The following is a 144179-nucleotide window of genomic DNA, read 5'->3' as shown; positions in this document are numbered from 1 at the left end:
TCATTTCTTCGTCAAGAATTAATTTTTTCCTGGAGAGATTACGATTTATATGCTTCAATACAGATCTACAAACATATCCAGAAATGTAAATTAGACACATTGTATCTTTTTCTGTAACATTAACATCGTTGGATTGATGCAAAACATCACCAAATTCCTTATCAATAAGTTGATCATCATTAAAATCTTCAATATCATTAAAGAAAAATGTTGTAAAATAAATGAACCTTTCTCAGAAATTGCATTTTAAGCAAACTAATTAATTTTAGTTTTCTTTCCGACTTTATAATCTGCTGTAAGGATACATGATAATTACAGCCACTCATTTGTTGAAATTGACCAAAACGTACCTCAAGGTTATCTGTCTGAAATTTTCCTGAAGGAATAAAAGGAAATTTAAATTCTTTTAACAAATACTTTGAAAGTTCATTCAATGTTGCTGTTGTATGGAGAAGAGCAACTTGGGCTTCTTTTGATAGTTTCCCCAATTTGTGACTTACAATTTTTTGTTGTTGGGCAAAAATCGTTCCATGATATAAGCCACGAACAAAACTGTGATAAACATTCTAAGCTTTTATCTTCTGTTGTCCTTATAAGCTGCATAAATACATCTCGAAACGGTAAGGCCTTTTTAGAGTGTTTAACATTCACAATTTTCCACCACTTTAAAATTACATCAATAAAATGTTTAGTTCTTAAGACATCTTTTCCATACCGAATTCTATTATTCTGCGATTCAATTTGCAGAGCAGCTAAAGTCTTTTCATCAAAAAGTTTAATTGCAGTACTTACATTCTGTTCCTCTATAGAAGACGGAAATAAAACTTTCCTTGATAAAGTTGGAGCCATTTTAATATTATCGTTTTTTTCTATTTTATACAATTTTTTTAAATGTAGAACACTGGAATTGTAAACAATATTTGAGCTTTCAAATGACGGTATAAAAAATGTTTGGTTTGAATCGTTCTGATTGAACCAGTTGTTTCGTATAGATTTCGATAAATGAACTGGCTTTAGTGTAGAATTGGGTGCCCCTTTGATTGGCGACATTTTTTAAAAAATTTTGGAGATGAAACCTCACTTCTGGTTACCACAATAGTTTTAAATTTGTTTTAGCTTCCCGATTTTATTTAAATGAAAATAGATTGATGTGTACATGGACATATTTAAGGCGCAATGCCTAGTTTGTGCAATTCTAGGATGTTTTTTTAAGTAAAAACAGATTGATGTGTACATGGACACAGATCTTATGCAATTCTTCGACTTCTTATTTTGGTTTTGTGTAGCGGCCATCTTGAAATTGTGACTTCCTGGCGCCGATCTTGGCGTCAAGAAAGAATCGCCAATAAGCGAGGGGCACCCAATTGTAAACTTTTACCAATGAACTGTATCAAATAATGTAAATATAGGAAGATTATGCATGGTAAGGTTTATAAATGAGGATTTTAATGCACCACCACAAAGCATTTTGAACATATTTCTGTTAATTCTATTATTGTCTTATATTAGAGTTATGATTCGATAACCACAAGACTGTACATGGTCAATTACTTGTTTTGTAAATATTAATAATTGATGTGATGATAAGTTTTTTACGGGAAACATTGCTACAATATTTCTGTTTTTTGCTAATATAGCTTATCATAAATGTTTGCAGAGTTGTGGCCTCCATCTGCGAATTATCCGAAAAACCTAAACACGACCACTTTTATACGAAACTTGTGGTTTTATATATATCACATCTAATAACAAATTGACAATTTTTTCAGAATCATTTAAAATTTCACATTTTTTTTTTTTTTTTTTCAAATACATCCAGTGACTTGTTTGTAATCCAGAATCTGCTCGGCCAATTTTCAGAGATAACTTTCTTAAGTATGACGGATGAGGCAATATAAAATACTTACTGTTACGTATAATATTGTAGCTGTTTGGATTACAATAAAATATATAACAAGACCAGGCAAAGAATTCTGCACTATACGAATGCTGTTTCATTTGCATTAATTGAATCTGTTCATACAAAAATTTCTCAGAATTAAATTTCTCAGAATGTGGATTATTTTCTGTTTCTGCACATTTCAACAGTAGTTCTGATATTTTATCTAAATTTAAATTGCAGTCATCATGAATATCAGAAGCAGAAAAACCATCCAAATGCTAATCACTGTCTCAAGTTTAAACCATTTATCACATAGTTTTTCTTCTCCAAATATCCATTTGAACTTTTCAATGGGAATTTCATTTTCATTGAAAAAAACTCTTACATTTAAATCGTCCAATATTTTTAAAGATACAAGCACTTTTGAACAGTTTAAAAATTCTAATTTCGATAGCCAAAAGATCTTACCTTTGGTTATGAATATCCATGAAGAGGGAAGATCCATTTTTCTTGCAAAACCATTACTAATGCCGTTCCATCATCACGAACAGCTTTATCTTCTCGAACGACAAATTTTTTCTTCAAAATGCTTAATGCATACACTACTGTGTTTGCCAGCTACAAAATCTTTGCAATTAATATTTTTTATCCATTTCTGAGAGAGTACAGGATACGAAGGAAATTTGAAAGTCGACACATGTTCATTACTGCTATCGTAATTTGATCGGCATTTTAGGTACACTACACGTTCTTGGCATTCTAAAACACATTTTTTCTTATAAATTCGAACTCACAATATAATATTTTACTTTCCGGTAAAATACAAAATTTTTCAGAAGAAAAAACACACGTAAACAATTATCTCACTAGCACTAGTCCTACGGCGAAGCAATGTCAACTTACAAAATTTTTCAGAAGAAAAAACACACGTAAACAATTATCTCACTAGCACTAGTCCTACGGCGAAGCAATGTCAACTTACAAAATTGAAGGACTAAGATTATGACGTCAGGTCATGTGATCATCAGATTGGAGCAGGCCTGTAGATATCTAGTTGGCCTTGGTGGTGGCTAGGGCCAGGCGCTTGTATGACAACCTTCTGGGGAGCGACTAAATTTCAACTCGGCAGGAAAATTTGATTGGTCAACGGTACACACGTCACATGTGACGTCAAAAGCGGGGTGTTTTAGATTTACCCCACAGGATTACCTGCCATTTTCGGTTGCTTGTTTTCTGAGCTCTGCAGTGATATTTTTTGGCGAGCTAAAAGAATTTTTTGATAAAATATTTTAATTGGTAATTTAGATATTGTTTGCTTGTAATTAAACACGTGATTACAAATTATTGTAAAGTATTTATTTTTGAGACAAACTTTTTGTAATCTATTTATTTTTCATATATTGCCTTCTAAGAACAGATAAATTTAGCTGAAATTTCCTTTGTTGAACAAAGGAAAATGAAAAATGTTTCAGAATAGCAAACCGTGTTAGTTTCAGTCAAACATTAAATATTTTATACCATTTTTTGTGTCAAACATTAAATATTTTAATATCATATGCTACCATTTTTTTGTGTCAAACATTAAATATTTTAATATCATATGCTACCATTTTTTTTGTGTCAAACATTAAATATTTTAATATATGCTACAGTTTTTATTCATTTTTTTAATATTTCTGATGACAAAATAAGTTTTTTATTTTCTATTGTAGTACATAACTTTTTGTTATAACAATGGAATATGAAAAGATAGCAGTATTTGAATGTATGTACTGCTGCAAAAAGTACAAAAAGAAAAAGGTTTTATATGAACACATTCGGGAAGTACATAAAGTACCTGTTGTGGCTGAAGGAAATTTGAAATGTCCTATTAATGCCTGCAATTTTTCATGTAGAACGTTTGAAGAGTTAAGAAATCACGCAAGAGATCAACATGGATACACTCTTAACTCCGTTGAAATGACATTTAATACATATGAAGGTAAGATATTAGAAATTTGCATTTTCTGCGATAAACGTTTTTAATTTGAATTACCCCAAACTGAGTACAAATTACTATTTTTGCAAATTCATTCATCAAGTTGGGGAATAAAATACATCTATTTTTGTGAGTATAATTGATAACAGAATAATTTCCTTAGCATCTTGCTTTTTTCTGTTAGCCTGATAAACCCCCATTATTCTTCAGTAAAAATATTTCAAATAATAATTATTATTAATAATATTAAGATTAAGTAATATTTCTCTTCCTCAACTATTTGAAATATGAAGTAAACATTTTCTAAATAATAAAAACATATATAGAGATGTACTGCTACATAATTATTTATACATGTAATTCAGTGCTTCATTAAAAAAAAAAGACTATCCTGTTATTACACAAACGGATCTCTTAATGCATATGTATGATGAAGATATCAAAAATAATGTGGACCTAATAAAAAAATTGTTAAAATCTTTATTAAAGTGGCAACCTTCAATCGTAAGTTTAGTATCATAATGATAAACACTTATTTTATTATATGTAAATGAGGCTTAAAATTTATTATATGTTATTTTAAAACTACTTAAAGAAATTTATTCAATGTCTTAAAATTTTAATAACCTATACACATTGTATCAGTTATCAAGAAACAGGCTACAATGTTTTTTTACTTTAGACATAGGCCAGATGACACTCATGCTATGGAAAATGTCTGATGACAATTTGTCTCTTAAGAATAAATTTCTTGCATTATTATACAACTTTGGGGAATATGTTTTAAGTCTAGTTTAGCTGGAACATGAGTACTAGTAACTGTCAAATAGGAAGAAAAATATGCCAATGTACAACTTAAAATAGAGTCGTAGCTAGGGTTTTCAGCGCCCAGGGACAACTGAAGGTTCCGCACCCTCTACTGCTTGCCATGGATGGAAAACATTTAATTCTAAAATGTCGTAACATCAGTTTGGTGCCCCTTCGAATCTGCGCCCGGGGACAGATGCCCTCCTCTAGCTACGCCCCTGACTTAAAATTAGGCAACTTTATTTCAGTGTAGATTTTAAATAAAACTATCAGTTTTGAGAGCAATTAGACACAGGTCCCTCTTCTTGAAGAGAAAAAAAATTCTGCTAAAGTGACCAGTATCTATTTACAATCAGTGCCAAAATAAGATTTTGGTTAGTTTTAAATTAGTAATTTTGTTTTAAAGATTAACTAGTTCACAATTATAATGGGCTTTTATATTGTATGTAGGCTAATGTTTACCCTTCAAATTTAGATTTCTTACAATGGAAAATTGAGGAAGAACGAAGGGAAAAAATTTCTTACTTTTTGAGAAGTACAATAACTCTTAAAGAAGGTGGGAAAAAGAGTTACTTCCTTTGTAATTGATCTGGATTTTATAATTCTAAAAGTAAAGGTGTAAGAGCTATAAAATCACAAGGTACCTGCAAAATAGAGGGGCACTGTCCATCTACTATTGAAGTTACCAGTAATGGCATTATTAAGATTTTATATTTCCAAACACACGTGGGACACACAGTAGATCTAGAACATTTGCCGTTAACAAAAGATTTGCGAGAAGTGATTGCAGGTAAGTTTCTTTATGAACTTGATTGTGAAATTCAATATAAAACAGACATTATTATACAACATTATCATATAAATGCAATATTTTCAGGTAAGTTAAAAGAAGGCATTCCACCACAGAAAATATTAGATTCCACAAGGAATAGTATTAAAGAAGACATTTACAGGGAGCATTTATTGACAAAAAAAGACATACATAACATTTCTAATTCTTACTGTATTGGTAATGATGAACAATATCATCCAACTGATGCTGTCAGTTTAAGGATCTGGATAGAAAAAAATGAAATGTTTAGATGATAATTCAGTTCTTTTTGTAAAATTCCAAGGAGAAGCAGCAGATCAGCACTTGGAAATTAGTGACTTCTGCATCATCATAATGACAAATGTTCAAAAGCATATGCTTTTAAAGTTTGGATCCGATAGCATATGCATCGATAGCACACATGGGACTAATGCTTACGATTTTCAATTATCGACAGTTTTAGTCATAGACGAGTTTAATTCAGGATTTCCTGCTGTTTTTTGCCTAAGCAATAGAGTAAATTTAGGTTCAATGCAAAAATGTTTTCAGTGTATTAGGGACAAAGTTGGACTGCTGTCTGTAAACTGCTTTATGAGTGATGATGCACCAGTATATTATACTGCATGGACATCAGTAATGTGTGATGCCAAATTTAGGATTCTATGCACCTGGCACGTTAAAAAGGCATGGCTGCAAGCAGCAAATTCAATTATCCCCTCAAAGCGAAAGGAAGTTTTGAAATTTTTAAATGTAGTATCTGAATGTCATGATATAAAAGAATTTGAAGCACTGATATCTGATTTCCTCAACAAACTCTTTGCTGATAGAGATACAGACAAGTTTGCTAATTATTTTGCTTCAAATTATGCAAACAGATGCGAGTTGTGGGCTAAATGTTATAGAAAAAGATGTAACATCACAACTAGCAATCATCTTGAAGCACTGCATCGAGTTTTAAATTATTCTTATCTTGATGGATTGAAAAACAAGAGGGTTGATAGGTGCATTGCGAAGCTTATTAATATGGTGCAAGATAAACGGTTCCAGAGATTTATCAAAACAACAAAAGGGCCAAACACATCAAAGATCAACCAAACAAATTTACGACACAACAGAGCAATAAATTTTCCAGCTAATAATATCACAGAAATCAATGAGTTTTCTTGGCATGTGATTTCAGAAAGTGACCCTACTCTTGAATATACTGTTACTCAAATACATACACAATGCATTAATTGTAACATTGTTTGTAAATGGTGCAAAATTTGTAACGATGCATTTGTATGCACATGCACAGATGCCACGATTAAAGGAAGTGTCTGTAAACATATACATGCAATAATTTTAAAGACAAGATTACTTAATAGAGAACAGTCAGCTAAAACTAAAGAATCAAATGATGTAAAACTCTTTCTTGATCTATCAGCACAAAAATTAAAAAAATCAGGAACCAAGCACCATATTATAAATCAACTGAGTATCATATCAAAACTTGTAACATCAACAACAGTAAATAATATAACTTTGGGAGATATTGAAAACACACTGAATAAAGTGATTACAAAATTAAAGAACGAAAAGCCGAAATTGAAAATGGTGAACTATGAACCTACAAATAAAAAAGCAGGGAAACAAAAGAATTTCTTTTTTACGAGAAAGAAAAGAAAAAGTCCATGCAGTACTGAAAATATTGCAACAACTTCATACAAGAAAGCTGCTATAGATGCCATTGGAAATAATGAAACTTATAATTCATGATTCTTTTGATCATATATATTGATATCTCATCATGTAAATATATTGTATATAAAATAATCTCTAAATAGTTTATAAATTAAAATATGATGAATTAAAAACAGTATATAAATTTAAAATGCTCTTAATCTTGTCACTACTTCATCCTTGCTAGTTACACAAGTAATTTATTAATCAGTTTTTGATCTCATATTCTGTCGCAGTATTTCACTACTAAATTATTAGTGTAAAGTTCTCCAGTTGATGGTACACATACAGTACAGTTAGCAACATCATTTTACAAAACATCGACATATAATGTGTTTATTAGGATGTATCACAACAATATGTGCAAAAGAACTAAAAGTTTCAGCATGAAATATGCAGTTACAGATTCAGTCAAATATAGATAGTAACATCATATACAGATAGAGAACATAATAGGAATAACAATCGCACTTGATTATTACAAAGGAAAATCATAATTCAGTATCTGCTGACAAATCAGAGCATGCTGGTATTTCTTTAAATAAATGATTAAAAATGCCACAAAAATATAATAAGTGCTTTAAAATTCTTAAATTCATATAAGTGTAAATCTTAGTGTTTTTGAAAATGCTACTGTATTTTGTTATCGAGCATTTTTGAATCGCTAGTGATTACAATAACAATTTATGAATAGTGAAAACTTAAATTATTCCAAGAGAATTGATTAATAAATTTCATACAGTAAATAAATCATTGGGCTGCAAAAGTATGCAGATATATGACAACCAATAACAGAAATAAAAATAAAATCTTTAAAAATTTTATAAAGTGGCGAAGCATGCAAGAGCTATTTATTTATCTTGTAAACAATACATTTTCAGTAGAATCAGTACTTTAAAAAATTGATATACTTTGGAAACATGATCTGCAATGTAGTTGTTTTGTGATGAAACTGTTGATAGTGATGCTTTGATAATGCTTTTGTTGATTTGCTCCACACAGTAAAACTGTAGAATTTATGTATACATAGCTCTTGCTTTTGTGTATGGATGCAAATTATACAGCTTTTAATTTTTCATGAAACTTGCATACATATTAAAGTCAAGCGACTTTACAGAATATTACAACATTATAAATCTCATACCTTGAGATTACTAAGGCTTATACACAGATTTCAAAGGAAAGAGTTTGTAAAGTTGTATAAGGGCCTTATTATTATTGATATAGACACAAGTATATAGTTTTCATTAATTAACACATTGTTATTGATGAAGATCTCTTTAATGATTCTTACATAAAGCTATTTGGATTTTTTTCCAGAGGAAAAACAAAGTTTCATTTAACCTGCGAGCACACACACCGATCCGACGAACACTAGAACACGCGCCGGGTATGTCATACCCGAATAAAACATTTGTAATTAAAAATTTGCCGAATAAAATTAATCGATTTTTAAAAGAAATTAAAATGTAAAACCAAGTTAATACTTCATTTTAGACAAAATATGAAAGAATAAGGAGAGGTAAAATTATTTACTTACAATATTTTGAACATTGTTTACAAAATGAGGTCATATGTTCCATACATATACTCGTACTTTTGCTACAATTTTCACAAATGTATCTAGTCTTTCTATCTTTTTTCTTGGGGCACTCTGTACACCTCTTGTAATTTTAGGTTTTTTGGGGGGTGGTTCATTGTTAACATGTTCATCGGTGGTCAGTGTTTGTCTAGAATCAGGAACTACAGATGCTCGTCGTCATTCATTTTGAACATTTTCTATTAACTGCATCCCTAAGGCTTTGAGAAAAGTACGCCTGGTATGGTATTCCGTTGGTAGTTCCTTCTTTGATAGTAGAATTATTCTTGCATTAATGGCAGCCACGTTTAACACTGAAAAGAAAATCACCATAGGCCATCGACGTGCTACTCTTGCTGTAGAATACGCAGCTGCCATCTCATCTACAACATCGACTGCTCCTTTTGTCATGTTATATAATGTAATGATTTCAGGCTTTTTAGATTCCCCAGTAGATTCATCGATTTGATCGCCGGAATGCATTGTGGATAACAGGATCACACTCTTATTTTTTTTTCGGCACATAAGATACAAGTGTTGCTTCTTTCTGAAAACCGAAAATTGAAGAATATACTTCTCTTTTCTCTGCCAGAAACTCAGGTGGGATTTCTCTCTCATTTTTACGCATTGTACCTACTATCGTAATTTTCTTCTTTAGGAGATCTTGAGATAATTCAAATCCCATATACCAATTATCAACTGTTAAATTTCGACCAGAGTTGTATAAGAGCCTTATTAAACGTTTGACAACTTCGCTTGCACCAAATTCAACTTGAAATGGCCCATCTGGTTGTTTACCAGCATAAATTTCCATACTCCAGGTATAAAATACCCTTGCGTCTACAAGAGCAAATATTTTTATGCCATACTTTGCTGGCTTGTTGGGCATATTTTGTTTGAAGGAACAACGACCTCTGAATGATTCCAACTTCTCATCAATGATCACATACTCTCCTAAAGTATAAGCCTTTTGGCAATTTGTGACAAAATTTCCAAAAAATTCTCTGATCGAAGCTAATTTATCAACGTCTCTTCTACTGGGACGATCTCTAATGTCATCAAAACGGAGGCATCGTAAAAGAAAGAGGAATCGGTTCATTGACATTTATTCCCGAACTATGTCCATTCCCGTTCTGCCTGTTGCCCACAAATCTCTTACATTCACATGGGATGATTTATAAACTCCACATAAATACAGCAATCCAATTAAAGCTTTGATTTCCAACTCATTTGTTGCTTTCGCATCCCGTTCATGAGTGAAATTTCCACGTACAATCTATATAAATATTTGTATTGTCGACTACATGTTTTAACATATCTTCATCGATAAGCAGTGACCAGGAATCTAAAGGTGTTGAGACGTCTTTAGAATACTTCGTATTTCTAGGGAGTTTAGTTATAATATTTTTGGCTCCAATTCTAACATTAGTCCGGAATTTATTTTTGTTCCATTTTACTCCATTTTTTCCAACATAAAACTCATTGCTACATTGCAAAATTTCCTTTTCTGTTTCTGTATCTGAATCACTACTCTCTATGGATGAATCATGATGACTATTATATTCTTCGTCATCAACATCTTCATCGTCTTCACTAAATGAATCCTCATCAGAAGAAACTGTTTTAAGAATATTTCTCAATCTTTTCATCTCTTCATCGTAAGGAATATACGGCGTCATGCTTACAACTCAAGAAAAACCTATACTTGAAAAAAAAAAGCTTGAAAACGAGAAGTGCGAAGTGACTCACTGAGAAACATGAGTACACGTGCGGGTATGAGATGCCCAAACAATGCTGTTCCTAAAAAACCGTTGCACCTGTCACCTTAGGAATTTCCCGCATTTAAGTATGTGGCCTTGAACTCAGCTACACCAAGTTTCGTCCTTTTATGAAAGAATAAGTGATAAATATACAAAAAGAAAAATGCCCATGGGTATGACATACCCATTGCGTGTGCTCGCGGGTTAAGAAAATAAACCATAGAATATTCTTAATTTTATTATAAACTTTCATTACATCACATGAATCTGTAAACACTGAACTAATCGTTTTCAATTTAAATCACAAATGTATTCTTCATATTGATTTATTGACAGTATGAATAATGACCAAAACTTAATATTATCTGTATATAATAAGAAATCATTGATACATAGGGTAAAAATAAGCATGAAGTTAGACTATATTAGCATGCTAATGGATCAACTAATGGCAAAAGACTTAAAAAACTTTACCTAATCATTTGTACAAGATTATTTAATGAACACAAAATGTATAGGAGTTACTCCAACCCTTTTTTGACCGCAGACACATTCTAACATATATTTTGAGATCTTGTACCCTTATGACTCAACATTCAAGCAGATTTCAGGCATGATAGACTTTTAAGTGCTTCTTTGTCATGAAATTATCTTATGATCATTTCATTCAACTACTACAAATCAAGGAAAGGAGAATTAATTACCAGTGTTTTATACTTTTAGCCACTTGATAACGTTACATAATATGGATTAACTCAAAGCAAATTCTACTGATTATAATCAGATAATTGCATATCTCTTCTGAGAATTTAGATTCTTCCGCATTCATTTCTTTGCAGATCTTGCTCTAAATGGATTTCAATACATATTTACCACTAATAATCGCAAATGATAATAAATAACAAATTAATTTTTATTCTAAACATGATTTGGGGTAGTTGCATAGGCGTTTTCGTGTTTTTCCTCATGTGTAATGTGTATATGAGCCAGTTTCCCTTAGAAAGTTCTCCAGGAAGCCATCCTTCCTTGTAGGCAGTTAGCTCTCGAGTGTTTTAATCAAATAAAAACATATTTTTAAACTACAATATCAAATTTTGTATTTTGTCCTTATTTATTTCACTAAATAATTAAAGTCCTCTTTAGTACATACACATATCAGGCGCTATTTTATCTTCATTTACAAAATAAAACAGTTGAAGCAGTTTTAGGACTTTTCTCTCATGGGGAAAAAATATCTGCATTTAATCCATTTGCTTTATGAAAACTGAAGTTTTCATACCAAACGAACTTCTTACAATATAACCTTCCTTACGAACTCTCTTATTTACCATATAAACCATTTCGGATCTTTGCTTTGGTAAATGGTCTAAGGCCTTTTACCAGTATATGGCTGTCATAATCCCTAAGGAAGCATATTAGAAAAACAAAACGGTCAGCTATACGCAGGGTTTAATTTCAAAAATTAGAAGTACCAGAGCCGTATAGAAGACCTTCAGGAAAGAGGAACAAGAATAAATAAGAGAATAAGATGACTAATCAAATCATTAACAATTAAAAAATTAAATAATTCATTATTAAAAAAATTAATGGTTAAAGTAATTAAATAATTAAAATTTAATAGTATGCAAAGTGATAAATTAGAATTTAATAAGCAATTTTTAATATAATTTTATTATTAAAAATAAAGTTTCCAAGACCAGATTTCTACTGAAATTATTGTTCAGTTACATAAAAGAAGTGCTAAAGCCTTCTTATTTAGGGCTCCGGCTAAAATTATGAATTTTTCCTAAAACTAAGAAGTATCGGAGCCAGCCTCCGGTGGGCTCCGACGCAATTTAAGCCCTGGCTATACGGATATCTTGGTAAAGCAAGAGAAGAACCCATCTTTGGTCATGACCAAACATGGCGCATGATGTGTTTTGATTGTAAACCACATGAGATGCGGAGTTTAAATACGTCAAAATGACGTCACCAAAGCCAACCAATCAAAATTTCCTGCCAAGTTGAAATTTAGTCTCACCCAACCTTCTGAAACTAAACTGAAACTAAAGGTGAAGTGAAAGTAGTAGTCATTATCTAGTAGAAGTAGTTGTAGTTATTATGACCAATAATAATTGTTGCCTACATCACTCCCCTACCAGTAACAAAGTTACGTTACTCTGAAAACATGGTGGGAGAGAAGATACAAATATCTATACAAATAACACTGATACAAATATATAAATTGAAATTATGTACACACACAAAAAAAAACATAATTAAGTTTTAAATTAATATGAAAGAGTTATAAGTTCAAGAAGAGTCAATAACGTCATTGATACAAACTGGAAGTTTTACTTGTCTTCCACATCGTGTTAATTTTTTAGGTTGTCCTAGTTGCTGACTTGGCACTGATGTTTGCTTACTTGGCACAGATGTATGATCACTTTTTGAAGTTGGAGACAAAAGTTCATTAGGTTGTAACACATAAGCTGGTTTTAACCTATCCACAGAGATACTAACTTGTTTATTTTTAATTGATAGAAGAAAATATTTCGGGGTTCTTTGCAGTACCAAAAAGGGTCCTTCATATAGGGGCTCCAAAGGTTTTTTTTACTCTGTCAACCCGCAGAAACACGTGCGAGCATGTGTACAAATCTTTTGGGATGAAAATCTTTTGTTTACATTTGGATTTGGATTGATAGGGCTTTAAAAGGGCCATCTGATTTCGAAGATTACTTACAAAATTATCATTAGATATCGGCATGTTTGATTCTTCAAAGAATTCGCCAGGTAATTTAATAGTTTTGCCATAAACCATTTCAGCTATTGTATACTTACAGTCCTCATGTAGAGCAGCTTGCAAACCCATAAGAACTGTTGGTAATGTTTCTGTCCAATGAAGTGAATTATGACATCTAATAGCTGCTTTTAAAGTACGGTGTAGACGTTCAATTTTCCCATTACTCTGAGGATGGTAAGAAGTTGTATGGTTTAATTTTACTCCACATAGCGAAGCCAAATTTCGAAACAGTTCCGAAATGAATGGAGTTCCTCTGTCAGTAATAACACAAGAAGGTACACCAAATCGTGTTATCCAATGTACATAAAAGGCTCTTGCTATATTTTCTGCTGTGATGTTTGATAACGGTACCACTTCCATCCAAGAGGTAAACCGATCAATACACGTCAAACAATAAGTGTATCCATTAGAAGGTGAATAAGGCCCAATTAAATCAATGTGCACAACACTAAATCTTTCGTCTGGTGCTTGATATTGAGAATATTCTGATTTTGTATGTTTAGTTACTTTATTTTTCTGAAAATCGATACAAGTTTGAGCCCACTGTTTAACATCTTTTTTTATATCCGGCCAAATGAATCTTTTAGTAATCTCTTTTACAGTACTTTGTATTCCAGGGTGAGCTAAACCATGAATTGCATTAAATATTTTCATCCGAAAAGTTTGAGGTATGAATGGTCTGATATTAGAAGTAGAGGTATCGCAATATAAGAGTTTTCCTGATGGTAATTAGTGCTGTTCAATATGCAATGATTTGGAATGTAATTTCAACTGTTGCAGTTCATCATCATTAATTTGTGCATCTGCTATCAGGTCAAAATCAACAACAGGTGAATCGATGTCCTCAATTATAGATAGGCTGTCTGCAACCACATTGTTTTGACCACTTATATGGTGTAGATTAGTAGAGAATTGTGAGATATATTGTAACTGTCTGAGTTGTCTGGGAGAGGCTTTGTTATGATTCTGCTTAAAAGCAAACATTAAGGGCTTATGATCCGTATAAATAGTAAAATCGCGGCCTTCAAGTAAATGTTTAAAGTGTTTAACGGATAAATATATACCCAAAAGCTCGCGATCGTAAGCGCTATAATTTTTCTGGGCATCATTAAGCTTTTTTGAAAAAAATGCAATAGGTTTCCATCCATTTGGTTCTTTTTGTTGAATAACTGACCCAATAGCCAAATCGGATGCATCTGTGAGAAGTGCCAGAGGGTAATCCGAATTGGGGTAGGCCATCAACGCTACTTGAGCAATATCTTGTTTACATTTTTCAAAACATTTTCTGGTTTCATTGGGTCCATAGTATTTTACGTCGATCTTTTTTTGTAGATCCTTTCAAAAGTTCATGAAGAGGAGCTTGAGTTTCTGTGGCATTTTTAATGTAATTACGATAGAAATTGATCAGTCCTAAGAAGGAACGAAGTTGGTGTATAGTTTCTGGAAACGGATATTCTGTGATAGCTTTAATTTTTTCAGGTAGAGGTTCTGAACCTTCAGCAGATATTTGATAGCCCAAAAAGTCTATTACAGGTACTCCCAAAACTGATTTGCTAATATTAATTCGGAGACCATATTTATCTAAACGCTGGGAAATTGTTTTAAGATGTAAACGATGTTCTTCCTCGCAAGAAGAGGCAATCAACACATCATCCAAATATGGAAACACAAAGTCTAGGCCATAAAAAACTTCATTGATGAACCTCTGAAAGGTCGCGGGGGCATTTTTGAGACCAAAACTCATGACATTGAATTGGTAAAAACCAAAAGGTGTGATAATAGCAGTTTTTTCTTTATCTTCATCTGCTACTGGAATGTGAAAATACGCTTTAAAGAGATCAATTTTAGAAAATATAGTTTTATGAGTTAAAATATGTTGAAAATCTTGAATTCGAGGAATAGGATAACGATAAGGTACAGTTAAATCATTCAGTCTTCTGTAATCCCCACATGGGCGGAAAGAACCGTCTTTCTTTGTCACTATATGTAGGGGACTTGCCCATTCTGAACTGGACGGACTAACGATGTTATTGTCCAGCATATATTTGAATTCTCTTTTAGCTATTTCCAACCGTTTAGAGTCTAATGGTCTTGCTTTACAACTTACAGGTTGTCCTTTAGTTATAATATGATGTTTCACATTATGCTTTACAATAGAAATAAGAAAATTTGGTTTTGTTATACTAGGATACATAGCAAATAAATCAGAATATTTACATAAGCTGCCCATTGTATTTACAGTTTCATGAATAGAGATGGGTGCGATGTCATCATAAACTGCAAGGTTCGTCACACCATCAATTAGCCTTTTATGCTTTATATCAATTATAAATTGAACTTATTTAAAAAATCTGCACCTAATATGGGTTTACTAATTTTTGCTACAATAAATGGGAATTGAAATTCTCGGCGTAAACCAAGATCAAGAATTAAAACTTCTGTACCCAAAGTATCAATTTCTGTATTATTTGCAGCATATAATTTATAGTCACTAATAAGTTTGTGTTTAGAAGTACGAGGAATAAGGCTTACCTCTGCTCCACTGTCAACCAGAAAATGTAAACCTGTTTTTTTGTCCGTGATAAATAAGCGGAATTTACGGCAATTTTCTTTATTTACAGCAGCAGAGTCTGCCGCTAATTCTACTGCTGATTTTCGTTTTCCGGGGAGCTGTTTTTCCATGCACAGGGGGGTTTGCATCTATCAGAAAAACACTTTTCTCGAAAACGAAAGTGGAAATAACAGTACTTGCCATTAGGGTTATAACGGCTACGAGATTTACTTCGATTATTAGATAATCAACTGCTATTTCTTGAGCGAAAACGAGAATTTCTTGTGACAGTTAGTTTTTCGAATTTATTATCCAAAGCTGCAATTTGTTGTTGTAATTCAGCAATAGCATCTGTTCCTGGAGAAACAATACTGCTGGCACAGTATAGTTCTTGTTTTGGTTGCATTTTGATGATACGATCCGCCATCAGAGCTAGTTTTTCGATATCTTCATCACTAACGATTAAAATATTGCGCACAGTATCTGGCATTTTCTGCAGAAATAGTGTTTTAAGAACTTTATCCGAAATGCCATCGGTAGCAAGATTTCGCATTTTTTGTAAAAGTTGACTAGGTTTACTGTCTCCCAAGTCTATTCCTGTTAGCAGTCTCTGTAAACGTTTATTTTCACTTTCTTTAAAAGTGCTCAAGAGACGTTCTTTAGCAGCAGTATATTTGGTTTTGCTATTGTCACTTATAATATCCCATAAACTTTCAACAAATTTTGCTTCCAATTGCGATACTAAGTAGTTGAATTTAGTTTCCTAGGCAGTTATTCCACAAATAGAAAACTGTGCTTCTACTTGATAAAACCATATCTCTGGCTTTTCAGCCCAAAAGGGATGTATTTTAACACTTACCTGTGCTATTTCTTCTTTAATCGCCGATTCTTCACATTCTGACATCTTTATCAATAATTCCGAGGTCACCAAGTATGTGGTTGCTTGCTAAGTTCTTTTTATAATAATTTAAATAGCAAAAATCAAAAAGCAAGAATCAATATTTTCCATATATAACATCTTTATTATTCTTTGTAGCCCTCACTAACTCCTTACTGATTTTATTGCATGACAACCTTCTGAAACTAAAGGTGAAGTGAAAGTAGTAGTCATTATCTAGTAGAAGTAGTTGTAGTTATTATGACCAATAATAATTGTTGCCTACAGGACTATATATTTTGCTCTTTGTTTATTAATTAGCTCACTTTTAAAAAAATTAATATCATATAGTAAGTAGTATTCATAATTTTCTCATTTTCTTAATATTTCATTGAAGTATTTAAATGTTAATTTAATTAGCAATACCTAATAATGTCAAATGCATATATTATTATACAGAATGGGATTCTGACCATAACACTTGGGCAAAGTGATATACATGTTAATTTTTCAACAAGTTTCTGCATTATGCTCTTTACTCTCTACACAGTGTTTAATTTTTAATTATTATTTTTTAATACTTGTAGGACCTAGGTCCTACAAGTAATAAAAAATAATAGTAATACCAGAAAGTGTGACTTTCTTATATTATCCAACAGGAGACCCATGTTCACATCTTATATTTTGAATTTACAGTTTTCTTTTGTAGATGACAGACACCATATATTCAAAAGAAATTGACATACTGCTGGATATATGCATGTGTTTTTCATATTTACAGCTGTTGCATGTGATGCTATGTAATCGGGTAAAAAATGAAAGAATTAAGTTTATTGACACCAAAACAAATGCATACTTCGATATAAAGGCTGCATAAAAATGAAAATGGCTAAATTAAAATAGTGAATTGAGGTTGTAGAGTTCTCATTTATTTTTATTAACTAGCTATTTTATGATAATTAGCTTTTCTTTCTTCCTTTCCATTTTCCTGCCAGAATGCTAATTTTGAGTGTATTTGAATGAGGTAGAAAGCAGTAGTATTGAAAGGAAGAGGTTTTAGATGGTAGAATCTATTTGAATATCATACTACAATATTAGGTCTGAGATAATTTGTGCAGTTTCTTTCTGTGTAGCCTTCGGACTAACTAAAATTTACTTAGTTGAATTCATTTCGTTACTTTTGATTTACGCCATAAATGCTGGCTGATTCTGTATGAACAAGCAAACTCTGTTAATTTGTCCGAGTCTATAAAAGGGTTTTTTTACACCTATTCCAAACCTCTGTTGTAATTTCCAAAACATAACGAGAAGTCGCTTAAGTTTTCCAGAGTTCTCACACAGTATATACAGCCAAAAGTCGTTAATCCGGACTCGTCGGGACTTCAGCGATTCCGGATTATCGATTTTTCTGGATTATAGATCATCAGTTTAAATATGGTAAGATGGCATGCAGAAATTACAAAATTAAAAATATGAAACCGTAATTTATGAAATAACGAACAATTATGATCTAAAGGGTATCAAAATTTACAAAAAGAAAAAGCTTAATATTTATTTGTTTACTTTATTAAACATTTCTTTCAATGTAAGTTGTTTAAGTTGCTTCGTTTCATGTGATAATACTTTCTCTTTAATTAAACAGACATAATTTCTTGTTTAGATACAAAGTTCCACTGTTCAAGTCCTATAATTGCCGTGTCGAGAATACCGACTAATTTTTCAATCGAAATTTTTTCGTTTTCAATAACCTCTGTGTCACTTTCTTCACTATCGGAAGCGAATTATAATGACGAGGAACTTGATTTAAATCATATCAAAGACTGAGTACATCGAGATGAAATACTACATTTAGTAAGGAATTATAAGCCAAATAAAATAAAAACATCTGCCCTGAAGATAAGGATAGTGCTGACAGATCAACTTCCAATTCATTGTGCGCCACGTTATCCGTTAAGGTTATAACCAGTTAAATTGTTACTGTGTCTCTGAAAAAACAAGAGCATTCTTAAACACCATTTTAAAAATATTTCTGTGTGTAGTATTTTATCAGTAGATTTTTTTCTAAATAAATACAGAAGTTGTTATGAAAACATTTGAGAGTACATGTTTTGAAAGAGAAACAGTATTCATAATGTTTAGTCAATTATAATATATTAACAGTTATTGAAGTGTCTGGTGTACAAATATAGAAAAATAACACTTCTCTGACTCCTATGGAACCAATATTTTATTCCATACGATGTTATAGATTCTTATTCATAAGATTTATTTACATTTTACATGCACGTAGCATCGCGTGACAAAAACTCGGAGCTTGTTTACTTCGTTCTTCGCGGAGACTAGAAGGTGTTGCCATTCCGCTTTAACTAAATTTAATTAGAAATGTAACGGAACTGAAGCGACACTACACACCCCCTTCCTAGTGACAGCGATTATGGAAAATAGTCTTTAAAGTGACTGGGGAACTTCACATGTCTGCCGGTTCTAGTAGTCTTGGTTTCATGATGAGGTTCTGAATTTTCTTCAGTGTTCTTGAGTGAAGGTGTTTCCCAAAGTTCCGCTTTCTTGGAATGGGAGTTTTGAAAAGGAATATCAGAATCTTGCGCTAGGAAACATGGCTTTAGTCTGTCTATTGAAACTCTTTTAACTTTTCCTTGGATTTCAATATCGAAGTACTTATCCTTTCTTGCTCTTACAGGATACGGTCCAAGATAGACAGGCTGTAGGGACGAATTATTAATGTTGTTGTATAGGAATACGTGAGAACAGTTGGAAAGATGTTTAGAAACAAAGACTGTTCTATTTCCATGGGTGGAGGTAGAACTTGGCTTCATAGCTCTTATTATTTTCTGAAGGTTTTGAGAAAATTCAGACTGTTTCATATGAGGTACTGTTGAAAAGAATTCACCAGGTAATGCTAAAGGAGTTCCGTATACAAGTTCTGCGGATGAGCAACCTAAGTCTTCCTTAATGGCAGATCTTATGCCTAACAGAACGAAAGGCAATGCTTCCAGCCATGATTTTGATTCGAGTAGATGACATTTGAGACTTGCTTTTAAAGTTCGGTGTTGTCTTTCGATCAGGCCATTTGCCTGTGGATGGTACGCAGTTGTAGTGTTTGTATGAAAACCAAGATATTTTCCTAAAGCTTGAAAAAGTTGGCTATCAAATTGCCGACCTTGGTCAGATGTTATGCGATTCGGAATTCCAAAGCGTGAAAACCAAGTATAAATCAAAGCTTTAGCAATAGATTCTGCTGATTGATCTTCTAACGGTACCGCTTCGATCCATCGTGTATAACGATCGATGATGGTTAGAAGGTATTTGAATCCTTTGCAAGGAGGTAGCGGACCCACCAGATCTACGTTTAAATGCTGGAATCTGTGTGGAGGTACTTTGAATTCTCCCAAAGATGACTGTGTATGTCTGTGAACTTTAGATCTTTGGCAAGATAAACATGCTCTAGTCCATAGTTGGCAGTCTTTATTCATATTGGGCCATATGAAACGTCGTGTTATCAATTTTATCGTAGATCTTATTCCAGGATGAGATAAATTATGGATTGAAGAAAATATTTTCTGCCGAAACTTTGCAGGGATGTATGGTCGATTATAATTTGTAGAAGTATCACAGTAAATTTTCTTGTCGCTGTCCGGTATAGGGATCTGTAGGATTTGTAAGTTTGGGTTGTTTTTAAGTATCTCCAAGTCGTCATTTTCTTGACAGTCTACTATAGTTTGTAAGTCTGTTGCAGATGGTACAGAAATGGTGTCTATGCGAGAGAGAGCGTCAGCGACGGTATTTTCATGCCCTTGTATGAATCGGATATCGGTTGAGAACTGGCCAATATATGACTGTTGTCGAGCTTGTCGTGGGGAAGCTTTTTCCAAATTTTGTTGGAAGGCAAATGTTAGTGGTTTGTGATCCGTGTATATTGCAAAAGTTCGCCCTTCTAAGATGTATTTGAAATGTTTTACTGCTGTATAGATGGCTAAGAGTTCTCTGTCGTAGGCACTATATTTTTGTTGTGCTGATGTCAAATTTCGGGAAAAGAAACTTAAAGGTTGTTTTTCATTATTCACAATCTGATGTAAAACGGCTCCAATGGCAGTATCGGAAGCATCAGTTGTTAGCGATATTTCAGCCTTTTCGGATGGGTGAGTTAAGTTTGTGGCATGAATAAGTGCATCTTTTAAGATCTGGAAGGCGTTTCTTGTTTCTGCCGTCCAGGTTATTTCTTTTCTGCAGTTCTTTTTAATACCACTGAGCAATGTTGTTAAAGGTTGTTGCAATTTCGCACAATTTGGTATGAATCTGTGATAAAAATTCACCATACCTAAAAATCGTCTTAAACTAGTAAATGACTTTGGTTCTGGGAAATTTTTGATGGCATCAACTTTCGTTGAGAGAGGTTTAAGTCCTTCAGCTGACACTTCGTATCCCAGGAATGCAAGTTTTGCTTGACCAAATTTACACTTTGCCGCATTAATACACAGGCCATATTCGTTTAGTCTCTCAAGGACTGCTCGTAGATGTTTTTGGTGAGTTTCTTCATCTGGGGAGGCTATTAGAATGTCATCCAAATAGCAAAACACGAATTCTAGTCCATTCAACACACTGTTTATGAAACGTTGGAACGTTTGGGCCGCATTTCGTAGGCCGAACATCATGAATGGGAACTCGAATAAGCCAAAGGGAATGAGAATGGCCATTTTCGGTATATCTTCTTCGCGAACAGGAATTTGTTGGTACGCTCTAATGAGGTCTATGGATGAGAAAACTCTTTTTCCAGCTAAAATGGGACTGCAATCTGTTAAAAATGGTAGAGGGTATCTATCAGGAATCGTGACGTTGTTTAACGCTCGATAGTCTCCACAAGGTCTCCAATCACCTGATTTCTTCATAGCGAGATGTAGTGGGCTCGACCAGTTACTTTTGGATGGTCTGCATAAACCCATCTGGAGCATAAATTCAAACTCCTTTTTAGCCGCTTTAAGTTTCTCAGCCTGGCTTTAGCGAAAACTGGTGGACCTCTGGTTTCGATATAATGTTCGATGTTATGATTTTTAACTTTATTATTAACTACATTGAGTTTTAACAAATCCGGAAAATCGTTAATGATACGTTTATATGGATCATTTACGGCATTTAAAATCGGAATATTATTATTGTTATTTTGAAAACAAGGAGTTCCATTGGTTGTTAAGAATGTAGTACCATCAATCAACTTGCGATTTTTAGAATCTACCAAAAGGTTAAAATTTGCAAGAAAATCCATGCCTATTATCGGTTTGTTTATGTCCGCAATTACAAAAGGCCATGTGAATGATCGTCCGAGTCCAAGATCAAGCTTGTGTAATTTTTGGCCATATGTTTTAATTTTCGTACCATTTGCAGCAAAGAGTTCTAATTTTGAGATTTTTTTTTATCTGCAGGCAAGGGAGGAATGACAGAAATTTCTGCCCCAGTATCTATTAAAAATTGGGTAGCCGATTCTTTGTCGCTGATGAAAAGACGACTCAGCTGCACCCCTTGTCCCTCCGTCGTCAATGAGAGACGGGGAGCTGGTTTTCCGGACTATTTGTCTGTGATGTTGATGAGTAGTTGCAGGGTTGTTTACACTTAAATGACTTATCACCGAATTTTTTATGATAGTAACAAATATCACTAGATCTGTTACCACTGTAACTCCTATCTCTTGATTTGGATCGGTTACGACAATAGGGACGACTATGACCTTGCTTGCTTAAAGCAGAAACTTGTAAGCTAAGTTCACTAACCTGTTTTTGTAAACTTTCAATCACTTCCGTTTTTACCGTTATGGATGATGCAGCAGCTATTTGGGGAGTAACAGGGTTTAATTCCCAAATCTTATCGGCCATTGTAGCCACTTTTGACAAATCTTCACTACTAACAGATATAATGCTACGCATATTAACGGGTAAACGTTGTAGCCACAATGTTTTTAGGAAAGTATCTGTTACTTTATCGCCAGCCAAATTACGCATCTCACACAGTAATTGGCTTTTTGTCACCCAGTTCTAACTCACTCAGTAATTTTTGGGTTTTTTGAGTCTCTGAATCAGCATATAATGAAATTAATCTATTTTTAATTGCCTCATATTTATTATCTTGTGGTGGACTTAGCAAAATATCAGATACCTGTGACAAAATATCAGGTTCAATGGAACTTATAATCATATTTTGTTTGATCTGCACTAATTTTTGCATTTCTAAATTGTGCTTCTAGTTGAATAAACCATATTTTAGGATCTGGCTTCCAAAAAGGAGGAACTTTAACGCTTACCTTGGCGACAGATGCAGTTGTTGCTTTAATTTCGGTTTCGTCTTCGTCAGCCATTGTAGAATTCGATCACGCCGGGATACACCTGTGAAGTGTCTGGTGTACAAATATAGAAAAATAACACTTCTCTGACTCCTATGGAACCAATATTTTATTCCATACGATGTTAAAAATTCTTATTCATAAGATTTATTTACATTTTACATGCACGTAGCATCGCGTGACTAAAACTCGGAGCTTGTTTACTTCGTTCTTCGCGGAGACTAGAAGGTGTTGCCATTCCGCTTTAACTAAATTTAATTAGAAATGTAACGGAACTGAAGCGACACTACAGTTATCATAACTTTGCACGTATGTTGTATGCACTATATATATATATATATATGTATAAAGACCCAATTTTGGCAATAAGTAGAGCTGTTACAAAATAATCACGAAGTCTAATGGAGCGTACTCGTCACATATACTGAGGGGAATCAAATTTATGTACGTATTTGCCAGTCTTAAAGAATTTTCTTTTTGGGGGGGGGGAATTATAAATGTACCGATTTCTTATTAATATAAAATCATTTGTTAATATTAAAGAAAAATTTATTTCTTAACTTACTAAGTCAGCTAAATCATAGACCGAAATATGTGTTTCTGCAGATATTCAGAACTTCCGGAACTACGAACACATTCACAGTTACAAAATATGTAAAATATATTTCTTTTAATATGCTTGGAATATTCGGAAAAATATCTAAATTCAAAGAAATGGTAAAATATGTTTCACTTGCAGATTCTTTGTTATTTATTTGATTATATCACCATTAATAACAATGTTCACCCCCCAGAATAAAAAATATATTGTTTATGTACTGAAGTCTTGGTTTGTTTCCCTTGACAAATCAATTAATCTATCATCAATGACAATAGCTACCTTTTAAATACTTTTAATTTTGGTACTTAAAATCTTTGCATTTCCATGTCCTAAGGGCGGAGCACGTAATAAATAAATAAAAAAAAAATGTTTGCATTTCAAAATAATATTTCTGGGCAGCTTTTAAATAATTTTTAATGCAACAGAAATCTAAATAACATATTTTCCACTGCAGTGGAATTCTAAATAACTTCAAATGCTGACTAAAATTCATTCCAATAATTCATCGCTTTAAATTTCTGTTCCTTGCAGATGATACAGGAAAAACCTTTTCTAATAATATATTTTGATTCTACTAGGAATTACTGATAAATAACCCAATGAAAAAATTGATACAGGCATAGATGGAGGAGATGTAAATAATTATTACGAAATAATGTGAAGCAGTGTTTGCATTCAAAATGTAAGATGTTATACTTATGAAATTCTGCACTTCACTTTGGAACTGTACGAATTTTCGCTCAGAAAAAGAATGAAATTTAGGATATATTAGTTGAAAATTTATTCAATACACTTTTAAGGAATAAAAACAGTTCAGAATTTACCATACGTTACATTCAGACATACGTAAAAAATATAGCAAGTGTTTGCAAATAACATTGAAGAAATTTTACAATTCCTTAATGCTGTTTATTTAATTCTTTTAAATAAGAAATAAAATCGCGAATATACATTAACAAACTAAGCGGGAAAATCCAGTTTACATTACTGAGAATTATAGCATGTAAACAAATTACATCTAAATAACGAATTATTAAGCACAATATATGATAACAATTATTAAATGCACTGTTAGACAAATTAAAATGAAACATATATTAGAAAAATAAGCAAGTGCAATCAGTATGAACGTTAAAATAACTAATAAACAAAGTTCCACAACATTGCAGTTGTACACATCACTCGACAGCCATGGAGATCACGAATAAGCTAGTGTAGGGTTGCTTTCAGTCGCCAAAATTTCTACCCGCGCCAAAGGTACCCCATCAAGCATGCGCAGTAAGCGAAATTCGCTTAACACTGTTCAACTCAATGTGCGGTCTGCCATTACGCGTCCAGGACTGGTTTTCTGAGCACGAGGATGAGTTGTCCCATCTCCCCTGGCCACCACAGTCACCAGACCTGAATATTATCGAACCTTTGTGGTCTACATTGGAACGGAAAGTGTGTTCTCGTTATCCACCGCCAACATCGTTATCTGAACTTGCCACCGTTTTGCAGGAAGAATGGTATAATATTCCCTTGGCAAACATACAGGAACTGTATTTATCCATTCCGAGAAGACTGCAAGCTGTTTTGGATGCCAACGGGTTTCCTACACCATATTAAGCAAAGAAACATGTTTTTTAAAGGTGTTTCCATATTTTTGTCCAACTCCTGTAATATGATTGCATAAAAAATATATTTGGTATTTTTCTCAATAACCTACATAAAATGCTAATCATGTAATCTGTTAATACAAGAAATCTTTTTCTAAATCGTATTTCAAAATCATATTGTTTCGTAACATTTCCTCTTCAATTTATTTACAGCCCTGAATACGATTCCAATTTTTAATATCAAACATCTGAGTTAAATTTTGTCATACGGGAATGAAACGTTTTGTGTTTTATTTTTAATAAGGAGTACAAAACTTTTCTAAATGTAAGTATAGGAGCACGAGATTTTGTATTTTGCCGACATATTTAATTTAATTTAAAATTACAAAAGCATGAATCTTTGCGCTACGTAAAACATATTTGTAACTAGAAGTGTTTATCTAAGACCAACGGTTGCGAAACTAAAGGCGGGATAAGGATATTTATTATCATAAAAGGGGATTCTCCCCTTTATGTTTTGTGTTTATGTTTAAGTTTTGTACTCCTTATTAAAAATAAAACACAAAACGTTTCATTCCCGTATGACAAAATTTAACTCAGATGTTTGATATTAAAAATTGGAATCGTATTCAGTTTTATGATAATAAATGGCTCTTTTTTTTTTTTTTTTTTTTTTTGTTACAACCATTTAAATACACCCATGCTTCATCTATTGTGACAATTGTTTTCCTTTTGTCTTTGGATAAGTGTTTCTCATATCGAAAAAATTCTGCAGCGTGTCCTGCGTTGAGCGATATGCTTTGGAAGAAGACGATGCACATTGCGTTTTTTCGCTTTCTTAAGATTTAAATCAACGTTTATCATTTTGTTTACAGTGGACACCGAGCATTTTAATGATTTTGCAACTGTCCTTTGACTAGGGGGATTTTCTTTTAACATTAAACAACGTACCTTTGCAATAGTCGAAAATGTCCGTTTTTTCCTTGGATATTTGTTTGGAATTTTTGTCCCACTTGAGGCTCCAATTTGACGTTTTTTTCCTTTCTTGTTGATGATATTACCTATCGATGCTTTAGATATCACAAAACCATGACTCTCAGTGTTTGCCCAGATATCGTGAATGTAAAATACATACTTTTCTTTACATAATTATGCTTGCGTAACATGAAAAACATCAAATGATATATTTATATATATACATAGTAAATGTTTATATTTAATTAACAGCACAAAATGCAATAATAAACTTACCAGGCGTAAACGTATGTCCATATTCAGGCCATTTTTCTGCGAGATGCTGGGCGATTGTGATATATGCATTCCGCTTCAGAAGTTTTTTGGTGTAACTGGGATCTGTAATATCCCATAAACACCCCCTTTGCCTCACTTCTTCAATAAGTTCAGCTTCAATTTCTGTACACCACTTGCTACCATTGCAGTCCGCCATCTTGAATGTTGTTTTGATGATGATGATGAGGGATTCGAAGCTGATTGGTTGAAAACGAACAACCTGCAACTTTTTCCGAATGGAAGCAAAAAATCGCGCATCTTTTGCTCAGTAGTAAACCAAGCAGAAAAGTTGTCCGAAACAGTTGTCCTTCCGAAACAAAACGCCGTGTGATATGGGCCTTAGAAACCCCCAAAACGTGTGGAAGTCAATTGGTTGCTCCAGGCACAAGCAAAAAAAGAAAAAAAACCTGAAGATGAATTTTTTACTACAATGACAAAATGTCTAAAAAACATAACAGAAGAGAAAGATATGAACGACTTGTTTGGAGCGTGTATTGCTAGTCAACTGAAGACAGTAAAGTGTCCTGCTGATCAGAAACTGTTACGGATGAAAATTCAAAATTTGATTTATGAATTCAAATATCCACAATAAAATAAAGCTCTGTTAAACGTGAATATAATTGTTTATTTATTTCTAATATTTTCTCTTTTTAATTATAAATTTGCAGTAATTTCATGGCAATCGTTAATAGACGAACTATAATAAAGTGATTCACTGTTTTTATGTGTGTTTGTATATATGATTAAGAATATACTAGAGGCTTTAATAAATTATTAATAATTAGGAACTACTTGAGATATATATGAGTTTTTATTGGAACATGCAGAATAATTTCAAACATGCCTTAGTGTAAGTCACACATGGCTTCTTGCCAGGGAATGGATCCAATACCATTAAAATAATTGCAAAATCTATCTCTGACATCTTTTGCCTCCTGCGAACCATTGCATGCACTTCGCTGCAATGAAATAAATTTAGAAGTACTTTCGTTCCATGTTCCTTTTCTTATACAATTATTTTTGAAATCCTCAGCATCTAAACTATGTTCAGGAGTGTATAAATTTGTTGTTTCTTTTTTGCTGCACAACAGGTTGTGCAGACAGCAAGCTGCCAAGACAAAGTATTGAGCCTTTTGTGGTGATGTCAATATTGTTGTTCCGAAAAGTCGAAATCTGGCAGCTAGAATGCCAAATGCATTTTCTACAGTTCTTCTTGCTCGTGACAGTCTGTAATTAAAAATTCTTTTTTCTTTTGTGAGATGCCTTCCAGGATATGGCTTCATAATGTATTGGGTTAGTGGAAAAGCATCATCTGCCACTATGACATGTGGAACATTAACATCTGTTCCTGGCAAAGTGTTTGGTGCTGGCAGAAATAATTCATCCCTTTCAACCAGTGATTTTAATTTACTTTTGTCCCAAACACCTCCATCACTAATTCTTCCATTCGTTCCTACATCAACATATATGAATTTTAAGTTAGCATCAACAAGTGCAAGTAAGACAATACTGAAATCACCCTTATAGTTATAGTACGTTGAACCAGAACCAGGTGTTGGTTTAATTTTAATGTGTTTGCCAGCTAGGGCACCAAAACACATTGGAAAATTCCACTTTATATAAAAGTCTGTAGCAATTTCTTCCCAATGCTTGTTTGACGTAGACGTGTCCATGTATTCAGCTTTCAAGACATCATACAGCGCTTTACACACAGCTGGCAAGATACCCGAGATAGTATTTTGGGCAATTCTAAACTGATGTGCCAATAAGCTCTGAGTTTCTCCTGAAAAATAACAACAGAATTAACTGCATGTTATCTCTTCTTTCATTTTAAATAAGAATCAGGTCATATTTTTAATAATTTAATATGTCGGACACTTACCCGTGGCTAGAAATCGAAGAGTTAGTGATAACCTTTCTCCAGCTGGTATAGATAATCTCATTTGTGTATCTTGTTTAGATATTATTGGCGAAACCAGGCTTAAAATTTCCTCAAATGTTGCAGTATCCATCCGCAGCCATCTTCGATAGCCTTCAGTGTCCTAAAAATTTAATAATTAACATTATTAAACTTCTAAGCAATGGTTAAGTTAATTACAGTTCATACCTTTAAAAGTCTGTATTTATGACCAAAACATCAAAAGCACAAACAATGAATATGTATTTAATGCTTATATGTATACAATCATTTAAGTATATGTAAATTTCCTTGACATAAAACATGCCAAAATATACTAAAATATAAGAAAGTTTGAATTTGAAGCAAATATCTTTAAAATGCAAAGCTGATAAATATATTATATACATCATAAAAATCTAAAGAAATTCCTGAAATTTATCATATGCAGTTGTATTATAACTGCAACAGATTAAAAATTGGAATAATTGTTAGGTAACTTAGTTGAATTTATAACTTCGTTATAAATTCAACTGTTATAGCTGAAATAGGATGAATGTAAAATTTCAAAGAATATGGCACTTATTGCTAGGCTAACATTATATAAAATTAATTACGAGTGCAGCCTAGATATGGTGGAATTAATAAAGTGCCAGAGATTACTAAAGGTACTCTATATAAAAGGCTTTTGTATAAACATAATATTTATATTACTTGAAGCATGGGAAAAAATATATAAGTTGAAATGTATTTTTAAAAGTAAATTCTGTGTTGGAAGTAAAACAGGTATTCTTCTGTTATCGAAACTGGATTCAAGAAATGTATGTATATATGCTTGTGTGTATGAATATATGCATTCATTGCCTGCATGTATATAAGTATGTATGTGTGTGTATACATATACATAAATATGCACATACAAAATCCATACACATGTGCATGCATACATACATTCTGAATCCAGTCCCATTAACAGAAGAGTACTGAATATTTGAACAATTAGTTATTTACACGAGAATCAAATATATAATAACAAATATACAAAAATAATTAACATGATTTAAAGAGGAATGCCAAATTGCTTTAACACTTTCTTTAGTGTGTCGGAACATTTTCAAGAAGAGGCAGGCAAATCATCACAATTAATTTTAAAAAGGCAATAAATAAAATAATGAAATATTCAGTATAGCTAACTGGAACAGAAAAGCGACACCATATATTACTTACTAATAGTTAAAATCAGCAAACTAAATAAGAATGCAAGTACTCAAGGGAACTACTCTGATATGCGCCCTCAAGTCGCCAAATTTCTCGCCACACGCTGCCATACTGCTATCTAAATTTTTTGTCTACATTTCGAACTTTAAGCCTAAAATGTCTCCAAAAACACGGTTTTCACGAATGCAAAACCGTTTTGAACACACAATTTAAGCTGAAAATCCGAAACAAAAACAAAAACTTTAGATAGCAAAACCGTAAAGTCTCTAAGCAAAATTATTTGACAAGAGTTCATGTACACAGCGATATGTTTTATCTTCAAAAAACGTCTACGAATGGCACAATCTAGGCAATGAACGAATCTACGAATGATGCACACCTCGCTTTAATAAATTAACATAACAACAATAAATTTCAAAGAATACCATGTATACAGCGTCCTGTTTCAATTTAAAAAAACATCTACGAATTGCACATTTTAGGCAACAAACGAATTTACAAACTACGCACACCTCACGTTAATAAATTAACATAACAACAATAAATTTCAAAGAATACCATGTACACAGCTTCCTGTTTCAACTTAAAAACATCTACGAATTGCACAATTTAGGCAACAAACGAATTTACAAACTACGCAAACCTCACTTTAATAAATTAACGTAACAACAATAAATTTCAAAGAATACCATGTACACAGCGTTCTGTTTCAACTTATAAAAAAATCTACAAATTGCAAATTTTTTTGTGGGTGTGTTTCATACTTAAATTTAGTAACAATTATTACATAACATACATTTTCTCAAAATATTAAAATATTAATTTAATAAAAAATACAATTGTTTAGAACAGAGCAAAAAAATGGCTCACATAAGTGATGGGACACTTACTTTTCTATCAAATATTTATCCAAAAATTTTACTTTTTAAAAGGTTTTAATATTTTGTTGGATTTCCTTTTACTTTTAAAACATGATTTAATCTTCTTGGGATGGATTCGATTAATTTTTTTGTGATTTCTGGAGTGATTTTACCCCATTCTTCTTGAAGCACCGATTTTAATTGTTGTTTTGAAGAAATGGTGTATTTGCGAATTCTTGATTCCAATTCTTGCCAAATATTCTGTATGGGATTTAAGTCTGGAGATTGTAGTGGTGTTTTTATTATTTCAGCACAGTTATACAGCAGCCAAAGTCTAACGTTCAAAGCAGTGTGCATGGGGTCATTGTCCTGGTAGAATTTAAAATCGTTATGAAGGTTCAATTTTCGCGCTGAAGATTTCAAATTTTGATTTAAAATGTAAATATACTTGTACAGGATCCATTATACTGTCAATAAAAACAAGAGTACCAACTCCAGCGGACGACATACACCCCCATACAATAACTCCTCCTCCACTATGTTTTACTGTTGGCACCAAGTTCTGTTTTCGAAATTCTTCCCTGTGTTTTCTCCACACCAAGATTCTACCGTCAGAACCAAATATATTAAATTTACTCTCATCAGCAAATATAACTTCATTCCAGTACTCAGAATTCTTATTTATGTTGGATTTTGCAAAAGCCAGTCTGAGTTTTCTATTCTTTTCACTTATGAAGAATTTTTTCCTGGCTGCTCTACCGTGATATCCAGCAGATCGAATTACTCTTCTAATAGTCTCAGGTTTAACAATTACTCCATATAATGCTTGTAAATCAGCAGCAACTTTAGGAGCACTCATTCGTGGACTTTTTTTTTAATGTTTCGAACGATAATTCGCTTTATTCCATTGGATAGCTTTGATGGTTGGCCATGTCTTCTTTTATCTTGAATCATATGATTCTTTTTATATCGTTTAATGATATTGAAAACTGTTGAATGACTCAAGTTAACTGTTTCAGCAGTTTCTCTAATAGATTTTCCACTTTCAATATGTAAATTAATAACTAATTTTCGAATTTCAGGCAAAGTTTCTTTTCGTTTAGCATTCATGGCTGCACAGAGCTAAAAAACACAAAATTTCGAAAACAAACTGGAGAGAAATACTGCAGACGATTTTATAAATTATTGCCAATTGCTTTTGAGTAAAAATAAAAACCCCAAAAAATATTTTTATTGTAGTACGTAGTAGTATCTAATGGTGTCCCATCACTTATGTGAGCCATTTATTGCTCCGTTTTAAACAATTGCATTTTTATTAAATTAATATTTTAATATTTTGAGAAAATGTATGTTATGTAATAATTGTCACTAAATTTAAGTATGAAACACACCAACAAAAAATTTTTACATGCTTTTTTAATTTATTTTATTACAGTTTCCTTTTGTAAAGCACAAGTGTCCCATCACTTTTGTGAGACACTGTACATATGTATGTGTATACATTTCTGAATCAGATCCCGATAACAGAAGACTACCATAAAACATTCCTTAAATTTATGCTTTTAATATATACACATATACTTTGTTATGTAGTTAAATACATATTACAGTGCTCACGCATACAAATGCTAATACTACTACATAAAAACGGAAGTGAATGAAAATAAAATATTAAAAATTAAAGCATTTAGAAAAAAATCTTGAAATATCTATCTAGGTCATTTGCAATGAAATTCTGTCCTAAAAATTATATGTGTGTACATATGTATGTGTATACATTTCTGAATCAGATTCCAATAACAGAAGACTACCATAAAACATTCCCTAAATTTATGCTTTTAATATATACACATATACTTTGTTATGTAGTTAAATACATATTACAGTGCACATACATACAAATGCTAATACAACTACATAAAAATGAAAGTGAATGAAAATAAAATATTAAAAAATTGAAGCATTTAGAAAAAAATCTTGAAATATCTATCTACAACCATTTGCAATGAAATTCTGTCCTAAAAATTGTATGGAAAGTCTTAAGTACGTTTCATGAATTATAAACTATCCACATTCTATTTGTAAAACATTAGATGCATATGTGCACATACTATTTAAACTTAAAAAAGAAATAACTTTACCTCTAATGCCAGTTCACGCATTAAATTTTCATAGCAGCCCAGCGTTTTACGTCTCAACAGCCATTGTCTTGCCCATATTTTTCTTTTAGCCTTTCTTTTTTTCTTGATGAGGAAAGCAGCTGCAAATATAGATACTCCTAAAATGAAAAGTTCTTTTGAATTCGACATAGCGTTTGATAGCCGTGTTTACTTCGCTCCCAGAATTGCTTCTATCTGTGTATTGTAGAGCTGGAGCAAACAGCATGTATTCGTTACTGAGTAACGGGTACATCGGTTGACTCGAAGTACCGATTCGGTACTCACAAATTCATTTCGTTACTCGCATCTGTCGTACGATGCGGTTTGTTTGAGTACGAATGATGCGGTTTCTATGCGAATACGAATGATGCGGTTGCTGTTCGAATACGAATGATACGGTTGCATCACAATGCGCTCATATTTTTCATAGATAATTTTGAATTTTTTTGGGCATCGGGCAAACTCTTGTTTACATTATGTGTTTTAGTTGAAATACTATTTAGTTGTTGATATTTAAGAAAATGAGCAATTTTGATAGCGTGAAGCGTTATTTTGTATTTGCTTTTTACTATTGCTATTTATGTTTGTAATTTGAAAATTTAGATAATTCATCTTTTTTTTTTTTTTTTTTTCCCTTGAGCGTGCCATAGTCAGATTTTATTGATTTGAAATATTTATATACTGCACTTAGGTATTGTTTATATAAGAATATGTAGGTTAATATAGGTTCTTTACTTCCTTGTATCAAATAAAATGGTAGTAATTATTGTAATCGAGAAAACGTTTGGGTATCATATTTTAACGGAAATATCCGTTTTTGACGATTATGGAATCCATGTGAATTATTTTTTGGGCTGACGCCTGTACGTACGAACACAATGAAAGACTCTCTCTCTCTTTCTTTTTTTTTCAAAAAAACTTATTGTTAAATGTAATCCCATTTACTCTAAGCTGATACTTATGACTAATGATTATGACTTTATGTTGATACTTGAAAGGGATTTTTTTCGTGATGTGTAAGTACGTATATATGCATTTTGCATAACTCAAAAACGGTTAGTTATAGAACGTTGAAATTTTGTATATGGGTCCGTAATAACATCTAGATGTGCACCTCCCTTTTTATTGCAATCGGTAATACTACCAAACGTAAATATGTATATATATATCAAATAAATTATAATTAAATGTAAATTACACACACACACATACTTTGCTTGATATATATATAATAAAAGCCAAGTAAGGCGAAAATAAAAGCTTTGGCTTTTATTTTATTTAATTATTACTAAATAAGTTACTTGACTTTTATTTTCGCAATCATTGGTTGTAGTCAGGACTTAATTTTTAAAATTAGAAGTGCTGGAGCTCTATGGAAGGCAATCAGGAAAGATGAATAAATAAATAAATAAATAAAAATAAATAAAATAAGTATTACAATAATAAAATAATTAGCAACTAGAATATTAAATTATTATTATAATTCAATGAAAATTTAAAGACAAATGAAAATTTAATTAATGAATAACTAAGTAATGAAATAAAATACCAAACATAGTCTTGTTTGGGGGCTGTGGCTAAAATTGCAATTTAAGAACTAAGCCGAGCATAAGCTAAATTTAGGCTTTTGATGAGCAAATAATATACTGTTTACCAGAGTATAGATAGAAATTTGGTTATGTAGCCCATTCTTCTAAAACGACGTTTCGTAGCTGCCTTCCATCACCAATTCCTTTTTTTTTTTTTTTTTTTTCGGTTTCGGTTTATTCGGTTACAGCAAAGCACACTACGGCTATTGCCTACGGGGAGGGAAGCCTTCGTGTAGGATTTTTAAAGGGAACTGACTCATATGCAAGTTACACACGGGAATAACAATGAAAACGCCCGTGCAGCTAGCCGTTACCCGGGAATTGAACCCCGGACCGAACTATTAGTGCTCAGCGATTTTACCGCTCGAGCTCTGGTGGGCTCTTTTTTTCTTTTCATTCGCTGTTTAAAAAACGGGTGTTCACGATAAAGTAAGCACATGTTTACTTGAATTAAAATGGGTTAGACGATGTGACTCTTCCTACTTTAATCTCACTTAGCTTTTGATTTCTAATATTGATTCAATGTTTTCTGTAGACAAAGTATTCTGATTAGAATAATAGATTTCAAACATGTTCAAAAGGTGTGTATCTGAATATAATTAGGTTTTTATAACATAGGGCCCATTTTATTATTTTCACATAGTTCTAAAGCAATTGAACCACAGCATCGTTGTTTTGAAAGAAAGTAAAAATGTGAGAAATGTATAATGAACATTAATATACAAGCTTTATTAAAAGTAGTCAGCCTTTTAAAACGTGACCGTCTATGCTTTTAGAGGATTTTTGGAGCTCTGTGCATTTGCTCTGGCATCTTAAAAAAGTGATGTTCAATATCAACGTATGTTTATGCTCTCAAAAATACAGGTTTCTTTCAGAAAGCGACCTCTTAGAAGTCGTCAATAAATGATTCAGTATAAATATTTTCTAATAGACCATAGAATAAATTTATTTTAACGTCAATTTAAAAATGGCTGCTTGTACTAAGAGTTAAGAGCAATAAGACTCTAATTTTTCTTTTGCAATTAGCTATCATGCCAGCTGAATTGTTTTCTGCATAACCTTTATTGTGTATAATTGAAATATTTAGCTATGCATTCAACAAATATACAACAAATGTAAGACAAATCATTAAAAAAATTAAAATTTGGAACATTAATGATAATTTTTTTGTTACACATAAAATATTATTAATGAATGATGAATTTATATCATATTATATATAAATCAAAATTTAAACTCCTATTCATTTATAATAAATTGAAGAAAAGCTATAAAGTGAATTAATTTTTAAAAACAAAACGAAAATTTAAAAAATAATTGTCATATACCTAGAATCTAAAACTGACGAATACTGAATTTTACGACTCATGTGTGTATGGGTGCACTTAATTACGGCAAGGCACACTATGGCTATCTGCCTAAGGGGGGATGCCTTCGTGGAGGACTTTCTAAGGGAAACTGGCTCGTATACACGTTACACATGGGGAAAACCACAAAAACACCCATGTAGTAGGACCGTTCGCGGGATTCGAACCTCAGACCGAACTAACAGTGTTCAGCGACTTTACCGCTCGGCCTCTGGTGGGCCGTTTTACGACTCATATAATAATAAATGCATGTTCATATTGTAACAGAAATTTTGTTAGAAGTCTAGCATATGTATAGTTATTTGTGATCTTTTAAAACTGTCGTAACATAATGCATATTTATCATTATCGTGAATCAAAACAGTATGCTTTACATCCTTACAAATATACGTGATAGATTTTAATATTTATTTCTGCATATACTTACGTTTCCCAAAGACACGAAAGCAAGTCAAGCAGATTTTTGTTGCATTAAGCAGACTTAAGTTCTCTGTTAGCTAGTGTAACATAATTTCGGATGTTAGTGTAACATAATTTCGGACTCTATGAGCCTTCCAGAATTATTAGCAAAATAGTGGAAACGTCTTTACAAAGTGTTTTTATAAGGAGACAACAGATGTATACTGAGCAGTGATCAACTGATATATTTCTTAAATGATTTGGTTTAGTTGATTATGACAAAACACACTGGGGCTATGTGCCTAAAAAAAAAAATGCCTTCGTAGAGCACTTTCTTAGGAAAGCTGGCTCGTATGGTACGTGGTAAGCTGGCTTGTAAGCTGGTACGGGGAAAAAAACCACGAAACGCTTATGAAGCCAACCCGTTTGCCTGAGATCGAACTCAATACAAATCCCAAATAGATGAGAACCAATGAAAATAAATGAGATCGAACCAATACTTTCCCAAATACAAATATTTTCTGTATTTGTATTTGGGAAAGTTTTATGGTCATTATGAAAAAGTGAAAATTTGATATGGATTCCGCATGACTTCCTTCTACGACTATTTAAATTATGCTTATTTTTTCTGCACTTCATTTAAACTTATTTCCTCGAATTATTCTAACTCAATTAAGCGATACCCAAAGGCAAGTTACAAATGGCATCAAACATTGCAAATTTTGAAACTAAATTTCCTGGTCAATCTTTGTCCTACAGGACTCAAACTTCTTGTATTTTTCTTTTTCATAACGAGTATAAAGGTTTTCCAAATATAAATATAGAAACCAGAAGACGACATTAAATTTAAAAGTTAGATTTCATAATTTTCCCAAAACTAATTCTTTTTTAAATTTGACATTGACAAAATATGAATATTTTCGTCATTTAAAATACTTCTGTATTTTTGTTGTACCGTATTTAAACTTGCTTCCTCGAGTTATTGACATTAAATTACATTAATTCCATTATCTATCGGAAAATAATTATAGCAAATCATCTATTTAAGACATCTCTAAGAGGTCACCTTTTAAGAGATCTCTATTTTTGGGAACATAAACAAACATTGGTAGTGAACATCATCTTTTTAAGACCACCACATGTAAAATCCTCTAAAAGCATGAATGGTTGCATTTAATAAGGACCCATTACTTTTAATAAGGAATGTAACATTAATCTTAATTATACATGTTTTTGATGTGTGTGCCAAAATAGTGATAACGTACTTCTGTTGCTTTAGAAATGTGTGAAATTAAAAAAATGGATACTATACAACAAAAATGTTATTATATTCAGATACACACCTTTTGAACACGTCTGAAATTCATTATTCTGCTCAACATAATTTGTCTGCATAAAATATTAAATAATATTAAAAAATCAAAAGCTAAGTCGAAGTAGAAACAGTCATCTCTTCTGAAACATTTTAATTGAAGTAAACAGACGTTCGCATTATCGTAAAGTAAACACCTATTTTTCAAACAGCGGATGAAACGGGAAAGAGGGAATTGGTGGGGGAAGGCAGCGAACGAAATAACACTTTTTCGAGCTGGGGATTAAATGAGAAAGGACGAAACGATACTAAGCCAATAAGACAAGATCTGGTATTTTACTTTATTATTTAATTAGTCATCATAAATTTAAAAATTATTTTAATTTTTATTTGTTTTTACATTTTTATTAAATTGTATTTATAAGTATTTTATATTTCAGTTGCTAATTATTATGTTACTTTAATTATTCATTATTTTAATCACTATTTTTTGTTATTTTAATTATTAAGTTTTTTAATAAGTAATTTTTTTGTTATTTTAATTACTAATTAATGTTATTATTGTAATATTTATTTCCTTTCTTTCTTTATTTTTTATTTTATTTTTTCCTGACGGCCTTTCGTAGGCCCTTCTGACTTTAGAAACTAAGCCCTGACAGCAATAGAAAATTTAATAATGAATCATATCCAGTGCACCAAAAAATAATAGCCAAAATAAAGTGAATTATTTCTACCCAAAAAAAGGCGACGGAAAACTAGAATAGCTCACGTGATTCAATACAATGCGACGTTTCAAAGCCCTTTTTAGGGCCGTAGACCGATAAAATAGGCTCAGTATACGGATACCGATCGATTTTACCGAAAGTAACGAGTAACGATACGATAGTAACGAGTACTGGTTCACCGAGTAACGAATACATACGGGTACACAATTTCTCGTTACTTCTACAGCACTAGTGTATTGTCACAGAATCACAAGCAGACGATTTAATTAATGTGTCGCCAACTACGCCAAAAACAACTAATTTTGGTAACCTTCGTGTTTGTAGTAGAGATTCAGTTTTCCCTTTACATCTTAACCCCAAAGTGATCTACGGTGATTGGCTGTTGTATATCACGTGACAAAGCAGAAAAATTGTTCCAAACAGTTGTCCTTCCGAAACAAACCGCCGTGTGATAGCAGCCTTAGGGTTTTGGGACAACGTTTGGATAATGCAGTTATCAGGATTTGTATTTCTCTTGCTTTGCGTTGGAAACATGAATGGTCCTGAATCAGAATAGGGAGCTTACTCAAGCTATGTTCAAGAAAATCTGAAGTAGACAACACAAGCAGGAAGGGTATACGAAACCCTTTATTTGCAATCTTTTACAGGATCTTCCGAGCTTCGGAATGCAAAGACCAACCACTTGTGGTCTGAACGAAAGAATATAAAAACTATTAACTAAAACTCTAACTAAAGCTAACTTTGAATTAGTATACAAATGCCTAGCACTAAGATTGGCCTTTATTTAAAGAAAGGTACGTATGTAGTACGCCGAGCTGCTTAAACTACAATACGTTCGCAAATAACAAGAGGGCTAAACCTCTGGCCTTAAAGGCAACCAGCAAAGAGTGAAAACTCGTAAAACTACAGTGGCAAGCGGCTTACTTCCTATAACTCCTTCTTTTCCCTCTCTTGGCAAAAAGCCACAACTTAAGTACTTTGCGTTAGCAAGACAATTTGCATTAACAAGTTAAAGCATTTAATTCTGGCAGGAAGTAGAAATTAAGAAGTGATAGTACAGTTTTAAAATAAAATAAACGTTAGTAAAATCCAGTATTTACTGGATTTTCTAGAGTCATTTCACATTCATAAAAATCTTTCTCTTCTAGTTAACGATCCTAATTCCACTCCAAATTTGCCTTCGGCCTTTAAAGAAATTATGTTTTAGTTCTGGTTTCACCAAAAGATGGTGCCACTTTTTTTATTCTTGTACAGGCTTTCTTATCTTATCTAATCATTATTTCCTATCTTGTTCATTTGCGGTTTTGCAGCTGAGGATGGTGGTTCGGTAAAACCATCGAAACTAGTCCTGTGAAAATTTTGTAAATATAACGCTGATTTTTGTTGTTTGACTTCTGAATTAGTATTCATTCGGCGTCTTATTGTATCTTAATTTTATAAGATATTAGATGAATATACATTTAGACTAATAAGGTGAATGTTCTATATCTTCTATCTATTTGACAGAAGAAATTATGTATAGGGTAATTCTATGCAAATATTGAATGTGTTTAATCCGATATATCATGGATTAAATACATATTTATTTAAATAAATCAGTAAGTAAAAAAATAAGATTCTTGAGAACGGCATATTATTGCTTTCAAAAGCTTAGTTTGATAAGCCATAGCAGATACAATTTGAAAAATAAATATCTCACATTTTATGTAATGGCAATAATCTGGAAAAGTGAAACAATGCATCAAAAGTGAACGACATTTAAAATGAATCAACTACCCATCGTATTTTACAATTAATAGCCCTTTTAGGCTAAATAATAAAAAATAAATAAAGTGTTAAAAAGTTTAAAAGCTTTCAGATTTAGCGTTACGTTTAAAGGGGCATTTTTGTAACGTTTTGTGTGTTACCTTTATTTACTAAATATTATGTTCTTTGCAATTGAAATATAAAATTTAACTCAACAGCAATATCGCAAAATAATTTAAAAGTGAGCAAAGCTGTACAATTTCAGATACACAGTCTCGCGCGCTGGAGATAGAAATGTTTCTTTTCTTTTTTTTTTTTCGTACAATGTTGCCATTGCTCGCTTTGACATCGTTGAGTTTGTTAATCAAAAATTCTTTAAAGTGATACAATATATGAAATCTATAACAAAACAAATTTCAAATTCGGGCTTCGAGGTAATCATATTCGGTAGAAGATTACGTTATTCAAAATTTAATGGCTCTATGTGCTGTTATTTTATTCCAATGCGAGAAACATACATACATTTATGGAGATTCTTCATTATTTATTTTCTTTAAATACAGCACAGGGCTCTAATATTCAGTGGCAACAATTTGAAAAGTGAACCGACATTTATAGTGAACCAACGCAAAATGCCAAAACGAAATTAATAGACCTTCAGGGCAAATTTCCCCTTTAGGCTAATAAAATTTAAAATAAACAACCTTTCCTAATTTACTCAAAGGAAAAACCAGTAAACGTTTTGTATCTTTTTTTTTAACTGGTAATATTTTGCAACAGGCTTTTGACTTCCGACCTCAGATGATTTTATCAAGTGAGATACACCCGGATACAAAAGGTCAGCTGACTTCCAATGCATCCTTTTGAAGTTTCACTTTGCTTCAAAGATGTCTTACGACGAAGTCTGTTATGAAGTGATTTTTTTGTTTTGTTTTGTTTCTGAGAAATGATTAAATAATCTGTAAATAATCCAGATCAGTGGATTTCCATGAAAAGGAAGACAGAATGAATATTGTACTGGTATATTTTGTAGTAATTGGTGGAAGTTTGGTTTCTGTAGGTGTTAAAGGTAAATCGATGCTTTATTTGTAATTTTATTATTCTTTTAAACCTTTTGCTTTGCTAAAGTTTTACATGCTGTAGATGTTAGAGATAAATCAATGCATTACTTTAGTTTTCATTTTTACTATTCATATCATATTTGCCTTGCCTTGAACAAACACGGAAGTTTTCGTAGAAAACAGAACGCATTCTGCCACGAACATAATATTAATAACCTATATTTGCACTGTTTTAAGTTTTAGGATTCAGTCATATTTTATCATTAAAAGTGATCAGATGTTTTCAGTTTTTTTTTTTTTTTTTTTTTTTTTTTTTTTTTTCAGTTTATAGAGACACTTCTACTAAAATTAAAAAGCGCACAAAAACGCGAAATTTTATTTAAGCAGAATTTTTTATTGCCATTGCAATTAGGTTATTTTTTTCATCAAAAACCATGTTTTTCATGCCTTTGTAACAGTAATGAATTTTTTCTCAGTTTCTGAAAACTCTCCATATTGTATGAAAATGATTGTTGCGAACATTAAAAAAATGATAAAGTATTTTTTATAAATAGTATAATTAATATTAAGATTAAATCAATAATTATTTAAAAATAAACTTTTTTTGTGTTATTTCTTAATTTAGTAATGGAAACATTTCCTTAATAGCTAGGCCGAGCGGTAAAGTCGCTGAACACTGGTAGTTCGGTCCGAGGTTCGAATCCCGCGAACGTGCATGGGCGTTTTCGTGGTTTTCCCCATGTGTAACGTATATACGAGTCAGTTTCCCTTAGAAAGTCCTCCACGAAGGCATCCCTCCTCTTAGGCAGATAGCCCTCGAGGCTTTGCCATAATCACACACACACACAAATCCTTAATAGCTAAATTTTACTAGATTAAAAAGGCAACATTTGTGTTCCTTCATATATCAGTCTATTTGCGATTATTTTTAAGTATAATTTCTTGACCTTTTTCAGTGTTTTTATGTAGGATAACTGAGATGGGAATTATGACAGATCTTATTTCATATATATATATATACTTTATATATATATATATATTTAATATATATATATTACTTTTCATATATATATATATATATATACTTATTCGTGTAGGGGAAGTTTCTGTAGACAAGGATTTCTAAAATAAATTGGTTTCTAAATTTTTTTATTATTTTATAAAAAATGAATTTTTAAAAAATTAAATTTTTTAAGAAAAAGTTTAATTCTTGACTTTACTTGCTTGTTTCTCAAAAGACTTAATTAGTATTTTCCTTTTTGAACTTTAATTCTTAAATGTTAATACTTAAATGTTAATTTCTAAGGGTACCACTTTTTTGGAATTACTTTTGGTTTTGACTTTTACCCTTGCCTGCATGACGAAACACGAATTGAATGATTGGAGAGTTAGGTTTGGAGGCAACTTCCCCTTGATAAGTCTGTCTCCTGCCTACTCTACGATCATTCACATATGCATTTTTTAAAAAAATTGTTTAATTTAATTTTAATTTATTAAATTAGTAGATTTATTTTCATGGATAGATTTTACACTTGATTTGCTTATGCTTCTGAATTTAAATGATATTGTAGATTAGTTCGAGAATTAAATCTTTTACATGTTTGCATATTTTTAAATTATTTTAAATTATTTTGGCTTTTTTCTTTTTTTAGAATTTAATTTTGCTTTTCTACTTTTTTACTTTTATACGTATTTGTTTAGAATTTAAATTTGTTTAAATTTAAATTTCATTCCTTGCAGCAATGGCGCAAAGAATATTTAATTAAATATGTATTTAAATTTAATTTTTTTAATTAAACTCAATTTATTCTTTTGAAACAATATACTTATATATATATTAGTATAGATAGATAGATATATATTTATATAGATAGATAGATATTTTTAAGATATTAATTTAGAGAAATTTTGATTTAGATTTATCTAGCGTTTTACCTATAATCTTTAGAGCTAAATTTTCACATATATATTCATTACATAAAACAAAGGAATGAAAGCTGAAAGGGTTCAGATTTTAAATCTGGCTTTAAAGGATTCTTTTGTAGCTTAATGAAGTTTATCACCAGAAACCATCAATCGAAACGGCCCAGGGTGTAGACCATAATGCTTTACTCGATGCTAAATAAATACACATTTTGACTAATATGGAAACATTATACATATTTTCTGCATATTTGAAAAGTGAAACAGTACGTATAACGCGTCCTTCTAATAAAAATTATAATTTTTTAAAATTAGATATATCATAAATTAAATCATTAAAGTCATTTCAACTCGATAACAAGTTAAAAAATATATTCGGTAAAAGTATATTTATGGGTATCTTGGCGATTTTTGGCGGTACATGGATACCGAGTTTGTGCAATTCTTTGACTTGTTATTTTGGCTTGTGTAGCGGAGATTTTTCGCCGCTACACAAGCCAAAATAACAAAACAAAGAATTGCACGAACGCGGTAACCATGTATACATCGACCTATTTTCACTTAAAAAAACATCAGAGAAGTGCACATATTAGGCATTGCGCAGTCCCTTGACTTTTGCCCATGTACACATCAAACTATGTTCACTTAAAGAGTCAAAAAAGCAGCCAACAAAATATATATAATCTCAATAAACTACATTTTAAATCAAACAATGAAATAACATAGAAAAGAAAATTCATCTTTGCACTACACAAAGGAAATATCCACTTGCCTTATTTAAGAATTAACAAGTTTTCAGTCAAACAAAATTCCTTAACAGCATCCAAAAACTTCCTCAAATTATCTGAACCAGAATTTGTACACTGGCGTCGCTACATAAATTCACAAAATAAGAGTAAAAATATCCTTCGTAGTGCCATGTCGTCTGACCATACGCATTTCCTTCCTACAAACAGGACACTTAACCCTTCGTTGCATTATGTCCATTCTAGTGGACAAAAGTTTCAATTTGATTATTCTTCTGGAAATGCCTTAACAGATTCCATTCCTGTGTTTATTCATTCTATATTATTCGAACTTTCAACTGTCGATCATAGATGGCTGTATAACATCACTAAGTAAAGCATTGCTATTTGGAAAATGGCTGCTACTTCTGTTTCCAAGTTAGTACAATTTCTCATAGTAAACATTATATAATATTGCTTACGTTTTCTTATACTGCCATTTTTTTATTCATAATTAGTAATTTTAGACATTTTATTTTAAATGTCAGTTTGAGAAAATTGTGGAGAGGGTAGATAAAAATCTACTGAAAAGAATGAATTGAAACCCAAATGTAATGCTTATCAAGCCAAAACACCACTGGAAATGTTTATGTTTGGCAAGGCATTTCTAGAACATTTGGCATTTGAATCCAATAGATACAGGTTGCAAAATCGTAGCAAAATGAACTCAATCGCAATCGACGAAATGAAGGTATTTTGGAGGATCTGTATGTACATGTCAGTTGTAGATTTACCATTTAGAAGATGGTAATGATCACTGCAAACAAGGCAGGAAATGATTTCAAATATAATGACCGTAAATCGTTGTGAAGAGATTTGTATGCATGTACGTATATGCATGCCCCACTCGGAAGGAAATGAACAAATTGTAGCAATTATTTAAAACGAAATTTGAATAAAATTATTTTTTTTATTATTCGCGAGTAATTTGTGAGGGTTTTTCTTTGTTAGTAACACAAAAGCAATCTCTCCTGCAAGAATCCATTCTAGAATTTAGAGGAACTAATCTAATCACAATGAGGAAAGGGGAATTTTTTTAAAAATATTTATTAAATATTTTTTAAATTTTCAGACCACAGAGCTAAAAACGAAGGAACGGAAATACTTCACGAAATAAAGTAGCTTAGTTTTCTTAATCTCTAGCAGACAGATTCAGTATGAGAAATAAATATCTTACATTTTACCGAATGGCAACACAATCGAAAAAAAGTGAAAAACACTAAATCATGATTCGAGACTAACAGTTTATTAGATTAGAAGCATTTTTAATCTTGCAAAATGCTAGTTGTTCAAACTTTCTTAAATGAAAATTATTATAATAAATAAATATAGCTAAAAATTTAATGTTAATCAAAATTCTGTGATCCTTAAATTATAAAAGTTTATTCGAGGGGAATAATACCCAAATTCGAAATGGCAGACTGAGGCAGAAACGTAAAATTGACACATGCTTATGAAGCATATGAAGAAACTAGGTGAAATTGGGTCACCAAACAGAAACTCGGTTTTAACGGATTTTAACATTACATTACATTACATGGCATTGTTTTAAATTCAAATTGCATGCTGGCCTCATGTACGATATGAAAACAGCTAAGGGGTCGAATTTTCATTTTACCGAAATGAATTTTTTTTCTTAACAAAGCAAACTTTTTAACTAAATTTCAATTTTCATTACTACATATTTAACACAACATGCATAAATGCTAATAATAATGACACAAAAAAAAATTTCCAATTAAAATTAATTTCCTGGCTGAATACTAAAGCTTGGGATCTGCAGGAAGATTCTGTTGTTTACACTTGGTAATTCAAAGGTATTGAGAGCTAAATATTAAAATTTCCACTGACATTTATTTTAAATAGTGTTAAATTAACCATTAAATAACTTACTTAAGCAAATAATAAACAAATTACAAAACAATTTCCTTCCGAGCGGGGCAAAATAAATAATGAAAATTCATTATTATTCTTTTATTTATTATATTTTTGTCGACTCATACGGAAAATATTATTGATGTGAATAAAGTTCCTTATTTCTTACAACTTGTACAGTTTCAGCTGTAACATCTCATGGCGTTTTGATTTACTTAAAGTTTCTAACCTTCCAGAAAAATTACTAAATAAATTTTATAATGAAATGATGTGAAGAAGCTTATCTTTTAGCCTGCTTCTTTTTTATAGCCTTATAATTTTCAATTACGAAAAAAACTATTCATATATAAATGTATTCCGAAAGAAAGCAATTATTGTTATTTAAAAAATTCGTTACTGAAGGTGTTTATCTTTTCACAATTATGAGAAAAACTTAATCAAATCTGCATCTTCAAATATTTGAATAAGACTGTAAATTAATTAGCTTCATTTGTAGATTTTCTGGGACGTTACTTATGTTCATTATGAATGATAATGAAAATAATGTAATGCTCGATTCAAAATTATTAAAATTTTAGTCTTTTCTCAAATTTTTGCCGTAATAAATAATGTCATAATAATACTAATTAATTTACAAGGAATGTACCAGTCAGTACCATAAAATTGCTCCGGACAACTCATGCGGCGCGCGTTTGAGATAGCATCTGTATGGTGTTGTTATTTGTCAGTATAAAGTAAATTACTTTTTAGTGAGCGTTGTCTTGGAAAAATCACACATTCTAGAGGTTATTAATATGTGTTCTTAGATATATAGACCTTAATTATATTCCTAGATGCTACCAGATGTCTTATTCGTCTAGAAATGTAGGTGATGATATTGTAACGAGAGTTTTTAAATTATGTAAATTTTTTTTGCCAATATATTTTGTAACTGACATGGTTTTAACAATATTATGCATTCAGTCACAGCTGGTGGTAAATCTGTGTACATCAAGTGATTACGGGTATTACTCGCGCACATTGTTGCGTTTTGATAGCTTTAAACATAGTTTATGAGTTTATAATAAAACTAGAAAGCCCGGCGGTCATACGAAATGACGTCTGTTCTAGGTATTATAAATTGTAATTAAAATGATTTGTGCAAAGATTAATTTCTGCTAACTCAAACTGAATTACCCAAGGCAGGCGGCGAGGACGCCCCTTTGCTTTTTTCAATTTGCGTCTTTAATTGCAATTTAAATTGCAATTTGTGTCTAGAAAATTTAAGTTATTTTTGCTTTGCCAATTTGCGTTCAGTTGTAAACCATTTCAAAAACAGATGATTGCTAATGCAAACAAATGCTCACGCTCCCCCCGACACGCTCAATTTGTATTCTGGTGAAAATTCAGTTAATGTCGGAATAAAATCGGGCAAAATTTTAAACTCTTTACGCGAAAGGATATTTAGCATAGGAGTTTGGGTAAACATACCTGATGAGATGTACTACGCACAACTCGTTAGTAGGTTTCGTCTCCTTTAATTTCTCAACGTTTGCAAGTTTCTAGGTAATTCATATGTAAATTTAGTTACATGCATAATAAGCAACAATTGTATGAATTCAAAATATTTAACTCGTCTTAAATACCATTATAATTTAATTAAAACAATGATAACTGCATGTATGGTATCAGTGTATATGGACTATTTGAATGCCGTGGCAACTTCACTCTATGACTAGTACCGTTACGCAAACAACCAATAAACTATCGGCGACAAACAGACACTTAAGCATATATATATAGCCGCATATATATGTATATATATGCGCACACGTATATAATAACATCATCTTCTACGAAACGGCTGGCTCCCGGGCTTAGCGAAACACACCGTTGGATTCCGCAGGTCCGTGGCACGCCATTTTGACCATTCGCGTCTTCGTGGAACTTTAATTAGCCGAGATATTAAATAAAAACTAATTTTCCCCTACGCTTTCCCTACATTTTCCACTTTCTTTCTTTGGTTTTCCCTATTAGAGGGATTTGGCTGCGTGTCAAATTCTTTTTTCTCGAATATCTACGGAACGGCGCCGAGTTGAAATTCGAGACGCGTATCCTCGGATTCCAAAAAATTCTCCGAATCCATCGATACCGTTCTCATCTTCATACGACTTTAATCTGCCGAGATAATACTTAAAAACTGCGGAAACTTTAATTTCCGCGCTCATTTTTTTGAGTGGCAACAATAAACTATTGGCGACAAACACTTAAGCCGCTTATATATATATAAAGATGAGTATTGAAAAAGCTTCAAATTGTTGACTCCCCATGGTTCGTACGTAACCTGCAGATACATAAAGAACTAAAAATAAGACCCATAGATGATCAAATTCTCACCACGAGCCACAATTTCTATGCTAAAATAGAACTTTCTCAATACGAACATATCCGTAATCTGATAAATTATGATCCTACTATAAGAAATTGCAGCAAAGCGCCCAAGAGGCATCTTCCATAACAGCAAATGGTGAAATGTGTATATATTGTACATAGTACTATTATCTTTATTTTATCTTCATTGTGTCATTTTACCAGTGTCTTTGAAACTTTATAGACTTATGGACATGATCCGTGTACCTGGATCTTCAAAGCACTGATCTTATATTTGTCATTTTCCTAATCTTCTTATTGTTATATCAGAGACTTTGTAATATTGTGGACTTATGGACATGATCCGTGTACCTGGATCTTCAAAGCTCTGATTATTTATTGCTAGTGTAAAATGTTTTTCACCATTTGCCACTTCGCTCAAATACCGCCGTCCCTATATGTACATAGTGTATAGTTACAGTAACTCATGTGCCTCAGTGTTGTACAAGAACTTTAGTATTTAATTTCTCAGACCAAGACTTCACTGAATTGTGATATCTACTATTTCAAGATGCATTGGGCTGTGGACAGTTCACGGGAGGGTGACTGCCACGTGACTACCACTGTCCAATCTGTGTTTTACAGAAAGGATGAATTTGAATATTTTGTTTAGCTAATCTGTTGCACTTAGTTGTGCCATTTGTCTTCATTTAGATCGTGATATTAGTTTAATTATTCCAATCTAGATAACCTGTTTCAAAACTTGGTAATTATTAATATTTCCAATATTTCTCATTGTACGCGTAAGCTGGTGACCACCCGCGTGACAGGCTCCTGCCAATCATCTCCCTTACTCCACCTACATTTCACAAAATTTGACAAGTTTCGCCTAGTTGGCGCGGCGTAAATTGCCTTAATTAAAAACTTAAGTACCAACGCCTTAGGGCAATTTACCAACAGAGACGGTTAAAGTAGCGGTTGGCTACTAATTGCCGCCTAGCCATTGACTCGATTTCGATTTCGATTTTGAAAAAGCTTAAGCACTGACAGTTAGTTTCTAATTCTTCAATGGTGCCAACAAAATAATGAATTTCGCTTCATTTGTTTTTTCGTCAAAATGCAATCTTATTCGGTCACTTGTTATTACGGAGTTTCACGGACTTCCAGTGTAAGAGAAGCATGTAACTAATCAGATTAAAAAAAGTTAGGGTTTTAGAAAATCGAGATAAGCAAAAACCATGATCATGTAGGAGATGAACTTAAAAAGGCATTTTATAAATCAGTTCTTAGTTGCAAGGGTTAATTTTTGGGTTCAGCACTCGGCTAGCCATCGATATTGGAACTGTTACTGAAATCTCTAAACCATTTTCACACAATTTTCTCAGACCTGCTGATTTCAGTAATTTCACACGGACTCGAAACCAACTGAACGGGATTGGTTGCATTGGTGGTTTTTCGAACATGTAATGTGAATATAAGCCAGTTTCCTTTACAAAGCCTTAATACCATTAAGCTGACGACCTTCGTGTCCTTGTCAATAACTTTAACCAAACCTATAGGATCTTTGGTTTGGTATGAAATCCTAAAATTCTAATAAGCTTAGACGATATGTTGCGAGAAATGTGTGCCTTGTCACAAGAATCATAGGACACTCATTAGCAGACAAGGACCATGACTTTGATAAATCTATACGTTCCCTTTGCTATTCGTGTTTAAGTCAGATCTTCGTGACGTCGGTTTTCTGCTTTGTAGCAAACAGAAATGAATACAAATTCATTTAGAGAGGATTAGTTCATATTAGTCTTTTAATTAGAAAAACTTAAGCTGCTAAATGATTCGGATTATTATTAATTACAAAAGAAATTATTTTAAAGTTTCTGAATTTGCTCATTTTATAAATTATGCTCAAGTACATAAAGATATGTGCAATGAAAAACTGTATTTAAATTTTATTGAATTTTCAGCTGACATAAACTGTGGCCCACCGCCTTTGGTCAGGCGAGCTATCATAATTGCTGGAGCTAATAAAGAAGTATATCGGCCGGAATCTCTTGTTTTATACAAATGTCAACTTGGTTATTCTTCTGATGTAACTGTATTCTCATCTAAATGCAAGTTATCAGGAAACATAGCTACATGGACAAGGCCAACTATTCGATGTAAAAGTAAGTGAAACTATTCAATGTATAATATGTAGAGCCAGATCAGTAAGATAATAACAAAATTACCTCAATAATGTAGTACGCACCGCTTCATGTTTCTAGTTTGCTTACGACTTTTTTGATAATATTAACCAAATAATAATATTAATCAAAGAAAAAATACTTTTCAAAACACTTATAGAGTTTAACTGATTTTAGTACATAAATATCCAGCAACATATAACAACTCGTTATGCAACCATTTCATGTTTCCATTTCGATTTTGCATTGGTCTGCGAATAAAGGTAGGTGATTCTTGAAAATCTTACATAAAAGAAGTTTCAAAATATTTTACTTAAACGAGCAGTACTCCATTAACTCAGTTTTGAGGGTCATATTGTAAGGTCTACTATTCTTGGCTAGCATAAACTTCCAACCGCAGGACCTACTTGAAAGTATGTTAGGGACTTCCAACCGTATTCATCTTTTAGTCTTAGCAAGTAAATACTTAATGTAACAAAGGAAGGGGTAAAAGACCCTTTTATTGAACTCAGTTATTTAGAGACAGCACAGTCCTTGTGCTTGCAAATCCATCACCCCTTATAACGATAAATTAAATATAATAGTGAACATACTTAATTTAAAGACAAACTAGAAGTTCAAGGTTAGGCAAATTAATTTAAACTAGCAGGGTGGTAGTAACAATATCAACTATTTATACAATAACAATGGGTCATGCATCGAAACATCTTTTTATTTGTTTAGTTTTTTTTAAACTTAATAGTTGGAAATTGTTAGATGATAATTTATAAATTACAAAAACTCTTACTACCATTTACATGACTTACCTAGACGAATTCATGACTGAACATGAATATACATATATTACTATATATCTCTACATATAATAAAAAGAGTCTGTGTGTCTTTCGTTCACGCTGCGCGTAAGCTAATAGACCCAGGGCTACGAAATTTGGTATATAGGTGGGTCTAGACATCAGCCAGTGCACCTCGAAGCGATTTTTTTCAAAATTCGAATCACATTTTTTTTTAAATTTTATCTTCTCGATTTTATCGTATCATTTTGAATAGTTTCATTCTTTTAGAAGTGTGGTTTTGGCAACAGTTTTTCATTCATTTGTATACTGAATTACTGACTGTTGAAAATCAGCACTGTTGCCACTTTCGACGGCAAGTATGCGAAGCCCGAGATTTAGATTTCAAACAGCTGAAAGAAACAACAACGTGCGCAATCAATAGCGAAATTCCCTCTGGCTAAACTTTTCTCTAGTTCAGTTTAAATACCCTCCCGTTCACCCTCACTCATTTACATCCTGACGATGAAACACCACAGAAAAAAGAAATGATAGAAAAAATAACTCTTTGTAAAAATAATGTTGTTACTGCTTATGCTCACTCGTCTGAGGTAGCCAGACCAAGCCCACGAAATTCCTCTTGGCAAAGAAGCTCTAGGTTACGCTGCGGTTGGTAATCAGCTTTGAGCACCTTTCAGGTGACAGTGCGATTTGCCTCAGCTCCGCCTCCCCATTTTGATGGAAAGCACCCCGGGGAAGACGGGTCCGAGTGTGTCCAACAAAGAAAGTCTATGTAAAGAAGCAAAGGCTCCATAGACGTAATGTAACCCAGTTTGTCTTCTACGCCGCTAGAAAGAAAAGGGACAATTCGCCAAGGGATTTGGCGACGGAATCTGTTGGCGAGAATTTCCCCCTTTGTGATGTACCTGGCCGAGCTTTTCAACCTCCGCCACGTGTACAGGAAATTGAAGAACACAGGTTACGATTCATCTTAATGAATCGTTCTTTGACTTTTCGCGATAATTTAAACTCGAATTTTCGTGATTTTTTGCTTTACTAGTTGAAGTTGTATTATCCATATCGCAGTTTGATGTCTGATTTTATATCTGTCAATATGTAGGGGAAAAAAATGGTGTCACATAGCTTTAAACTCTTGATAAACGTGACCGTCGAACCTGTTCGAACTTCGACATCAGCTTTGGCGCTTTTTGGCGACATTCAGATTTGGCGCTTTTTAGCGACAGATATTTCACGCATGCGCAGTTGTGTCCCTTTTTGTTCGGAGGGAGCCACTCCTGCTGCTGCGAAGCTTTCCTTCTTAACAATACATATTCTTTGTCTCCAACCCCTCTCTGCTTCCACCAAACCACACGCATGGAGGTAAGAAAGGAAGGAGGGGCCAGCCCGGCACTAAGAGTGAAGCACTGCTCCGAAGCTTCGGTCTCCAGATAGGGTGTTTTTTTGCAAGGAGGTTCTAACCTCCTTGGTTTTTTGTTTATATGCAGAAGCTCCCTTGCCAACGCTTCGATAGTATTTCGACACACCACAGTTCCATACAATCGAAAAACGAGATATTTCAGCATCAAAGAAACATTCATTGTGTGATGGATAATAGCAATCTGTATAGTTTAGTGACATTTACGCAAAAATAACATCTTTGTTATTTTTCTATAACCAACAACAGCGATTTTGATTACGAATTTGTTTTATAAAATTCTAAGCTGTTGGACTACAAAAATATAGATATTAGCAAAAAATCTTATGCTTAAAGATGCCGGATGAAAAATACCTTACGGTACCTTTCAAATTGTATACGTCTTTCGATACCCTTGATAGAGTATTCGATACTTTTATTTTAAGTTCCAAACGCCAAAAATGTTTTAAATAAAGTAATTTTTTTTTGTCATCCACATATTATTGTAATATGTACTTTTTAAAAACGTTTAGAGGAGATGCTTTGTAGTTGCTCATTTTAAAATCATTTTATTTTTGTGTAACTGAAAAATAATCACTTTGGGTTTACACTTTTTACTTATTTGGGTTAATTAAAAAATAAAACTACACCTAATGCTGAAATCCTAGTCAAAAATTATAAATATACACACAGATATGCCAATAAGTTAACTTTTTCTTGATTTGTAACCACACATTTGTCTAAAATTATCTACAGTTTTACACAAATATGAGGAACAGAAGACAGATACATTTGCGAATTCGGCGGAAGTATCATGTGCGGTTAAGATGATGTGACCATGTGAACGTTCCACATCATCAAAACAGCTTATTAAGAATTCGAAAACAAGGTAATCAGTGGAGGTGAAAACATTTGTGAATCTTGCCAAAGGAGGTCCGATCATGAATGGTCCTCTTATTGATTCTAGATTGTTAAATGTTTCCCAAGTAAGTCGTTTAGCAAGTAGTTTAATATATTTATATATATACAGTGAGCTCAGTTCTATATTCTTATATTTTTGTAAATTGTGTTTTTTGCTTTAAAAATGATTGAATTATGTTGTTCTTATCCTCCGGTTAAGGTTTTTATGCCTTTAGTATATAACGTTGCGCGCCTCTAACTTGCACGCAACCAAGAGGTGACTGTGAAAGCTTGTATAAACCACAGAGTCTTATAAAAGGTTTAAGTCCCTTTTTATTCAACGTAATAAATTACAATAGCGTCCTCTTGACGCTTACAGACTGTGCCCACTAGGCAGTCAAATAAAAATAAAAACCTGAAAAGAAAGTAAAGACAATATTCTAACTACGAGGCTCTCTAAAATAACTAACTCACCGCGTTTTACAAATACCGCAGCTAATTCAGCAGACTTGAAGCTCACTGGAACAATTGCAACTACTTCCCGACAAGCACATAGGCCGCAACGCGGGGTTCTTCAATTCTCGATAACTACCTCCGCGCTCGCTAAGTAAGAATAACTCTCTCACCGAACTCGTTTCCTTCTATTTAAATCATACTACTTCCGCTGATAATTTGAATGCTTGCGCGTTCTACTGAAATTTACATATTCTGGCATTGGCAGTTCCAGGGGAAAGTAAGGCTTGACAGGAAAGATAGTTTAAACTTAAAATAAATGTTAGTTAAAATAAATAGCCCACCAGCGGCCGAGCGGTAAAGTCGCTGAACACTGGTAGTTCGGTCCGAGGTTCGAATCCCGCGAACGGGCTGGCTGCATGGGTGTTTTCGTGGTTTTCCCCATGTGTAACGTGTATACGAGCCAGTTTCCCTTAGAAAGTCCTCCACGAAAGGCATCCCTCCTCTTAGGCAGATAGCCCTAGTGTGCTTTGCCATAATTAAATACACCACACCACAACACCAGTTAAAATAAATATAAACCCTACAAGTAAATCTGCATACAAATTTGTAGAATTATCAACAATTTAAAAGTTGTTTAAGTGCGGCTAAGCCTAAGTATTTTTACCATGGCGGCCATGTTTGCTTACATTTGAAACTAAACAGAATAGTGGATTTGTTGCCAATTTAGAGAAACTAAGCCTTGCAACAACAAAGATAACGTCTTCATTTATTATAGCGAATTAAATCATGCTTAATCCATTCTGCAATTTATTCAAAGAAATAAGTATTTAAGATTTACTTCGTAATTTTTATATAGATATTTTCAGTTTTTATGTATTTTTGCATTGTCGCGAAGTGAGAACTGAATTAATTGAATGAGAAATACTGAATAGTCTGTGAAAAACTGTTTCTTTTTTTTTTTAAATTTCTTTTTTACATCCTTTAAGATTGATTATAGTATTTGAATATTGAATTCAATAAGTTTAAATGAAATGCAGGATAAAATGCGTATAATTTAATATTCCGTGCAAAGATGTGATGTGGTGTCAAAAAACTAGTGTCAAAGTGCTTACACGGACGAACTCAAAACACCAAATGAAAGTTTTAATAACTGCATCTGGATACGCATACCAAAAACTGTTTTTGTGAGTATTATCACCTTAAAATTGGGTTTGTTCGATGCAGTAATATGTTTTAATGATGGTGTACAAAGCCGCAGTAAAGTAATGGAATTATTAGAAATGCAACCAGGGTTTTATATGGTAAAGAGTCTGAAAAAAATAGATTGTCTTAGAATTCGTGAGGCCCAGCTCGCTTACCAAAAGCTTTCTAAAATGGCCAGAAAAAAAAAAAAAAAAAAAAAAAAAAATTATAAAACAAAAACAGTTTGATGTAGAAATGTCAGTTCAAGATGATTATGTTGCAGGAAAATATTAAAATGATATTTTTTATAAATTATTAGTGTTTAAATGGTTTTTTTCGTTTTTCTCAAAATGTGTTTTTCTTAACTTTCGGTACATTTTTCTTGAAAACTATTTGACCTGGAAGGTTCCAATTTTCCATAGTTGTTTATCATTACTATTTCTTTGAAACTATGCAGGATATAAAATTTACGAGCATTAATATTGGATATATTAATAATTTAATACTAATTTTTTTGTGATTTTTCAAAGCATTTTACTAATTTATTTTTAATATTTTTTCTTTTTAAGCAAAATGTAAAATACTGCTTATTATTCTTAAATGATATGTTTTTAACTACCATGCACGTTTTGAGGACGATTTGTGCAGTACTTTTTAAGACAAGTGTACCGAACTACACTCAAGAGCCAAAGCATTATGACCAGCCCTCATTTTGCGATGAACGCGGCTGGATGACGTGGAAGGCACGTGATCAAATGGAAGTGGTATTTAACTGCTGCTGGAGAGTCTGCACCGGATCGATGGACGAGAAAGATTACGCAGAAAATGTGAAAGAACACGAAGAATTAGTGAACTCCATCAAAGAAGCTTATAACAATTTAACAGTTCCAGAAGCAGATAATAATTCAGAACAAAATTGGTCAATTCCCTCAAAAACATGCAAACCTAATCTAAAACCTAGCGAAAAAGAAGAAATAGAACAAAACAACAGATTCGAACCTTTAAATGATGAAAAAATAATGAAACTACTGAAGTTAAAACTAATCATAAATCTGAAATAAAAATCCCACCAATAGTCATCACGCAAGTTGAATTAGATTGGATTGATCTACAGAAAATCTTAAGTACTAAAATCCTAAAAAACGAATATGAAACCCAGATGAAAGCCAAAAAAGTTTATTTAAATACTTCCACCGAAGAGGATTACAACAGCGCCATCGAATTTCTAAAGAAATCATGCATAGAATTCCATACGTATCAACTTTATTCCAAAACTAACATTAAAGTCATTCTAAAAAATATGCCCAGAAGCATCTCAGAAACTGCAATATTTGAAGACCTAAAACTTAGAAAATTCCCAGTACTAAAAGTTAAACAGTTCACAAAGAGAATAGAAAGCGATATCATAAATTTACCCATATACTTCATTGAACTTAAAAGGAATAAATTTGGGGAAGCGATTTACAACTTAAATAATATGTTTAACTTCAATATCACTATTGAGAAATATGCACCTAAAACTAAAAGACCAATTCAATGCTACAAGTGTCAGAGCTATGGACATTCACAGGCGAATTGCTATAAAAAAGAAATATGTTGTAAATGTTCCCAGAATCACAGATCTAATACCTGCTCTTTAAAACGTGAAGAAAAACCCATCTGCTATTTTTGCCGTGGGGAGCGTGTATTGTCCTACCGTGGTTGCCCGATTTATAAAAAGCGTTTTCAAACTCCTAAACCAGCAGAGAAAACCCAAGAGATTCCAAATCTTAAAGATTTCCCAGCACTTGCATCTAAATCTGAAACTGAAATTAAAGAAATTCAAAGAAACATCCCATTCAGCGCCGTCTTTAAACAGCAGAAGATCCCAGCAGATAATGATAATCCAATATCCCAAGTTTTTTCAAATCCTAAAGTTTTCAAATTCATTCAAGATATGAACGATGTTGCAGTTAATATTAAATCCGCTAAGTCCACTACAGAAAAACTTTCTATCGCTTTCTTAGCAGTGAAGATTGCTCTTGATTTCGCAGAAGAGGAAATCTAAGTTCAAAATTTTACTTCTTGTTACTTCCTGATGTTCCAATAGATGGCGACACCCATGCGACGATGTTTTCACCAGAAACTTTCCACTTTAAATAAAGTGGATTTACTTCTCACTAAGACGTACCCCGCAGGGTAAATAATTTCTGAGTAAAAGTCCCCAGGACTATATACTCATAGATACCTCAATTCATACCAATTCATACCTGAAGAATCATTCTTTCACTTACTTCTGTGTGTGACGGGAAACGCTGCGGATCTAAGGGACTTTGATAGAGGGCAGATTGTAATGGCTCGAAGGCTCGGAACAAGTATTTCCGAAACTGCACGACTCGTGGATTGTTCGTGATCTACAGTTGTTAGTACGTATGAAAAGTGGATGAATTACGGTGAAACCAGCAGTAGACGACATGGTGTTGGACGTCCACACGCTATCAAAGAAAAAGGTCGTCGGAGACTGTCTCGCATATTAAAGCAAAACCGGAGCCAGACAGTGGCTCAGCTGACAGCCGAATACAATGCAGGGCCAAGTAGAAAAGTATCGGAGCACACAGTTCAGCGGACATTGTTGGATATGGGGCTATGCAGCAAACGTCCCACTCGTGTGCCTTTGCTGACCAAGCATCATCGCCAATTGCGCCTGCGCTGGGCCCGGGAATATCGCGGCTTGTCCATGGATCAGTGGGAGAGAGTTTCCTGGTCAGACGAATCACGGTTTGTCATTCATCACGCCAATGGCCGTGTCAAGATATGCCGTTTTCCAGGAGAATAGTTGCTCCCTCATTGCACAGTAGGTCGTACACAGGCCGGTGGTGGCGGTATTATGCTCTGGGGACGTTCTCTTGGGCGTCTCTGGGACCCGTGGTTGTGATAGAACAGACCATAAATGCTACAGGGTATCTGAACATCATTGCGGACCAGTTGCATCCTTACATGGCCTCAGTTTTTCCAGCTGGAAATGGAATGTTCCAACAGGACATTCCAACAGCCCCGTGTCACAAGGCTACAATTGTGTTGGAGTGGTTCCAAGAACATGATGCTGATTTCCAGTTAATGTCCTGGCCGCCTAACTCACCGGATCTCAATCCGATAGAACACATTTGGGATGTCATGGGACGGCAGCTCAGAGGTCAAAGACCACCATTTCGCAATATCTCGGATTTGCGTGACAGTTGCTACAACATCTAGTACAATCTGCCTCCGGCTATCTATCAAGGACTTGTGGCATCCATGCCAAGGCAGGTTGAAGCTGTGTTGCGCGCCAAAGGTGTCCCAACTCGTTATTGACAGGTGGTCATAATGTTTTGGCTCTTGAGTGAAGCAGATTGTCAGAAGAGATTCGTCAAAGGTAAGTGAAATTAAACAAATGGTTTTTAAAAATATTAGGCATTTAATATATATTTTATGTGTTTTCTGTAATCTGTAATCTATGCATTTTAAATGAAAAAAATCTGATGTGTACACCACATGACTTTCTTGTACGGAATATTAAATTATATGCATTTTTTCTTGCATTTCATTTAAACTTATTGGATTGAATTAAATCTACTTCGCCGACACCGCATAAACCACAATAGAATAAATGCATTCTTTAAAATTCACTGCAGTAGGTGTTTACCATAGCGACATTCTGGCACTAGATTCACTTAACACTATTATATTTCGTTCATATTATAACTCATAATGCACAAAATTTATATCACTTAAAAAGCAGAATTATCTAATCGTTGCCACATGTTCTATTCAACTACTATAATAAAGCTAGAATGATGTATAAAAGAAATTAAGCAAACAAAACAAAAAAGAAACAGTTTTTCACAGTTCGAGAAGGCAAAAATACATAAAAACTCAAAATATCTATATTAAAAATTACGAAGTAAATCTTAAACACTTATTTCCTCGAAAAAATTCCAGAAAGGATTAAGCATGATTTAATCGCAATAATAAATGAAGGCGTTAGCTTTGTTGTTGCGAAGCTACGTTTCTCTAGATTGGCAACAAATCCACTAGTCTCTGTTTCAAATGTAAACATCAATGGCCGCCATATAAAAAGGCTTAGCGGCACTTAGACAACTTTAAAATTGTTGATAATTCTCAAAATATTGCATACAGATTTACTAAAGGCATAAAAACCTTAACCAGAAGATAAAAACAACATAATTCAATCATTTTTAAAGCAAAAAATGTACAATTTACAAACATATAAGAGTAAAGAAACTGAGATTACTGAGCCGGGTAACAGAGTGGATATATATATAAATATATTTATATACCTTAGTTGCGGCCGATTGAAACCAAAATACGAGGTGCACACATCTACATGTTATAGCAGACCCTATATACAAAATTTCAACGTTCTGAGGCTACTCGTTTTTGAGTTATACGAGATACGTCCATACGTTCGTAAAGACGCCACGGAAAATTCTCTCCAAAATTAATATTAAAGCAGTTTTATAATTTTTTTGGAGGAAACGAGTCTTTTATTGTGTTCTTACGTACAGATATCACGCAAAAACATCGTTAAATTGCATTCGATAGCGGTCAAAATGGATATTTTCGTTGAAATATGCTGCCTGAAAGTTTTCGCGATTACATTACTTCATTTTTACTTCGTACAAGGAAGTAAAAAGAATCAAGTGTATAAGTTTATTTTGAGAAAAGTTATACCTTAATAACTTTCGTCTCGAAATAGTTGCAGTTTGCCAGTTGACATGTCACATGTCCCCTTAGGAAGGTAAAAAGTACTTGAATATTTAACAAATTTTCATAAAGAGTTGGAGGATTACGTGAGGGCGGAAATTATGCGAGTAAATGCAGTATATTTTGTTTTAGTTTTATAAAATGTAACACCATAGAGCTTTCAGCTTCAAGAGGAAAAAAAGTCCTATTATGGTAGTAAAAATATTACTATAACAACTCAAACAGTTACTCTTGAAAATAAGTATATATTCGGCCGATCAAATGCCCCTGCATATTCGGCTGTCAAATCAAAACCTCCGGAGTAAGAGAACTTTACATTATCCCAACATGCCTTTAGTGAGGCCTAGACAGGATGTCAAAAGGATATGTTGAAATGTGAAATTTCAGGTATTTATTGCAATGCATTAGAAGATTTCGCGAATATTCAGGATGTCCTAAGGATGTAAGAAACAATATCCTCAGGTAGCTTCGAGAACTTTTACATGGTACGTGGGTATAATCACTGTACTTAATATTTTCAGTTAAAAGAATATTTCGCATTTTTCTTTCAGCATAAATTGCAGAGAGAGGTCTCTCTCCTACTAATACAATTTTTTTTGTCTTTTTAGCTTTATTATTAAGCATCATTTTCTTCGCACTTACGCCATATACAATTTAATAGCAAAATTACAAAAAATTTTAAAAGCAACTTAGTAGTATACGTTTAGAATTACCACGCAGCATTAAGTTGTTGGCACACACAATTTTTTCCAGTCTTTTCTCGCAGACAAACATAGCAAAGAGAAAAAGTTGTACAAAACATCATGAGAGAACAGAAAGGAGAAACATGGCAGTTCTAACACATCAATGGTTTAAAACAACGTGATGGATTGGTGTAAGAATTTTGTGATTTTAAAACACCATCGAACAGAAAATAAAAAAATAGGGAAATCCACAGATCATCGCATGATGATAAGATTCACAGAGATGCGTTTTCTGGCTAAACAATCTGTGGGAATTTTCACATAATGGTTTATGACCACAAGAAGAAATATGCAATATTTTAACACTATATTTCATACATTCGTATTAACTAACAAATTTTCACTGAAACAGCAAGAAAGAAATTTTATTAGCATACAAAAACATGGAAAATAGCAGAACTTAACGCGACGTATAGCAGTTAGTAGAATTTATGTATATTCCTCTTTCTAATCCTATTTATAATTCAAAGGTTCATGAAATTGTTTTCATTGTTCATGAAAAATTTAATAACATATCTTTAAATAAGAGGTTAATCAAATAATGACTTTTAATAAATAGCAACACAAGTTTAAATTCTGGTAAACACTATACGTAGCATTAATGGTTAATAATTTGCATTTTGAATGTAAAAATTTCCTTTTTACTTTTTCATTAAAATTTCATTAGTTAAAATAATAGAAAAATATGAACCATAGAAGTAAAATTACTACTTATTTCTCCTTTTGCTTATTTATCAACACGCGAAGTTTCACTTAACATATTTTACGTCCGAAAAAACCTATGTCTGAAATGTTATTTACATGCGATGATTTGTAGGTGCTTTTTTCCTTTAACCACGATATTTTGTGCCACCACTGCTTAATATGCAAAGTTTTTACATTGCTTTATTTTCTATGAAGTTATAGAAAGATATTAAATATATTTCTGGAAGACGGAGAGATGGAATATTAGCAACCGCCTTCGCCGAGAATCGAACCACGGACCTCTGGAATATCGGCCCAGCGTGCAGAACCACTACACCACGAAGGCACGCTAGGAAAGCGGGAGAAATACCATATATACTCCCCTTTTTAAAGGGCGACTGGGGTTTTTAGTGGACCCAATCGCCACATCCTGGCTGTGGAGAATCCTCATCCAAAACCCTTTTAGTTCGGGCGCCACTATAGAGACATTAGGATTTTTTTTGGAAGCCGAAGAGATGAAAAATTAGCAACCGCCTTCGCCGGGAATCGAACCATGGACCTCTGGAATACCGGCGCAGGGTGCAGAACCACTACACCAAGAAGGCACGCTAAGAAAGCGGGAGAAATACCTTATAAAATCTTTTCAATTGCAATGTATTCCCCTTGCTTTCTTTTCTCCTATGTTGCTTTATAGGACGACAGTTATCGAATAAGATATTTTTCCGCTATGTGTTTGTCCTTATATGCCATGAATTGAAGAATAAAATATTTGGTTTTTTAAAAGAAACTGAGACATCTAAAGTTTCTACCTGATTTGTAATTTTTCACTTTTATTTCAGGAGTAACTTGCATTGTTCCCGGAAGCCCGAAAAATGGGCGAGCTATATATTCTTCCATAAACTACGAGGCAGAGGTAACGTATGAATGTAATGAAGGATATTACCTGAGTAACCAAGAGCGAAGATTCTGCAGTGCTGATGGAACATGGAATGGAACTGATCCTGTATGCTCTGGTATGATTACAACTTCTCTAAAAGCTATTCTGCATTAAATGAACTTTATCTATACCTATTCACCATCTGCCTATAAAAGTAAAGCAAATTTTTTTAACGTTTGTTTTCAAACGGATTCTCCAGAACAATAACTGCCGTAAATTATAATCTGCGAGGTATGAGAGTCATAAAATTCTGTCTTCCTTTGAATAGTAAATCTACATCCCGGTTACTTATTTAAATGTCTAGAACAGCGTTAATGAGCAGTTTAACAAATGATAAAGATTTGAAATATGTTTTATCAACATTGGAAAGATTTTACTTTCGGCGGCGTTTTAATGAATGAAGCGTTTCAAGTACATTTTCTTTTTGTATTTAAATGGCCAATTGCTTGCAATAGAAAGATATGATCTGAATTACCCCAAGCATTGCGAGATGAATTGCGAGGTAAATGTAAAGTTATATTTTATCCAATTACACTACTGTGAACAATACACCATTTGTTTAAATGATTCCTTTACTCACTAAACTAAGCACCATGGCAAAACATTTTCTTCACCTTGCACTTCTGTACCTTCTGTACCTTTTCACTTGCAGTCTTCTGTACCTTTTTTTCCCACCATAAAAACTCTACAGTGTTTCTTATTGCATAAACATGTAATAAAAGGGACAGAATCTTGCATATAAATTTATAACTTTGTAGAGTGTTTTTTCACATTTCGATATGCGTTCTCTTTAATATTCATTCAAGGCTTGATTAGTATGTTGGCTGTGATTCATATTATATATTTTTAGCTGTATATACTCGGATAACATAATTTTCTGGAGTGTAGGAATGCTCAAACATGTTTAATTTTTATATAATGTGTTGCGGCAATGATGTGTGTATGTGTGGAAATGTATATAGTGTTCATTCATTTTGCATGCTGTCCTTATTAATTTTAGTGCTCCTTATTATATTCTATGCTATCCTTATTCAGTTTAGTAATATTCATGAATTCGCGCTGATTCCGTGAAACAATTATTTTAATGCATGTTAGATGTTAGTGCATATTTCACACTTAAAGTATATTATATAATTCTATTAATATACATCATCAACATATTAAAACCTTTTGGATGTAAGAAACACAATTAAAGAGAAAAAAATCAATAATTGTTTAAGGGAGAGAATTAAGTGCTTTATGCACTGCACGTTAAAGTTTCAGAATATTGATTTGTGAGTTTATTACAGTAGTTAATGTTTTAATAAATAATTTAGCTCCCTACATTTCGAATTTAACTATTTTATTCATAAGGTGAAAGTTTTTCTTTCTTTAACAGTAACAGATATTTTTTTCGTAAAAAAAAGTGAGAATCTGCATGCAAGATGAAAGTAATTGGGAAATTTTCAGCAAACGTAACGCTTGCAGCTTTTATTTCTGGGTACTGAGTTAAAAAACTGGATAAGTTTCTTCTCGGTAGTGTCACCCTAATGGTTCCATTGTTAAAATCAGGAGCTTCCAATTGTTTCCTCATATCCTTAAACCCACAAAAATATCTCAACCACTCTTTGCCAGATGAAAAATTTAAAATATCTTCTTTGGACAGTTCGCTTAATTGTTGATTGCATTTCTTAAAACATAAATTTTAGTTTTTCGGAAGAATATCCTCTAGTATGGGGAAAAAAGAATTGCTAGGTAGGAGGACGCTACAAAACGATGTTTTTACGACACACATGGTTGCATCCAGCGGCTAAACAAATGGTGGAGGTAAAAACAGGGAAGGAAATCGTTTACAACTAATTATACTACTTTTTACTGCTGCTAACTCTTTTGCTTTGTACCGTGGTAATACCGTTTTGGTTGGAAAATGTCGGGTTGGCAACTGTGAGAATGGATCAGTAAACGAGAAATTAAGCAGAACACTTCTGGAGTTTTGGCCACCTGTGCCCTGAAGGCTATGTGGTTTATAATATTCCCATCAGTGCAGAAGATACGCCATGTACAAAGAAAAACACTCGAACAAACAGAAAAAGCATTCCATTCCTTGGCTAAATAGTATTTGTGCGTTGTACCGCTAGCATGTAATTTCAACCGACAACTCAGAAACGTTCTTACTGAGGTAAAAGAATCATTTATCAAATACCTTTGGATCAACTTTCCCTGTTTGTAGAAGCCCGCTGCCGCTTTCAATTTGATCATCTACATGGTTTGAAAACTTCTTTATACATTCCAGAAATCATCGTGGCCATCGCTTCTTTTTCATTTTCCTTGTTGAGTTCAGTATTTCGCAACTACTTTGTTCCGAGTAACTGTATCACCAGTCTTATCTGAAATAAATCTTATACACTTATTTTTCCTATTCCTTCTATCATCACTTCTATCTTCATTTATTTTCAAATCTTCAACACCACAAGGAATTTCAAAGACGCCCGATACTGTTTTCTTCATCTTTAAGAAAAAAAAAATTATAGTTTCAGATTCAGTTTTTCCAGACATAAATGATAATCTTTTAAGTACATTTTAGGCTATGATTCAGTGCGTCAAACATGTGAGTCTCTTTTAAAAAATCGTAAACTTTTTGCCTTTGTTAATAATCAGAGAGTGTTTTGAAGATCGATGAACAAATTATATGCGAAATGGGTATTTCGCGCACAGATGATCGAGAATTCGGAGTCATATTTTTTGAGGAAAGAATATTACTATCATGTAATATGTTCATGCTCTTAAGATAATTTACGTCTAATCGTATAATGTAAAAATCTAATCGTAAAAAATGTGCCAGCACTGCTCATTTTCTTACGACTAAGATCTCTATGATGCCTGATGTCTGATAGATAACTCGACCAAAAAGAACAATATTTTTATTTTCTTCAGCTCTGGTTCACAACTTTGATTAAATACCCAAATTTTTTAATGTTAATGAGTCTTTATTTAAATATGCAATAATCCAATATTCAATACAAATTTTTCTATGTTTCCAATGTAAGTATGACGTAATAATGCACTAATAAAGTAAATTTAAGCCATACCAACAGCATACAATAAATTTGTATTATTCTACATTACTTTTAATCACCGCTTACGAAATGAAAGTGCTACACATTTTTAAATATAAGTATTATAGATTTTTTAATAATTTTCAAGTATATATAAATGAAAGTCATAATTCGGGTGATGAAAAAGTCATTAAATTTGATCAAGTTGGCGAAACTCCCTTATTACATGTATTATAAAAACATAATAAATTTAAATTATGTTCCTGAAAATAAAAAAATATTTTGAATCTGAGGAACATGATTTTCCAAAATTAAGTAACTTTTTTGATTATATAAATTTCAAGCAATGTATTTTCAAAATTGTGCTATGTGCGTTTATTTTCTAAATATTGCTTTAGACCATTAAGGGAAATTTACAGATTTTCCTGAACATGTTTTAATCTGCCAAAAATAACTTAAAAAATTTGATGTACAGTCCTTCTACACAAAAATTACTCAAATTTGCTTTCGTATTTAATGTATTTAAGGAATAAAACTCAAGTTTATATAAATAATGACATGGGCATATAAATACGAAGAAGTGAAACAGTAACAGCTAGACAATGAAATCGATATGATGACTAAAAGTACTGTGGGTTTTGACCAATTCCACTTTTTGAAATCTATTTCATTGATTCCGCGTTGCTCTGATTCTGTGACAAATTGCCCTCACAAATGTCTTTCTTTATCTCCCTTCGTAATGACTGTTACCTGTACATTAATGTTAAGAAAAAATAAATTTACACAAAATTATATTTAGAATTGTACACAGTCGCTTAAAGAATAACTGATGATATATCTAACATCTACGGCTTCGAAAACGTTTATGGAATCAGAAATATATATGATTGAGTCTTTAACGAATGTTTAAGCAAATAATCGGAAAATTCTCTTTAAAACGACCATTCAAGATTCTGTACCATTTTTAATTTGCATGGATGTCGTCATCTTACGTAAGGAATCAAAAGTATGTTTATTTCTGTTATCAGATACAATGGTCATCTTAGGGACATAATAAGAGTTTCTCAGAGGGTCCATTGCAATTATATTATTATTTCCTAAAAACAATCTGCATTTAAACATTCTGGGTATGATTTTTAATTTGAATATTCAACGGACTGATGTAAAAGGAACTAGTTTTCGTTAATATCCCCCAGCTTAAAGTCGTTGAACACTGGTTCTTCGACACGGAGAACGAGCTGTCTGCATGAGATTCTCGGTATTTTTCTAGTATGATGACATCCAAATACACTGCCCTCGAAAAGTTAAGGAACAGCATGTCTTTTGTGTCTCATTTCAGAATGAAGCAACATAGACACAAGTAATTTACAGGACATGTTCAATAAACTGTTCTTTAATGAATGTGACATAGAATGTTTCTAAAGTTCAAAACAAGCACGAATTACAACAAAACATTGCAATCTTCGAAATAACTGTGTCTTTCCACGTTAGCTTGATTGTTCCTGGTGCGTTGTTCCCTTAAGATCAGCTGACGACCTGACCAGTGCGAATTCACCAGTGCGAATCTGGACTCGTCTGTGAAGAGAACAGACACCAATTGTTGACTGGTCCAGGAGACGCGTAGTCTTGCCCAACATAAACAGGTATCTCTGTGTCTTCGGATCAAGGGGACACAAACAATTGGTCGTCTTGCATACAGACCTGTATTGTGCAGGCGCCTGCGCACTGTAGTAGCTGAGATTCTAGTTCCTGTTCCCACTAAATAATCTGCTATGAGCTAATAGTAATATTACTCCTCCTTCGGGCCGAAAAAGTTAAATAAAAGTCTCCCGCATGGGTGTAACTCTAGGTCTACCTGGAACATGTCTTCTAGACACAGAATCCTCGGATTCAAATTGATTCCACAGTAGGTGGACCACATACGAGAGACACAGAGACGTCCAGCCGCATCAGCTTGTGACATTCTTGTTTCCATCCACCTGATCGCCCACAACGTCAAAGAATCGGGCAAACGACTTCTAGACACTAATAGACTCTCCTGTATATTGTCCACGAAACTGTCATAACAACTGAAGATCAACACTCGTGAATAAAAATTACAATTGTTGCATTTTTTCTACAACTCCTATATAAGTATTCATTTTTATAAAATAAAAATGGAGCTATTGTTTTTGCACATTTTCTTAGACCTTTTTACTGTCATGCACATGAACTGTGAATTTAAACGCTACTAACATTATTGCAATGGCGAGCTTTGAAAAGCCTGTTGTTCCTTAATTTTTGGAGGGCAGTGCAATTGACTGCACTCCGTTCATGAAAATATCAAAGGCATTTTAAGAATAAAGGGAAAACATATAACTTTCACTAAAAGAAAATCAGATCAACAAACATGAAAGAAAATAATTTGATAATTAGTTAAACAATTTTTAGAGGTAATCTCATGCAGTTACAGATCTTCCTTTTCGGAACATTTTTAGGTAATATTTTTCATGAAAACATATCAGTAAAACTTTATCAAAAACGTTTAATTTATTTATGACCTTTATTAGTTAAATATGTACATTTAAATCTTTTATTAAGTGCTAAAAGTTGCATTAATTTTCTACTCATTTTCAGGTTTTAAATGCTCAGGTTTACTTCTCAAATTTTCAGCAAAAATATATTAGTGAAATTCAAAATTATGAATTATAAAAATAAATATTTTCCTCTTTCTATCTTGCGCTAACAAATCATTATGTGAATATGCCTTTACAACTTCTAAAGCCTGAATAACACATGTTTGCGATGTTATCGTCATGCGATGATTTGTAGGAGCTTTATTTTTTACAGCGATATTTTCGAAGATAATATTTTCTTAAATTGCGAAGCTAGAGAACCGTTTTATTTTCGACGATGATGTTTCGTATCACGATGCTTTAGTACTGCGATGTTTTCTCTTTGGTTTCTTTTCTTCCACTATGTTTTGCACAAAGACGTTTTCGTCCGGAATGTTTTCGGCTGTAACCACTTTTGCCTGATCACTAACGTTGGTAACTCTCTCCTGGATGACTTTCCTCAATAGGTTGACAAGTGCCGGTACTTCTTTCTACCAGTACTTCTTTCGGGCTGCTACAGTTATTATATTATACTGTATCGCAGAGGATATTCTATTATACAGTACCGCAGATTCCTATTTTCAGCTATGTAAACAGATAGTAAAAATCCTGTTTTTGTTTTTTGATAGAACTTCAGCTATGATTAGGTGGACGGATTTAACATCTTCAGTTCCAAACAGATTTATATTAAAAGACATAGAATGCTGTTCGTTATTTTTAAAGCCCAAAGAAAAATTCATTATACTTTAAATGTGTAATCCGCGTTTCAAGGGTCTGTAATATCTTTGACATACGCCCTCTGATGATACGCGGCACTTCAGAACGTGATGTTAAATAGGACGGCGTTCAGGGAAGCTTATTTTCGAATTGTTGAGCCAAATCTTTTCCAATGATGGCAAAATTGGCTTCTCTATCGATGGTCATATTACATGGAACTCCATTCACTTGTATCATGATGAAGGCTCCGTTAATACCGCCACTTATTACGGAAATATGAAGCGCTATAAAATGAGGATTCTCAGTATATGGCAACTCCCACTTTTCGAGATGAGCACTAGTTTCTTTCCTTCCTTCTTGTTGGCAAACGGTCTTACCTTCCTTGCCTTCGGATGTTCTGCAGTTCCTTTGGGCGTGGTCTTCATCACCGCAGTTCCAGCACTTTAGGATCGGTTTGCTGTCATACATATTCGGTTTCAAGGCATTGACTCGCCTGTTTAAAGTATCTAGATGAGAAATAATTTGATCCACTAACAGCTGGAACGGAGAGGCTTTGATTGGGTGGCAGTGTCTACGAGATGCTTGCTGGGCTGTCTCGAATTTCATGGCGTAGACTAAAGCCCTTTTTAGATGTTTGATATCAGCCATTCGCAAAGCTTTCTGTGACTCAAAATTCCGGATAATATCGATGAAGTACTGGAGGAACAGGATTTTCCCTTTCTCTCTTACTCTGTTCAAAAACGCGAGACGAGGTCGCCTTTCAACTTCCTTGGCGAGATCTTGAAGTGTGTCTGTCGACTTATGTTGGTAAGATTTTAACTAACCTCCTGCTACAGTATTTTAAACACTCCTCGTCAAAGCGCCGCTCCACCGCATCGGAATAGAGGTTCGAAATTTATCCTCTGGCTCTTTGGCAGAGTTTGGAGATTATCCGCTGCGTCTGCTTGCTCGAGGTGGCATGCCTTAGCTTGTTAATCTCACGTATTTGCGTTTGCCGCTATAGATAACTGAGTCTTGTACACTTGCCAGGAGGCAGTTCCATCATTCGTAGATAGCTACAGAGAGGATCGGAACAGTTTATGTGCCAGTTTAAAGGCATTTGAATTGTGACCATCTATTATTAAGGATGTGCTCAATTTGCCAAATTCCTTAGCAAACGCAGCAGAAACCCTCATGTCGATTTTTGGATTATAATATAATTTCTAATTTTATTTCTTCTGGACCTACCTCAATATTTCTTCCCCTTCCACCATTTCTTCACCAATTTCATCTCTCCTTTTTTAACAGCTTCCATTTTTCTTTAACGAATTTTTGGCCCACTTTACCTTTTCACTTTTTTGAACGCAGGAAAGGCTGCCACCAGCTGTCGTACTTGCTCCTTCGTCACTCTTGTTACCGGCATTCAATCCCACCAAAACCCGTTATGCGCGTACGGGTTCGTAATGGATTGAATGCACTTAGAACTAACGATAACTTGATAAAATTTATTTTACCAAAAGAAACACTTCACAGTTCTGGAACTTTCCAGAAAAATACTCGTACAACTCTTCTCGATATTACAGAGCACTATCAGTTTGAACTGCTAAGGTCTTTAAATTCAGTGCAGTGCTAAGCGACTCTAAATAACGAAAATCGAACGGAGATATCGCAGTACTCCGAAGTCAACTCTGAAGTAAAAACGAGAATTAATGTTTTTTTTCCCGTCTTATGTAGTTTTCCCCAGCATCCGAGGAGTTTTCATAACCTTCCATTTATCGAAACTACTATATGGGATATACGGTTAAAGTTAAACCTGTGGGGCTGCTATTGTTGCAGTTACATGCAGGGATCAATTTCACTTGCTCAACTATAGCAACAGTTACAGGAACCGAACCAAAATGTCGCTAAATAATCGGCAAAATCGGGGACGTTTGGCGATTTTTCGCCACATTTGACGACAAAAATTAGTTGCCAAAACCATCGCTAGCTTAGCGATATCTTAGTAGTTTTAGCTAGACAGCCATTTGTCTCAATCTTAGCCTTACTCTTGTAGTCTTGTTTTCTCGGCAGGGTTTCGCCCATTTAGACGTTTTATGATATATTATACAAAATTCGCAAGACTATTAATTTGAGTTTTTATATAACTAAGTAATGGATCGATTTATCTTTCAGATAACTTATGTTCATTGCCACGTGCACCAGAAAATGGGTTCTTCAATCTAAAGTCTCTCAAACCTGAGATAGGGAGCACTGTCGAATATTCCTGTAAGGATGGTTTCAAACTGGAAGGTTTTGCAACATCTGAGTGCACTGAAACGAGAAGATGGACAAATTCAATTCCCAGATGTTTACGTTTACGTAAGTTAAATAAAGTGGATTTTCACCCTATTTCTAACTGTTAAATATAGTGTACTACTTTTGAATATTACTGGCACCATAGATAAATGTACAAACTGCTCACTGAACATAACTAGAGTTTATCATGCCGAAACAATATGCACTGAACAAGGTTAAGTTGTGTACACATATAATACTTACAAACATAGATGTAACATAGCATCAGTTAACAATATAGAAACAAAATACGGCTGCATTGTGATTTTAAAGTAAGGAAATTAAACCTAGGTTAAAGGTAAATTCAGTCCAGTGTATGAATAGTAAATGAAACAAACAAATTAATTAAAGTTAAACGTCTAATGTTTTGAATTTACGTAACAGGAATAGTTTACAGCGTATGGTGGTTTGACTAAGTTTTAGAAAGAAACAGTACCAAAAACATATCATTCAAAATTATTTATAATTAATCAAATTGGGGCCCCCACAAATTACTTAAGACATTTTCACAATTATAGTAAGGAGCAAACGGGTTTAGTAGACATTTTTTCAGCGGGGTAAAAACCAAACATCCATTCCGCCTGGTTTTAGGAACACACAGCATATCTATAATAATAAAAAGAAATTTTTAAGTAAAATTAATTCGATTAAGGAGAGGAATCAGTGACCAATGCCAAACTCTCCACTCAATTTTCCGCCCTGGACAGTCCTTCTCTCGCTTCCTTCATGAGGGTGCCAAGCTTCCATGTTTCATGCCAAAATATATTCTTAATTTTTCTTATGCTTCGCAATAATTTTAATTCCTCTTTGTTTATTACACATTAACTATGATGTTAAAATATTCAAAAATTATACGTGAAATTGTGAAGTTACGATTCAAACAAATGGTAAAATATAACTAAGTAATGGAGAAATTCTTATATGTTAAGAATAGAAAATATAGTTTCACGTTAAGAGAGTATATCAAAATTAGTAACTTCAAATACGTTTTAACTTGCAAGGCTAACAAATACGTTTTCATAGCCTTGCAAAATATATGCATCACATGAAATAAAGAAATATGTGCATCAAATATTTTGCAAGGCTATAAAAACGTAACAAATACGTTTTTATAGCCTTGCAAAATATATGCATCACATGAAATAAAGAAATATGTGCATCAAATTCGAAAACGAAAGTGTTAATTCTTAAAGTAATCTTTTAATACATCAACAACTCTTTAAATGCTCTTCAATTAATTTTCACCAAGATCAAATACCTTTAGTTTATTCAATTAAACTTCATGAATACTCTTCAATTAATTTTTATCAAATTCAAATGTCGTTAGAATTAAACTTCATCAAATATGCATAAGAACATCATCAAAGAATAGCATTACTTCGCTTAGCTTATTCATTATTTCATCACAAGTATTATGCTATCAAATAAAATTATCTGTACTTACGTTTTGACGAATCACAACAATGGCAAGTCATCACGGCATTTGATGAGAAACACGAAAAATTTTTGTCTGCAGACGTCTAGGGGAATTTAGTAAAGAATGTCACATAGTTTAAAGATGTCGAAAGAGTTCAAGGGGATGAGCCCCCATGTGGGATGATGTTAGGTTTACTAATGAAGAAAGTAGTGGCATTTTACAGCTTTTTTAATAGCGAAATAGTTAACATGATGATGATATGTTCAAGATGAAAGGAAGTAAGGTGGAAAACGAGGTAAAAGGTTCAGTTCATCATAAAAAGAAATAGCATCACGTCATCTAAGAAACGGTCACAGTCCTTTTTGTTCAATTACATCGAGCTGCATCGTCGTGCTCCCTGCGTAGTGGCCCAACGTCGTCTCTCGCAATCCTCTCACGCGGGAGAGAAGGACGAATTTTATCTCACAGCTTTCGGAGACATCTAGTTGCTGCTGCCGTTGCCATATGTGGGATGATGGAAGAAGTGGTAGAAGAGAGCGGATGACCATATATATATATGTATATAGGATGGTTCAAAACTGTATGTCAAAGATGTAAAGGCAGATAGAGAAGACCTGAATAAGCAGATTTCGTATAGGAATGTGTGTGCGGTAATGGCGCATTAAGGTGCTAGCACGTAAAAAAGAAAAAAATATTAACAGTTTGTTACAATAGGTGCTTGAAAGAGCGGCCACCAACCGCGATACAATATTCATAGTGGCGGCGCCTGGATCTGCGTACATTAGAAAAGACATGAGGCATGTCGAGCACGTGTCCAGCAGCAACAGACAAGCGGGCAACAAGAATTTCTGCAGATGTGACAGGGCTCTCGGGTACATGAGGCCTCTAATATGACTCCAAAAGAAAAATTCCAAGCAGATTAAATCAGGAGAACGCGGTGGCCAGGCACTGTGCTTCCTTGTCCTATCCAATGCTCGCCGTCGACAGCCTCCAGGTGATTTCTGGCATTCCGGCTGAAGTGAGCTGGGGCTCCATCGTGCTGGAACCACATTCGTTTGCGTGCAGCTGGAGGAAATTCGGCTGAAAGTTCAGGTAATGCAGAATCGCTCTCTATGCATTCTTTAAGCAGCTAATTCATTTCCTTGTGCAGCCCCATACATGAAATGCATGTCGGTAAGCTCCGCATTAGTGCAATGATGCATGCTACTCGAGATCCGTGAGGAACCTGAAGAATCCAGCTAGCGCAGCGCTTTTATACATCGTACTCATCAGCGCTCTCTATCGGTTCAACATGGCGTTACCGCACACACATTCCTATACAAAATCTGCTTATTTAGATCCCCTCTACTTGCCTTTACATTTTTGACATATAGTTTTGAACCATCCTGTATATGCACAAATATAAGAGATGCATATGCACATAACAACAGTTTTCTGTATCTATCTATCTATATCTCTGTCTGCCAGCTATATAGTACACTACTCAACATATATATATATATATATATATATATATATATATAGTGTGTGTTGCGTGTATGTGTGTGTGTGTGTACAGGAACTGAATACAGGCTAGCAGGAATTGAATACGTTACCTTTTCTTGAATATATTGGCAACACTGGAGAAAAAAAGTCACGTGATGAAATTCAAGAGATGCAAGAGTGAGGTTTGACTTTTTCCTTTGTGAGTTGAAGTTATTTAGAATGGTAGGATCAAGTAACAGTTTTTCTTCTGTCACAATATGCACTTATGTAATAATCATGTTTTTCTTGTTTAAAAATTTAAATTTTTGTTATGAAGCCTTAGCTTTACATAATATAACCCTAATCGAACCATGCAATATGTACGTAATATAATGTAATATGCGAGTGTACTGCAACTATTTTGACCGATAGTAATCGGTCTCTTGGTTAACGCAGGGTATCCAACGCAGACAGAGAAATTCAGTTAAAAATTAAAACAAAATATTATAGATTAAGACAGAAATACAGTCAAAAAAATATCAAATTCCGAGTAACGTTCTGTTGCCATTTATAAAGCTCACCAAATCCATTGCAAATCTAAACTTTTTATTGCGGCAGTAGAATTCCTGTATGTTACCATGTTTTTCCCTAACATGTCGCAATAATCCGGATCTTCGATGAAATGTTGTGCATTACCTTCAGCACTATATTATATACGTGTTTATATATATATGTGTGAGTGTAAGATAAAAAATATGAAAGCAAACTTCTAAATTTATTTGTCTATAACCTCTTTTATTTCTTCTTTAATTTGGGGATTTCCTGTCTCTGTATAAAAATAACGCCATAAGTCTAAACTGCGTCATTCAAATTAATCGTGCGGTCTTACTTAACGCTTAATGTACGTAATAATAATGTTTTTCTAACATATACCTCATGTTCCTTGACGCGAAATTTAAAGGCTGTGTTCGTTAGGCTAATGTAAATTAAACCACACTAGCAAGGAATCCTATAAATATCCCAGGAATTCATATCCGGAATGGGGTCCTTGAGTATGGAACTCGGAAAACTTCGTTTAATTTACATTGGCCAAACTAAGAAAGTCTTAAAATTTCGCGTCAAGGAACACGAGGCATGTGTTAGAAAAAAGGAAACACAGAAGTCTTCTGTTGCCCAACATTGTTGCTCCGAAAATCACACTGTCAATTTTTCTGCTGCGAAAATTATTCAAAAAACATCTTCCATTGGAGAACTGGATTTTCTAGAGGCATTTTACATTAAAAAAAATCGTTCTGTTCTAGTTAACGATCCTAATTCCTATCCATCTTTGCCTTCGGCCTTTAAAGAAATTATGTTTTAGTTCTGATTTCATCAACAGATGGCGCCACTAGCTTATTTTCTGTCCAGGCTTTCTTATCTTATCTGATCATTATATCCTATCTCGTTCATTTGCGCTGCAGCTGACGATGATGGTTCGGTAAAACCATCGAAACTAGTCCTGTGAAAATTTCAAAATATAACGCTGATTTTTGTTATTTGACCTCTGAATAAGTATAACTAAGCACAAATGAGAAATGAATGATAACTAACAGATAAAGAACTGCGTAACTTACAAACGACTTATTTCCTTTCAGCGAAAATGTGTGAGCCTCCCGTTGCACCAGAAAATGGGTTTTTCAATCTTACGCCCGACAAACCTGAGGCTGGAAGCGTTGTGAAATATTCCTGCAGGTATAAATACAGATTGCATGGTTCTGCGACATCCGAATGCAGTGGAGAGGGAACTTGGACAAATCCAACTCCCAGATGTTTCTGTAAGTTTGGAAAAATGTATAGATTTTCATCTTTATTTTTATTCAAAGCCTAGAGTGATCATTTCAAGAACTTAAATTTAAAATTTTCGGAGGTATAGATTTCTTACCTCTAGCTCCAAGGATTACAAATTTCGAGCTACGTTGTGAGTTCACATGTAAACTACTTTACTACAAACAAACAAACATACTTTCTTCTTTATATATATAGATTATCATTATGTGCATTTTTGTCTCCTTGTTTTCCACTTTCAGCATGAGTTAATAACTTTACACAAAAATTTACTTTAGGATAAAATTCATAGTTTATACTAGGGACTACCAAAGGAATTTGTGTTAACTTCTTGCTGGATGACGAAATTTTAAAGGAGATCAACAATGATCAAAGGGTCAACTGGGAGAGCGCCATCCGAATATGAAGCGTGAATTGATCGGCATAGTCCCATTATCCATTAATTACAATAGATTTGCTAAAAGTTGATGATTAGTTATTCATTAAGATAACGTTATATCATCTAGTTAGGAAAATATAAGGTAGGAATGTGTTTGTGAAATTAAAATGTGTAATATTTTTTCCGAAAACAAATGATAACAATATCAAAAATAATTAAATACAACGCTAGGAAATTATTTTTCGAAACGTTTGTTCATGTTCTTAATCAAGTTGTTACCTTTAAGTTTTTTAATTATTTAAGTACGATGATTTGTATTACGATTATATCGTATACTGAATATTATACAAATAAATGTAAGGAGGTTGTGGAAAAAAAAAAAAAAAAAAAAAAAAAACACCTTTCATAAAGTGATTGGGAATCTTTGGTTTGGACACGCCCTGTAAATTACACATTTCCATCTAAAATACGCATTTACCTTTATGAATAACCATTAACCTTGAAGTAAATGACGATGGTATCTCAAACAAAGAACTCAAATGGAATCAAAGAACCAACCAATTTAAAGCTTATTGTTTCAGCTCTTTTTCTCATAACTTAACAGTTCTTTGAACACGTGACACAGTAGCGTTTTCTAAGGCAGGACTGGGTAAATAGCGGCCCATGGACCACAAAGGCCAGCCAAGATTTTTTTGTGGCAGCAAGATAGCCAGAAATTTGCTCTTTAAACAGAGGTTCTTTCCCGTATGTGATCCAAGATTCGTCTCGTAGTTCCTACTGGTACGGCATGCGCAGTATAGATACTGCGCAGTCCTTTCTTGGCTGATTTATTCAAGAATTTAATTTAAAATTCCTATCCATCTTTGTCTTCGGCCTTTAAAGAAATTATGTTTTAGTTCTGATTTCATCGACAGATAGCGCCACTGGCTTATTTTCTGTCCAGGCTTTCTTATCTTATCTGATCATTATTTCAATTTTGTCTTCATAACAATAAATAAGTAAATTTTTAACTTTAGTGAAGCCATGAACTCTCCGAAAAAACGTAAAATCGGTGATGAATGTCTATATTTAATACAGAATGGACAAATAAATATTTTCTTCAGAATACATGGAATAAATCAGCGTGTTTATTGTGTCATGAAATCACAGCCGTATTTAAGGAGTATAATCTGAAACGACACCTCGAAACAAAAAACAAGTAATTTGGTTGCAAACCTTCCAAGGAAGGACGTAAAATGAAAGTGTGTGAAAAAGCTGAAGAAGTAATATACATAATTTACAAAACAATCAACACTTCAAAATAGCGCTACAGAAGAAAGTTTCATGGTAGCCTACAAACGTGCGAAACGCAACAAGCCTTTTTCAGATAGCGAGTATATTAAGGGCAGTTTCTACACAGCGACATCTTTTATTTTAATGGCATTTTGCAGTGTGCATGCGTATTGTGTGCTGATCTAAGAAGCAAATTTGAAATCATTTCGTTTTCAATAATAACTCTAGTGCAGCGCATTGACTCAATTAGTGACGAACTCACAGAACAGCTGAAGACTGCGAACAAAGATTTTGTTTCATTTTCTTTGGCACCACTCGATGACAGCACAGAAAACGAAGACACTGCACAATTACTTATCTTTATCAATGGAATTTATAGAAATTTCATCAACACAGAGGAGTTACTTGGCCTGGAACAAATGAAAAATAGAAGCACTGGTCCGGACATAGTTGAGTGTGCTGTGAACTGTGTGCAGAAATGTCGCATATTCTGGAACAAAATGGCAAGGGTCAGAGCTTATAAGGTATTTCTCCCGCCTTTTTAGCGTGACTTCGTGGTCTAGTGGTTGCACGCTGGGAGCGTATTCCAGAGGCCCTTGTTTCGATTCTCGGCGAAGGCGTTGCTCATTTTTGAAGTCTTCTGCTTCCAAAAAATACCTAATGCCTCTGCAAGCTTTCAGTGAAAGAAATTTTAGTTAAGCTCTTAAAAGACAAGTTACAAGCACACGACGCAGCAATGTCTTGTCTTTTAACGGCATTTTGCATCATGAAAGCCTGTATAAATTCCACTGGACTGAAAACATGTCGCATGTCCTATTGTTTTTGTGGTGAACACAGTCATAACAAGGGCAATCCACCATCAACAGTTCAAATCTTTTCTTGACGATGTGGAGGCAGTGTATAAAGACGTAATTTACCCAAGAATGTGAGGTCATTTGCGTGCCTGATATCATTGTAAAGTGATAAAAAGGGAACTGCAGAATTACTAAGAACTGTTATTCCTGGACACGAAAGATATATCTTATTTTGTTACAAAAATATGATGTGAGTCGAGGAGGTACGAGATGATGTTTACAGCTGATGAACAGCTTAAGAAACTGAATGAACTCAATGCGACATTATTGACAAAAGTGTTGTTTGCGCATGAAATGTGAAAGCATGTAAAATCATTCAAAGGAAAGCTAATTCTATTTGCAAACCAAGCAGGTGAAGGGAATTTTTGTCATTTCCATTTATTATAAAAATAGATAGTGCCTGAAAAGACAAGTTACAAGTCTGATAAGATTAGGGATCATCTGCAGAATCTGGAGGACGACGATATAAAATGATTTCAGAAATTTAAGAAAACTGAACACAAATTAAATTTTCTCTTATCCTATCACTGAATATATTGAAACAGCACCTGAGGAGCTTCAGCTTCAACATATCGACCAAGAAGAGGGTGCTTACTAGACTGCTTAAGCACTGCTAGTGATTCTAATTTTGTTTGCTGATATACCACTATGTTTCACAAATACGCATATTGCATTTTCAAGTTTATGGCATTTTTTTTTACTGTCCTTAACTATATCAGGATGCCATCTAGCTGTTTAGTTGATTGGAGATTCCGAGAGCAATTTCAGTGAATTTCTGGATACGCCTGAGCGCGTATGTGTTGCAGCAGATGTTATTTGCCCATTCATGTTTGTTTTCAACTGAAGGAATGCAGAGATGATAAGCACTTGTTTGTGGACTGTCAAAAATATATTGTTCGGGGTCTTCAATCTCTCCGCAAATACACTGCGCAATGTTTTGTAAGCTAAAGCGACACAAATAACTCATGTATGGGTCATGTCACGTCAAGAATTGTGTCAACTCAGAAATACCGCTGAGTAATTAGTCTCTGATATTGGAAAGGTAATTATATATTCTCTTGCCAATGTCGTAGTTATCCGGGGAACTTTGCCACTGCTCCATCAAAGAGCCTTAGCGGTCGTTTTCATGTGCAACATTGGTCATTATAGGTACAGTATAGAGACATTAGGTATTTTTGTAAGCAGGAAAGATGAAAAATAGCAACCGCCTTCACCGGGAATCGAACCACGGACCTCTAGAATACCGACCCAGTGTGCAGAACCACTACACCACGAAGGCACGCCAAGAAGGTGGGATATACTTCCCCTTTTAAAGGGCGACTGGGGTTTTTAGGGGCCCAATCCCTAAATCCTGAGTGTAGAGAGTCATCATTCATCACCCTTTTAGTTCGGTCGCCACTGTAGAGACATTAAGATTTTTTGGAAGCCGGAGAGATGAAAAAATAGCAACCGCCTTCGCCGGGAATCGAACCGCGAACTTCTGGATACCGGCCCAGCCTGCAGAACCACTACACCACGAAGGCACGCTAGGAAGGCGGGAGAAATACCTTATAATAGTACCCGAGTTCATTCTTTTGTGGTTGCCAATTTCGCAATTTCATCTGATATTTCATTGCCGTGTACTCCACTGTGTGAACGGACCATTGGAGTTTTGGTCTGAGTCGGCAAGAGAGTAGCATTGTCTGAATCTCCTTGACTACGGTGTTCCTACGTTTCCAATCCAGTATAGAGTGAAGAGTTAACGTAGAGTCAAAAATTGATTAGTTCGGGACCAATTAGAATGCTGCAGTGACCTGCTGCAGTGACCTGCTGCAGGCTCAGCTCGGAACATTACATTGGTAGAATTTAATATTCGTGCCCAGGTAAATACACTGCTACTGCCTTGTATCGCACAGACTGTACTCACCATTTGATCCATCAGTATATGCCGCACATGACTCGAAAGCTGATGGAGCTTGTAGTATCCTATGAGGATCAAATTCTGTTGGATGGCAGGGCACTGTTGGGCTATTGCGCTCATAATCAGAGCTGATGACTTCTCTGTCCCACAGAGATGTATTAGTGTCAAAGTGTGTGGGCTATGTAGTCTAAATGTTTGCACTATTGCATTTTCCCTTTGCACAACGAGATCGAGGGGAGAAGAACAGTTAGGATATTAGCGCACTGGTAAGGGATGTTCTATATCCCCGACAAATGTAATTATTTCAGAAACAAACACTTATTTAAGCAAATGACAAAGTAATCATTTAATATTTGCGCCAAATTTTACCAGAAGACCTGTTTAGAATGGTAGTTCTAATCTGTTGCTGTTTTATCTGGCATATTCAGCTGCTCCTTTCCCTATTGATCAGGTGTTAATTTTTTCTGTCAGCTGTAAATGAACCTGTGTGCAGTCATAAATGTGATTCTATATTCCTCGAACCACGTTTCGTTTCGAATGAATATTCTCCTTTCATTATATTTCGCATTTGCATGGCCATTGTTTAGCCGTTTGTAAAACACGTATATCGTGTCCATTAATACGCACATTTTTAAGGTTAAATCTTATAACATTGAAAACATTTTTAATTCACTGCTTGCTGTGCTTTGGAACGCCGGTCCTAAATTTTAGTCATTTTATTCAAAATGAAAAACAAATACTGGAATAGCAGTATTTGTTTTGTCGTTTTATTTTATGAACAAGGATATTATACTGCTATTCCAGTATTTAAACAAATACTGGAATAGCAGTATAATATCCTTGTTCATGAAATAAAACGTATCTTATGGATTATGGGGAGTCAATGGGAATTACATTAACCGTAAGGCAGATGTTATCAGTTACATTTGTCCATAATTAGAACTAAACTGCATTGATTGGCAACACTTCACGGTAAAATATTATGTATATTAAGTTCATGAACATTTAAAATTATCTCTATTAAAATGTAACAGTAACAAAATAAGCTTTGCTGTCTCATGCTGATTCCCTTACCATTTTCAGCAAAAACTATTTCCAAAATATGTAAATTACACTATTGACTATTATAATTGCAACATCAGAAAGGAACGCAGCTTGCAAAATGTATATTTTACAGATACATTATAATGAAAGTATAAAATTCTAAAATTTGCTGGACATTTAGAAGCGTAGAATATGGAGAAATCAATACTCAGCTGCTGCTTCTGGTCCAGTAACTGGTGTTGTATTGCTGGGCATAAATGCTTGACAGCAGTCGTGGATATCGCAGTCAATGTGGCATCGGTTCTACTCCAGAAATTATGTACTGATGCTGCTTAGTGTAATCACATTTAATGTTATTGTACTCATATTACCATCGATATCCCTAAGTCTCGCCCGTTTGGGCCTTACGAAACCGTGGAAAATACGCTCATTGACATCAATAATTCGATCAATATGATCAGGCAGCCATTTAAAATGAAACAAAATAACCCGCCTTTGACGTGTATTTGGAATAACTCTATCGACTTTGAGTGCGACCAGAGAGAAGCTTTTCCTTTAGGGAAGCAAATTGTGTAAAATTTTTGTCTTGAAAATAAATTTTCTGAAATTATCTACGACCAAGCGTCTATGAACTAACGATATATACGAACTAAGATTGCTTTTTTGCTTAATCTAAAACTTTACATTGGGGGGTTCTCTTCAATTGAGATTTATCAGAAGTCTGCAGAACGCGCAGGCCAAAGCACGAATCGAGCACCTGTGTATTCGGGTAGCATAAGGCAGTGTGAACCTTATATGGTTTCACACTATGCTGCAGTGTGCTGTCAAATCGGAATTATACGCAATGGTACCTTATAATAGACGTCAAATTCCTGTTGCATGCAAACCGAATGCAGGGCATATTCGTGCCTTTACGTCATAGCTGTCTTGTATCTTGGAGTATCTCTCAGCGGGAAAACGGCGCTGGCAACTTTATACCATAGAACCCTTATATCTTGGCCAACAAGGAGAATCTTAAAAAATTATAACGGTGTCTTTTTGAGTTGCCCGCTCTTGTTAGCCCAACCTCAGTCGTCCCTCATCATGATGCAGTAGTGAAGAGAGATCGTCAGGATCTCTCCCATCTAGATAAGTTATAAGATTGTAGTTGAATTGGATACATAAGTTTTAGTCCTACAACCCCTATTAGACAGTAGAGAGTTATCGCTACATCTGAAATAGTATGACACAAACCCGAGAACAATCTTTTTTATTTAGCTGAAATTTTAACAAAAGAGGTATGACTCGTACTAGAGATAAACTGTTATTTGTTGCGCCATTTTGCTCGTTGAAATGCACTAGAATAAACTCCCTTGAGGTAAAAGTTAAACGAATTTAACAACTAGTCCTGCTAGATATAAAATAAAACTGAACTTTACTAAGGTGAAAATAAAATTGAACTTATATTTTCGATCTTTGATGTTCTTCCATTTGTTTCTTAATGAACTGATCCTAGCTGGGATAGACCTCCATCTGCCGGACCCTTAGCCTTTGCCACGGTTGTTCTTCCTGTCCTTCGTTGAGCTTCCCCTTCCTTGCTGCCTCCCGGAACCTTGGCCTTTTCTGGCGAAGCTGTGGCTCAGGTGGTTCAATCCCTTGTTTACACTTCGTTGAACTTTCTGCTGGACCTTCCCTCTATCGATCGAGAAGTTGGCCACGCTGGGTTTTCCTTAGCGCCTCTGCAGCTTGGTCGGCTGGGCGTTTATTCTATAGTTGTCTTGACATGGGATCTTCTCCATACTTTGGGGCTGCTGCTGTAGCTTTTTTTCGGCTTTTTATCGTACCTTCTAACTCCTTTGGTGGCTGCTGTCGCTTCCTGGAGTCTCTGCGTGTTGGTTGCTTTGGCTTTCTTGCTTCCGTTTGTTTTTTTACCTTTATTCGCATTTTCTACTCCGCTTGTCGTTCCATAATGCAGGGTCTCTGAAACTTGGGAAAAAATTTGGCAACTTGCTCGTCACCTGACGGTGATTGGGAGTGCTTTATTTTTAGCACTTAATCTCCCACTTTATAATTTGCCACTCTCTGCTTCATATCGTGATACCTTTTGCTTTCTACCTTGCGCTATCCGAACATTCAACTGCTTCGTCTGTCAGTTTTTGGATATCTTTCATTTGGAATTCCGAGGCTCTCTTCTGTACAAAAAATAATTTCTCCAGCGGTGTAATTAACTTTCGGCCTAAGAATAACTCAGCTGGACTTTATAGTGTGATGCTTCGCTGTCCGTAATGCATAAGCCAACTCATTGACCCCGTTATTCCAGAGCTTGTGATAATTTATCCCGTAGCAGCGTGTTATTTTCACTATATTCTTGCTTACCCTTTCTGTTATGTTGGACTGCCGCCGATAAAATACTATTTTTATATAACGTTTGCTAATTCCTATACATAGCCTTTCAAATATTTAGGACACATACTGTTTGCCATTATCAGAAGTTAATTTTAAGAGCTCAGTAGTTTAAGGCATATTTATTTAAAAAGGAATCTGTTACTAATTTTGCCAAGGCTGTTTCTTCTCAGGCGGACTATTTCAACCCATTTAAAAAAAATGATCTACTATAACGAGTAAATAACGATTTTTATTTATCTCGCTGCCCGGAAAAGGGCCCTAGCACGTCGATCCCGACTATAATTCGTTAGAAAATTATGCTTTTATATTTTACGTACCCGGTCGGGTTTTAGTTAGTGTTGTTATTTAACAGGCAAGCATGGCAGGACCTGACATATGCAGTTATACCAGACATGACATATGCCTCACCAACTCGTCGTACTGTCTTTCTGATTCCCAGGTGACCAGGTATAGGCGAATCATGTCATTCATTTAAAATGTTTAACCTTAACGTCGCTGGAATAACCGATTGTACATCATAATTTTGATTCCAGCGTTTGGTTCATCACACAGCGCCAGTTCTGCTTACCAAAAGTGGCCCACTGGACACTCTCATCCAATTGTCAGGCCTTCAGTTATGCAAGCCAGACTTCTCACCCATTTAAAGTTTGAGAAAAGGTTGAGGTCGTTTCGGCCCCAAGCCCTCTAATCATTCGCTTTACCGGATGGCACTGAATCTCGAGCGCCAGCTGTCCTGAGGGAAACTTCGAAGGGAACCAGTTGCTAAATGGTTCAATTAGCCTTTCGCCCTAGGCCCGGATCTGATGATCGATTTGCACGTCAGAACAGCTACGGATCTCCTCCAGAGTTTCCTCTGGCCTCATCCCGCCCGGACATAGTTCAGCATCTTTTGGGTCCCAACGTGTACGCTCATAGTTCGCCCAACCGAGATAAATAGGACAGGACGGGTCGTTGGTGCTGCTTGGACGCTGGAAAGCCAGAGGATACCAACTCAGACGGCGTTCTGCCGCTTTTTGCTTTCATTGCGTCTCTAGGCCTAATCAAGGCCCATTGACTCGCGCAAATGTTATACTCCTTGGTCCGTGTTCGGGAGCATTTTTTTGTGCTTCTTGTACTGGATGAAGCAAAAAATACGTATTTAACCGCTCAAAAAACTTAAGACAGACGTCTTTTCATCAAAACTGCTGCTGGTTTCGTAGCAGCTCCAAGGGATTCATGGTGGTCGACGGGGCTTGCAACGTTTAGAAAAATATGTTAAATGGTGAAGTTTCCTGCGACTTATTAATTCTTACTGTTCGGGCACCAGTGAAAGCATATGTCTCTTTGAAAACATACAATATATACTATAAAAAAAAGTACTGAAGAATTATGTTCTAACCTTGTGAAACAAAACAGAAACCAGAAGGGTGTATAAGACCCTTTTATTCAGACATAACAATTGACCCAACTTGAATTACAATAAGCCAAGCACTTCTGGCTTAACAGAAATATGTAACAAATAATAATTTCATGGTGTAGTCGATTAGGCTGACGGCTCAAAGAATACTTAAACGCGCAGGAAAAGCTCTTGTTTGTAGTAAACCGACGAGACAAGCCAAATGGCTAGAACAGACAACGCCGGTAACTCAAGTCGCTAATAATCACAGCACAACGTGGCCTAGAATAGGCAGATTCGCTCTAAAACTAACTTCCAAAACTCTTGCTTAAATAGCAGTTCTTTCTACCTTAATCTGAATAAACTCTCGTTATCTCATTTGCATCGTAGCATGAAAAGCTTGGGTGAAAAAAGGTAGTAGGGAAGTCTTTCAACTTAAAAAAAAAACTATTAGTTTAAATAAATAGATAAACCTCAAAACATTTTACTTCTGCGAGAACTTTTATTGCCGCCTGTAACATACAAGTACTGTAAAATATAATAATTTGTATGGCCCACCGTATTCTTCCATTCATGAAAATTTTACACTTCCTGTTCGCTTTGTTCCTGGCTTGGCTACTTGATTAGCAGCGAAAAGGATATATGCTTCAGATATATTTCAAAGGCTGTCAGATATTTCTATGTAACCTAATAATACAGTTCTGTATTGTAATTAATTTATTCAGATATTCTTTCCTAGTTATTACAGACTCATGTAAAGTACCTGTATTGCCTCATGGAGAAATAGGAATGTATAAAATTGTTCCTCATCCTCAGTACTCATTTTTCCTGAAGTACGAGAATGTAAGTATGCATTTCTTCTTTCGTACACTTACTTCTTTTATACACGCATACTTTTATGCTTTTCTTTATGTATCATTTTTATGTTAATTTGTACTTCCTTGTACGAAGTAAAGGAAGTATTGTAATTTTCGGATATCATATTCCAACGAAAATATCCATTTTCACCGCGATCGAATGCAATTTAACGATGTTTATGCATAACATTTGTACGTAAGAACAGAATAGAGGACTCCATTTCCCAAAACGGGTTGCAAAAAGGATTTACAATGGATTTAGGACAGATTTTTGGTGACGTATATATGTATCTTTTCATAACTCAAAATCGAGTAGCCACAGAACGTTAAAATTTTGTATATAGGACTATTAACCAGAGAACAAGAGCTCCATTACCTAGCTGACATGCCTGCCTTACACGGATTAAAGCCCCTGCCTCCAGAAGCCATTTATTATCACTAAGCAAAATAAGTTTACAGTGGCATACAAGGCCTTCAAGAACATAAGTAACATAGTCATGAAATACAGTAATCAGAAGATTTCAAATTTCAGATTTAATACCATAATAGAAGAAAAATAATAATACAGTCTATTAACTCCAACTTCAAAAATAAATCAATGGCAATAAGGAAATTGCGTACCTACGCTATACAGATACGAGCCCATAAACTTGTGACAATTCCCCTTTAAATATAAAATTTCATAATCAGTTATTACATTGCCAGCTAAACGATAAATCTCCATAAAAGATATACACAAGAACATAACAATAAAAACTTATACCAGATCAAGACAATGCTATTAGGTCAAACATGTGACAATCCAAAAGGAAACAAAAATGAAACCATATACAATAACATTTGGTCAAAAATCAATGTTTAACATTGGGCTAGTGAATCAAACTTATCTTCATGCATGAAAACATCAAAACTATATACATGAACATGCATGAGCATAATGCTATGACCCCTTGCATTAGAAGGTTACCAATGCATCAAGTAAATCAGAAATATAGACAGTTTTCATGAATATCAATTTGTATCAAAACAAATACACTATACCATAAAAACAACATTAAATAAAATTTACTTCAATGTTGAAAAATGGGACGATAGACATTTTAGATAACGAATGTTCAATTTAGTGAAGAGTATAAACCATTGAACAAAATCATACTATATAACAATATACAATATTAATCAATGCAAAATTTTAGGTACCTTTTATAAAAAAAATTCATATGATTCAAAAATCAAATACAAAATTGTGCAATACAATCAAAAATAAAATTGCAAATGGTGGAACCCGATTAAATGCGACATATCATCCAACTTTAATGATAACAACGCAAAAGACCAAAATGATCTTAAGGACCTGAATACAGAATCACAGTTATTGATTAACAGTATCTTTCATCAAAGACCAAAAACACATTATTCTAACAAAAGCAATCAGTACAGCGCAACTTCATATTGCACAGTTAAAAATGTGAAAATACCTGCCTTAAAACAGCAGTAGCTGCATATTGAGACAATCAGAGGTCAGTACATAAATCAAAATATATTCAATAGATTTCTATAAATGATGACAAAATATAATACATCCATTACTGTATTATACACAAATTAATTTCAATTATATTCACAATATCAAGAAGAACTATTCAATTTAGAAAAAATGCATGCAGATAAACTAAGACAATAATAAATAATATTTCGTCATATGAATTCGGAACTAAGAACCAATAACTTTGATAACTGAACAATATTATCATAAAATGCACTGAACCTGAGATATTACTACAATACGAAACATAAATTTGGTTTAAAAACAAAACCACTCCAAGTAATATAAAAGCTCTACATCAGGTTTGCTGGCAACGCGATAGAAATACAGTACAAGAATAATGCCAACATAAAGTAATGAAAAATTTCAAATTCAAAAACCAAATGCATTCAGAATTAATTCAAAGAAAATTATTAAAACTCTGCCTTGAATGCAAATTTTACAATAGAGAACTCAAGTAATACCAATCAAATCCACAAAACCAGGTCAACTATTCAATTCATAAAAGTGTATAAAGGTATACAAAATAATTATTCTAGATTAGGTTTGCTGGCATCGCTAAAACAAATACAATACAAGAAAAATGCCAACATAAAATTTTACAGAATTTCAAAATCAAATACAAAATGCATTCAACATTAAAGCAAAGAAAATTAATATAAAACAGCTATCATGAATGCAAATTTTTACTATATAATGCATAATTAATACCAATCAAATTCACCAAAGCGAATCAATTCAATTAAAACAAAATGCATAAAGGTATGCAAAATGATTAAAAATTGTCACAAAAACTTTCTCTTAAATGTAATTCACAACTGGAAAAAAAAAAAAAAAAAAAAAAAAAACTAAACAAAATAATCATGATCTATACATAATTAAGAACGATTTCAGTACCAAACAACAAATTCTATGTGCGTCACAAATAAAACCAACTAATCGTACGATATAAGAAAGTAATAGGCTACAAGTAACCGTTACAATTTATAAGAGTATAGATACATTCAATGTCAAATACATCTGTTTTACGTAAAATCATTTCTAATTTTAAATCAGTAACATAAGTAGTGGAAACAACAAAACTGAACAATAATAAGCATCAAACACAATAAGTAAAACAATTACAGTTATGCAGTAAAAAATCTAACAGTCGCTGCAATCTAACAGTCGCTGTGGAAGTCAATTACTCACTTCCAATAGAGATGATCTGAGAGAATTATTTACAGAGAAATTTAATTCCTGACAGAAAAGCATAATTTCCTTAAATTTCTTACTCTCACTAGAGTTTTTTTAGTATCAGTTCAGCCCATTTTGGCCTATCTTGATCTAAAGGTTTATTCAAGTGAAGTTTTTTAGTAAATGAACAGTGAAAGATAAAGTGTTCAGGGTCTCCCAACTCCCCGCAAGAACGAAGCTCAGTCTTACGTAGTCCAAATCGAAAGAGATATGTATTAATAGGTCCATGACCAGTGAAAAATTGAGTATAAAAATTCTATGTGCTTCTTTGACTGAGTGAAACTTTTGGGAAGAAAGAGAAGACCCGTCTTCCTGTGGAGTCATTAGTCCATCTTTCCTGCTATTTCACAAGCAGTGCATTTAAAGTTTTGCTCTTCAAGTGTGAAAAAGGCAATTTCGTTGAACATGCTGTTGTTGTGAACCTCCCTTTTTGATTGCAATATGGATATCAATAATCAAAATGCAATTTTTGATTGCAATATATATGTATATATATCCATACTGTTACTCTGCTCCATGAGCTAAAGTTTTTTTATTCTTATACATTGGTAAAGTGTGCATTTTTTGCTTTAAAAAGGATAGAATTATGTTGTTCTTTTCTTCCGGTTATTTTTTCTTCAGAATATTTTTTTAAGTTTTTATAATTTTGATTTATCTGCATGCAATAGTTGTAGAGTTATCAACAATTTAAAAGTTATCTGAGTTCAGATAAGCCTAAGCCATATTTGTTCAGATAAGCCTAAGCTGCCATATTGGTTTACATATGGAACATAGCAGAATAGTGAATTAAGTCAGATTCTGCACCTTCTGTGTCGATTCGCAGAAGTAAATTTTCAGTTTTGTGCACCAAAAAATATGCCTTCTTGCCCGCTGGCCGAATTGCTTGTTTTTGTATAGAAACTCTAATTTTAATTGTAAAAATTGCCTTTTAATGGTTTTAACAGTATTTGATGTTTTATATTTTTCTATATTTTTCAATTTTTTGATAAAGATATTTTGAGGTTTTATGCATTTTTGCCTTGTCGCGAAGTGGGAACTGAATAAATGGAATGAGAACTGTATCCCTAATGAAATTCAAAGAAATAAGTTTAAATGAAATGCAGCAAAAAATGCGTGTAATTTAATATTCCGTGTAAGAAAGTCATATGGTGTACACATCAGATTTTTATTTTTGGATTCATAATGGAATAGGAAAATCATGAGTAAATCTAATCCACGTGTAGGAAGTACGCATAACTATATTTATAAAGCTGCAGTCTTAGGAAACGCAATGTTAAGAATCAAAGTTACACCATTACAGGACACAAGCCCTTTTCCAGTTGAAATAAATTAACCCATTATCAATTCATTTCATTGAATAAGCATGGTATCTACATAGATTAGAATAAGGGTGGGCATTAAGTAGATCGCGATCGACCACTGGACCATCAAGACATTTTGGAGTGACTGCCTTTACTAAGACCTAAGACGGGCATACTAAAAGAAATATATTTATGGAACACCGACGCCAGCTAGACTAGATTCACTAATTTAGCTATTCACCGATCCAGATTAGATTCACCGGTTCACGTATGCTCGCTGCATTGAATACGTCCACAGTCTAGCAGTCGCTAAAGTTCTTTAAGCACTCAACTTGACAATTTTATGTGACTTGTGATTTTGTGGTAAAAATAGTAATCTGTCATATTTTAAAAGAGGGGTGCAATTTTGAAAACAAATTTTAAGGGAAAAAAAAGATACAATTTTAATATAGAATGGGAAGAACAGAGTTTTTCCAATGGTGAATGCAAAATGTATATGCGATATATGTCATGCAAGTGTGGCACATTAAAAAAAAAAAAAAGTTGAAAGGCATATTAAAAAAATGCATGGAAGTTTTGATACAGATTTTCTGTTAGAAAGCAAATTGTGTCAACAAAACTTAAAAGAATTTAAATCGCAATTAATCGGACAACAATCATATTTTATTAAGCCCAATATTAGATCTAAAGAGGCTATCAGTTCTACGGAACGCGAGCGGCTACGCGAGACAGTTCCGAGAAACGAGATTCTAGTTGCACTGCTTTAAGCCGGAGGCTTCCGAGAAATGTTTCATCTAGCTAGACGGAACATGTCCAGGCTATGAGCAACATTTTGAAACTTTCCCGAAAATGTTCCATCTGGACTTTACTTGAGTCGAATGTCGAATAAGCTTATTGTTGACAGTCAGATTGTTATGTCTGCTGAGGAGAGGACGCATAATAGCTATTGAGATATTGAATTTTCTGACAGTTTCGTGTAAATGTTGTCGAAAAGTAAGTTTTTTTTGTCAAGTGTGACTCCGATTTACTTCACTTGATTTATCCGCTGAATTTCGTCGTCAATGAAGATGGGATTAGGCGGAAGGAAGTTTTTTTGTCATTTTCTGAAAATAATGGCTTTGGTTTTGTCAGTTTTAACGGCAATTCTCCGACGTATTCCTCATACGTTCAACCAATCAGACGAAAGTTCTGCTTCTGAAGGACCACAGGTAACTTTCAATATGGCGATGGGTCTCACTGTGAAGTCATGGACGGTGGAAATAGATGCCGATTTAATTATTTGTTGTAATATTGCTGTTTTGTTGTAATATAACTGCCTCAGTCATTTTTAAAATGTTTGCATATTCATTAAATATATAATCGTTGGAATTTCAGAGTTGACAGCGCTTTACAACGTTCTTGCAGTTCCGATTTGTTTACAAATTGTTCTTCGCCAAAAGTTCGCCAAATTTGTCGTATTTCGTGCTGATTGTGTATTATCACTGTTATATAATAGAATTTTATTTCTCAAATTTAAGCTGAATATATTTTTTAATCCGTTTGTATATTCACGGATTTTCTCCTAATTACTTATCTTTGAAATTGTTAATTGCATAATCAGTGACAGATTTTAAACAGCATAAAAGATGCATAAAAAAAGAAAAACATAATTTATGTAATAATGAGAATACTCATTAAATTTTTCTATTATTTTCATGTTATTAATGAAATACTTTTTGGATTATAAATACATTAGAAACGGTACTTTTATTGTAAATGCTATATATTGAAACATTAGAAATTTATGGATTCATTATTATGCATGATATAAAACATTTGTATATACATTCATTAATATAAATCTCATTCATTACATTAATATTAATAAATATATATCAACAACTTCTAAACCATCGCACCTCTTTATATGTATATAAATATATGACTTATTAGATGTGTATATATATATATATATGTATGAATACAAAAATGAACCTTGCCAAAAAATTTATTTTAAACACACAAAATGTTTAAAAAAACCCTTGGACGTAATTTAAAATCTTAAACCTTTCAGGTTTTTTTTTTTTTTTGTCTGTTTGTTTGTTTATATTTATGGACAAAGCAGTAATTATAAGCCATAAAGTTGGCCAAGAAAATGCTTTCACCAGGTCACAAATTTTCCAGTGAGCCATCAAATTTTCATTGAAATGCAGACATCAGAAAATACACATAAGTAATGTCTGATAAATAGACTTATCCAGCACACATTTTAAACTAGTCTTAGTGTATACAGAATTTGGCTATTACTGATGTAATTGATTGCTATAAACCAGAAGTGTGTTTATCTGTTATTTGAAATGCCAGAGTAGAGATCAAAGTAATTAACTTAATATCAATAACCTTTCTATTATTTTCCGTAACTAACAGTAACGTTTAAACGAAAAGAGTGTGAGCGATACAAAACAACACGAAGAAGCAAATGTCACTTGAAAGGAAACGTCCCTTTCGCCTATTTGAGAGATAACTGATTCTTGTTTGGCATTACCAAGTGAAGATGGTAACCGGATTTCGCGGAAGAGCGACTCTCAGAACTGTTCCTCCAAACATTTCGTTCCGGCAGCAAATATCGTATGTGATAACAGCATAAGGCTGCAGTAGTTGCATCTTTTTGTGTGAGTTATGTGTTAGCAAAACATAAGAAACCTTTCACAGATGGAGAATTAATAAAAAAAGAGCGTTTCTGGAAGGCAGCGATTCATTGAAGAACAAAAATTATTTCCGCAATTAAAGACGTACAACTTTCGCGTAGAGCTGCCACGTGCCCTATAGAAATGATGAATTTCGATATGGATTATCACCCGACGAAGATATTACTAATTGTATTTGTTTTCCTTGCAATTTGACGAATCTATGCACATGGCTGATATTTTTAAACTTTGCATTTTTATAAGAATGGATGTTAAGGATACGAGTGTAAAAGAAGCATAATTAACAATATTACCTTTTACGAAGAAAACTCGAGGTGAAGGTGTTTACTGCGCTTTAAAAAAATACGTAGAGGAGAAAAAATTTGAATTTATAAAGTTATATAGATCAAAACTGCTGAGACCCCATCAATGACCGTCAGAGTCAATGGATTTTCGGCTATGTACACTGAAGTGACAGAAGTCATGGGATACCTCCTAATATTTTGTCGGTCCTCCTTTTGCCCGTCGAAGTGTAGCAACTCGACGTGGCATGGACTGAATAAGTCGTTGGAAGTCCCCTGCAGGAATATTGAGTCATGCTGCCTCTATAGACGTCCATAATTGTGAAAATTTTGACGGTGCAGGGTTTTGGGCACGAACTGACCTCTCGATGATGTCCCATAAATGTTCGATGGGATTCATGTCGGGCGATCTAGGTGGCCAGATCATTCGCTGGAATTGTCTAGAATGTTCTTCTAACCAATCGCGAACAATTGTGGCCCGGTGACATGGCGCATTGTCATCCATAAAAATCCCATCGTTGTTTGAGTACGTGAAGTCCATGAATGGCTATAAGTGATCTCCAAGTAGCTGAAGGTATCCATTTCCAGTCAATGATCGGTTCAGTTGCACCAGACGACCGAGTCCATGCCATGTAAAAACAGCCCAGACCATTATGGAACCACCACCAGCTTGAACAGTGCCTTGTTGAAACTTGGGTCCATGGCTTCGTGAGGTCTGCGCCACACTCGAACCTTACCATCAGCTCTTACCAACTGAAATCGTGACTCATCTTACCAAGCCACGAGTTTCTATTCGTTTAGGGACCAACCGATATGCTCACGAGCCCATGAGAGTCGCTGCAGGCGATGTCGTGCTGTCAGTAAAGGCACTCGAGTCGGTCTTCTGCTGGCATAGCCCAAGGAAGACAAATTACGCCGCACTGTCCTATCGGACACGTCCCTCGTACGTCCCACATTGATTTCTGCGGTTATTTGACGCAGTGTTGCTTGTCTGTGAACACTGACAACTCTACGCAGACGTCGCTGGTCTCGATCGTTAAGTGCAGGTGGTCGGCCACTGCGCTGTCCATGATGGGATGTTATGCCTGAAATTAGATGCTCTCGGCACACTCTTGACACTGTGGATTTCGGAATGTTGAATTCTTTAACGATATCCGAAATGGAATGACCCATGCGTCTAGCTCCAACTACCATTCCGCATTCAAAGTCTGTTAATTCTCGTCGTGCGGCCATAATCACGTCAAAGCCCTCTTCACATGAATAACTTGAACACAAATGAAAGCCCTGCCAAAGCACTTCGCATTTATACATTTTCTTTGCGATACTACTGCCATCTGTATATTTGCATATTGCTATCCCATGACTTTTGTCACTTCAGTGTATATCAGAAAGGAAGGCATAGCGCAATTCCTCTCTTATCATTGCATTATTCAACAACAGGCTTTCTGTTGTAAAATTCCAAGTATACGTCATGTTATGGGAATCTGCATTGTGAACTCAATTCGAGGAAAAGCTCTTCGGAGAAGAATGTTTCGGGCCCAACTAAGAAGAAAACAAATCTGATTACAGGCAATTGTTATATCATGCAGATGTTCGTTGGTTAAGTAGGACTATATTTTACCAAGATTCAGGGACTTACTACAAGAGGTAAAAGATTTTTTGGAATCAAATGATAAAGCGTACGTTGAACTTAGTGATGACTTTTGGTTGATAGATTTAGTTTTGTTGTTGCTATAACAAGCTGTCTTAATGAATTGAACTTACAATCGCAAGGAAATTCTTAAACAACTGTAGAATTCACTGAATTTGTTAATACTTTCATAAACAAGTTAAAGCTACTATCTTCCCAGCTGATGAAGAATGGTCTAAAGAATTTCGGAAATATTTCTGACGAGTTGTTTAAAAAGAGGTGCATTAAACAAAGAGAAATACAATGATGAAATAATAAAATTTCACTCCGAATCTGAGAGACGTTTTCGAGAATTTACAAGACAAGAACCAGTTTTACATTCATGTGTTACACATTTGGCAATGTTGATGTAGAAGAAATAACTGAAAATATAAAAATAATCGAAAATATAAATTATATTTTCTCTTTATCTCTTGAGGAAAACTAAGTTTTTCTCCTTTAATATGACATAATATTAAAAACCACATAGCTGAGAACCTAAGACTAACTTTTGAAATCTAATGGACGAAGTAAAGTATCCTAATTAAAAAAAAAGTTGCATTTCAATTAATATCATCCTTTGGCTCTACTCACATGTGTGAATCCACATTTTGAACTATGAATATAATTAACAACAACAACAATTTGGGCATTCCCCGTTCCGCAACTCACTTAAGATCGCACTACAGGTCCCCCCACTCCTTAGAACCAGAGTTAGAGGTTCAACCTCCTCCGAGGCCGGCCAATAAGTGACCTTTCCCAGAGCCTTCAGAACCACCAAGTTCATAAATTGTATACCCCGAGACTGCCTAGGTACAGATTCTAGCCAGTAGCTTCGCAGAGTTCTCTGCGTCGACCCCCGGGGGGATTAAGACAACATAGCGTTTCCATCTCACAGATGACCACTTAGAATCCAATGCAAGATTAGCAGATAGTAATTATATACCGAGATATTCAAGATTGGGGACAGTATGCAGACTACGTTTTCTACTAACTATAACTACGAGAACTAACTTTAGATGACATAATTTACTTTTTAATACACTTTGAATTGCTTGAAAAAAATGCATCATTTGAAATTATTATATTTTTGGTTATTATTATTATTATGTTTGTATCTTGAATTTTGCTTTAAACACGGTTTTAAAAGAGTAAGTTATCTAGGTAGGGTTAGGCAGGCAAGTACATATTCCCCATTTAATATTAAGTTAAAATAAAAATTGTAGATGTTTTCTTTAGCTCACCACACCTACGACACTGGATGTACCGCAACACCTTAAAAAAATTAGAAGTAGCCCGTACCCTGGAAAAGTCTGTTCACCCCTGGATTAGAACATTCAAGCACTGATTGTTTGCTTTGAGAATGCGATGAAACACGTACAGAGGGAGAAAGGAATGCGCTTCACAGAGTCGGCATTCTGACACCATTTCAACTTCGAAACATAGAAACGACATCAGGCTAGATTTACAGTATCTCAAACAATTGGAACAAAAAGAAATGTAAATCTACGTCGTCCTAACTCGTAGATCAAGGCTTCAAGCACTCAATCGTGGTGATGTCTTGTTTCGTCCGCAATGCCACCTGATTTTCTCAAAATCATACCGATGGCTGGGTACCTTTATAAGTCCAGTTGTACCTTTATAAGGACTGTAAAATTTTGTCTCAGTTCTAAATTTTGCTCCGTACTGGGTGCCCAGATTAGCGATTAAATCATTTATCTTAAAGAGATTAAGCTTCTTTCTCTGTTTGCTCAATTGCTTCCTATTTGCTTCTTATAATTTCGAGATGTTTATTTTAGAATCATATCTTATGTCATCACGTTCTTGCTTTAACTGATTTAAATACTCTTCGTTCAATATTTCATTTATTTTCAAGTCTTCATTTTATTTATTTTCGTACCGTTACGCAGTTCAAAAGACGTATACTTCATGCTTCTTGTATATGTACAATTTATTTTCTGTACATCTCCAGTATTCTTGAAACACTTTTGTAGAATCTTCAAGAGACAGCTTTGATAAAACAGGTATCAGAATCCTATAGATCCCATCAATTTGTTCATTTTCTTTAGGTATTCAGGTGGCAAACTTTGTTCCTTCTTTGAGGCAGTAAGTTTCAAAGCCTTTCCAAGTAAAAGCGGCAGGTATATCAGACATTATTCTTTAAGGGAGAAAAATGCTTGGTTAAAAATGTTAAGTGACAAGCCCCTTCAATAGGTACTGCTTTTTAAATAATGTAGCTCTTGATCAAGAGCCTAGTTAAATCAAGAGCCTAGTAAACTAGAGGGCTAAATTATTTAAAAGCAGTAGCTATCGATCAAGAACTAAATTATTTAAAAGCAGTAGCTATCGATCAAGAATTAAATTATTTAAAAGCAGTAGCTATCGATCAAGAACTAAATTATTTAAAAGCAGTAGCTACTGACATGGGCTTTTCACCCAACATTATTAGTCAAGCAGTTAAAAAATTCTCATCTTAACGCATCAAAAGTCACACTCTTGTTTTAGGAGATTGCCTGTCTGAGTTAATGGATATTTTGGAGAAATAGTTTGACACAATGTTGATGGCAGCTTTTATTGCCGAAAATTCTGCTTAATGTATGCTTTTGTAGTTGTTTATGCATCCTTTCCATTTTATTTCAGAGTCCAGATGTTGTTGCATTGGAAAGAGTTCTGCACAATCCGACTTTTCCTTCGATTTTTGATCCGTCAGTGGAATCTTCAATTCCTTTGTTTCTTGGGTCAATGTTCTTTTTTTTAGTTTTATTTTGGTATGGGAATCGGCTGGATGTCTTTTGTATGTAAGAGAGTTGTTCATAATTATATGCAGAATAGATCAAATCTTTGAAGCTCATGCTGAGGTCACCACTCACAGCAAAAACGTAAGCAGTTTTCTAGACATTTGAAGCTAGAAACAAGAGCGTAGTAGCCTCTCATGACAAGCCCAAGCCTCTAAAAGAGGAAAACCACAAGAGAGAAGATAAGGGAGAGAAATAAAAAACAGAAAGAATTAAGAGGAGGAGAGAAAGAAAGGGGACTAGATCACTAGGGCTGCAGGATCATGGCATCCGTCTCAGCAAGATCATGATTTTCTGACCGGCTAAGGTACCTCGGGATTGCCACAACCGTACTCACAAAATTGAGCCCCTGAGGGGTAGTGTTTTAATAGTTTGATTAATTGTTCTAAATTGATCCCTGGATGATCATTTTCTGATATTCTTGGAGTTGAATGAGGACTTTGGCTCTTATTGTTGTCTGTTTCAAGTTATTCTTCTAACTGAGCCAATTTTATCTTTACTTATCTTTTAACCACCAAGTTAACAAAACTAACAACAAAGCCACTTCTTTTATAAGAACATCTTAGTTTTCAAGTTCTAATATTTTCGGCTATACATTTGAAGTATCGTACATACATACATATATTTAAAGAATCATCTTTACTCGTCAAGCAAATATGTTCAGCAAATATTGCAACAAATATTGATGTTAAAAAAAAGGTTTCTTCGCGTTTGGGCACCCTAATCCAAAACGGGAGCCTCAAATTTTTTCTGGTGTCTTCTTAGGTCAGAAAATTCACTTCAGGATTTCAGACACACATTTATATTTTAAACAATAAATACAATTAGAGTAAATTCAATGGACGTACGTGAAAATTTTATATACGGAATCGAGCGCTTACGTGCGCCATGAAGTTACAGAGGAAAACGAAAGCGTACTGAAGCTACCTGCTCATAACTTCTATCCCTCATATTTCCCTCATATTTCCATCAAGCATTTGCGTCATTCTCTTTCGATTCTCTTTTTCTCCCCACAGGAAGAGAATTTTGCTTCCAAATAATAGGCCGTCTACGGACGGAAAACAGAATGCGCTCCTATATAAATTTTACCTAAACATAATTAATGGTTGAAGCAGTTATTTCCATCTGAGCCACCTAGCGTAAGAAATATTAAAAGTTGCAACTCAATTCGTTGACAGATTATGAATCCATAATATTAAATCTTAGTGACGCATTTGACCTTTCAGAAGCATAATTAGCCAAATAAATAATGTAATATAAATAATCCGGCAATGTAACAGGAATTTGATTTGAATGTTTAAAATGTTTTATTTATGTTTGAAATATTGTTTTACTTGTTAAAAACGTAATTCCGATTTATAGATTTCGGCAGGTACCATAGTACCTGATGGACAGTATGTTTTGAAATGTGAGGGAAGGTATAAGCCCAAAGGATCAGGAGGACAAGAAAAGAGGATTGAGTGCAAAGACGGAACATGGTTAGATGAACTTCAGTGCGTATCAGGTAACTAAATTCAAAGGTTACCAAAAATGTGAATTTCAGCTGACGTTATTTTTTGGCACGTAACTAATCAGTTTTGTAATTAAAAAACGTGTGACTGACGCCTATGAATGCTTAAATAACATGTTAGGTTGATCACAATTTGGGAACAAGACAGCATATAAATCACAAGTTCATTTATATTTTATCATTGTTATCGAAACGCAAAGATCTTTAGTCTACACCAGAGTTTAAAGAAAATATTGATGGATATCAAAAATTAGCCGGAGATAAACTGGACTTCATGAAAACATTTCATTCAGAGAATATTAATCCTTCCTCGATTACTGCTAGTAACTAAAGTTCTAGCTTTCTATTCTGTCATAAGTTCAAATTTTAGATTCGATATGCTCTGATTAATATACCATAACATTTTAATTTGATCTAATAAAATTTTCTCATAAATTGGGAAAAATTTAGCCAATTAAGCATAATATTCAGCAAAAGGATTTTTTTTAGTTTCTAACAAATAAAAAGCAGATGATAAAAGAAATTTATTAACATTCAGGCATATGGTTACTAGAGAAAATTTCGCGGTCGAGAAACTCGTGCAGAAATTTACTCCAAAGAAGAAACTTTCACACAAGATATATGGGGAAGAGACAAAAAAAAAAAAAAAAAAAAAAAAAACTTCTCAAGGAGCAACTTCGCAAACATCCTGGTACAAAATATTCTCGTACGAAATAAAGTTTTGACAAAATGTTTCAATTTCAAAATATCCTCGTGCGTTATCGTTTATCATGGTGAAAATAAAGCATCTAAAACATAGAATGATAAAAAAATCGCTAAATTATGGCTTTTACGTGTCTCATATGCTCCGAATTCTGTGAAACATAGTGAGTGTGCAATTGTATTTTAAGTACAACGAAATATCTGTAAGAGGATATCATACGGTTCGGAATGATTCTGCTCTTTTATGAAAATGGTCGCCTTCGAGAGGTTGCTGTTAAAGATGTTCATTTACTCACTCAGAAACACTGGTTACTTTCCAAAATGATCATCTTGGAAAGATGGTTGCTTCCAGAGCACTTAACACATTTTAATTGGCACAAAGACTATAAAATGCAGAATTTTCGATCTGCAGGCCAGATGTTTATATAGTTTGTTGTTACTTAAGTTGGTGTCGAAAATCCTTTTTTACACAGAGACGTAGAAACCGACTGAAACTAATTTTTAAGCATAGTTGTGCAGTTCATTATTCTTCATTTTCGTTGGTAACGGATATTGAGGGGCCAAATGCGCAGAGAAACGATGGTGAGAAGCATCCTAATCATAGCGCTTTGAATTTTTTTTATTGTTGTTTTTATTAAGCGTAGAGCAGGAAATCTAGTATAATTATATAGCATCACTGCAGACAGAATAACCGCTTAATAATTTCATAAAATGTCAGTCTTGGGAGAAAAACTCATAGATGGCGGCAATTTCTAAACGTTAAGAATTTCAGCTTTATAGAAATCTATACGGACCACAAGGCTTCGAAGACCACTTGTGGTCCCCTGACTATATGCCGAGGATCACAAGTGAAACACTGATATAAATTTGAGTAACGCGTACATAAATTCTTTATCACGAGCAGCCCTTTTAATTAGCATAATTGTACAAGCAAATCTTCATACTCGTCCATTTCCGCTGCCACGTACTGCACAAAAGACACATTTTTCTTCTCTATAGTACTTGCTATGAATCTAAGCGGTGTACAATAGAATTGATATTTAAAATCGCTATTCTAATAATATGATCTTATTTGAAAACAAAAATCAATATTTATCCAAAATCGATTATTTAAAAAACTGATGTTTTGCTGCTTCGCAAGTGAAATGGTGCAATATAAGTCATTATTTTGCTTAATTTTGTTTCAAATTAAAATATGACGCTTAAAGTTCAAATTTAAATTTGTTATCTTAGAACGTGTTACACTGTATGCTTTCGTGAGGATTATAATTGTGGGTTCTAATATTTTTAAAAAGACGACGTTTTCAGACTTTATTTCATTAATATATTGGTGATTAACCATTAAAATTTATATTAATTTCCTGTGAATCGTGTAATAATTTGGTTAAAATTTTCCATTTTGTTTTCATTAAGTTTCTTTTTACCATCACAGGACTGAGCAGAGATAAATCAGATATTTGGTAAAGGTCCCATCCTTTTTCTTAGTGAGCATTGGATTTGTAATTTTTCTTATAACATATTGTTAACAGCTGAACTGTTATCTATACAACCACCAGTTCTTATTTCATGCTATAAGGTTATTAATAATTTATCTATATTTCTATAGTAAGACGCGTTTTAAGACGCGTTTAAGTTTGGAATTTATCAAATTCCAAACTCTACTTTATTTGATAACAACAAAATATTTGATAAATAGCAAGATTATCAAATATTCCTGCAAGGATGGCTTCAGACTACAAGGTTCTACGGAGTCTGTATGCCGTACAACGGGAACATGGTCACACCCAACTCCTGCATGTTTAAGTAAGTTTCCTAAAATGTAGCGATTTTCTTTCCTGTTTCCAAAGAGCGGAGGTAATGGCGGTTTAGAGAACATTATTGAAAATATTATTAAATAACACTGGCGCTGTAAGTTTACTGCTAAGTTATTAGCACAGAGGATGTGGTACGTACAACAGTTCTTATTTTATGCTTACTATACGGCTATTAATAACCTATCTATGTTTCTATAGTAAGACGCGTTTTTACCCTAAGCAAGATAACTGAACTGCGATTAATTTTCCTTCAGAAAATTCGTGTGAACTTCCACTTATACCACAAAATGGACTCTATCGTGCACCTGTAAAAGTAATGTTTGGAAGCATTATCAAATATTCTTGCAAGGATGGCTTCAGACTACAAGGTTCTACTGAGTCTGTTTGCCGTACAACGGGAGCATGGTCACACCCAACTCCCGCATGTTTAAGTAAGTTTCCTAAAATGTATGGATTTTCTTTCCTATTTCCAAAGAACGGGCATAATGGTAGTTTTGAGAACATTATTGAAAATACACTCAGACAAAAAAAAAAAAAAAAGACGCACGAAGAAGGAGTTATCCGAATGGGACGAAAATTGGTAGAAGTGATGTATATGTACAGAAAAACAAATGATTACATTTTGAGAAAAATTGGATGATTTGTTGAAGTGATACAGCTTCACAAAGTGAAAAAGTCAGTAACGCGTTTGTCCACCTCTGGCCCTTATGCAAGCAGTTATTCGGCTAGGCATCGATTAATAGAAGTTGCGGATGTTCTTCTGAGGGATATCGTGCCCATTTCTTACCAAATGGGGCATTAGATCGTCAACATCCCGAGCTGGTTGGAGGGCCCTGCCCATAATGCTCCAAACGTGCTCAATAGGAGAGAGATCCGGTGACCTTGCTGGCCTTCGGCAAGCAGTAGAAACATGCGCAGGGTGGGGCGGGCTCAATAGGAGAGAGATCCGGTCACCTTGCTGGCCTTCGGCAAGCAGTAGAAACATGCGCAGGGTGGGGCGGGCATTATCTTGCTGAAATGTAAGCCCAGGGTGGCGTGACATGAAGGGCAACACAACGGACCTTAGAACTTCGTCGGCGTACCGCTGTGCTGTAAGGTGGCGACGGATGACAACCAAAGGGGTCCTACTATGAAATGAGATGGCAGCCCAGACCATCATTCCTGGTTGTCGGCCTGTCTACCGGAAGACAGTCAGGTTGGTATCACACCCCTGTCCTGGGCGTCTCCAGACTCGCCTTTGCTGGTCATCGGGGCTCAGTTCAAAGCGGGACTCATCACTGAAGACTATTCTACTCCAGTCAGTGACATTCCGGTGCGAATGAGCCCGACACCATTGCAAACGGGCTGGACTTTATACAGAGGTCAATGGTAGTCGGCGCAAGGGGCGCCGTGACCTCAGCCCCCTTTCTGTGAGCCATCTATGAATGGTCCTTGCGGTCACTGAAGCACTAGTTGCACGTACAATGGATGATAATGATGCATCTGAGGCTGTGAATGTCGCTCTGGCGATTGCTCGGTCTTCACGTTCTGTCGTTTCTCTAGGCCTGCCGCTTCCTTCTTGACACTGTGTGCGGCCATGGTTCACGCATTCCTGCCAATATTGTCTAATAGTGGCATCGCTCCTGCTCAAATGTCGAGATATTCGCCGATAAGACCAACCGGCTTCTTTGGCCCAACTACACGACCTCTCCCAAATTCTGACATTTGCGCATATCGTTCGCGCACCTGTATGCGACGCATAGTTACTGTCTACCAGAGTACACGCAATGAAATTTGTGAAGAATTTATGGCATGGAATCGTAATTTCTCCTCTTAAATATCCTGCCAGTTGCGCAGATTAAATGCACTGTAGCGACAACCGTTCATTCGTTGGCAGCCAAAACGTAAAACTTTGCATTTTCCTCCGAAACCTGTATGCATATCAATTTCCTCCGAAACCTGTATGCATATCAATTTGTGTCCAATTTGCTTTATATCTTCTCGGTGCGTTGTGGTGCGCAGGTTTTTTTTTTTTTTTTTTTTAGTCTAAGAGTGTATATTAAAAGACACTGGAGCTGTAGGTCTGTAGGTTTATTGCTAAGTTATTAGCACAGAAGACGCGCTACGTTCTATTATACTGAAAATATGCATCATGAAAGATAATTAAAATTCATTCCCGATGGTAAAATATTATTATATTATATTATATATAATAGAGATTACCGAAGTTTAATTCACAAAATTAAGCTACGGAAAACATGGCTAAAATCTACAAGACGCTGCACAGACCTTAGACATGCTTACTTGCCTTAGGATTGAACTTTTTTTTTTTTGGATGTGTTATTGGTTACTCCTTTTGCTAGAAAATGGTATGTTTATCTTTTAACTGAATTCAAATCTTAGGTTTTGAAAGCTGCTGGGAAAGATGTTTTTGATAACAAATACGGTTTTTTGCGCATTGTGGGCTGTTGCCCGTATTCCACATATCAAATATTATATTCAGTTTCTATGAAGCTTTATGGTTACTGATTAAGACAAAGTTTTCAGCACCAATCATTGAAGAACTGCCACTAGAACAAGTTTTTTTTCCGCATTTCCTGGAACGTTTAACAAATATCAGTAAAAATGGATTGGAACATATAATAAGCAAGTTATATTTCAGGTAAGCCCCGTTTATTAATTCGCTTGAAATCTCGCACGTGCGAGAGCATGAGCCCGTGCGTAAGCTAGCAATATTCCTTGAGCAGTCCAACGCCACTTACAATCCTGGCATAAAACCGTATGCTTCGTAGTATAAGATTAAAATGTTTAAGAAAATCCAGCTACTCGCTGCCTGTTAAATATATTTGTTATCCTGCATCAATGTGACATTGGTTCGTCAACCCCAAGTTGCTGCTGATATTCATCGCGAAATACGTAAAGTATTTGGTGATGTATAAGTATGTGAACACATGATAGGTAATATACATATTTGTAAGCACTGACGATTTGGCGCTGACAGTTGAGAAACAAAGTCACCCAAAACCGATCTGATCAAATGGCATGGAGGAATTAAAAATCACTGATGGAGAAGTGAAAAATGATTGTGAGTTGCTGGGTATTATCACTGGCGGGACTTCTCTTAGGAGGGTACTGAAAATATTATTTTTCGATACGATAAAATTTTATACTGGTAAAAAAATTGTGTATAAAAATTGAAAATTGTACTAGAAATCAGAAAATAAATCTTGTTGAAAAATATTTATCTGTTTCGCTTTTATTGTAAAATGACCTTACATGAAAATTAACTTAGGTGCTGAAACTTACATACTAATTGAATGTTTAAAATTTGAGCTTAAATGTTTTCTGTCTGTTTAAGTTAAATTTTTCATAACTAATTGTCAGCAGAGAAGTCTGTAAAGGTATTTATGATTTTTCCCAAAACACCTGCAACTCTGACGTATTTGCAAAACTAGTTCGACGTATTTGCAAAACTATTCTTTTAATATCAGTTCTCATTCTGAATTGCGTAACTTATCAATGATCCAGTTTTTTCATAGAGCTTCTGTAAGTTTCCCAGTTGCATTATAAAATGGATCTTCAGTGTTATATACAGTAAAGCTGGACTTAGAAGTATGGTAGTGTATTCATGATAAATTCGAAATTCAACTACCGATTTGAGATACGTTTCGAGAAGTAATACTACAGTAGCTCGTTGACTTTTGAAATTTGCAGTAAAGAACGGAAAATTAACTAATTAACAGAAGATTTTACTTATATTATTTTATATTCGGCCATGCATCTTGCCGCCCATTCTTGAAAGATTGCTAAGACAGCAGTTTGGTGCAATCGACGTCTGGATCGAGGAAGAACATCACGGTCTTCGTCTTACCATTTCCTTTTGAGACCTTTGAAAACCTTCATTTTCCCTTGATTATTGTGAAAGTCGCTTGGTAGTCCTCGGCACATCTTTGGTCCACTGTTGCCGGGTCCTGGTCGCTCGCTGGTCGGGATTCTCGTTCTGCCTTGAGTCTGGAAGTGCATTCCTCTGGTGAAATTCGTGGATGCTTACTTCATAAAATCCTTTCAGACGGTTCACCTTTCCACTTCTTCGCTGGCGGTATGGCTCCGGCCACTTCCATTTGCCCGCTTCTTACTGCTAGTATTCGTAGTTTCGTCATGTTTTCTCTTCCTTTTCGGCCTTTATTCGTGCTTGTAGATAGGTCTGGCGCTTGTTGCGGTGGCTTTTATTGAGAAAATGTCTGCCGTGCGGAATCCTGCAAAAGGATTTTCAAATATTTTCATTTTATTTCGGTTGTAATAAGGTTTAATTTGATCGATGTTTGCCGTATTTTCTCGCCATTCTTATCTCTTAACAATCACTACTGCTTGGGTTATTTTCTCAATACAAAATGACTCTTCGAAACGTGGACAAAATTCAGCCACTTTATGTTCTGGTGCTGAGTAAAGTGAATGTTTGTTTTTAGGATTTCATCCCCCGTATTATAACTTACTTCCCGTCTTTTTTTTTTTTTTTTTTTTTTTATCAAAATATAACTTCTGTTTCCTCTCTGAGACTTCACAGGTTTTCTTTTGCTTCATCAATTAATTTCTGTACATCCGACATCTTATATTCAGAGGCCCTTTTCTGAACATTAAAAAAACTTGTCTAACCGAGTTATCATTTATATGCCCCAAAATAACTCAGCAGGTGTCTTGTCAGTCGCGTCGTGTTTGGCAGTTCTAAGGGCGAAAGTTAATTCATTGATATGGTTATCCCAGCTTAGTTCTTAACGTAACTACGAATAATTTTGACTATGTTTATATTAACGCGTTCCGCTATATTTGACTGAGGTCGATAGGGGAATTTTTAAATGACGTATGCCCAGTTTCTCATACATGTCTTCGAAAATATTACTAATAAATTGGGGACCATTATCCGAAATCATTTTTAGGGAGGCCCCGTACTTTAAAATGTATTTATTTGGATTGAGTCAGTAACTATTTTTGCAGAGGCATTTTTTCAGTAGAACAATTTTCGTCCTCTTACTAAAGTGGTTGACCATAACGAGAAGATACCGACTTTTATTAAACTGACTTTAATAAAAGTCGTTATCTTCTCGTTATACGATTACGTCGGTCGATTTACTGGGAAAAGGTCCCAGTAAATCGACCCCTATTATTTCATTTGGAAATTATGACTTAATGCTATTTAAGAACCAGACCGGGAGGAAATTAACATAATTAACTAATTGGCATTTTGGGCAGGACTGGACTTACGTCCTTGTTAACTTTTGCAGTTCAGGAAAATAGACTGCTTCACGTACGCGTTGGACAGGTGAGAGCAGGGTCCGGACACCCGGGCGGCTTTCACTGACTATTCGGGCATTGTCCGAATCCCGCAACTGTCCAGAAAAAGAATATTGCAAACAGGGGCATGTGGTGGAAAACAGCGGTATTGCGGATTCCTACAATAACAATGCTTATTATACAATATAAAGATACTTACATCAAAAAGTGCTGTTACTATGTTGAATTACCACAATAGTAATACCTCGTATTACATTATACATTAATAATGCACTATTATAATAGTCGACGCATGAACGATAAATTAATAGGTATAATAAAATTTCCTGAACTCTACAGACATTGCAGGGCGGTATCAATGCGCATTGTATAACCTATAACTATATACATTATACATTAATATTACATACATACAATACATTAATACACAGATAACATAAAAAGGTGCATTCGATATATTAATACACTATACATTAATAGTGCACTCGATTTAAAACATACAATAAAAAAAGTACCTAAACTCTACAGACATTTTGGAGAGCAATACCAATACGCATTACGCAACTTATAACTATATACATTATACATTAATAACACGTACACACGTCCATTACATTGATACATACATAACATGAAAGGTGCATTTGATATATCAATATAATTACATAATACATTAACAGTGCACTCGATATATTAATACATACTATAATAAAATTTGCTAAACTCTACAAGACATATTGCAAAGCTGTACCAGTGCACATTATGCAGCTTATAACTATATACATAAATAATACAGGCGCACATACATTACATTAACACATACGTTACATAAAAAAATGTGCATTCGGTACATTTATAGGTGCACTGGATATATTAGTACTTATAATAGTAAAAATTTTCTAAACTCTACAAACATATACCAGTGCAAATTGTTCAACTTATAACTAACTATATACATCGTTATACATAATAATAATAATAGTGCACGTATACATACATTACATAATAATAAGATAAAATATGCATTTCCCTATTCCATTAGATTGAGCATTAAAGTTATGCATTGCCATTGCATTAACTGGTATAAAGATATTAATATCCATGTAAGAGTTAGGACTCCTAAGACTAGATGGGACTGTGTTCCGCACTGCAGAGTTCGGTGCCTAGCGCTTCGAGGTTTTGCATCATTAGTCGTGTTTCCCTCTGTATTAAAGGTTGCTTTTGTAGGCTGCTGTATTTGTAGTTGGTAGAGCGTGGTGGAAGTCTCGTGTAAATGGGCATGATGTCAGATAATGATCAGGCTAGCCCACATCTCCACATACACAGACGTTGGTAGTTGTTAGGTCCTATCATAAAAGTAACTGGGAAATGGCCCGTGTCCAGTTACGAAGCGCGTTCGATGCGGATCTGATATTAACCTGTCTGTACTCATTCTGTGAAAGAACTCGTACGTGCGTCTGCCCTGTGGAATGGAATCCCAGTCCTCTTGCCAGTGGATTAGAGCATCTTTCCACGTTGTTCCTTTAATGCTGCTTTTGGAAAGCAGCACCTCTATTTGCTGCGCATCTATGTTCTGCGCGTCCTCCTTTGCAAGTAAGTCCGCCTCCTCATTTCCCTGGTGCCCAAAATGAGCTTTAATCCAGGATATGTGGAGTGGAGATGCCGACGATCTATCTCTCAGGAGTGCTTGGATTGGATTTCTGCAATAAGTGGGCTGGGGTGATAAGGATTCTTTATTGCAAAGATGGCCGATTGGCTGTGGGTGTAAATGCGAAAAGCATTTTGGCTTTTTGGAATTTAGTGGCTGCATAAGACAGCGCATGTTTCAGGGCTGCTGCTTCTGCCTGTAAAACAGAGTTGTTTCCTTTCAGGTTCCCTTTCCTCTTGGCGATGAATCTGCACCCCACCTGATTGCCAAGCCTCGAGCCATCTGTATAAATGCATACTTTTGAGTTATCCTCTTTGCAGGCGATGTAGTCAGTGTGCGCATGCGCTCCTCTGCCATATTCTGCGGGATGAACTAGTTGTACTGTTCTTTTTCTTCAAAGTGTGCAGGAATATAATGCTGCCGCCTGTAAAAAGACTACTGTCTTAATAAGGTGACTTGTATAATCGCTGCCTCTCGTTCCCCTTTAATGTGAAGGGGCATTATGCCCGCGAGCACTGCTGCCGCCATCGTTGCGGTTGCGCGGTACGCCTTTGTAATGGAAAGTGCATAATGTCTTTGCATGCTGCTTGGACAATTTTTCAGATCCCCAAACGGCCTGAGATAGGTGAATCGTGTAACTCCTGTAATATATTTAATCTAAGACTAGCTGAGATAACAGGCCTAAACTCTCGTGGTTATTATTTGTAGTCTTAGTATGAAATAACAATCCATCTATCAGTTCGTAGTGAGCCACCCTATTCCTTATTGGTACAATATCTTGGTGACTAAAGTTTTCGGGATCTATCAAATAATTGTATATATTCTTAAATTCATGATCTTTGCCCAGTTCGGCTATTACGGTTTCAAGAGAATCAATTATTTCCAATGTGAGCATTGCGTACGGCGGAAACATTTAGAAATCCTGAATGAGAACAGAGAGCTTACTCAAGCTATGTTCATGTGTGCGTGGAATAGACAACACAAATAAGAAGGGTTAACTTTAACTTTTCTTACAGCGTACAAGCGCTCCCGGTCATGTAGAATCCCGGCAATTCGGGATACAGAGACCAACACTTTTGGTCTAAAACGTAGAAAATAAGAAATATCAACTTAATAACTAAACAAGAATTAAACTTAAATTCCGTACAGAGACTATTAACGCGAAGATTGACCTTTTGACACTACGTATGTACTGAGCGAAATGAAAATACTACAATACGTCTTGTATATCAGCAGGAACTAAGTTCAGACATGAATTAACTGAAAAGCACGCGCGTCGCAGGGTAGCAGGAAGGCTGTTATTCCTCTTGGCTCCTAGCCACTTGTTAAATACCTACACAGTTTGCAAACTTGTTAACATAAAAATGCTCTTCGTGCTTATTCTACCGGAAATGGAATATAAGAGAGGATAGCAAAGTTTTAAAATAAAATAAACGTTAGTAAAACTTAAAATCCTAATAACGTGACAAACTTCCATTACAGATCATTTACATAAATCAGCGTTTCTATTTTTTTTTTTTTTTCAAGCTAAGATATGACCCTTAAAATTCAAATTCAAGTTTTTTTATCTTGGAAAGTATTACATCGCACGCTTGCTATGGTTATAATTCTGAGTTCTCGTCTTTTTAATAAAACGAAGGTTTCACACTTTCCTTTAATATATTAGTTGGTTAAAATTCCATAATCGGGGTGAGCGCCAAGCTTGGCGAGGGTTTTTTATTTGGTGCGATTTTAATTTGGTTGTGGTTTCCGGCTGTATGTTTTCTTGTGGCAAATCTAGAGCTTTATTTCGGTAACTGTAAGAGCACGAATTTATTGCAGCCAGATTTTTTTAAAAATTTAATTTTGAAATACTGTGTTTGTTTTTAAAAGTTTTACTGTTTAATATTATTGTTATATATGTAAGATAAAAATATATGAATCAAAATTATAAACTATAAACATTAATCCTTCCTCTCTATTCTAAAACCGTAATAACTTCTTTGCATTGCGTCATTTCTAGATCACTCAATGATCGGCGCAGCTCTGATGACGTAATCATTGGGAACTGAAACTGTCCTTGTAAACCAAAACTTTTCTCTTCGCGAGCCTCCATCTTGCATAACTACGCACTTCAGCTTTTGCTCTCTACTTTGCTAAGATGGATTTTCGCTGGCTTGCTTTCTATCTCAACAATATCTAAAATGTAAATCTTCTGTGGAAAGGCACGACTAGAGTGCCAAGTGATCTGTGGCCACATATGTCAATTGGAAATAAAAATGGAATTAAAATCGCCTCGACTGCCAAGTTCTTTAAATACTACGCAATCAAAATTCTTCTTCAATATGGATCTAAGCACGCATCGACACTGCTCCGGCTTTTCCTTGTTTTGCTCTTATTATGACAATTAAGCCGGTAGGATAGTTTCCTGCAGCCTGAAACTTCAATGGAAAATTTAGTTCAGCTCTTCAAATCATCGTTTTGTGATAAATCCAAGATAATGTGAAAGAAGTGAATCATCAAATTTGTTTTTTCAGTGTTTAAAAAATAACAGATCATTCTTCTGCTGTGGTGCAAGTGCTTCAAAAAAAAAAAAAAAAAAAAAAAAAAAATCACGCGTAGTGTTTACAGATTGAAAGTGATCGCTCGATAAATTGAGAAGTTCGAATGCTAGTGAAAAGGAAATCATCAGTGAATTACCGTTTAGGAATTAAGCATTACAGCGGGTTCAAGATCGATCTGAGTTAGTGTTTGCAAGTATGTGCGACAGAAAATTATTTGCATTTCCGCTTTTTCAACAGCTCAAAAATTATTACATTCGTGTGAACCTAGCTCAGGAACTAAATTATTTAATGTGCTGCGAATTCTATAGTTTTCATTTCAACTTTGGTTAAAATTTCTGCAAGTTGTTTTGAGAAAATCTGAAATTCTTGTTCATTAATTTTTCTAATTTTTCATAATTATGTGTGAGCAAATTAAGTAATTAATTTTAAGCTATTTAAATTATTCATAGGGAAGGATATTAAGATAAGTTTTTATGTTTTTGAAATTTTGTTGAGAATTTTGAATACGAATTTTATAATTATTCTAAAAATAAAGATGTTAAAAATAAGTGAAATTAGTACAGATAAGTAATATGAAATTATGGTAAATGCATGTTAAAATTTATGGCTTATTTTGTGTTAAGTATAGTATGCTGAGGGTGTACTGGTTCCTTCAACAGAGGCCTGTAATTACCTCTGTACAGTTGTTCCTTTTACCCTCTTCATGCAAGATAATGTTGGAGGCTCTCATTTTATGAATGCATGTAAATTTTTTATATTATTATTATTATATATTTTTTATTATGGAATGTATTAGTGCAGTTCTCAAAGGCCAGTTACCTTAATGCAAGGAACGGAGTCCTTTTCAAGTAACTGCCTAGGCACCCTGGGCCACTAGTGCAGAGAACACACTGGTTAGCTCAAGAGGACAGCCCTATTGATGGATATGTTTGTTTAGAAGTATTGCGAGGCTTCCAGTTTGGTAAAATCAGGAATTGTAAATGAAAGATGATAACGGTGAAACCATAAATTCTGAAAATCTTAATCCTTTTATTTATGATGTTAAATTATAATTTATCAGTATGGAAATAAGTATCATAAATATTTATGTGCATTACATTTAATTATAAGAAATGATTATGTAAAAGTTTTTGTGATATTCTGTAATAACAAGAACCTTCCCTGATGAATTATGATTATGTGAACGCTCAAACAAAAAGACTTTTGGACTGAAATGTTGAAAAATTCAATAGGACTCTAAAAATTAAGAATCTATTTAAAAAAAAAAAAATGATATTTATAAATAATACTTTACAGAATCAAAATTTTATTATTTATTTATATTTTTTTTAATTTGCTTGTGCTTTAACTCTTTTTCTTTAAAAAGGCTTCTCTGTCGCTACGCCTTTTTCTTTTTGAAGGGGGGAATATGTAAGATAAAAATATATGAATCAAAATTATAAACTATAAACATTAATTCTTCCTCTCTATTCTAAAATCGTAATAACTTCTTTGCATTGCGTCATTTCTAGATCACTCTATGATCGGCGCAGCTCTGATGACGTAATCATTGGGAACTGAAACTGTCCTTGTAAACCAAAACTTTTCTCTTCGCGAGCCTCCATCTTGCATAACTACGCACTTCAGCTTTTGCTCTCTACTTTGCTAAGATGGATTTTCGCTGGCTTGCTTTCTATATCAACAATATCTAAAATGTAAATCTTCTGTGGAAAGGCACGACTAGAGTGCCAAGTGATCTGTGGCCACATATGTCAATTGGAAATAAAAATGGAATTAAAATCGCCTCGACTGCCAAGTTCTTTAAATACTACGCAATCAAAATTCTTCTTCAATATGGATCTAAGCACGCATCGACACTGCTCCGGCTTTTCCTTGTTTTGCTCTTATTATGACATATATATAGGTTTAATATTATATTTATATAAATATTTGTAGAAGGTTAAGCTGTTGTTGGTGGGAGAATGTTGGATTTCATATGACATGAAGTTTATAATTTATGAATGTTTTCATTTAATTTTATTTAGTTATTTTTTTTTTTTAGTTTTGTTTCTTGGATGTGGCAATCGAAAGATGTGGAATATTTAAAGCTTTGAACGAAAGTTGTTTAGTGTGTTGAATTCCACGAGGATAGTAACTTGAATATTTTAGTTAGTTTTATGATGCTGAATACGCATTATTTGCTATTCTGTTTACGTTTAAAACTGACTTCGCAGTGCTCTGATCTGATAAGTGCGTACATCTTGCAAAGCTGTTGGACTTTGTTTTACTCAGAACTAGAATTTTATCATCTCATTTTACTATTCTGTTTACATAAAATAACGGCGTTTCACTACTGCAAAACTTAAAAGTTACTATTCTGTTGACGTTTAAAAATCACATTTTAGTGCTTTCATTGCCGCCTAAAAAATTCACCAAATTTTGAAGGCCAAAATAGTTTGGCACCAACTTACTCCGCTTATGGAATTTTAGCCTATTTAGTTAATTCGTTTTCTTTGAATCGTGCATTAACTTGGTTAAAATGTTTAATTTGATTATCATTACGTTTCTCTTTAACATCACAGCACAGAGAAGAGATAAATCAGATAGTTAGTAAAAAATATCTGTCAGTTTTTTAGTCAACAATGGATTTTGTAACTTTTCTAATAACATTTTGTTAATAGCTGAACTATTATATGCACTAACAACAGTTCTTATTCTAAGCTGCTTGTATGTTAATAGCTGATCTGTGTTACTAGAGTTAGACGCGTTTTTACTCTAAGCAAGATAACAGAACAGCGATTCATTTTCTTTCAGAAAATTCTTGTGAGCTTCCAGTTATACCACAAAATGGATTCTATCGTGCACCTGAGAATGTAGAGTTTGGAAGCGTTATCAAATATTTCTGCAAGGATGGCTTCAGTCTACAAGGTTTTAGCGAGTCTATATGCCGTACACCAGGAACATGGTCACATCCAACTCCCACATGCTTAAGTAAGTTTCCTAAAATGTATGGATCTTCTTTCCTATTTCTAGAGAACGAGCATAATGCTTGTTTACAGAATATTATTGAAAATATATTAAAACACGCTAGATCTGTAGGTTTGTTGGTAGATTTTTAGCACAGAGGATGAGCTAAGTTCTAATATATTGCAAATATGCTCCTTGGATGATTTTTAAAATACACTCCCGACCAAAAATATGTTATTATATTACATTATATTTAATCTAACTTTCAAAATTATAGCAAAAGCTTTGCTATAATCTATAAGACGCTCCTCAAATCATAGACGTGTTTGTCTTAGGATTGAATACTACTTTTTTGACGTATTATTGGCAACTCCTTTTTTCTACCTTTTTGAACTGTTTATGTTTTAATTGAAATGAAGTGTTAGTTTTCGAAATTTACTGCTAGAGATATTTGTAATTAGAAATGTGCTTTTTACATGTTTTGGCTGTTTCCCCGCACTTTACATAGCAAGTATTTTGAGTTTCTATGAAGCTTTAAAATTACTAATTAAGCTTTCAGTACCAGGTTTCGAAGAATCGCCACCAGAACTAGTTTTCTTTCCGTTTTTGCTGGAACATTTACAGTTATCAGTGAAGTAGGATGGAATATTCGCTGCCCTCACATGTTTTTTATTGTTTGAAGGTTCAGTGTGTTAATTTTAAAGTCTACAATTAGATACTCAGTGATACGTTTCGCAATAAATGTTGGTATTTATTATATTTTAATTTATTTACTCAATTTCTAATAAGCAGGTCTTTTTTTGGGGTAAGGCTCCTTTGTAAATTCGTTTGAAATCTTGCATGTGCGTGAGTATGAATGCACGCTTAGGTTCCGGATATTAGTTGCACAATCCAACGCCACTAACATTAGGGACATCAATCCATAGTTTTCGTAGTGTGAGATTAAAATGTTTAAGATAATCGAGCTACTTGCTGCCTGTGGAATACTCTTGTTAGCCTACTGTCCACAGCAAGAAATAATAATATTGCTGATATTGATCGCTAAATATAAATATGTGAAGTATTTGGTAATCTATGGGTATGGTAACAGTAATGTAACGTCGACGAACTTCCGCGATGGAAAAACGCAGACCAGGTTTTTTTCCCTATTTATTTAATAACATAGGCATTCTTGATTAATTAAAAGTAACAGTACAGCATTATTACAGAATGGGAAGATAATATCTTTCCTGATGAGGGATGCATCTTTTATCGACATTTCTTAGACAAAAGCAACGTTTTCGTTTCTCTTACCCGATCAGTAACGGATATCCCACTAAGGAGGTGTCCTTAATAAGTCTTTATATTTTCCCTATGCTGGGTTAAATACCAAGGATTAAAACTGACACTTACATTGAAGCCAGTGTAAAAAAATACAATTACTAACGACTAAGCGTTATTGTTGCATCGTAAAACCTTATCCTGTCCTAAACTAGTAAAACAAGAGTTACATTAGCAGAGAATTTTTACCGTGGTTAAACCTCTAAGACAGGCCGTATAGCAAATGGGACTGCGTTACATATATTAGTTTTTGTTTCCGGGATCGCGCCAGTTGAATGGCTACACGTACATTCTGAGAAGGAGCTTGCTCCTACTTGGTCGCATCGGACATAAAACTCCGTCGACCTAAGATCTCGTATCCCGTTGGCCGAGAAAGCGCACCACTTAAGAGGTCGCTCGAGGGCCTGAGTGACGATGCTAGAAAAATGAGGATGGTAACGATGGCCGTAACCTTAGAAATGAAATATATGCATGATATATCTAAAGTGGCAAAAATGATAATATAAGATTGATATAAAAATACCAGTAGAAAAATTTGAAAATTGATAAAGGAAGGTATCGGAGGGATATCTTGATAAGAGGAAAGGTGTCGAAAGGACGCCTGATATGCATTCAGATAAACAATAAATTCATGCATACAATCCTTTTTTTTCTTTTTTCACACCTTAAATCTACACATAAAGAAATTTTCGAGCTCCTGTATAGCCGCAAATTCTCCAGAAATAACCAAAAGTTTACAATTTTCAATAGATATCTTATTAACCTAAAGCAAATAAAGTTTTCTTATTTCAGGTAAACAAAAACATTATTTTAGTCTACTGGGAGAAAAATGGAAAAACAGTCAAATCCTCAGACGAAGGAGGCGAAGGAGGATAACCTATTAATGTTACTTCTACCTTTACATAGAAATTTATATCCGGATCAATGAATGGAATGTACGTTATTTTTACACTTGTTACGTAGAAAAAAAAATAAATTTTAAATTTAAAAAACTGACTTCTTCTTTTTGGTACCGTGACAAAAAAAAAAAAAAAAAAAAAAAAAAAAAAACACTAATCTAAAACTAACTCAGTACATACATAATCAAAACCTTTAAATCTAAGAAACATCAAAGAAAGATATTCTCCCTGGTGTTTTGGTAGAAACTAAGATTAATTGACAAAAACAAAATTCGCAAATGACATTTCCGTAACTAAATCTTTAACACGCTGTCTCTCACTAAATTAAAACTAATTTAGATCTCCAACCTGAAAACACATAAAATTTCAATACAAAATCTAGAGATAGCCTTAAACCCTTAACATTTCAAATACCACACAGATTTCTTCAAAACACCAGGGAAAGAAACAAATCTTACAATTAAGAAGTCTACTCATCAAATCAAAATAAATTTAATGAACCGATCGTATAGTCACCAACTCTTAAAACTGATTTTTTTTTCTTTTCCTACTACCGCAATATGAGTACCCAGGTTCGAATAAAATAACGTAAGGATCACAATGGTGACCTACAGTATACCACAATTAATACACAAAAGAAACATACACTATTAAAGATAATAAACACATTTATTGAAAATTCCCACACATTATAATTTAAGATAGCTGGCCAGACTACCCCTACAAAAATCCTTTAAAAGTTACTCATAGTTTTTTTTCATATTAATCTCATATTTAACATTAATCCATTAATACAAAAATCATAGTGAAACACGTCACAGTTCGTGATCATTTTAAACAGGAACTCAAGAAGATTAAACTCATTAAAAAAAACTAATTTAGAATAAATCATATTGAACATAGCACTTAAACATTAAAACAAAATTTCACTTCCTCCAAATGGGTTCAATTAACTTCTGACTACCCTGCTAAAAATGCCCCGTAGAAACCCATAAAATTTTTTACGGGGAATTGGCCTACGGGTACCCGTACAGCTCTGTGGGTACCCGTAGGCCAAATCCCCGTAAAAACCCACAGACAGAAACCCGTACAACTGTACGGGTACCATAGGCCAAATCCCCGTAAAAACCCATAGAAAGAAACCCGTATGGTTGTACGGGTACCCGTAGGCCAAATCCCCGTAAAAACCCATAGAAAGAAACCCGTACGTTTGTACGGGTACCCGTAGGCCAAATTCCTGTAAAAACCCATAAAAAGAAACCCGTACGATTGTACGGGTACCCATAGGCCGTATACCCGTAAAAACACATAGAAAGAAACCTGCACGGCTGTATAGGTACCTGTAGGCGAAATACCCGTAAAAAACCTGTAAACGGAAACGCGTACGACTGTACGGTTACGAGTAGGCCAAATCTCTGTAGAACTGTAGGCACTATAAACAAAATCCCAGTAAAAACCCATAGCCAAAAATCAGAACTTTATATGCATATCCATTGGCCAAATATCCACGGGTATTCATATACAGAATCCCTATAAAAAAACAATACACAAAAATAGAACTGTAAATCAAATTTACATAAAAACATAAACCAGCAGAAGTACATAATTAGCACTGAAATGTACAGAACTAAATGGCTGAGAAAGCATGTAAAGTAATTTTAAATAAAATTCAACGCAATTAAAAAATTTTTAAATATCTAGAAGCCTACGAACCCCTGTCCTTAATGCACGTCAATATCTATAAGCATATTACAAAATATTTGTATAAATTCTCTTTACAAAATTTTAAACTACCTTTATATAATTTTGAAAATAAAATGAAGAGAAAGATAATAACCAAAGTCATGATTCACAACCATCGAATGATATATGTACATATATGTAAGAAAAATAAGGAATAAGCAAAAGATTAAATTAGCAGCATAAAATTAATTTTCCTTCTCTATTCTAAAAACAGTAATTTTTCTGCAATGCATCACTTCGAGATTAATTCATGTCATATGACTCTTACATAATTTGATGTTGTAAAAGGAACTAAAACTCAAACAGCCAATAGTAATTTTACAGCAGTATTAACTATCAAAGACGAGTAAAAATGCATCGAGAACCAAAATTAACTCGGTCTGAATTAAGATTTCACCCTTAACATAACACATTTGCTTTTTACGCTTTGTATTAGCTGGATTGCAGTCTGTCTGCTCCTTGTTTCTTACTACAGTCAAAAGTCGTTAATTCGGACACCCATAATCCGGACCTCAAAGCTAAAAATTTTCTGCGCATGCGGCGCGTTGACACATGCGCATAGGCGTTTACGTGTGCGCGTAAGACCTTTACGCGCACGCGCGTATGCATGTGCGCAAGTGCAGAATACGTTTTCGCGTGCGCGTTTAACGTATAACGGACGGTATAAACTAAAATTATACAATTATCTACTTCAGTTAACGTTGATGCTTGCGTTATTCCTTAATCTTCGAATTGGATGCAGCTTATTATTTTTTGCAGACTGTAAGAGCAATTTTATAAAAGTAAACTTGAACTTTCGATTATGTCAATTTCCGATTCTGGAGCTCCCAAAGGATCTACAAAACGAAAGTATGTCTCGATGTCTGTCAAACAAAAAGTGGAATTGCTGCAAAAAATGGATAAAGACATGAAGAAGGTGACAGAGAGGTTAGTGAAAACGAAAAAATTTCGATTGACAAGTTAGTCGGTATTCTTAGCACAGCAATTACAGGACTTGAACAGCGGAGCTTTTTAACTGAACAAGAAGTTATGTCTGTTTATAGAATTAAAGAGAAAGTATTATCACATAAAACGAAACAACTTACATTGAAAGAAATGTATAATAAAGTAAACAAATAAATATTAAGCTTCTTTTTTTGTAAATTTTGATACCTTTTAGATCATAATTGTTCTTTATTTCCTAAAATACGGTTTCATATTTTTAATTTTAGAATTTGTGCATGCCATCTTACGAGATTTAAACTGATGATCTATAATCCGGAATCGCCGAAGTCCCGACGAGTCCGGATTAACGACTTTTGACTGTACACATTTATCAAAAATGTTAATTTTTTGAATAGGCATAAATAATGTGCCAACTTGTTTGTGGCTGTAACATATTTGCTGAAAGAAAAGTTGAATTAAATCTACCTCGACTGCCAAATTTCTTATTCATTGTGGATTGGAGTTTCAACATCTCTAAGCCATCAAAATTCTTGCTGTTCATTATGGATTCAGCTGCTTGTATTCGACTACAGAATCTATTACATATATATATAATATCATTTCATTTGATGGTTGCGAATCATTACTTTGACTGTATATATATTATTGATTTCATTATAAATATATACATATAGTACTGTACCTCACTGCATATATTTGTATTTCAGTTCTTTAATTGGGAAATTAAACAATTGTATTTAATCACATCAGCTTGTTTAACAATTTGATACCTAATGAGAAATGTATTGCCAAAGGATGGTACTTTCTAGCATCTGCTTAAATTTTAAGTTACCTACAATGCACTAAACCAAAATTAAAAAAAAAAAAAAAAAAATAGAAGAAACCCAAATTTTCAGTAAGAGAAACATTATTAACAATCAAGCAAAAAGAATACGGGACTTGCAAATTAGAAACTTAACATAGAGTTCAAATTTAGCATACTTGCTATCCCCTTAAAGCTCGCTTACCAATGATAGTAACACCCTGCAGCTTATTATGACATGCATACACATAGATGTTTTGCGTGGAAGAAAGGATGAATCCAAGAATATAATGTAGTGAAGAAATAATAATATACAAACACTGTGTCGACCCCTTTTTACAATACTTTGAATGTTACCTGTATCTCTCAAAAGATAAATGAAACATGAAGATAACATATAATAAACTTAATAGTACCCAAAATACAATAAATTATATTGTAACAAAATGAATTTTAAAAAATTTACAAGTTTCAACAAATACCAATTCTCAATGCACAGTTCGGGAATTAAGAAAATATCTCATAGCGTATAATGTTTTATTCCGTATCTCACTTTTAGTGCTATATAATCTTCCACAGATTTTATATAAATAAAATCTATAACATAATGGGTATTTATAGTATATGTAGTTCTTGATGTAAAAAAGATCAACTTTTGTAATGTAAAAATTCCATCTATGTGAATAAGTATGAATATACTCATATACACGTAATTATACTAAATAACTAATTTAATGAAACTAAATTCCTATAGAAAAATGGGGAAAGTGTAGAATTGCCCACTGCTTGGCGTGTTTTTAAGAATTGCACATACTTGGTATCCATGTACACATCGACCTATTTTCACTTAAAAAACATCTCAGAATTGCAGAAAAATGCCATTGTGCACTCCTTTGACTTTATTCATGTACACATCAACCTATTTTCACTTAAAAAGTCAAAAGAAAATTGACAAAAATCCAATTCCTTTTACTTTTGTACAAAGTGCCAAATAAATAAGTGGGCGATTCTGCACTTTACCCGAAAAAATATATAAAAATACCATTTACCTATATATATTAATAATTTATTATTACACAAGGTTTTTCATATATCATCTCAAAGGAACATAAATTTAATTAAAGCGATGCATTATTGGAATAAATTTGAGTCAGTGTTTTACGTGCAAGTTATTTAGATTTCTATTGTAGAAAGAATATTTGAAATAATGCATAGAAATATTATTTTGAACCATAAAAATTCTCAATAATAAAATTTAAAGTACTGAAAAGGTAGCTATTGTTTTTGACAATAGATTATATAATATAAAAATACCTCATGCCGAGCATTTTCTGAAATTACAATGCTAAATGAAATTGATATAGCGCAGTATTTAGCAATAATAACTTTTTGTAAACAAATGTGGCTATATTCGCTTAATTGTAATGACAGTAATTTTAACTGCATTTGTATAAGGCTGTACAGAAGATTTATTTATATGGGTTTTCATCCGCAGAGAACAACCGGATTCCCTGTGGAAGTGCTTCCGAAAATAATGTTTAAATATTACTCTAACTATATTTGAAAGCAATGCTATAACAGTGCCCTTATAAGACTCATGATCCGAAGAGCTTTAGTTTTAAATGTCTCGTAAAAACTTTCAATTACATCTGCAAAATTCATACCCACGTAAAAATTACTACACCGAAGTCAATTAATTATACAGTAAAACGTTCCTAAAACAATCAACTCCACAATTCAAGATAATGCCAGTTTCCTGTAGCCTGACAAAACTATGAATGATTTTTAAGTCCTGTTATTTAATTATTGTCCTGACAAATGTGCCATTATCAGAGGTGGTCATTTAAGAAAATAACCACTATATGAGGTTTCAACTTAATGTAATTTTTTTCAAATAAATAATTCACTTTTTATACTCCCAAGACTAGTACATTTAATATTACATAAATCTTATTCACAAATCTATTTCTATTTCAAAAGCAATTTATGAAAAACACATTTGAAATTTTCTTCATCAAACTAATAATAATGAAAATTAAAGTATGCATAAAAATGATTATATGTGTTTTAACAAAACAGCACAAAATATTTAATGTAAAAATGTGGTTCTAGTATCATACTTGTACAGAAAAATAGACCAAAAAGGAAAAACAATGTAAGCTACTATGATCATCTAAATTTTCACATAATTTTAGTAGTGGAATAAAGATTCCTTAAGCTTGTATGTCTTGTCTACCCCATTCAATAAGTAATAAACACATTAAATACTTCAATGTTTATTTCATTAATAAAACTTACCTTTTTTGCTCGCGAAATATAATTAGTACATTTTTTAAAACATAAAAAAACATTCTTTTTGCTTGGCCACATCACATTAGTCGAAAAATTCAAAATTGAATCATGCAAGATCATTTTTAAGTAAGGTATGCTCAAATTTATTAGTACATAATATTCAAATGATAAAGCATCTACATGAACAAGCTTTAAAAAAGTATTTCTAAACTGTAATCAAAAAAATAAATTTTCCAAAATACAGTTTCAGTAGAATGCAAAAACTACATTTCTGCATCTGCACACTGAAGCCTGAAATTATCACTTTTCAGTCTTTAAGCACATTGTTTTTCAGGATAAAAGTAAAGATGGAAAATCAATTTCACGCTCAGAAACTCCATTTCACAACTAGTCAGTTAGCAACGTTCTCTCAAACATTAGACACGATAACACGTGCATGGCTTTAGTGGTATATTCATAGTCAGTGCTGGTATTTTATTATTTATTACTAATTTCTAAACAGTAAAACATAGTAAAATTTGTAATACAGTAAATCCTAGTAAATAATATACTGCATTACTACAACTACGAAGAAAATAACACCACCATCACACAACAATAACTAGAGCGGCGCCATATTGCTTGTTTGGGAAACTTCTGAGAGTGGGGGAGGGCGTGGCCTTCGAGATAACATGGCCTGGTAAGCTACGAGTGACGTCACGAAAGGCGTCCGATCCTTCAGTGACTTTCTTTGCTTCAGATTTGAGTGCGAGCGTTTCGTTCGATGTTTAGAGTGTTTTGTTTTTAATAATGCATAATAATTAAATTTTCAGAGACTTGAAAACGTATATAAAAGGTCGTATATTCATTTGCAGTTAAGATTAATAACTTAATAAATATTATTTTTTAAGAAATATTCACGAAATTTTCTATGCCATGTTTTAAGATATCTTGTGCATTTTTTTTACACTGTATTGTAATAATTTGTTAGGATACACTCAAAAAAGAAAGTTTTGAAATAAGTAAATAAAAAAGCTGTTATTTATTAACATAAAAATTAGTTTGAGAAGGAGAGGAATGAAAAGATTTAGAAATATAAATAATTCACTAACAAAAGTAAATATAATTTAGCAAATTAAAAGACATAAAAAATATTTTTTCCTTAAAACTATAAATATTTTAGAGCTTCCAAACATTATGCAAATGTATTTTTAATTCATTTAAATTACTATCTAATAAAATAAACAGAAAAGCCACGTAAAAATTTAAATCTCAAAACTTTGTAAATTAAATAAATTACAATTTTGCTGCAACATTACAGAAAACGAATAATTTTCACATATTTATATGTTATCTATAGCAATAATTATAATAATATTTACATCATTTAATAATATTTACATTATTAGTTAGATGTAGATGCACAATAAGTAATATATTTACAAATAAAAGCCATCCATATAATGTTTCACAAAAGCGTAAAATCAATAAATTTGCCAACGAAAACCTCAAAACAACTATACATAGAACAAACCATCATTTCTGTCTAATTAGCAAATACTGTGCAAGTTGTACTAGTATACTGAAGCAATAATTAATCGCAATTGATAATTTATTTTGAAAAATTATGAAGTATTATCAAATAATAAGGAAACAGCAAAGGGATTAACAAATTTAAATGTAAAAGATACATTATTGAAAATATATTTGAACTGCATCATATTTAGTACACTATTTTTAAAAAATAAAACAATGTCATATGTCATTTACATACTCATATCTTTTCATCACGTATTCTTGACTATTTTAAGTTTCCTTTCATCGAATTTTGTATGCATATTATTTTGAAGAACTTTAGTATAATTGTTTAAACAAATATTTGAAATGGTGCTCATTATTTTTTTTAAGCTGCTATAAAAGGGAATTCCACACATTAAACAAGTTTCATGAACATCAAACATGTTAATGTTTTGTACATATATCTCGGTAACTTGGACCAGCAAAAAATGCTGTTCAACTTACTGGTTCTTCTTTACTTTCAACTGGAACAACTTTATCTCCTAGATAAACTGCTATATCTATATGAAGCGATACAAAGATACTTTTCTCAATTTTAGGATATGGATGAAAACTGAGCAAAAAAATATAAATACCAGCAACAGATTTATGTAAATTAATATTTGAAGTATCTGAAATATTTAATTTATTTGGTAACATAGAAGAAAAATCCTCAAATGATGCTATTTTGTCCTTTCTCAAAAATTCATTAAAAATATGCTTCTCCATCTTAACTCTTTTTTCCTCCCTGCTCATCCTCTGAGGGGTTGGACTTTCAGATAAGTATTTTGGACAACCAGAAAAAAATGCATGGGTAAGCATCGTTATTTAATTTAGGATGCCCTCTACACATCTGAATAAAAGTACCTTCGTTTGTTGGTAAATAATCATAGCGAATAATATCATCTTTTCGAAATGTTTTTCACACACAACGCTGCGAACACTTGAAATAAAATTTTTCCTTGGAATTTTTTTGATCCATAAATCCCGTTTTACTGTATCTTTTGGAAATTTGAATACTGATACATATTCATTAGTGCCATCGTAATTGGATTTGCATGCTGGAACGCAACATCGTGCAGGCATGATGAAGACAGCTCTACGTAGACGTCGATCGTTATTCTTGTTAACAAATAAGTTAACTAGTAATCTCAATTTAAAAACGAAAATATCCTTAACAACATTACTTAAATTTAGCAATAAAAAACACAGGAATAATAAAAATATACAGCACGCAATCAACGTAATAAGAAGTCTTCGCTTGCAGTGTCCACACAATGCAGTGCGAAGGGTGAAAGTTCAGACGCCTTACGTGACGTAAAATCACGTGATTCTGCAGCTGACCAGGCCATCTAATCTCGAAGGCCACGGGGAGGGAGGGGGAATTTTTTTTTCACGTCAGCGTTAACAGGGAGAAAAGTTTTGCGATTGTGAATGAACTTGTTCGCGTTAAAGAGATGTTGGTTGATATCGGTGTTTATTTGTAATATCAGAAATGTAAGTGCTTATGTGTGTGTGTATATTCAGAGAACCAACTCGTAGCAAAAACCACCTCCCTAAGACGATCGCCTCTGAAAGAAACCAGTATTTCTGAAAACATAAGTATACTTTGGTATTAAATATTCCCTCTGTAAAGCGACCATTCACAAAGAAAATTCTGCAAGTGTGTCTGGTCGCCTTAGAGAGATTCCTTCCGTAGATGCAATCTCACTAAGACGACCACCTCTAAAAGATAAACGTATATCTGAGAACGTGAGTATCTATTGGTATTGAGCATCACCTCTCTAAGGCGACCACTTACAAAGATGAACTTTTAATTGCGGCTGGTCGCCTTGGAGAGACCTCGTTGTGTGTGGTGTATATGATTACTGTTATTGTTTCCGAAAAAAAATTAAATCAAATAAATAAGCATATTTAGTAAAAACCCTCTCTAAAACGACCACCTGCGTTTCCAGGTTACTCTGGTGGTCTTAAAGAGATCATATTTTCATTCTGTTAATTTTATTGTTTACAAGAAGTATATTAACGTCAGATAAAAAAATAGCACAAACCCATATAAACCAACAAAAGATTTATTATTATATTGATACCAGTACGAAAACCAGTAAAAGTCAATATAAACCTATACAAACCAGTACAAAGTTCTGCCATTGAATGTTGGTTGTATGGGTGTCAATTGATACCAGTAAGAAAAACCCACAGAGATCAATAGAAACCAGTAAAAGTCAATAGAGACCATCAAAAATTCTATAGGTACCAGTAGAAAGTTTTACTGGTTTCTATGGGTCATTTTGAAACCAGTAAAAAAACCCACAGAGACCAACAGAAACCAGTAAAAGTCAATAGAAACCCATAAAATCTTATGGGTACCCATAAAAAGTTTTACTGGTTTCTATGGGGCATTTTTAGTAGGGTATTAATAAAAAAAAATACCTTCTCAGGTAGAAATTTAGTAAAAATATTCAATTTTTATCTACTTAACATGACAGCTCTTGCTTTACTATTAAACATTTTCAAATTTAAAAAGATTAATTATCAAAATAAAACACCAATGAAAATATAAAGTCACTCACGAAATCCGCGTACCACCTTTGAGAGACTCAGGGAGCTGCCCGGATCCAGTCACGAAACGTCGAAAACATAACAGCCAAATCTTCATCGTTGTTTTCAGGAACCGGACTTTTTCATAGTTATAGCACTAACCTCCGTCAAGCAGCATTTTAACTCAATCAACTTCCCGATTTCGAAGTTCCACTGAAGATAAGAGAAGAATATCGAAACTGGAGACAACAGACCATGACAAACCACAAGAGAAGGCGAATTTCAATATTTCACAAAGCAAAATAGAACTCCAGCACGAGCATTTCAGACTCTTACACAATTGGGAAAAAATATCAGCGACGAAATCGAAATTAATAGGCCGCAGGACAGGAATTGCCGCCGTCGACACGACGAGCTCCCGCACTCCTTCGGACAGAATTTCGGAATTCCGTAACCAGAATTTCGGAATTAAACAGCTTAACTGTAAACCGCGGTCGACCCCCGAAGAACCGCCGCGTTTTTCCTCCGCTCCATCCCAGCACCTCACTGACCGCGGCCGGCCCCGAAGGGTCCGCCGTCAAAGAAGCAAACCCGCTAAGGCTCCAAAAAAATCTGCTGAAAGGTCTCTTTCAGTCTAAAATCTAATCCCCCTGCTTCCGTGCAACGGCTTAAGAAAACTCGGTTTACACTCACCAAAAAACGCCTCAAAATCCCTATTGGCTCAAACAACACTAAAATTAAAAATTTAACCAATCTTAAGGAAACTTCGACTTCCTCTAGCCAACTAGGGAAAAATGTAATAAATAGCCTCTGAAATTCTCAGAAATCCAGATATGTCAAAAATATCGCCGCCCCTTAGAACTATTCGCCTCTGAACGAGCAAAACACGTGTTTTCAACCCCCGCGAAAAGAGGAAAATTGAGCTGGACAGTGACTTCTAATCTCCAAAGAAGCCGACTCGTGAGAAACGGAAATACACCCGCGCCCTTTTAACTGTAACACATATTCTGGAAAACTTAAAGGAGCTTTGCCGCAAAGTTTAACAGTATTACATATTATAGATTAATTTTAAATCAGAACAATACAAATTCATTAATCGCAGTAAAATAATATAATAACTAAGAATACATTATGCACAGTAAAATAACACGCAATAATTATACACAACAAAAAATACCTAAGAATCTTCCATAACACACTGTTTTTATAGAGCTCAGAATAATGCAATCAGCACACATTAATATAAGTAAAGAATTTAATTATGATTAAAAAGTAAAAGCAAGGTCCAGTAAAATACCTCGCCCCCTTTTTTTGTTGTTGTTTTAGATCGAAAAGAAAACTTTATTCTTTTATAGATATGTATCCATTTAGAAGTTAATAAAGAAGTCTGTGTTCTCCTTTCTACAACAGAAAGAAAAGAAAAAGTAAAATAAACTTATTCATATGTTCGGCCAAGCACTACAGTTCTCCAAGACTGTAGCAAGAACCTTAATTACTTCCAACATGTAGAACATCAGTTCCAGGAAATCTTCCAGTGGCGTCGAAGAACTATTTAATGTTCCGCAATAATCTCGGTAGTCCGGCTAGCACCAAACATGTAGCCTAGTCCTCTCGCCTTTTATATTCCACGCTCAATTCCATCTCCTGGTACGTGGCTCACGGCAATCAGCTTTGTAAGGAAATTCATGAAAGTTGCCATCCTGTGAAACTTTACAATTTAGCAGGTCAGATGTGTATCCAATCTCAACAACGTTAGCACAAGTTTTACCTTATTCCCAAGCAGGAACCAAGGAAAACTGACTACTAGCTACGCAAAACATAGTTCCCTAAAAGGAGTCCTGTCCCAATAGGGGCGCTCACTGCTAGAGAGGTCTCACTGCTTCTTCAAAGTGGGCGCATACGCTCCCCCGAAGGCAAGGTGAAATGGAAAGAATACTATTCTAGAAAGAATGTGATGGCAGAAGAAGGAAAGGAACACCTGACCTTCTACATTTTACAAAATATTTTCATGGTTTATTCTCCCTCTCTCTTTTTCTTTTTTTTTCAAGCAAGAATGAACAAGAATAACTTCGAAGTACTGGTTCCCAAGCCTTTACCTAGGAAAATAAAAATTTAGCGAAATAAACTCCCCATTATTCATTGTTCTATGCTTCATTGTTAGAGGATAACACTTTTAGACATTGAGAAGCTTTCAGAGTACTAAATCAGACACAGCTTTGGGTACCAGATACTTAATGAACGGTAATAAGTATATGAATAAAATGTTTAACAAAATGGAGCTACCCATTTAGCTCGAAAATACAGTCATTCATCCGGTTCTTCAGAGCAAGAAACGCGAAACCTGCCGATATTTATCACCAGATATAAGTGTACTGTGGCCATGTACTAAATGCCTGTTAAGTGTGTCAGACTGATTATGAAATGGTTGGAAGAACGTCTTTGAGAGACTGTTTACGCTGAATAACTATCCCATTCTGCATTCTAAAAGAAGATGCTCAAGTTCATCGCCCATATCTTTATATAATGCACTGGAATAAGGCTGGATTTCAAAGGAAAGTGTTTTATAAAATTTATAATTTTACAGCATTTCCTATGCGTTTTACAGCATTTCCCGTATTAAATTTATAATTTTATATGCTCTTGCATAGCAGTTTGCGAACGCAAATCTGTCGAATCCAGGAATGTTTTTCTTTTTGGCATGTATAATAGAAAACACCTCATTCTGCTGTTTCCTAGCGCCATTTCACGAGTTCATGTGCTACTGAACATCATTTAACTGTTTATAGTTATGCTCATCATCTAAAGTTTTCCCTTTTAAGCATCATTTGATTGTTAAACGCTTATAAGCTTCATGCTGTTTTTACTTCCTTGCATGAAGTAAAAAGGAAGTATTGTAATCGCGAAACATTTCGGGTATCATATTTCAACGAAAATATCCATTTTGACCGCTATCCAACGCAATTTAATTATGTCTTTGCGTGACATCAGCAAGTAAGAACAGAATAAAGGACTCTTTTTTTCCCCCAAAAAAATTATAAAACCGATTTAAAATGAATTCTAAAGAGAATTTTTCGTGGCGTCTCTGCGTACGTACGCATGTACGTATCTTGCATAACTCAAAAACGAGTAGCTTCAGAACGTTGAAATTTTGTATGTAGGACTGCCATAACATGTAGATGTGCACCTCGTATTTTGGTTGCAATCGGCCGCACCAAACGTATATAAATATATGTATCTATATATCCACTATGTTACTCGGCTGGGCTCAGTTTCTTTATTCTTATATGTTTGTAAGTTGTGCAATTTTTGCTTTAAAATTGATTGAATTATATTGTTCTTATCTTCCCGTTAAAGTTTTTATGCCTTTAGGAAATCTGCATTCAATATTTTTGGGGTTATCAACAATTTATAAGCGCAGCTAAGCCTAATGAATTTTGCGATGGTGGACATGTTTGTTTACATTTTAAACTTGGCAAAAAAGCGGATTGTTGCCTATCTAGAGAAACTAAGCTTCGCAACAACAAAGATAACGCATTCTTTTCTTATTGCGAATTTAATCGTGCTTAATCCATTCTGGAATTTTTTCGAGGAAATAAGTGTTTCAGATTTACTTTAATTTTTAATATAGATATTTTGAGTTTTTATGTATTTTTGCCTTGTCGAGAAGTGAGAACTGAATTAATAAATGAGAAATACTGAATCGTCTATGGAAAACAGTTTCTTTTTTTTTAATTTCTTTTACACATCATTTAGATTGATTATAGTATTTGAATAGAACATGTGGCAATGATTAGATAATTTTTCAGATGATATAACTTTTTATGCATTCTGAGTTATAATATGGACGAAATGTAACGTTGTTAAGGGATGCTAGCACCAGAGTTTCTCTATGGTAAAGAAATAAAGTGAATTTTAAAGAGTGCATTTATTCTATTGTGGTTTATCCGCTATCTACGAAGTAGATTTAATTAAATCCAATAAGTTTAAAAGAAAAAATGCGTATAATTTAATTCCGTGCAAGGAATTCATGTGGTGTACATATCAGATTTTTTAAAATTAATCATTGATGATTAGATGTGATATAATGTTATAATTAATTTTATTAACCTGTTTTATATATTAACCTGATTTATATTACTTTCTGAGGCGAATTTGAATAGATGAGAGTATTCAAGTTGTTATACTTCTATTTAATCTTTTTAAAATTTTTAATGTGCTTAAATTTCCATTATTTGTCTTTAATCATTTTATGTAGCATTTTAATCATTTTATAAAAATTGTCCTTTCATAAAAATAAATAAATAAAATAATATTGTTGCATCTTCCAGTTGGCAAGTTTCTTACTAAAAAGGAAGACCTAAAAGAGCTTCTCCTTCTAACCACTGACTATTTTAATTCATTTTGTCTTTTAATTGCAGTCTCTTCAAAGTTGTTCTCTCCTCAATATATTTACAAGCTGAAATAAAAATAAAACAAAGTGTAAAATGTATGATGTGGAAAGGAAATCTCTTATGATCCACGTTAGGTAGTAAAATGCATTTTAAATTTTGTATGAAGTAGACTTCAGTAGCTTTTTGGATAATTACGTATTATCCTGTCGACCATGAAAGTTAGCGGAGATCGCGCCAAAGTTGCTTTAGTCATTCTTGCAGAATTACGAATCTCAGTTCTGTCTACTGTTCTTACAATAAAACATTCGTCACTCTCTCTGAACTGTTCATGAAATACCCAATGCTGCCAAGAAATTTGACCAACTTCGTTTCTGTGTTGTGTAAAGATAGTTTCGTAGATTTATACTATTTCTTAGACTCTTCGATTTTACTTGAATCCCTCTTTACAATGCTATGATTAAAAACTTTCCTAAGTGATTTTGCCAATCTCTTGCTGCTTTCATCTATACTCAGCTATTCTTTTTCTCATTCAATACTTGTATATTCTCTCGATCAACTGTAAATGAACCGCAGTGCAATGATAAATACGGTTGTACATCGATCGAAGTCTTAGGGTAGTTCTCCCCTCTTTTTTTTTCACTTTATCGCCCGAAAATCAAGAGGAGAAAATAACGCGAATAATTTAATTACCAAAAGACACAGCTACAGTGATAACATAACAAATGAAATGTAGTCATTTATAATATAACAAGTATATTAACGAATATTATGTTCATATTTTTAACAGCTCTCACGGAACTCTTTGAAGAAGAAGGGAACAAGGCTAGGACAACTCAGCCATCAATTCGTTCCAGTACAGAGGGTACAATAAATGAGAACGGCATGAACCCCGATAATAAACTTTGCTACTGCGAATACAATAGCCCAAATGAGCATTTGGTAGCTTATTGCGAATATATAAAATTACATAATGGAGATAAAGTAAAGTTCAACTGCACTGTAAAATTTTTCTGCAAGGAAGCAGAATATTACCGTCTGAGAGGTCCCAGAGAAATGACTTGCACAAACTGTCAGCCTTTTCGTTCGACCCAGTACCCCAAGTGTATGGAGCGAAACCGCAGTAAGTGTTTGTTATGTAAATCAATTCAAATTTCAGATTATTGAGTTTTTTTATGCTACATCTAAGCAGGAAGATGAATTGAGAAATAGTGGAGAACTCCCTGTTATCCGATTAACCAAATACCCGCAAATGTATTTGAGTTCTCGAGCTAAATTTTGACAAATTTGGCGTCAAATTTCTTTTTTTCAACAAAAATTCGTAAGCGAAACAAAGCAATACAATTCCTCATTCCACGCTGTCAATTGTTTAAGTACTTGTATACTAACTTCTCTTCATTCAGTCGTCTTTTATTGACATCCAAAATAGATTGATGAAAATGAAAAGTGATCGGTGAAGATAAGAAATTTACTGGAACACAGAAATAGAAATAATCTCTTAATTTACGAAGAAAAGTCGTTAATTAAATCACAAACCGGGCATGATGTATTCGAAAATAATAGCTGGTATTTCCTGTGTACGTTAATATTTAGTAGAAATGTTCTAGTTCGTTCGGTACAGGTCAGTTCGACGCCAACGGTTCGACGCCAGCGTTTCGACGCGTGGTCAATTCGACACAACGTTCAATTCGTTTCGACGCGAGCTCAGTTCGACGCCATACTTTTTTTGCTTTTGTTAGACGCCATATTTTTTGTATTTTTATTTATTTTTAGAATAAGTTTGCATCATCATTCAAATAAATTTGGTGTCATCATCATTTGGTGTTTCACACCCCACATTATGGGAATTCATAGATGGTCTCAGGCGTGTTCAAAAATCAATTGATCAATGTTACGAACAATTTGTACGTGGAGATGAACCGCCGCACAAGCGGAATAGGTATCTGCGAGCTGATATGAGAATTAAAGTAATAGTTGAAGATTTTGAAAATCGAGAAATAATGGAATACCTGAAAGGTGTGGCGCATAATTTTGCAATGGATTAGTATAATAACAGTTCTGTGATGTAATCTTATTTATCTCTAATCTTATTTATGTGCAATCTTATTTATCTGCAATCTTATTCATCTGTAATTATATTTGTCTGCAATATAATATAACTACTTTGTAACCATATGTTTATTTACCATTTGTGTATTTTGCCTTTTTGATGCTGTTTTGTTAAATAAATAAATAAAAAAAAAACCTCCCACATGTCCGCGGCCTTGACGTTGGCGACGGGGTTTCTCACTAATCTGGGACAGAAACAAAAATCTAGAACACTTTCACACATATACACACATATATTTATTTCAAATATGCATGCAAATAAAACAATCGCTAATTCAATAAATAAAAATCAGTCATATTACTTATTTATATTACTTCATATTTATTCTAAAAATAAATAAAAATACGAAATAAAATTATGGCGTCGAATTGCCTTTGCGTCGAAACGTACGGCGTCGAACTGCCCCGGCGTCGAAACGTTGGCGTCGAACCGTTGGCGTCGAACCGTTGGCGTCGAACCGTCGGCGTCGAAACGACCCGCTTCGAGTTCGTTACTAGAAGTTCGAACACTCCCTTATACATTCGTTCTAGAAATCCTTTCCTGGATTTCGATAATGCTGGACATTTGCGAACTATGTCGCTAGGTTTTTACAATATTCTTGATTATGGAAGGAAGTGCAGAGATGATGGATCATCCAAATGTGAGTGCGACAAAATTCCCTCAGACAACCGCAATCATAAAAGATTTTTCGATGAGTTTACTACTTGATTAGAAGAACAGGTTTTTATTCAGGTAAAAATATTAAAAGATTAAAAATGTTTGTGAAATCAGATATTTTGAATACATAATTATCATTATTTATTCCATAAATCCAATATAAATTTCAAGATATTTTGCTGTTAATAGTATGATCTTTATGCCGTGTGCTATTCTTTCACATAAACACTTGAAAATAAATTTTAATATTTAATTAGGATAATCATTCATAATTTAATTTAATTTAATTTTTTTTCTTTTATTTACCACAAAAGGCATTTTCAATGATTCCAAATAACGTTCCTTTTCAGATAAATGTTTTTTTTTCCTACTGCTTAACGAGCCTTGCCTGATTTTGCCTTTTTAGTTTTGAAATAGTAAGTTGATTTCATTTTGCAGTCGAACTCCGTATAACGAACTACGTCCAGCAACCTGAAGTTTGTTTGCGATATCCGATCCGATAAGAAAAGAGTATCTCACAGAAATATGTAAAAATTGAGTGTTATATCAAACACAAAAAAGTAATTATTACTAAAAGAAGTTAATAGTAAATCTAATTTTAAAAAAATTATATTAAGCTTAAATTTAATTATTATTACGCATAGTCGTTAAATTTGTTGGTAATTCTTATTAACTCTTTCGCATCGAAGTCGCCCTAAACGCCCAAACATTCAGACATCGGCTGGACGCCCGAAACGCCTGAATAATTTCCTACCCAGTGCATTCCCCCATCACGTTACTGCATTACTCATTGCTTTCAGGTGTTGTTAAATCACTTGTCAATCATTCTTTTGAAGCTACTAAAAGTAGCTTCCTTGTTTCCTTTGTTTACTGTCAGTGTTTAGCTTTTGATGCCCGAAGTTGCAATCCCGTCCCAAGGGGGAACTTCACACAGTGTCCAAGCGTCGAAAGAAGTTCTCGCTTTACTTAAGTAAGGCTATTGTTGGCGCTGTAGTATTCAACTTGTCATGGGGGAAGGAAAAGCATTCCAAGAGAAATTCTTAGATACGGGCGTTTTCGATGTTTGGGGAATTGAGATTTTGCCCTCTCTCGATGCGAAAGAGTTAAATTTCACTATAATAATTTTAATGATGAAATATTTAGCATAAATTTCATTGTTTTGATCCTTTCTTCCGTTTATTTTTTTTATCCATAACAATGTAGAAACGCCAAGAAAGAATAACTAAAAATATTGGCGGATTTATCTTTAACTTAACTTCTGGGCAGAAAATAATCTATAATTTTCTGCTGGCATGATACAGATCACAGGAATATTTTACCCATGTTTTCAAAAAAAAAAATATTTAATAGCATTTATAAAGAATATCCTATGTCCTGGCAAAATACCTGTAAGATTCTTAAGTGTTTTAATCTATAGCTAAAGTTGAGGAACCTTAAGAACTGATAAGCGAATTGAGTTCCTGAGACAGAGAACAAAACGTGAGCAGGATTAAATTATATTCCAAATAAAGTTTAACAGATGACTCCTTTCTTGGAGTTACAATAAAGCCTCTACTGGGGCTTGAACTCAGGAAACTAAGAACTAATCTAACTAAAAAGATATAGCCGAAGTTATCAAGATTCTAACAGAGTTCGCCCTTTAAATCTAAATAACGGCGAAGCTATCAAGGGCCTAAAGTACGGCCGAGCGTTAATAATACTAGCTTAAGAGAGAAAGTAGCCTAAAAAGGAGAACACGCGCTAGTCAGAATCAATGGCTCTCTAACGAAGTCAGTAGAACTTCACAGTTAAATACTTCTCCTCGTTTGCATTCAAATGCGATTGTAAAAATACGTTCTGACCGGAAGTTGAAAGTTGAAATTCAGGAATATAAGAAAGTAACTTTTAACTAAAGATTAACTGTTAGAAAAATTAACATAAACCGTACGGACCTAACAAACGCAAAACCCTTATTCGAAGGCTATGACTTGTAAAGCATTTACATTCAAACAAACAAACAAAAAAAGGATAACGTTCAAACTTTCATTCCCTTTGAGATGAACCAACTGCACAGTCCCAAGCTAATATGATTCACTACTTCCTCTTTAACTGAATAGCGTAAATTTCGAAATTTCCATCATAACATCAAACAATTTGAATTTAATCAAAGAACAGATTCATCTTCTTTGGTTCAATGGTCAGTAACAGCGAATGGTGTCTTAAAATATACTTATTGTGCTAAAATTATACTCCTAAAATTGTCTAGAATATAAATCTTGCAGATCCTTTATTTAGAACGCAGAGAAAAGTGGGAATGGAGATACATGAAAAGCAACGTAAATCTATTTTCCTTTACGAACGGAATATGAATCCTAACATTCTAAGCGTGGAAGATCTTTAACGTTAATGATTTAAACTTGCATAAATAAAACTTTAACGTTAATAATTTAAACTTGCATAAGAAAAAATATTTAAAAAAAAGTTTCAGTCGAAAACGTCCGTACAATTCGTTATATCCCCTTTTCATACCTTTGGAGAGTCACTGTATTAGTATAAAATAACGTCTAGTTCATAGGAAATTATACAGCACAGAAAGGTTTGTTTGTTATAACCGAAGGTGCCTTATAAGCCGGGTTCTTCTGTATTCAAATTAAGGGTTCTAATTCAAAATTAACGAATGTCATATTTTTAATCTGTATCTTCAGGAGAACCATGTTTCATGGAAACTCTTTTCTCTCGACTTCCGGAAGGAGTAATGCTGAAAACGGAAGAGCGGCAGCCTGAAACTGTACCATATGGAACGAGTCTTGAACTGACTTGTGCTCGTAATGATGAGAGGATGATGCATATAACCAGTTATAGGAATATGGCCATTTGCAATGGAACGTGGATAGTTCCTCCAGTTCGTTGTAAGTTTTGTTGATACTTTTACTGATTAGATACCCCTGTTAAAATTGCTAAGAACTAATTATTTTTCGCTCATTTTAATCCCTTTTGATCAACATTTTCAGTCTTGTGAGTTGCAGCATTTATGTTATTGCCATCTGAAATTCTCATGCACTATATCCACAATGTTTCTTTATTTTCGCTACCGTTGGTCAACCGTTAGACATATAAATCCAATGACGAAATATTTAAGTACGAAATTAATGACGAAAATATTTAAGTATTTTTAATTTTAAATATAAGAAAAAATTGATATGAAATACGAAATTCAACATTTTAAATGTTCTTTGAGTCCCTATTCAGGAAAAGTTTGAACTTGTTACAAAAAATCAAACATAGAAAAGTTTGATCCCTGTACTGTAAAAAATGGCCTAGACATTTGGAATTAAAAACAACAATCATAGTTCGAGGCCGTAAGGTCAATCGAAAAGCGAAATATTTGAATTTGTAGGTAACTAGAAATAAAATATCGCTAAGGAAAAGTTTTCTGATGAAAGGGCATTTTCTGCGCAGATTAATGTGAAAAATATTGGTCGATATAAGTTCAGAATGGATATCTTCTTCACAGAGTCTTACAGAACTGACACTGTAGAAAACACCGGTAGGCTTCAGTGTTGGTACGTAGCCAACTCGTATTATTATTTCCATTAATTAAAAATTAAACATTTTTGTACTTGATGAGTTTTTACGATGATTATGATTCTAAAGTAATAATATTATTAGTTTTCGAAAATTCATAAATTACTTGTGTGAAAATTCTTTCAGCGTAGAAATCTGACAGCATTATTAATAAAGATACTAGTAAATCACAAAACAATGTCACCGAATAATATTAAGGGGGGAAATCAACCTCAAGTTATTCTAATGTCTTTCCCAACCGATGCCTCAAAGCATATTCAAGTATCGCACATTTTGAAGTTAAATATCTGGGTCAATTGTTGTCGTAGTGAAATAGTTTAAATTTTATTTTTAAAACTAGTACAAATTATCCTAAATTTAAGTATAAGGACCAGTAGAACATATAAAACGTTAATTTCGTATTTTAAAGGAAATTAACCTTTATTCCAAATTTAAAAATACGAAAATGGGAATCTTTGCGTATATGAAAGCATTTTTGCAATTGGAATTTATGTCTAAAACAAATGATTGCGGAAATAAAAGCCATATAATATATTTTATAGGACTCGGTGGATAAAGCTAAATATAATTCTGGTTTTAGAATAAGCTGGGAGGACAAATAAATGTAAGGGCATTTCCTCTTGAAAGAGCTAGCGCCAAGATGAAGAATATGCTACCTTATATGCCATTTCTTGTGGCCTTTTAAAATTCTTTCACTTTCGTTAGTATATTCTATTCGCCTTTTGTCAATTCACTTTAATCTTAAAATGAACATGGCTTGAAATGCCAACGTGCGAAAAAGATTCAAGTGAGTAAACCTACTTGATTTAAGGCCGCAAATAAAAACATTAGTAAGTCATAGCAACTACTTTGGTTTCTGTTATACTCATGCCGCAATTTTCTTGCAATTCTAGAATGGTAGTTAGTTGTTCAGCCTAAAAGGTGTAACAACCCATTCCACCTAGCGGCTACATAGATTTATGATTTTTTTTTAAAATTTCTGTGACTGTTTAGCCTATCAATCTATTAGATTTGAAGAAATATTTTGAGAATAGTTATATAGCAAAATAAAGAACAAAAAAACTAAATATCTTTAACTTTTTTTTATTTTGAAGTATATTTATAATAGAAATCATAGCTACGAAAATTCCCGAAACCTGAGCAAATGGAATACATATCGGCATTTATTGTTTGTCTTTAGCCTAATTACATCGCGTCCATGATTTGCAGTTGGTTGCTAATTTGTTCTTTACATGATAAGCTGCATTTTGAAATACATCTGATTAAAATTTCTTGAATGCAATCTTTTTTTATTACCATGAAATGTTAAATATGACAATTTGGTTAATATATAATGAGGCTTTTAAAGGAAAAAAGGTTTTTCATCCTTTGTCGAATCTTTAATTGTACATAACACTACAAATAATGGAAAATTTCCCTTATTATATTAGTTATTTCTTTCGATTTAGCTCTAGTACTAAAGGTAACTCGAACTAAATAAGCGTAGAAAAAAGCTCAATCATTAAAATATTTATTGGTTGGCAATTTGTATAATTTAAAATTCTGCAAGCTTCTTACGCTTAAGCGATGAATAGCTTAACTCTCATCGAAGACTAATCATCGAAACACTGAATTGAACTCCATTTACTGAAGAGATCCCAAAAACTCCCAGAGGCTAAGTTTATCGTCATACATCAGTCAACATTTCAGCACATGTGTAGTGGCACAGTTGGTAAACGTAGCATCCAGCTACTATCCATGCTGTCGTGTCGTCACTGCGAGTTCTTTTATATTGTTTACCTTTGCATATTATTAGAGTGATAAAAGTAATTCAGATAACTAAAGAAAAAAGGAAGAAAAAAATAATGAAAAAAAAAAAAAAAATCTGAAATGTTTCAGATTTTAAATTACGTCCAAAGGGGCGTTTTTTAACATTTTGTGTGTTACCTTTCTTTATTAAATGTCATGTTCCTCGCACTTAAACCATAAGATCCAGTGCAACAGCAATATCGCAAAATAGTTTTAAAACGAGCATATCTTTAGAATTTCCGATACAGAGACTCACGCGCTGGAGATAAAAATGTTTTCTCTGCACAACGTTGCCATTGCTCGCTTTGAAATCCTTGAGTTTGTTAATCAAAAATTCGTCAAAGTTTTAAAAAATGTGAAATCGATCATAAAACAAATTTCAAATTTCAAATTTGGTCTTCCACATGCTCATATTCGTTGGAGGATTACGTTATTCAAAATTCGATGACTCTATGTACCGTTATTTTATGACAATGTGAGAAATATACATACATTTACGCAAATTTTCATTATTTAATTTCTTCAAATATAATGCAGGACTCTAACATTTTATGGCAACAGTTTGAAAAGTGAACCGACATTTATCCGTCCGGCGCAAAATGCCAAAACGAAACTAATAGTCCTTCGGGATTCAAATCCCTTTGGACTAACAAATCAATTTAAAACTGTATCAGGTTAACTGCAATCAAAATAAGTTTCTCCAAACGAAACGTTCTTAAACGTTTATGGTTGTCTTGTTCTTTATATTGATTATGAACGGTTATATAAGTATTATTTGCGGATACTTTTTGTTTTAAACTGCAGTTTCATGATTTAGTTTCGAAAATTATAAGTTAAGCTTAGTTTATTTCAATTTAATCCCGAATAATCTTTCACACACGTAAAGAAAATCATCTGAAAAATTCTGTAACTAAATTTTCTAGTTTATTGATTAGGTCTATGATAAAATTTAATATTTTGTTACAGTCTGAAACACTACCTCTCCGAGTGCTTGTTGTCTATTATTCTATTGCCATTACTTAAGTTTTAGTTTTGTGCTCTCGTAAAGACAGCGTATCTTAATTCTGAACATATTTTGTCTAATTTGCAAACGAAACAAAATGGACTTTTATGTAGATGAAGTTAAATACACTCTTTTGAAAAAAAAAAAAAAAAAAAAAAAAAAAAAAAAAAAAAAAAAAAAAAAACCCACCATAAAGGAAGTGGTTGTTTTTGATGAAATTGAATATGTGTATAGCTCATACACAGATAATAAAATGATTTAAAAATCAAGGTCATAGTACCTGTTCACGGCTCGCAATCACCCATTGAGTGTTCAAATTAATAGTTGGTAGAACCGCCCCTTGCAGCAATGCATGCTTGAATTCGTCGAGGCAAGGAATAGTAGAGGTTTCTAATGTCATCCTGCGACACATTCTGCCAGGCATTCATCAGTTGTCGCTCCAGATCTTCGATATTTTGTGGTGTCCGAATCTGGCGACCTACCATGTCTCAGACATGTTCGATTGGTGAAAGGTCTGGTGATCTTGCTGGCCAAGGAAGAGTCTCGACCGCACGGAGACAGTCCAGAGATATGCGAGCGGTATGTGGAGTGGCATTATCTTGTTGGAAAATGGCCCCAGGATAACGTACCATGAAGGATAATGCAACCGGCCGCAGGATGGTATCAACATATTGTTGAGCTGTTAAAGATATGCGGAGGATGACTAGACATGACCTGCTGTCAAACCAAACAGCGCCCCACACCATCACACCAGGGGTTATGGCTGTGTGCCTTTGTAAAACAAAGGCTGATTGGGACCGCTGGCCACGTCCTCTCCAGACACGAACACGGTGGTCATCTGCTTCAAGAGTGAAGCGGGATTCATCGCTGAACGCTATACGAGGTCAGTCTGATGGCAGCCATCATGATCGGCTGCGACGTCACTCCAGAAGACTTCGCCGAGGTTGTGGGGTCAAAGACAAACGTCTTAAAGGCCTTTGTGAGCGTAACCCCTCCTCAGACAAGCAAGCGCCGTGAGATGGTGGATGGTACCACGGGAGTTATAGACGTGGCTGTAGTGCGTTGAATAGTCGACAATGATACCGTTGGGGCGGTTCGGACCTGGAGAACGATCATCCTATCTTGCTTCGCATTTGTGCTCCTTGCCTTTTCAGAGCCCGCATTTTGTCAGCAATTTCCTTGTAGCAACCATTGCTACCAACATCTTTGCACAGCAGTGTCTGTACGCTGCATGTGGCGGCCTATTGCTCGGTATGACCACCCAGCTTCACGCAACCCTACAATGCGACCACGTTCGTGAAGTTGTTTACTTGTCTGTAAGGTCTTCGATATCGTCGTAATGGCATCTTTAGTTGATTCTTTACGGAATACTTACGGAACAATGGCAGCAACAAAATAAAGATACATTTTCTGCCTCTTTTACTGGTTTTATACTTTGCGAATTGCGCACTAGAAATACGCTCTATGATCGCAATTCTTGTTCATTTGTCTTGAAACTTAGATCATTTGCATGTTCTATCAAAATGTTTTTGCCTACCAAATTTCGTTACGATCGCAAAAGTCCTTCTTAGTGCTTCGTTTTTTTTGCAAAAGAGTGTATATCCGAAATATTCTACTCTTCGAGTTAAACTGGAGATTCAGAGAAGCGAAACCAGTTTATCTTCCGTGCGAAAATTGATGAACGTACGGAAATAATACGGTTCTCTCGGTTCTGGGGAAAACCATTTAACTAATCTAGCGATTCACTTTCTGAAATAATCCTGAGTTTTTGTTTTGAATGCAATTTTAACTGTTTTGTTTGTTGATTTGAACTGTTTTTAATGCGATTTGTTTATCCTTTAAACTTCGAACTTCGTTTGGATCAGTAGATTTTCGGGAATACGCGTCAAAAGAAATTGAATCAGCACAACTTATGGAACATAATTACTCAACTAATGTACATAATTCCCATTGGATGGGTGAGATTAACCATAACAAAACGTTACAAATTGATGCGCAGATTCAGAATGGTTTAAAAGACTATGAATGATATCTTTGCTTGCGTATACCTGAGAAAAGCCTTTTTCATTGCAGATGCTAGAAGTATCGACCATTTTCTTGAGGAGGCATGTTTAGCCATTTACAAATATATGTAGAAACTCACAGGGAACTATCTCGGAATGAAAATGCACTAGTGTTTTTCGTACTACAGTTCATAGTTATTTCATAATTTACAAATATAAGTTTCTGGTTTTTACATTTCCTTTCGCTTCCTAAAATTTTAGCAAAGATAACGAGGCGTGAAGAAAATTACATTTATAAAGCTACAGGATTATATTTTGGTAGTATTATTGCTGCTGTCTATAGGAAACTGCATGCAGCATTTTAATGTAGCTATATTTATCTTTTATGCATTCTCAAAATCGTATTGCTTAACTATCAAAACTTATGATCAGAGCAAAAACCAAGGCAATATGTGAGTCTAAAGGTATTCCAAGCACTGAAATCGGCATTTAACTGCTCAAGAAGTAACTAAGAGTAGTTGAGTAATGAATGGATACAAGTACCATCTGCAGAGAAAGTTAATGGATTTTCATGGTCGTTCAGACCATGGAAAACGGAGAAGAAATTAAATTCTCCAAAAGGAAAACTTCAAAAAAAGAAAAGTATCCTTAATTATTCTTTTAGCTTTAAACCAATTGAGTTCACTTTTTTTAATATATCAGTAATAGCATATTATTATGCAACCTTTACACAGCATAATGTGTAATTCAGTGGATTTAATTTGTATTTTCTAATTATAGGTATATTTTGCCACCGTTAAAAGAAATGAAATTATATACTTTTGAGGGGTGTTTCAAAGCTAACTTTTTAAAAAGGGCAAAATCTTCTCCCTCCGTATTCCTACTTCAGTCTTTGGCTCAGGTTCTTTAAAGACGCGAGCAAACAGATTAAAGCAAAAGGTCAAAGCCATTTCATGTAAATCTAAGAATTGGACGTATATAATTCGTAGGAGGTCTGCGGTCGCTGTCAAAATTCTCTCCTAACTTCCAGACCTCTGTTCTAATGTGCATTAATTAATTTGCATCCAGTTAGCGACAACAGAAGCAAAGAATATAAATAAGACGATAAATATAAAACACTACATAATAGATGAAACAGACAATAATCATGTTCAAATTCTATTATTTTATAAATAAATACAGTCAAAAGTCGTTAATCCGGACTCGTCGGGACTTCGGCGATTCCGGATTATCGATTTTTCCGGATTATAGATCATCAGTTTAAATCTCGTAAGATGGCATGCAGAATTAAAAATATGAAACCGTAATTTATGAAATAAAGAACAATTATGATCTAAAGGGTATCAAAATTTACAAAAAAAAAAAGCTTAATATTTATTTGTTTACTTTATTAAACATTTCTCTCAATGTAAGTTGTTTAAGTTGCTTCATTTTATGTGATAATACTTTCTCTTTAATTCTATAAAAAGACATAATTTCTTGTTCAGTTACAAAGTTCCGCTGTTCAAGTCCCGTTAATTGCTGTGCCGAGAATACCGACTAACTTGTCAATCGAAATTTTTTCGTTTTCACTAACCTCTCTGTCACATTCTTCATGTCTTTATCCATTTTTTGCAGCAATTCCACTTTTTGTTTGTTGGACATCGAAACATACTTTCGTTTTGTAGATCCTTTGGAAGTTCCAGCATCGGAAATTCTATTTGACATAATCGAAAGTTCAAGTTTACTTTTATAAAATTGCTCTTACAGTCTGCAAAAAATAATAAGCGGGATCTAATTCGAAGATTAAGGAACAACGCAATCATTAGCATTAACTGAAATAGATAATTAGATAATTTTAGCTTACACCGTCCGTTATACATTAAACGCGCAGGCGAAAACGTATTCTGCACTTGCGCACACGCATATGCGCAGTAGTCAAGGTCTTACGCGCACGCGCAAAATGCCTGTGCGCATGTGCCAACGCGGCGCATGCGCAGAAAGTTTTTAGCTTTGAGGTCCGGATTATCGAACATTCCGGATTATGGGTGTCCGAATTAACGACTTTTGACTGTATATGTTTTTACAACGTTGCTCTGTTTCAATAACCTAACTTTCGCAATTTCATGTTACGTAACTAAATGTCTCTCTCTGTATGTGTGTTAACCATGATTCCGTTAATTAAGTAACTACATATTTTACTGGTTTATTTCCGTAGGTAATCGTCCATGCCGTCTGACCTTGAAAGCAAATTCTTCACTTATAGCATTACCTAAGAAAGATTTATATTTATATGGAGAAACTGTAGCGCTTTCATGCCCTAAGGGACAAGCACTGACTCCAGATATTCGTATAATGTTTTGTTTCAGGAGAGGTTGGTCAAGGAGACGAATTCCAGATTGCGAAGAGAGGTAAATGAGGCAACATGTATGGAATTTGCGTTTATAACTGTTATTTAAAATAAATATTCTGAAATTCCTAGAACGAATCTTTTCAGTGTTTATTAATTCAGCTATTTTAAATAAAACCATTTGAAAAAATTATCTATTATCATGCGAACAAAAAAATGCTTCTTTAGTCTTATCTCTCAATGTTCTTTATAACATTACTGAAATATTGCATTCAAATTATATGGAATGTTATATTTTATCTTATAACTTATCAGAAAGAACGTTTTTTTAACCAATGCACTTTTGAAAATATGACAGACATTCATAAGAAATAATCTGCATTTTAATCTTATAATTTTAATTTTATATAAGTACAAAAAATAACCTGACTAACTGAGACATCCGGATTTCGGAAAGTATAGATAATTATCTATCTTCTGTGTTCCAGTTATGGATTTAAATGTATTGCAAATACAGGAATTTTGCATTTTTGTTGATCCTGTTTTGTTACAATAAAAATTATAGTAATACATTAAACTACACTGTAAACTTGTAAGGATCTTAAGTTTTACTAACGTTTATTTTATTTTAAATCTTTACTATCACTTCTTATTTTCTACTTCCGGCCAGAATTAAAAGCTTTAACTTATTTATGCAAATTTGTCTTGCGAACGCCAAGTACTTAAGTTGTGGCTTTTTGCCAAGCAAGAGAGAGGAAGGAGTGATTAGGAGCAGGCCGCTTGCCATAGCAGTTTTACTCGGTTGCTGGTTGCCTTCAAGGCCAGAGGTTTAATCCTCTTGATAATTTTAAACGTATCGTAGTGTTAACAGTACTCTGTAATACATACGACCTTTCTGTTAATATACGGCCAATCTTCAAGTAGACACTTGTTGATTAATCGAAAGTTAGTTTAGTTAGAATTTAGTTCATATTTTTATATTCTTACGTTCAGACCAGAAATGGTTGGTCTCTGTATTC

The 144179-nt window shown here is 33.9% G+C and overlaps 1 protein-coding gene across 2 annotated transcripts; it reads left to right on the top strand.

Annotated features, from left to right (window-relative positions):
- The first annotated feature begins 40714 nt into the window (after positions 1-40714).
- On the top strand, positions 40715-143294 carry LOC118202761 (complement component receptor 1-like protein). 2 transcript variants are annotated; one of them, XM_035374957.2, is made up of 11 exons: positions 40717-40925; positions 49814-50014; positions 61767-61940; positions 70362-70547; positions 75039-75218; positions 85177-85280; positions 98172-98313; positions 113088-113264; positions 130497-130829; positions 135158-135361; positions 143029-143294. In XM_035374957.2, the coding sequence occupies exons 1-11, from the start codon at positions 40862-40864 to the stop codon at positions 143223-143225; spliced, it is 1962 nt and encodes a 653-aa protein (XP_035230848.1). In that variant the 5' UTR covers positions 40717-40861; the 3' UTR covers positions 143226-143294. The 2 variants fall into 2 exon arrangements, with proteins under 2 accessions (XP_085674347.1, XP_035230848.1); XM_085818221.1 differs by lacking the exon at positions 113088-113264 and having other exon boundaries at positions 40715-40925.
- The last annotated feature ends 885 nt before the right edge of the window (positions 143295-144179 follow it).

This window comes from Stegodyphus dumicola, chromosome 6 (genome assembly GCF_044657685.1).
Source record: "Stegodyphus dumicola isolate Sdum_Otavi_A_Nest chromosome 6, ASM4465768v1".
NCBI classification, from domain to species: Eukaryota; Metazoa; Arthropoda; class Arachnida; order Araneae; family Eresidae; genus Stegodyphus; species Stegodyphus dumicola.
Note: the sequence above shows the minus strand (reverse complement) of the source record. Positions and strands in the feature narration are given on the sequence as shown.

What these genes read in the sequence shown, in the direction of transcription:
- LOC118202761 (XM_035374957.2), top strand. Translation starts at nt 40,862, where the DNA reads ATGAATATTGTACTGGTATATTTTGTAGTAATTGGTGGAAGTTTGGTT. An exon ending in TGAACTTCAGTGCGTATCAG is followed by an intron (nt 98,314 to 113,087) that starts GTAACTAAATTC and finishes ATTTTCTTTCAG; the next exon opens with AAAATTCTTGTGAGCTTCCA. An exon ending in GATAGTTCCTCCAGTTCGTT is followed by an intron (nt 135,362 to 143,028) that starts GTAAGTTTTGTT and finishes TTATTTCCGTAG; the next exon opens with GTAATCGTCCATGCCGTCTG.